Source organism: Eucalyptus grandis, chromosome 11 (genome assembly GCF_016545825.1).
Source record: "Eucalyptus grandis isolate ANBG69807.140 chromosome 11, ASM1654582v1, whole genome shotgun sequence".
Classification (NCBI taxonomy): Eukaryota; Viridiplantae; Streptophyta; class Magnoliopsida; order Myrtales; family Myrtaceae; genus Eucalyptus; species Eucalyptus grandis.
In genome coordinates, this window is record NC_052622.1 from 43,768,890 (window position 1) to 43,887,431 (window position 118,542).

At 40.3% G+C, this 118,542-nt stretch overlaps 17 protein-coding genes and 1 pseudogene across 19 annotated transcripts; 12 read left to right on the forward strand and 6 right to left on the reverse strand.

Moving 5' to 3' along the window:
* Nucleotides 1-6,235: 6,235 nt before the first annotated feature.
* On the forward strand, nt 6,236-14,835 carry LOC104425818 (eukaryotic peptide chain release factor GTP-binding subunit ERF3A). The gene is given in 19 exon segments (XM_010038626.3): nt 6,236-6,470; nt 7,106-7,147; nt 7,300-7,374; nt 8,436-8,489; nt 8,576-8,677; nt 9,116-9,227; nt 9,368-9,413; nt 9,560-9,631; nt 9,884-9,946; nt 10,034-10,188; nt 10,329-10,393; nt 10,508-10,658; nt 12,728-12,833; nt 12,920-13,055; nt 13,221-13,285; nt 13,392-13,556; nt 13,820-13,892; nt 14,007-14,078; nt 14,391-14,835. Coding segments are annotated over 18 exon segments (1,566 nt in total). The 5' UTR covers nt 6,236-6,442; the 3' UTR covers nt 14,063-14,078; nt 14,391-14,835.
* A 3,110-nt stretch (nt 14,836-17,945) lies between these two features.
* On the forward strand, nt 17,946-20,123 carry LOC104425822 (ADP-glucose phosphorylase). The gene is made up of 4 exons (XM_039304782.1): nt 17,946-18,458; nt 18,831-19,121; nt 19,703-19,957; nt 20,011-20,123. Exons 1-4 carry the CDS (start codon nt 17,979-17,981, stop codon nt 20,014-20,016), a joined length of 1,032 nt encoding a protein of 343 aa, XP_039160716.1. The 5' UTR covers nt 17,946-17,978; the 3' UTR covers nt 20,017-20,123.
* A 599-nt stretch (nt 20,124-20,722) lies between these two features.
* Nucleotides 20,723-27,134, forward strand: LOC104429547 (annotated as a pseudogene).
* Nucleotides 27,131-27,929, reverse strand: LOC104429542 (probable S-adenosylmethionine-dependent methyltransferase At5g38100). Its single transcript, XM_039304783.1, has 2 exons — nt 27,705-27,929; nt 27,131-27,506 (listed from the first exon to the last, which is right to left on the reverse strand). Exons 1-2 carry the CDS (start codon nt 27,810-27,812, stop codon nt 27,159-27,161), a joined length of 456 nt encoding a protein of 151 aa, XP_039160717.1. The 5' UTR covers nt 27,813-27,929; the 3' UTR covers nt 27,131-27,158.
* On the reverse strand, nt 27,834-28,674 carry LOC104425823 (loganic acid O-methyltransferase). Its single transcript, XM_010038636.3, has 2 exons — nt 28,561-28,674; nt 27,834-28,358 (listed from the first exon to the last, which is right to left on the reverse strand). Exons 1-2 carry the CDS (start codon nt 28,636-28,638, stop codon nt 27,834-27,836), a joined length of 603 nt encoding a protein of 200 aa, XP_010036938.2. The 5' UTR covers nt 28,639-28,674.
* A 3,237-nt stretch (nt 28,675-31,911) lies between these two features.
* LOC120286100 (probable S-adenosylmethionine-dependent methyltransferase At5g37990) lies at nt 31,912-32,518 on the forward strand. Its single transcript, XM_039304225.1, has 2 exons — nt 31,912-32,046; nt 32,249-32,518. The coding sequence occupies exons 1-2, from the start codon at nt 31,969-31,971 to the stop codon at nt 32,474-32,476; spliced, it is 306 nt and encodes a 101-aa protein (XP_039160159.1). The 5' UTR covers nt 31,912-31,968; the 3' UTR covers nt 32,477-32,518.
* A 144-nt stretch (nt 32,519-32,662) lies between these two features.
* Nucleotides 32,663-33,588, forward strand: LOC104429544 (loganic acid O-methyltransferase). Its single transcript, XM_018866757.2, has 2 exons — nt 32,663-32,906; nt 33,109-33,588. The coding sequence occupies exons 1-2, from the start codon at nt 32,748-32,750 to the stop codon at nt 33,430-33,432; spliced, it is 483 nt and encodes a 160-aa protein (XP_018722302.2). The 5' UTR covers nt 32,663-32,747; the 3' UTR covers nt 33,433-33,588.
* Nucleotides 33,589-38,462: 4,874 nt separating this feature from the next.
* Nucleotides 38,463-54,333, forward strand: LOC104429545 (loganic acid O-methyltransferase). The gene is made up of 4 exons (XM_010042394.3): nt 38,463-38,473; nt 52,600-52,733; nt 52,936-53,592; nt 53,791-54,333. The coding sequence occupies exons 2-4, from the start codon at nt 52,656-52,658 to the stop codon at nt 54,136-54,138; spliced, it is 1,083 nt and encodes a 360-aa protein (XP_010040696.2). The 5' UTR covers nt 38,463-38,473; nt 52,600-52,655; the 3' UTR covers nt 54,139-54,333.
* LOC104427645 (probable S-adenosylmethionine-dependent methyltransferase At5g38100) lies at nt 38,510-39,795 on the forward strand. Its single transcript, XM_039305363.1, has 4 exons — nt 38,510-38,587; nt 38,790-38,927; nt 39,172-39,444; nt 39,643-39,795. The coding sequence occupies exons 1-4, from the start codon at nt 38,510-38,512 to the stop codon at nt 39,793-39,795; spliced, it is 642 nt and encodes a 213-aa protein (XP_039161297.1).
* Nucleotides 54,334-58,138: 3,805 nt separating the features above from the next.
* Nucleotides 58,139-60,003, reverse strand: LOC104429546 (glutathione transferase GST 23). The gene is made up of 2 exons (XM_010042395.3): nt 59,639-60,003; nt 58,139-58,660 (listed from the first exon to the last, which is right to left on the reverse strand). Exons 1-2 carry the CDS (start codon nt 59,975-59,977, stop codon nt 58,292-58,294), a joined length of 708 nt encoding a protein of 235 aa, XP_010040697.1. The 5' UTR covers nt 59,978-60,003; the 3' UTR covers nt 58,139-58,291.
* A 2,190-nt stretch (nt 60,004-62,193) lies between these two features.
* LOC104427643 (loganic acid O-methyltransferase) lies at nt 62,194-63,200 on the forward strand. Its single transcript, XM_039305364.1, has 2 exons — nt 62,194-62,240; nt 62,528-63,200. The coding sequence occupies exons 1-2, from the start codon at nt 62,194-62,196 to the stop codon at nt 63,198-63,200; spliced, it is 720 nt and encodes a 239-aa protein (XP_039161298.1).
* Nucleotides 63,201-78,924: 15,724 nt separating this feature from the next.
* On the forward strand, nt 78,925-80,624 carry LOC104425817 (loganic acid O-methyltransferase). The gene is made up of 3 exons (XM_010038625.3): nt 78,925-79,092; nt 79,295-79,951; nt 80,150-80,624. Exons 1-3 carry the CDS (start codon nt 79,015-79,017, stop codon nt 80,495-80,497), a joined length of 1,083 nt encoding a protein of 360 aa, XP_010036927.2. The 5' UTR covers nt 78,925-79,014; the 3' UTR covers nt 80,498-80,624.
* Nucleotides 80,625-85,592: 4,968 nt separating this feature from the next.
* Nucleotides 85,593-87,586, reverse strand: LOC104425815 (glutathione transferase GST 23). Its single transcript, XM_010038623.3, is given in 3 exon segments — nt 85,593-85,992; nt 85,994-86,118; nt 87,110-87,586. Coding segments are annotated over 3 exon segments (687 nt in total). The 5' UTR covers nt 87,431-87,586; the 3' UTR covers nt 85,593-85,751.
* A 948-nt stretch (nt 87,587-88,534) lies between these two features.
* On the forward strand, nt 88,535-94,539 carry LOC104425813 (cyclin-dependent kinase D-3). The gene is made up of 7 exons (XM_010038620.3): nt 88,535-89,041; nt 90,215-90,513; nt 90,608-90,716; nt 91,369-91,494; nt 92,508-92,743; nt 92,958-93,281; nt 93,903-94,539. The coding sequence occupies exons 1-7, from the start codon at nt 88,937-88,939 to the stop codon at nt 93,958-93,960; spliced, it is 1,257 nt and encodes a 418-aa protein (XP_010036922.2). The 5' UTR covers nt 88,535-88,936; the 3' UTR covers nt 93,961-94,539.
* Nucleotides 94,540-94,879: 340 nt separating this feature from the next.
* LOC104425812 (protein DETOXIFICATION 16) lies at nt 94,880-98,619 on the reverse strand. Its single transcript, XM_010038619.3, has 8 exons — nt 97,980-98,619; nt 96,849-97,393; nt 96,670-96,756; nt 96,485-96,541; nt 95,793-96,031; nt 95,516-95,634; nt 95,331-95,417; nt 94,880-95,241 (listed from the first exon to the last, which is right to left on the reverse strand). The coding sequence occupies exons 1-8, from the start codon at nt 98,283-98,285 to the stop codon at nt 95,182-95,184; spliced, it is 1,500 nt and encodes a 499-aa protein (XP_010036921.1). The 5' UTR covers nt 98,286-98,619; the 3' UTR covers nt 94,880-95,181.
* A 9,021-nt stretch (nt 98,620-107,640) lies between these two features.
* Nucleotides 107,641-110,894, forward strand: LOC104425811 (beta-1,2-xylosyltransferase XYXT1). 3 transcript variants are annotated; one of them, XM_010038616.3, is made up of 8 exons: nt 107,641-108,224; nt 108,392-108,478; nt 108,587-108,643; nt 108,733-108,783; nt 108,866-108,919; nt 109,024-109,086; nt 109,169-109,249; nt 109,347-110,894. In XM_010038616.3, the coding sequence occupies exons 1-8, from the start codon at nt 108,083-108,085 to the stop codon at nt 110,525-110,527; spliced, it is 1,716 nt and encodes a 571-aa protein (XP_010036918.2). In that variant the 5' UTR covers nt 107,641-108,082; the 3' UTR covers nt 110,528-110,894. The 3 variants fall into 3 exon arrangements, with proteins under 3 accessions (XP_010036918.2, XP_010036920.2, XP_010036919.2); XM_010038618.3 differs by having other exon boundaries at nt 107,642-108,224; nt 109,184-109,249; XM_010038617.3 differs by having other exon boundaries at nt 107,650-108,224; nt 109,181-109,249; nt 109,347-110,818.
* Nucleotides 110,895-112,601: 1,707 nt separating this feature from the next.
* Nucleotides 112,602-114,634, forward strand: LOC104425810 (T-complex protein 1 subunit delta). The gene has a single exon (XM_010038615.3). The coding sequence runs from the start codon at nt 112,747-112,749 to the stop codon at nt 114,352-114,354; it is 1,608 nt and encodes a 535-aa protein (XP_010036917.1). The 5' UTR covers nt 112,602-112,746; the 3' UTR covers nt 114,355-114,634.
* A 453-nt stretch (nt 114,635-115,087) lies between these two features.
* Nucleotides 115,088-117,041, reverse strand: LOC104425809 (WAT1-related protein At3g18200). Its single transcript, XM_010038614.3, has 7 exons — nt 116,848-117,041; nt 116,698-116,760; nt 116,480-116,596; nt 116,143-116,383; nt 115,837-115,995; nt 115,581-115,732; nt 115,088-115,470 (listed from the first exon to the last, which is right to left on the reverse strand). The coding sequence occupies exons 1-7, from the start codon at nt 117,039-117,041 to the stop codon at nt 115,302-115,304; spliced, it is 1,095 nt and encodes a 364-aa protein (XP_010036916.2). The 3' UTR covers nt 115,088-115,301.
* Nucleotides 117,042-118,542: the final 1,501 nt, after the last annotated feature.

A 118,542-nucleotide genomic window follows, 5' to 3' on the forward strand; every position in this document is an offset into this window, starting at 1 on the left:
ATGTCCTCGTATTACATGTTCAAATTGCCAAAAAGAAAAGACCAACGAAAGCTTTCATACTGACAAACCAATCGCACAACCTTTAAAAAAACATTCTCTCAATAAATGCGTAACAATCCCGAGCTTCGGCATCTCGACCATCATATCCATTCCTGATTGAAGCATATAAAAGACCAGAAGGCGAACCCTGTACTAACAGAGAAGAAATAGTTAGAGCATGCCATATCCACAACCCATAACATGTTTTTCTCTTCGGTCAAGACTGAAAATGCATCACTGTTATGGAATTACTGAGGAGCACAGAGACCAGTTTAACCCGAAAAGAAGACGAACTTGGACATTGCTGATGAAAAGCATCCGCTGCTGGCACCAATTTCTAGAGTGACTTCAGATATTCCTATCCAACGGCAATGTACAGATAGCCATTCGACAGCCACAAATTAATCTTCGAACTTCGGCCAAGAAAAACCGAGAGTACAATAGGACACATTCGGTCCCAAAACACCAAAAAAAGAAAAGAAAGGAAAAGAACTATACACTATCCCGGCAAGAAACAAAAGCAAAATGTTAACAAATAATTAATTGCATCGTGGACGCAGGTTCACAAGAGAGAATGGCTACGACTAGAGCTGGAAAAGCCGACAGCAAATTGATAAGCATGATTCCATTTCTTCCAGAGAGTGCTTCGAAGACCAAAATTTTCCATCTTTCTCGACAAAATAGAGCAAGTCTTTTACGTTCGAAACTACAGTGTAAGGTTAACCTAACCCAGAGAGAGAGAGAGAGAGAGAGAGAGAGATTCAGCAGATCTGATGATCCTGAAAACGGATCTAGAGAAGCGTCTAAGACAAACCCCATTGGTCAGGACACAAGAACAGTTACGGTTAGATACACATCATGCGAGAGTATCTAGGAAGAAGCAGCCTGCACAATCATCATTCAGGACACACCTCACATGAAGCAATCTTGAAAGCACCCATAAATGCTTTTTGACTCAGCCAGATCCAAAAAAGGCAAGCAAAAATACAAATTCGAAACTACAAGTACGGAATAGGGCAACTAAAGAGATTTCAAAACTAGATCTCTTCTGTTCAAAGAAAACCAGATCTAATTAACGTCTCCAAATTCGGCCGCGAAAAGAAACACCCAGAAAGAAAAAAGGAACACACAAGCCAAGAAGAAGTCACCAAAATCGTCTCATGCAATAGATTACAAAAGAAAAGTGTAGAGCTCCCTTCAATCCAAAACAGGATTCAGACCAAAAGGGGCAAGTGAAGCTCCTGGCATATGCAAGCCACAAGCCTATCCCAAATTTTTCTTCCGTCTCCGCGTCTCCTTCATTTCTCTTTTTTCCTTTTTTTTGGAGATCCGTTCGCGAATGACTGGATATAATGGGATAGGAGTGTGGGATCCATAGACCAGCAGCTCAACCCACCCGGCCAAGAACCTCTATTGGACTTAAAAGGAGCTCCAGACTCCTCTCTATTAATCCCCTCTCTCTTCACATGCAAACCCTAGAAATCACTCAAAACCAGGGAAATCAAGAATCACTTCAAAATCACCATACGAAACCCTCACAGATCTTCAAACCCTAGCGAGACACGGAGAGGGAGAGAGAGAGGGAGAGAGAACAGGAAGCGGAAGAAATGAAGGGCAACTGGCAAGACCCGAGATGCAGACCAGCGTGTAGGGTTTGGAACACTTAAAAAGACGAAGAAAAGAGGACTCGACAAGGATTAGTAACAGCGGAACAAACAAAACAAGGGAAGAAAACAAAAAAGGGCTCAAGAGAAAACACCGACCACAAGTCCTGGGAAACCCCATCTAGCAGCTAGGAGTGGCTGGCATCTCTCTCTCTCTCTCGCTCTCGCTCTATGTGAAAGCTGAAAATGACCAAAATGGACCGTTCAAGAGGTGGTGAGGAAGCCAGCGAGGGAGGAGCCATGGTAGAAAAGTAGAGAGCGATGGGAGGCCATTTAAAGTGGGTTTTGGTGAAAGAAAATTACAGAAAATTGAGTGGTGGGCCGGCCAAAACAGTGGCTTAGCTGGGAAAAGTCTTTGGAGGAACCGGCTCCCCAGAGATTCTCTCTGTTATGCAATAATCACGCGTTCACGTGCCTCTGTCCGAAAATCTACAGTAAAGTTAATGGAAGTTTGTAGTGAATGCATCGGGTCGCGTAACTCGTGAGTGAATGACTCAGCCGTGGGAAATTTAGCAGGAGACGCTGGGGCTGTCGGGTTGGCGGACAAGTCGGTTCTCATGAACAAATGCGTTGGGATCGGGAAAATTTGTGCGAGAAATTTTAAATTTATTATATTTTTATCAATTTTATCTTAATTTTTTAATTATACTAATTAAATTTAAATTTTTTATATTTTATTAAATGAATTTATCTTATCAATTTTAGCCGGAAATAACTAATGTATATGCCAATCATTTTATAGATACAACATAAATAATTTTTAATAATATTTTCAATATTTTTAATTCTCCTTTTTTTTTCCTTTCTTTTTAATATTTTCTCTTTTGTCAGCCTTGCACGAGGGCCACTCTCGCTAGCTTCGAGCAACGGAAGTCTCGGCAAGGGTAGCAATATGCCAATCAAGCAAGGGTGGCCTTTGCCTAAGGCCGGTGATCTTTGTCGATCATTGACAAAGCCAAACGATGGTTGTCAGAGAGCGATTAGAGGAAAAAAAGAAACAAGAAAGGAAAGGAAAAAAAGAAAAAAGTAAAATAGAAGACAAGAAAAGAGTACAAAAAAATGAAAAAAATTGAATAATTACTAAAAATTGTCAATTTCAACGTCAATCATATCACATAGAATGGCTGGCATCCACATTAGTGATTTCCGATCAAAATTAACCAAATAAACTAAATTAGCAAGATTTGAACAATTTATAACTTAATTAACATAATTAAAAAAATTAAGACCGAGTTGGCAAAAACATAATAAGTTTAAGAATTTTTTTGACAATATTCAAGTTGGAAAAGACTAGATTTTTAGTTCCATTTACTATTATGGATCTTAGGCCTCAAGATGGATCTTATTTTGAACAAAAAAAAAGAAAAAAAAGAAAATCAAATGCAAGTGTATACTTTTTTATGTCTTCGTGGTTTGACAATGCTTTTAGAAAAACACGTTCTCAGGAAGAGAAATACATTATTATTATTATTATTATTATTCCAACGTTAATATTAAAGCTTTTTTTTTTTTTTTTTCTACAATCCCATGGCATGTGGATTAATTCGATTAGACAATTACATCGAAGTATATATGTCACTCATGCAATAATAAATATGAAAAATGTTATTTACACAAACATTGATACCTAAAAAAATCCAAAATGTTCACTTTATGTTTCGAAGAATAACTTACTCATTTTACAAATCATCAGTTATTGTTTCCTTATAAATCACATCGGCCTTCCAATACCCTCAATTGCCAATCTACCGCAGAGGTCTGCATCAAGATTTCTCATTTGCAAATGACAAACGGAAGATAAAAATTTGGAAATTATTTTTTTTCAGAGGAAAAAAGTAGCTAAAGAAAATGAACAAATTGGATAATACATCTTAGCTATTGATTTTGTAGATTCCTATATGGGTCAATGCCATTTAAGTAATCGAGTTTCAAATGTGTATTTAATCATGGGATCCTGAAGTATGCAAATAAACTTAAGAATATAGCTAAAAGAAATTATAATGTAATGATACGTCATTGTCCATGCATAGCTTGTAAAACTGTAAGAGTCAATTAAAACCATCACTTGCTACACATGCACGATAAACATGTTGATATGTATAACACATTCATATTATCAAATGTTACTACCTTTAGTATCACATGATCTCATAATGTAGTACCCGAGCTCAATCTCATTATTTTGCACAAAATATGACTTTGAATTTATGTAAGTTGGACATGGATGTCTTAATTTTCGCAATGAATTAACACGAACTTGACAAGAAAGCAACACATCGACTTCCTGAAAATGAAGATGTGAAAGATTTTCCACAAAATTGAGTGTTATGAAAACATGTTTTCATTTTACAATTTAAAAAAAAGAGAGTAGGATTCATCTATATTTCAACTCAATGATTAAGAAATCATTTTTGTTTGGGCGTATGTATGGCAAGTTATGATATTTCAATTCTTTCAACTCTCGTGCGTAAATTAAATTAATTTTTTTGCTTTGATCAAGACAAATTTGAATAATCGGAAATACAATCAGAGGATATGAATTGCTTTTACATATCACGATCCTCATGCGTTTTATATTTTAAAATTTCACCAGAGATCAAATCGAGTCAATCCCCAAACGAAGAGCAGGGAATAATAAAACAAGTCAGGGCTAGGGGGATTTTATTTTTAACGACAACTCGATTTTCTAACTCCCGTCACGTGATGTTGCGGCGGAAAAATAATAAATGAATAAATAATAAATCGAGGATGAGGAGGTGGGCATGAAGACCTACACGTGGCGGTTGGAAATGGCGGGAAAGTGAGAGAGAGAGAGAGAGAGGACCAAAAGCGACTTTTTAATGTAACGTGACGGCTCCACTCATCCGCCCTCTCCTCCCCCCGGTCACGCTCGTGATGCACGCCACGCCCGATGCGCACGATAGCGGACCGCAGCAGCCGCCACTTTTGTCCACTCCAGCTGGCGATTCGGCGCGCTTTCTCTCGCTCCCCCGCCCCCACCGTCCTTCGAGGCCGGTTCAGCGAAAGGCGCACCGGACCGACGTGGCCAACCGGGCCCTGGTAGGGTTCTTATGGGCTTGGCCCCAGCCCAATCGAACCCCATCCCTCGACATTCGGGCTCGATCGATAGGTGCGGCTAAGTCAGACGTAGACCCAAAAGTCCTCATTCAGGCCTGCCCAAGCGGCCACAATTTTTAAAGAATTGTTTGGCCCCGTTTGGTTCAAAGATTCGGGATGAACTTTGCCTAAAGGATTTGGCCAAATGTAAGTAATATTTGGTTCATTTTTTTAAAGGATTTTGGGGGAATGGAGGGGTAGAGATCCACTGGGAACTTGCATTTTTTGGAGGCCGGTGGGGGTCACTTGTGTTAGCAACACGCTAGTGACTGTTGCTTGAGGGTAGCCCGACCTCGGTGACCGTCGTTGGACATCAGGCAACGCCTAGGTCGCACGACCCAGGTGACTGATGACTTAAATCATGCGACCCCAGCGACGGTTGCCTAGGGTTGCCCGACCCCAATGACTATTTGGGGGCCAAATTCGGCCATTCGGCCGCCATATTTTGCGGTCGAACTTAAAAAAAAAATACAAATAGTTATTTTGTTTTTTAATTTAATAAAAGTCTTTTATAAATGCAAATTTTAGTAAACGATATTTTGGCTAAAGTTGCTTCTCAATTACAAATTTTACCAAACAATATTTGCATTCGAAAAACTCGTTTTACCCAAAGGTATTTGAATGCATTTTTCAAAAGTCGAATCAAACGGCCCCTTTGTTTTTCTTAGCAAAATGTCCCATATGAATCGTGCTCCAGGCCTCACTGGGTTCGAGCTAACCTAATGGGCCGCATAGGATTTGGATTAGTATTCCACGAACTCGATGTCACGGGAGCGAAATTACGCAGGAGCACGTACCTACCATAATGCTGAGGTGAGTTTGAGAACTCTGGCGTCGCGATTGTGCTCATCAACTACCGGACCAAGACGAAGATTCGCGAGAATGATGGACCCCTTCGGGTCGCGTTGCAGTACAGCGGGCACGTCGAGCCGTGCTCGAGTTGGAGTCGGCGACCGTGCCATCTTTCGTTGGGATGCTCCCAATGTATGGTGGACACGCATGAGGTTGGGTCTGCATCGGGCGCAAATGAAAGTGACATTAACCCAACGCTGCCCCGACTTTTTCAAAATGCAGCCACCCATCAGACACGTCCACGAGTCTTGCTCGGAACGTTTTCTCGATTCATCGGGAGCTTTGGTCTTCGAGCAATTGCCAATATAAAATAGTTTCCTTCGTCTCGGCCTTTGAAGCTAGCGTGGCAACATTTCGATGGCCAACAAAGAGAGAGCGGACAATCTCTTTACATGTTTTCAAGGGAATTACGTAAGAGTAGTTTGATAAATGCCTATTCGTGCGATTTTATTGGTCAAATCAAAGGCTTTCCTATGTCATCGCCCACAACATACGTAGATATAGCACTTGCCAGGCGTACTTGATCAAAGAGATTCCGCATTATAATGAGATTATCTAGTAACGATGGAACTTTTTTTTTTTTTCTTCTTTCAACTCCTACAACATACGGAAATTTTTTACTAATAAGATAGAGAAGCGACAGGAGCAAGAACGGCACAGCGTCGTCCGTCTGCGTTGCTTCTCCGTCCTTCGCTCCAGTCGCGTCTTCGTCTTCTTCATCATCTGCTCGCCCCTGCTTCACTAGATTCTCTCTAAAAAAATCCAAGAACATGATCACGCACTCGTGTCCAATGATGGGTAAGTCCCACTTCTTGAATTTCCCGCCAACGTTTGTACTTCCGCCAGCTTTTTTTTTTTTTTTTTTTTTTTGTCGAAGTTGCTGGATTGATGGTCGCGCGAGTTCTGATTCAGAAGCACGTCCCGAAGGAGTTCGAGAGTGGAAAAAATTCCATCTTTTGAATTCTTCTGATTGAATTTATCGACATTTTCGAGTTGGAATTTTCGGATGAAGGACCGAACTTTACTTCTTGTTTTCTTATGTAGTGATCGTAACTCAATTCTCTCGGTCGTTCCTGTTGGACTGGATATAGTCAAATTCTTGCCCTTTCTGGCGAGAAAACGAACCGATGACGCTGTCCGGATTTCATTGTTCTTTCGTATTGTTATTATTATTTAATTAACGATACTCTTGATATATTTCTCAAGTAATTAGACATCGCTTCGACTCAGTTGCTTCTTAATGAAATCCATGAAGAAAGGAGATACGATGAACGTATACGGTGAAACGTGCGATATTGAATTGTATAAATAAAGTTGTTGGTGGCGGACGTGTGGTGTTTGAAATGTGTTTAAATTCATCGTTCAGAAGTTGTTGGCAGTTTTCACGTCTGTGACTGGAAATGACTTGTTTGGCATGTTTTGGTAAATGCTAGATATCGAGGAAGACATTCGTGGGTTGCAACTTGACTCAGCAGGTAGCATTACAAAGGCTTGCAATCATCGATTCTTAGTAGTGGTTTTGCCCTTCTTTTTTCCTCCGGAATATAAATTTCAGAATGCTTTGTGCTCTAAATAAATTGGTTGAACTTTTTTGGTTTTCCTCTTTGGATGTGTTCAATCTTGGCAGAAGAGAATAATGGGGTTGTTCATCCTGAAGATCCAACGCATGAAGAGACGGAGAAGGTTGATGAAATGGAGGAAGGTTGGTGATAAAATTGAACTGGTCTTGATATGATGGCAATGACGATCGATGGTTATTGTATATGTAGATAAAAGTTTTGGCAAGAGAGTTGTGCAGGATTTAGCTTTACTCTTTTCCTTCGATATTTTCTCCTTTCCTCTGGTTGCTCCCATTGGAATCTGAGAGCTTGTGATCAATCATTTAATATTTCTTTATTAATAAGTGATAAATTGATTGAGAAGTTGAGTTAGGAAGTGAAGTGATGGGGAGCAATTTTGAAGATTGGCTAACTGACAGACACTTTGCCACGAGTTTTTCCAAGTTTAGTCCATTTACATAGCTCAGGTGTATTTGGAGAACTTCCACTTGGTTTCTTCCTTTTTCTTCTTGTATTGCTGTGACTACATTAAAAATTAGGTTCTCATGGAGGGTTCATGGTACATAATGAACCCTGGAACTGCATGAACTGTGGAGGATTTGATACTGTCAAGACCACCTACTAGTTGCTTTCATGAAATTCCTGTAACATCTCAATGTTTTGCGTTTAAGTTCCTACTTTTTTGACATTCACATTAGCTTAGGCAACTGTACTGCTTGGAAAAGTGCTCAGTTCTACCCAGCCAGCTTGAGACTTTCGTCGGGCTCATCTCCATAGGCTGCATTGCTTTTGCTTGGCTTTGGAGTCAGATACTTTGTTGGTCCATTACTATGGTTTTACATATTGCTTGATCGATTGCTAGCTCACCTGCCTTGATGAAACTGGAAGAGTTAAGCATATTGATTTATTTTGTAGCTCAGCATGAAAGGTTCTCTCTTAAGTGAATCTGTTGTACAGCCTGCCGTTAGTCACAATACCCTCCTCTAGTTGTTCTCAGATCCTTTAGTTTCTTTGCTTCTGGATATAAGAATCTGAAGAAAACAATGAGTTGCAAGGTTCTCATTTCTTAGAGAGCTTCCCTTATTTTGTTGGTTGAAGATCTCTGATACATTTGCTTATGAGCTGTTCATTAATAATTTTGACATATCTAAAATTTGGCAAATAGTAAGCTTTGCTAAAGGAATTTACCTGTGGGTTTTTGCAGGTGCCCAAGATGAGATCCTAAAACCCTCCCAACAGATCCAGGCTGACCCCCGAGGTGCTATTATGTTTCCTTTTTTAACTAAGTCATTTATAATTCCTACTTGCTTGACTTCTCTTAAAACATAAATTTTGGATTTGTAGGGAAGGATGATAAAGCATCTGCTGCTGAACATGCTGATACGCAAGATGAAATGGAAGAAGATAGGAAGCGGCATTTGAATGTTGTTTTTATTGGTCATGTTGGTAAGTTGCGCTGCAATTCCAGTTGGTTCATCAGTACGGATTTTTAAGTCAATTTTATGCCTCTGTCAGCTGTTGGATCCCAGTACTTGAAAGTGATATTACTTATTCCCTTATTTGCTTGTGATTTGTGAGTCTTTAGCTGAATCTTTGATGCTTCGGGAGTTAAGGTTGCTATCTTTTCGCAAGCAATCGATTGCCTATATCTTGGTTCTCGCAATGTATCATCTCTATTGTCCTTCGGAATAGAACCACAATGCATTAATTTCCCTTCTATAGTTGGATCAGAAAGACTGATATTACACAAACAGTTGAAAGGGTTTAATATTTTCACATGATTTCTGTTAGGTGCTATGTAATATTCAGTGTTTGCAATTTGCAAGTTGCAAACCGTTTGTTTATCCCTGCTTGATCTCATTAGATATTGATTCTGGGTTACAGATGCTGGAAAATCAACAACAGGTGGCCAGATTCTTTTTCTTAGTGGACAGGTTGATGATCGCACAATCCAAAAGTTCGAGAAAGAAGCGAGGGACAAGTGTAGAGAAAGCTGGTGAGGCTTTTCCTTTGGTTTTTAGCCCTGATGATTTGTTGGTTACACTGCCATCATATGCAGGTTTTAATATGTATTAACAAACAAGATATCACTGTAGATTGCATTATTTATTACTCTTTTGATCATCTTTATGATAGGTACATGGCTTACATTATGGACACTAATGAAGAAGAGAGGGTTAAGGTACTAGGCAGCTCTTGTGATTCTTTTTAAATCCTGTTTGATTCCTTTTCCCCAAAGCATGTACACGTGGTGCCACAGATGGTGGTGGAGGTTCCTTGACAGTAAATTGTAATCTAACAAATTACAATCATTTCAAATTGATGCAGGGTAAAACAGTTGAGGTTGGGAGAGCACATTTTGAGACTGAAACAACTCGTTTCACCATATTAGATGCACCGGTGAGCTATTGCCCTTTGGTTCCTTATGCTACTTGGGCTGCATCACCAGAGTACTACAGTAGGTCTATCCTGAACTGCTATGCATTCTAATTTATAGCATCAAATTGTGTTTCTTATGCATCCTTTTTGTGAATTCTGTGCTATTTGATTTTTCTGTTTTTTCTTGTTAAGTTGATAGTTTCTAATCGATTTTCTTGAGTATTAGTGACACACTCCTCTCTCTCTCTGTGTGTTGTTGGGGCAATTCTCCAGGGTCACAAAAGTTACGTCCCTAATATGATAAGCGGGGCATCCCAAGCAGATATAGGCGTACTGGTAAGGAATGGGTATAATGGGTTTCTTTTTCTTGCTTCTTTTAAGTTTTCACACTATAGCTCGTTGTTCCCAACCCAACTCTCCCAGGTAATATCTGCTAGAAGGGGGGAATTCGAGACCGGATACGAGAGAGGTGGACAAACCCGTGAACATGTCCAGCTAGCTAAAACCTTGGGTGTATCTAAGCAGCTTGTTGTTGTAAATAAAATGGACGATCCCTCTGTAAATTGGTCTAAAGAAAGGTCTCTCTCTGTCTCTCTCTCCCCCTCTCCCAAAAAAAAAAAAAAAAAAAACCAACAACACCTGCTGCCTTCTCCATGGGCATACATATATCTTTCTAATATCAGTGTGGTTTGCTCTTGCTGGTGTCTATGTTTTTTAGGTATGATGAAATTGAATCGAAGATGATCCCTTTTCTGAAGTCTTGAGGCTATAACGTGAAGAAAGGTACCGTTTCTTTCTACTGCTCTGAAAAGTTTGTAGGAGAATTTGGGGAGTAATATTCCTAGGTTTGTGCTGTATCAGTTGCCTACTCGTCTTACGTTATTTTTGTCATTGCAGATGTTCTATTTCTACCGATATCTGGTCTGGTTGGTTCAAACATAAAGACAAGAGTTGACAAAAGCTTATGTTCGTGGTGGAATGGACCGTGCCTCTTTGATGCTCTTGATGCTGTTGAGGTTCCTCCACGTGATCCTAAGGGTCCTTTCAGGTATCACCTAACATCAAATGATGTCCTTGATTACTTTCTTAGCTTCTTGATTATTGTATCTCAGTCAATCATAGGGGCACAATCAAGTTGAGTTGAGTCCACATATTTTACCACTCAATGTCGGGTCTCCAAGTGTCAAGACTTTTATGCTTGACATGTGTTTATTGACCTTGATTTTTGAGCTTTCATTGAGTGTGATTAAGTGAATTACATGCTCAACCTTGCCTTGAGGAGGCTTAATTATTCAAATGATAACCTCAAACATCAGGAGGGCCAGATGTTAAAATCAAGTTCTTTATTTGTTTTTGGCAAGCGAACAAAGCAAGTTCATCGCATTACTAAATCTTGTAAAGATCCAACTCTTGCAGATAAGGTGTCATATTCTAACAAATCCTTAACTTAAGTGATTAAAGAAAGCCCACTTAGACCGTGAATGTGCAACTTCATTCACACTCCTGGGTTTCCAGAGGAACTTCCATCCCTCATGCGAGTAAAATTTTGGCAGGTCTAGTATACAAGTCAATGACCTCTAGTCCACGTGGCCTTTTAGGTCCACAACTGACTTTACAGAACTTGGCAATTGCCTTCAAAAGATTATGTTGTTATATCCTCAATCTCATCATAGACAACCAGCCAAGGAAGCAGCCTCAGTCTCTGCTTCAAGTGGCAAGGAGTGGCCATTACTATTTACCCATGCTCCCGAAAGGTTACCTCTGGCATCCCTTGCAACCGCCGTCTCTGCTTCAAAAAGTAACCCCCAATTGAAAAAAAATTATGCTACTGATAGTTGTTTTTGATAATATGATATGTATTTCAGAAGCACATAAATTCAAAGGGTAATCCCACATATATTCCTTTAACTTGCGTTATTTGTGCAGTCCGGTCCTCAAAGTTTCAATTTGTGCGATCGAGTTCTCCAAATTGCTTGTTTTGTGCAATGAAGTCATTTCGTCATCAAAACAACTAATTATCCTGATGTAGCAGCTTCCATGACAATTTTTAGCATTAGAGAAAGAACTGTCTTTTGAGTTTACAAAATTCACTATATTTGGAAAAACACAATCAAGCCAACACATGTTGAACTAAGTGGCTGTCAAATGGTCAAGCTTGAGTAACTCACTAGAAATTCGACTAGTTAACATGTGGTTTATTATTTTTGTTACCATTCAGTTATACGAAGAGCACATGAACACTATCAGCTGTCAAATAGTCAAGCTTGAGTAACTCACTAGAAGCTCGACTAGTTAACACATGTGGTTTATTATTTTTGTTACTATTCAGTTATACGAAGAGCACATGAACACTATCAAGCCAACACACGTCGAACTGAGTGGCAACCGACTGGTCAAGTTTGAGTAACTCGCTTGTAAATCGACTAGTTAACATGCAATTTATTACTTTTTTTGACTATTCTTTCATACAAAGAGCACATTATAATGCTTTTCTTGGCATTGCCATAATTTTTCATTCTTTGCTGGCTGTCTTCAACATAGGCTGCTTGTTCTTGAGAATATCCTCTTAAATCAGACACTGATTTTGATTACAATTTTAAGTGCTTGGACCTCATTGATTATAAAGGTACCTTCTTATATCACGCTAGCATGTTAAACCACATGCCTTTTCTTGTCATCCTTTTTTTAAGAATGTTTAAATGAAAAAGCAAGCTGGTTGTAATTAGAGTATCTACATGTGAAGACGATGAATTCTGATGCTGAGACGTGTGATACAACTTCTAATATGCAGGTTGATTCTTAAAGCTTTTGATTAAAAATCTCTACCTATCTCTCTAGAACATGTGTGCACAGACTGCATACAAAACACAGAGGCACACGCCGTCATGCATATATGCATGAAAACATTTATATGCTTCCTTCTGCATGAGCTTTGCCTTTACATTAAAAATCTCTCCCTATCTCATTTGTAGCATCGTGAAATATGGTGCTTACCTATTATGGGTGTTATGGAGACTTGATTTGGTTGTGTGTTCTAAACTTTTCTTCTTCTTCTTATTCTTGTTGTTGTAGTTGTTAAGTAGTTTAGGCATTTGATGATGAACCGCCAACTTGTAGGATGCCTATCATTGACAAATTCAAGGAAATGGGAACTCTTGCTATGGGAAAAGTGGAATCAGGCAGCATACATGTAGGTGATTCTTTAGTTCTCATGCCAAATAAGGTAAATGATCTGCATAGATTTAGCCGTAGTTTCCCAGTTTTTTGTTTATTGCAGGTTCATTTGAGGATCCTATCATTGCTTTGCAGGCCTATGTGAGAGTGCTTGCTGTGCACCGAGATGATGATAAAGTTAGACGTGCTGGACCTGGTGAAAATGTCCGGGTTACACTAAATGGGATTGAAGAAAAGGACATATTGTCTGGATTCGTCTTGTCAAGTCCAGGTATGTGTTTTCCCCCTCGTTGTGCCTCTATATCTTTCAAAGGAGAATTTATACGGTTGTTTGTCCATTTTCTGCTTGTAGTTCTTCTAAGATACGGTGTTCTATAGGAGTTGTTTTCATGATCTGGTACCTCCAATGACATATGTTGTATTTTTCAATGTCCAGAGAAACCAATTGCTGCAGTCACTGAGTTTGTTGCCCATCTGCAAATTCTTGAGCTGCTGGACAATGTACGTGGAACAAATTTCCATATTCGTATTGGCTGTACTTTGAGCATCTTTAGTTTTATGATAAATTAACCATGTGAATGACATCTCAAGTAGACAAATACTACAGGCAATCTTTACAGCTGGTTATAAGGCCGTTCTACACATACATGCGGTTGTTGAGGAATGCGAGATTGTCGAGCTGCTACAGCAAATCGATCCAAAGACAAAAAAGCCATTAAAAAAGAAAGTTCAATTTGTGAAGAATGGGGCTGTGGTCGTTTGTCGTATTTGGGTTAGTTTCCTCAGACCTAAGTAGTTTGTGACGGTGGAACCCAGAGGTCTCGAGGTTCAGTGATTGTCCTTTTGAATTGTTTGATGTCAAATGATGCCTTTTGAATTGCTGGCAGTCCACCTCCTACTAGCACTTATGGTTGGTAATAACCCCCAGCATAGTAATGCTTTGTCGGTCACATTTTAGTTTTTGTCTATTGGATGTAGTCTTGCCAGCTCTTTTATGTTTATTGATGTGACCTTCATGTGGAAATGTTTCACCAGGTGGACAACTTGATATGTATTGAGAAGTTCTCTGATTTCGCACAGCTTGGGAGGTTCACTCTTCGTACTGAAGGTGATGAATGGATGTTTATTGATATTGTTTCTGGTTTTCCAGAAGCTGTAATGACACATTGTCTTATGAAAAAGAAAAGGGTGTAGACTCACTGCATAAACTTTTTTTCGGCAGGCAAGACAGTGGCAGTCGGGAAGGTCACTGATTTACCTGTAATAGCTAGAGCTTGAACAATTTTGGGAATAGGCAAGAACTTTCCCTGCCTTTGCCTTCTCTTTCATGATGGAACATTTTACTTTGTCATCTCGTGTTACTTTGCATCGATTAATTATGCTGTTAAATTAGAAAGGTTAAATAATGATATATGCCTTTATTCCTGTCCTTGAAGTTGCTTTTTGGTCGGAGGTTGCCAAGATTTCATTTCAATGCGTGAACCTTTCAATGCCAAGATCAGAACCTTCCCCTTTGCAGGGAAATATTGAAGACACATGAAAATTAGTTGACAATATGTTCCTTAGATCATCATATATTGAGGTTATGAATTCTCTCATGCTTCAGGCAACTGAGGGACCTGTGTAAACAATCTGAGTGGCTACGGTGATAGTGAGGATCAATGTTGATTACCTGCGAGTGCATCTTGTTGGCTGTTGAGAAATGGAGAGGCATCCGTTGCCAGAGGGATGCACATAGATTGCATCTTTCCCAGAGTAGTGATGCATCTGAGTGTTAAAGGGTATTAAAGCCATATAGCTGATTGATACCATATCATATCTCAAACAAAGTTAAATTGTTCTGTCCATGTTCACCAAATTTAGGTTTTCTTTTCATTTGGGTGGAATTTTGTGCTTCTGTCTCCTCTAGGAGTATATCTTCATACAATTTTGCAGAAGTTTATGGGGATCTTAGTCTTTATTTTTTTTCTTTTGGCTAAAGATTCGCAAAGGAATGCATGCAAATTAATGAAATGACAGGAAAGATGCTCATGCTGCTGGAGATTACATAAGGCAAGAGTTTATCTCAAAATTCAGTATAACTATTGATCTTTGACTTATGCTAACCATATTCCAAGGGGAAACAAACGCGACACAAGTTAGAATGATCACAAGAGGCCTGTTCAAACATCGTCGAGGACGTTGTGTGAGTATATTGAGTAAGCACGTTACATGCTTGGGTTCGACTCAAACATTGTACTCGATAAACTTGAGCTGGTATTGAAGCTTAGGTCTGAGTACTTAATACGATATAAGGTTGAATTCTTTTGCAGGCGAATGGGGAGCGACAGGTTTTGGGAAAGGCCTGCATAGATGCACTGTAAAGAAAAACGTATGAAGCATATGGTCTTGGACCTCCTTTTTTAGTTTTTATTTTCTAACATATAATCTAATGATGTTCAGAGAATCGAGTAATCTTCCGTTTCCCTTGTTGAGATGACCTCCGAAGCTATTAACAAAAATTTGCAAGCAATGTGCTAGTGTGTACAACGTCTTAGTTGGTCAATTAAAGTTAATAAAGTTAGGAATATAGATGGAGAAAATATTACATATATCCCCCATGACTAGGAGCTTCTTCTCAATCTCCTTCTAAATCCAAATTTAGATTTCAGAGTATCTTATGATTTCATTTCCAATTTGCTCTCCATATATTTGGGATTTCAATTTCCAATTATGGGATCAATCGCATATATACTCGATTGTTAAGCTTAGAAATAAACATGATGCGTGTGAATATATATAGACATCCCAATTGGTGAATTACAATTAAAGAAGAATAAAAAGAAAGATGGCGGACGAGGAGAAGTGGAAGGAAGTGCAGTTTTACGACTATTTTAACCCGAAGAAGCCCCCCACGACCATGACCATCAGAGATCTTCAGGCTGCTTCTTCTCTTTCTTCTTCTTCCAAATCCAAATCCAAAGGCAAAACACAGCCGTATGCCTACAATCCTCAGACCAATTCAATAGAGAGTATGAGTGAGGATGCGTACCGTCAACTTTACAATAAAGACGCTCAACCCAGTCAAGGACATGCCTCCTTCCTCTCATCGTCCTCTCTCGGTAAGGATCTCTCTTACCATCGTGAAAAAAAAAAATCTTTTCTAGAGTTGATTTGTGGTGGCATGGTACAAATCTTAGCCACCTAACCATGGTGGTTGACCTGAATTCTTCCTTGGCAGCATTAACTTTGACATGATAAATGATTTTTTGATTGAGACCTTATGGGTGTTTGGTGGTCGTGTTGTCATTTCAGGAAAAGGAAAAGGTAAAAACCCAAAGAAATAGCAATGGAGCAGGAGTAAGTGATGAAGATGGGACAGCTTTTCACTGGGATTCTCAACTTTTATTTCCTTTGTCAAGTGATGTTCCACATTATAAATAAAGACTGCCTTGTTGATTTATAAACATCATCCTTACACCAATGTTCCTTTTTAATTAGGCATTTTGATTCACAATTTGCATTTCGATTTTCAATTATAGTATATATCATGTATATACTTGATCATCATATCCAAGAATAAGTATCACATGTGTTTTGTTGTGTGTGTACGACAACTTAATTGGTCAATTAAAGTTAATGAAGTAAGGTATATAGACACAGAAAATATTACATATACCCTCATGGTTGGGAGCTTCTTCTCAATCTCCTTTTAAATCCAAATCTAAACCTAAACCTAAATCAAAATTGGGCCCATATTACATCCTCAACTCCATGGACCTTGAAGTAGAAGTAGAGGAGAGTGCTACATCAACACAACGATCCACCACTTGCTCAATCCCGTCACGGCGACAATAGCTCTAGCTCCATTGGTGAGAGACTCTTTCTCTCTTAGGATGATTGTTTTCTAAATTTAGTCCCCGGTGATATTGTGTATAACCTAGCATCCATTTTGGAACATAATGTGATTGGGCGTGTTGCCACCTTTGAAAATTCGATATAACCTAGACTTTGCCCATCTTATCTTTCTTCTCTTTAACTAGACCCATGATCCTCTCTCTCTCTCTCTTTGATTGAGTCCATATAAATCACTCATTTTATGATAGAGAATTTTTTGATTGAGACCTTTGGGTGTTTGGGGCTTGTCTTGTCATTACAAGAAAAGGAAAATGTGAAAACCCAAAGTAATAGCGAAGAAGCTTGAGTGAGTGATCAAATTGGGATAGACTTTTCATTGGGATTCTCGACTGTTATTTCCCTTGTCAAGTGATGTTCCATCTTATAAATAAAGATTACCTTGTTGGTTTATAAACATCATCTTCACACCAATGTTCCATTTTAATTTTTGAAGATATTCTTTGGCTACCATTATGGTTCTTAGTATGACCTTAAACTATTTCTTCAGAGTCCTATGTGGATCGATGATGTTAAATAACTACAAGGTATTCCTTTCTTTTCAGAATAAAAAAGATTTATAGCACCTTAAAATAACTTTAAATGAGGGACACACCTGCCGCCAACGATATATACATTGGACAAGCGGGGCAACCCTTGGTGGAACTCTAAAATTTGTCCTTTGTGGTGAGAAACCCTTAACGATCAAGGATCCATGAGTACCCTTGGTTTTAAAGCTCCATTGTTACTCATTTCTTAACATTATATAAGAACCCACTCATCCAAGTTCAAATCGAAAGGACCCAAAATTTCCTCCTCAATTCTGATCGGGCCAGTGAGCTCGTCTAGCCATTGGTGAGGCTCGGCCTCGCAGGGCCACTGCTGGGCGACACCAACCTGGCGGTGGCTCGATGAGACCAAGCCTCGCCGTGGCTCGGAGTCGTCGGGGCTAGCATCAATTTGGCAAGGTTGTCGGCCATGACCAAGGTTAGTGATCGGTCAAAAGGAAAAGAAAAAAAAGAAAAAGAAAAAAAAAAAAAAGAAAAAAAGAAAAAATTGTTTTTGAGAATCAGAAGTTATTTTATTATTTTTTTTTATTTCTCTTCCACATTTATTTTCGAAAAAAAATAGGTTTATTATTTTGAGACCATACATATTTCTATTCTCTAAAAAAAATAAAAATAATTATTCTGAGGAACAGAAATAATTTTTACCAAACAAGGTGTTATCTATCATATCATGATAAATAATAAAATTACAGAAAAAGTTTCTACTTAAGACAAGTTGTTTCAGGCCAAACGAGACCGGCGAAAAGCTGCAGATGATGACTTCGCAAAATCGACTCCCGCAACTGAGGAAGGACGCGATCACGGGGCGGTGGGTGGTTTTCTCGCCGGCGAGGGCCAAACGGCCCTCCGATTTCAAGTCCAAAGCCCCGGCCACCGCCTCCGACCATCGCGGGCGGTGCCCCTTCTGCTCCGGCAACGAGCACATGTGCGCCCCGCAGATCTTCCGGGTCCCGCCCGACCCAAGCTCCGACTGGAAGATCCGGGTCATCGAGAACCTCTACCCCGCGCTCGACAGGAACCTCAAAGATGCCGACTTCGACGGCGGCGGCGGCGGCGGCGGCGGCGACGCCGACGTGTTGCGCGGGTTCGGGTTTCACGACGTGGTGATCGAGACCCCCGACCATTCGGTGCACCTCAGCGATTTGTCGCCGAGGGAGGTCGGCGACGTGATTCTCGCGTACAAGAAGAGGGTCGAGCAGCTATTGACCTTCGATTCGATCAAATACGTACAGGTTCGTCGTCATTTCGTTTTTCCGATCAATCTCGTCAATGGGAATGGATGTTTTCTCGTTCATGCGCTGGTTGAGGCAGATCATGGGGTTGTTTCGAGCGCATTTATGCCTAAGTTCTTTACGGGCGTGTTGAATTTGTTGAATTGCCCTTGATGAGTTAGTTCTTTGCATTGCAACTTATGCCGATCTTAGTATGCTTTTGGGCATCAAATATAGTTGAATGGCCACTTACAGGAAGACGGCTTGAGGTTGAGAGGGTTGTGGATGGACTGAACTGCTGTAATCTTTCCGGCCTCTCTGTTGGTAGTGTTGTCCTTGCTTTATCTAAGCTTGTACTTAGTTTGATTTGGTTTTCATTTCGTGATTTCGAAGGTTTTCAAGAACCACGGGGCATCGGCCGGGGCATCTCTAAGTCATTCTCACAGCCAGATAATAGCTCTTCCCATTGTCCCTTCCAATGTTTCGGCTCGGATCGAGTGCCTGAGGGAGCATTTCCATCAGACAGGGAAGTGTTGTCTCTGTGAAGTCCCATCGAATGAACTTTTGATTGATGAGTCGGCTCATTTCGTTTCATTTGTTCCCTTTGTGGCCTCATCCCCTTTTGAGATATGGATTGTGCCGAGGGATCACTCTCCTCATTTCCACGAACTAGATGATAACAAGGTTGGTCAGATTGTTTCCTTCAAATGTTCCTGCACGCTTGTTTCCTTTAAAGTCCCTAATACCGCTCGTTGCATAGTAATAGCGAGCAGTGACAAAGTAACACTAATCTGACTTGGTTAAGGCCTTTGACATTGCCTGTTTCAGAGTATCAGGAAATACCAACACTAACTTGACTTGGTTAAGATCAGTTTTACATTTTCCTTCCAGTTGTTGTATAGATGAGCTAGTAAGTATTTTGAGTTGAATTTAAGTCCAGATCAAGGTTTGTGAGTTGGCATTTAACCGGAGGATGTTTCAGCTGGTTCAAGAGATGTAATTAAGATAATGAAAGGCTTATCGAGGTTTGCTGGCAGAATTTGTGATTTACTATAGTAAGCTCCAGTCATTTATTTGCAGAAGATCTCAACTTGACTAGGATTCTCTACTTTAGGTGATTGCATACAATTACTCATTCCTCATCCTTACTGTATTCTTCTCTTTATGCCGAGATTTACAGAACATGAGCTGAATAATTGAACTGGCCTCATGAATGGACTTTCTAAGACCTGCTCTGGCTATATATATATATTTTTCATTTTCAGGCTGCTGATCTTGGAGGCCTGCTGAAACTGATGCTTAGGAAGATATCTATTCAGTTGAACGATCCGCCGTTCAATTTCATGATCCAGACTTCTCCGGTCCACACTTCCGTGTCCGAACTGGGTTCTACTCATTGGTATTTGCAAATAGTACCACAGCTAACTATTGTGGCGGGTTTTGAAGTTGCCACGGGTTGCCACATAAATCCAGTTTTCCCGGAGGAAGCTGCAAAAGTTTTAAGGGAAGTCCATGTCCAGATGTAGTTTTTTTTTTTTGGTAAGGTAAAATATATTGACTTATAAATGTCCAGATGTAGTTGGTGAATGAAATGCATTACTAACTCAGATTGGCTGATGCGCTACATGGTGGACACGCATGGGGTTGGGTCTGCATCGGGCACGAATGAAAGTGACATTAACCCAACACTCCCCAATTTTTTCAAAATGCAGCCGCCGATCAGACACGTCTACGAGTCTTGCTCGGAACGTTTTCTCGATTCATCGGGAGCTTTGGTCTTCGAGCAATTGCCAATATAAAATAGTTTCCTTCGTCTCGGCCTTCGACGCTAGCGTGGATGGCCAACAGAGAGAGAGCAGCCAATCTCTTCACATGTTTTCAAGAGAATTACGTAAGAGTAGTTTGATAAATGCCTATTCGTGCGACTTAATTTGTCAAATCAAAGGCTTTCCTATGTCATCGCCCACTTAATTACGTAGATATAGCACTTGCCAGGCGTACTTGATCAAAGAGATCCCACATTATAATGAGATTATCTACTAACGATGGAGCTTTTTTTTTCTTTCAACTCCTACAACATACGTAAATCTTTTACTAATAAGATAGAGAAGCGACAGGAGCAACAGAAACCCGATGACTCAGAACGGCACAGCGTCGTCCATCTGCATTGCTTCTCCGTCCTTCGCTCCAGTCGCGTCTTCGTCTTCTTCTTCATCTGCTCGCCCCTGCTTCACTAGATTCTCCTAAAAAAATCCAAGAACCTGATCAAGCACTCGTGTCCAATGATGGGTAAGTCCCACTTCTTGAATTTCCCGCCAACGTTTGTACTTCCGCCACCTTTTTTTTTTTGTCGAAATTGCTGGATTGATGGTCGCGCGAGTTCTGATTAAGAAGCACGTCCCGAAGGAGTTCGAGAGTGGAAAAAATTCCATCTTTTGAATTCTTCTGATTGAATTTATCGAAATTTTCGAGTTGGAATTTTCGGATGAAGGACTTCTTGTTTTTTTATGTAGTGATCGTAGCTCAATTCTCTCGGTCGTTCCTGTTGGACTGGATATAGTCAAATCCTTGCCCTTTCTGGCGAGAAAACGAACCGATGACGCTTTCCGGATTTCATTGTTCTTTGCTATTATTATTTTTTTTTTCATTAACGATACTCTGGATATTTTTCTCAAGTAATCAGATGTCGCCTCGACTCAGTTGCTTCTTAATGAAGTCCATGAAGAAAGGAGACACGATGAACGTATAAGGTGAAACGTGCGATATTGAATTTTATAAATAAAGTTGTCGGTGGCGGACGTGTGGTGTTTGAAATGTGTTTGAATTCATCGTTCAGAAGTTGTTGGCAGTTTTCACGTCTGTGACTGGAAATGACTTATTTGACATGTTTTGCTAAATGCTAGATACCGAGGAAGACATTCGTGGGTTGCGACTTGACTCAGCAGGTAGCATTATGAAGGCTTGCAATCATTGATTCTCAGTAGTGGTTTTCCCCTTCTTTTTTCCTCCAGAATATAAATTTCAGAATGCTTTGTGCTCTAAATGAATTGGTTGAAATTTTTTGGTTTTTCTCTTTGGATGTGTTCAATCTTGGCAGAAGAGAATAATGGGGTTGTTCATCCTGAGGATCCAACGCATGAAGAGACGGAGAAGGTTGATGAAACGGAGGAAGGTTGGTGATAAAATTGAATTGGTCTTGATATAATGGCAATGACAATCAATGGTTATTGTATATGTAGATAAAAGTTTTGGCAAGAGAGTCGTGCAGGATTTAGCTTTACCCTTTTCCTTCGATATTTTTTCCTTTTCTCTGGTTGCTCCTTTTGGAATCTGAGAGCTTGTGATCAATCATTTAATATTTCTTTATTAATAAGTGATAAATTGATTGAGAAGTTGAGGTAGGAAGTGAAGTGATGGGGAGCAATTTTGAAGATTGGCTAACTGACAGACACTTTGCAACGAGTTTTTCCAAGTTTAGTCCATTTACATAGCTCAGGTGTATTTGGAGAACTTCCACTTGGTTTCTTCCTTTTTCTTCTTGTATTGCTGTGACTACATTAAAATTTAGGTTCTCATGGAGGGTTCGTGGTAAATAACAAACCCTGGAATTGCATGAACTGTGGAGGATTTGATACTGTCAAGACCACCTACTAGTTGCTTTCATGAAATTCCTGTAACATCTCAATGTTTTATGTTTAAGTTCCTACTTTTTTGACATTCACATTAGCTTAGGCAACTTTACTGCTTGGAAAAGTGCTCAGTTCTACCCAGCCAGCTTGAAACTTTCATTGGGCTCATCTCAATAGGCTGCATTGCTTTTGCTTGGCTTTGGAGTCAGATACTTTGTTGGGCCATTACTATGGTTTTACATATTGCTTGATCGATTGCTAGATCACCTGCCTTGATGAAACTGGAAGAGTTAAGCATATTGATTTATTTTGTAGCTCAGCATGAAAGGTTCTCTCTTAAGTGAATCTGTTGTACAGCCTGCCGTTAGTCACAATACCCTCCTCTAGTTGTTCTCAGATCCTTTAGTTTCTTTGCTTATGGATATAAGAATCTGAAGAAAACAATGAGTTGCAAGGTTCTCATTTCTTAGAGAGCTTCCCTTATTTTGTCGGTTGAAGATCTCTGATACATTTGCTTATGAGCTGTTCATTAATAATTTTGACATATCTAAAATTTGGCAAATAGTAAGCTTTGCTAAAGGAATTTACCTGTGGGTTTTGCAGGTGCCCAAGATGAGATCCTAAAAACCTCCCAACAGATCCAGGCTGACCCCCGAGGTGCTATTATGTTTCCTTTTTAACTAAGTCATTTATAATTCCTACTTGCTTGACTTCTCTTAAAACATAAATTTTGGATTTGTAGGGAATGATGATAAAGCATCTGCTGTTGAACATGTTGATACGCAAGATGAAATGGAAGAAGATAGGAAGCGGCATTTGAATGTTGTTTTTATTGGTCATGTTGGTAAGTTGCACTGCCATTCCAGTTGGTTCATGAGCACGGATTTTTAAGTCAATTTTATGCCTCTGTCAGCTGTTGGATCCCAGTACTTGAAAGTGATATTACTTATTCGCTTATTTGCTTGTGATTTGTGAGTCTTTAGCTGAATCTCTGATGCTTCAGGAGTTAAGGTTGCTATCTTTTTGCAAGCAATCGATTGCCTATATCTTGGTTCTCACGATGTATCATCTCTATTGTCCTTCGGAATAGAATCACAATGCATTAATTTTCCCTTCTATAGTTGGATCAGAAAGACTGATATTACACAAACAGTTGAAAGGGTTTAATATTTTCACATGATTTCTGTTAGGTGCTATGTAATATTCAGTGTTTGCAATTTGCAAGTTGCAAACCGTTTGTTTATCCCTGCTTGATCTCATTAGATATTGATTCTGGGTTACAGATGCTGGAAAATCGACAACAGGTGGCCAGATTCTTTTCTTAGTGGACAGGTTGATGATCGCACAATCCAAAAGTTCGAGAAAGAAGCGAGGACAAGTGTAGAGAAAGCTGGTGAGGCTTTTCCTTTGGTTTTTAGCCCTGATGATTTGTTGGTTACACTGCCATCATATGCAGGTTTTAATATGTATTAACAAACAAGATATCACTGTAGATTGCATTATTTATTACTCTTTTGATCATCTTTATGATAGGTACATGGCTTACATTATGGACACTAATGAAGAAGAGAGGGTTAAGGTGCTAGGCAGCTCTTGTAATTCTTTTTAAATTCTGTTTGATTCCTTTTCCCTGAAGCATGAACGTGTGGTGCCACAGATGCTGGTGGAGGTTCCTGGACAGTAAATTGTAATCTAACAAATTACAATCATTTCAAATTGATGCAGGGTAAAACAGTTGAGGTTGGGAGAGCACATTTTGAGACTGAAACAACTCGTTTCACCATATTAGATGCACCGGTGAGCTATTACCCTTTGGTTCCTTAAGCTACTTGGGCTGCATCACCAGAGTACCACAGTAGGTCTATCCTGAACTGCTATGCATTCTAATTTATAGCATCAAATTGTGTTTCTTATGCATCCTTTGTGTGAATTCTGTGCTATTTGATTTTTCTGTTTTTTCTTGTTAAGATGATAGTGTCTAATCAATTTTCTTGAGTATTAATGACACACTCCTCTCTCTCTCTCTCTGTGTTGTTGGGGGGATTCTCCAGGGTTATGTCCATTAGCGGGGCATCCCAAGCAGATATAGGCGTACTGGTAAGGAATGGGTATGATGGTTTCTTTTTCTTGCTTCTTTTAAGTTTTCACACCATAGCTCCTTGTTCCCAACCCAACTCTCCCAGGTAATATCTACTAGAAGGGGGGAATTTGAGACCGGATATGAGAGAGGTGGACAAACCCGGGAACATGTCCAGCTAGCTAAAACCTTGGTTGTATTTAAGCTGCTTGTTGTTGTAAATAAAATGGACGATCCCTCTACAAATTGGTCTAAAGAAAGGTCTCTCTCTCTCTCTCCCCCTCTCCCTCCCCTCCCCCAAAAAAAAAAAGAAAAAAAGAAAAAAAAAAACCAACATCACCTGCTGCCTTCTCCATGGGCATACATATATCTTTCTAATATCAGTGTGGTTTGCTCTTGGTGGTGTCTATGTTTTTTAGGTATGATGAAATTGATTTGAAGATGATTCCTTTTCTGAAGTCTTCAGGCTATAACGTGAAGAAAGGTACCGTTTCTTTCTACTGCTCTGAAAAGTTTGTAGGAGAATTTGGGGAGTAATATTCGTAGGTTTGTGCTGTATCAGTTGCCTACTCGTCTTACGTTATTTTTGTCATTGCAGATGTTCTATTTCTACCAATATCTGGTCTGGTTGGTTCAAACATAAAGACAAGTTGACAAAAGCTTATGTTCATGGTGGAATGGACCGTGCCTCTTTGAAGCTCTTGATGCTGTTGAGGTTCCTTCACGTGATCCTAAGGGTCCTTTCAGGTATCACCTAACATCAAATGATCTCCTTGATTACTTTCTTAGCTTCCTGATTATTGTATCTCAGTCAATCATAGGGGCACAATCAAGTTGAGTTGAGTCCACATATATTACCACTCAATGTCGGGTCTCCAAGTGTCAAGACTTTTGTGCTTGACATGTGTTTATTGACCTTGATTTTTGAGCTTTCATTGAGTGCGATTAAGTGAATTACATGCTCAACCTTGCCTTGAGGAGGCTTAATCATCCAAATGATGACCTCAAACATCAGGAGGGCCAGATGTCAAAATCAAGTTCTTTATTTGTTTTTGGCAAGCGAACAAAGCAAGTTCATCGCATTACTAAATCTTGTAAAGATCCAACTCTTGCAGATAAAGTGTCATATTCTAACAAATCCTTAACCTAAGTGATTAAAGAAAGCCCACTTAGACCGTGAATGTGCAACTTCATTCACACTCCTGGGGCTCCAGAGGAACTTCCATCCCTCATGCGAGTTAAATTTTGGCAGGTCTAGTATACAAGTCAATGACCTCCAGTCTGCGTGGCTTTTTAGGTCCGCAACTGACTTTACAAAACTTGGCAATTGCCTTCAAAAGATTATGTTGTTATATCCTCAATCTCATCCTAGACAATTAGCCCAGGAAGCTGCCTCAGTCTCTGCTTCAAGAGGCAAGGATTAGCCATTACTATTTACCCATACTCCCGAAAGGTTACCTCTGTCATCCCTTGCAACCGCTGTTTCTGCTTCAAAAAGTAACCCCCAATTGAAAAAGAAAATTATGCTGCTGATAGTTGTTTTTGATAATATGATATGTATTTCAGAAGCACATAAATTCAAAGGGTAATCCCACATATATTTCTTTAACTCGCGTTATTTGTGCATTTCGGTCCTCAAAGTTTCAATTTGTGCGATTGAGTTCTCCAAATCTCTACCTATCTCATCTGTAGCATCGTGAAATGTGGTGCTTACCAATTATGGGTGTTATGGAGACTTAATTTGGTTGTGTTCTAAACTTTTCTTCTTCTTCTTATTCTTGTTGTTGTAGTTGTTAAGTAGTTCAGGCATTTGATGATGAACCCCCGACTTGTAGGATGCCTATCATCAACAAATTCAAGGAAATGGGAACTCTTGTTATGGGAAAAGTGGAATCAGGCAGCATACATGAAGGTGATTCTTTAGTTCTCATGCCAAATAAGGTAAATGATCTGCATAAATTTAGCCATAGTTTCCCAGTTTTTTGTTTATTGCAGGTTCATTTAAGGATCCTATCATTGCTTTGCAGGCCTAAGTGAGAGTGCTTGCTGTGCACCGAGATGATGATAAAGTTAGACGTGCTGGACCTGGTGAAAATGTCCGGGTTACACTAAATGGGATTGAAGAAAAGGATATAGTGTCTGGATTCGTCTTGTCAAGTCCAGGTATGTTTTTCCCCCCTCATCGTGCCTGTATATCTTTCAAAGGAGAATTTATTCGGCTGTTTGTCCATTTTCTGCTTGTAGTTCTTCTAAGATATGGTGCTCTATAGGAGTTGTTTTCATGATCTGGTACCTCCAATGACATATGTTGTATTTTTCAATGTCCAGAGAAACCAATTGCTGCAGTCAGTGAGTTTGTTGCCTAGCTGCAAATTCTTGAGCTGCTGGACAAGCATGTGCACCTTGTTGGATTGTTCCTTAAACTTTTTCTAGACGTTGATAGTGAAAAGACTGGTTGCATTTGCAGATAGATTCTGTATAAGCCAAGTTCTTTCTTTCTTTCTTTCTTCTTTTTTTTTCCTTGGATAACGAGGATGAAAACTTTAGATGGGTAAAACTCTTAACCAATAAAACACCCGACGAACCCCATGGTTGAATGAACAGGTGAGCCAAAGCCCGGGTGGGTGGCCTGAACATGGAATCGTTTGCATCTGGCTCTATTAGTTTTGACCTCAAAGTCTTTTGTGGTTTTAATGCTTCTGACTAACTGCTGTGTGGATTCAATCAAGGAGTCATACTACGAGAAGAATCTCGTCCAAGTTTCTTTAGATATTAATTATTCATTCATAATCACAAGGTAATACTCAGTGCAGTTGCTGCAAAAAAATGCTTTAAGTTCCATTTCGAAGAAACTGTGACTGAGCGTTCCGAAATTGGATTATCATCACTGATATATATCTGCTGCTCTTATTGAATACTTATGGAATATCTGTTGGAAGAAGTCGTTATATATTAAAGCAACTTGTGCCAAAGAATGAAGTTCGATTTTATGGGACTCATCAGACCTGCTTTCCCTTAGTTGGTAGTGCTCCGTTCGAGAAGAACAAACGTGATGCTGCTTTCTCTCACGAGCTCAAAGATAGACGACTCATCGTGCTTCCAGCCAAACGAGTCAAAGAGCTCATCTAACATCTCTTTCCCAAATTGCATTTTCTCCTTCAAGAGTCCCACCAGAGCCGCTCTCATTTGAGAAGCTATCATTTTCCCCGTTAGTGGATAGGCTTCCACTAATCCTTCAACTAGCTCCACCATTTTCTTGATGCTGAAACGCCCATTCCTTTCTACTGCTTCTTTCATTTCTCGAGGGGACGCATAATACATCGGCAGGTTAAACTCGTCCATTCTCTCTTCACTTATAGTACCCTACACCAGAAAATTGAAGAAGGAAACCGTAGGCTCATTTGTTTTGCCAAAGTATGACCCCTCATTCCTAGTGTTCTAATGGAAAAGTATTTCTTATTTTACGGAAATATACACAGGAAATCTAAGAATATGAACAGAAATTTTCAACAGCAATTTAGAGAATTTCTAGCAGCACTCGACTAACATCATTTGTTTTACCTTCTTGACCATGTCCACGAGGCAAGATTCCAACAAATATAAAGACCTGTTGGCAGAAACTTGAGAATAAGGAGCTCCGTCAAGACGGGTGATAAAGGTAAGCACCATTAGTCCTCCTAGAACAACTTCTTACGCTCTAGCACGGAGAAAAACCTCCATGTCTTTAGCAAATTGAGCTGCATATGCTTTGATGATATCTTTGTTCGCATTGGGGTAAAATATCCTCCCTTTGTTCCAGGCTGGAGAGCTCGTCCTGAACTTCTTTTGGAGCTCCTGAAAGCCAATGAAGAGCGAAGGAAGAGTAAACAAAGTGGAGACAGTTTTTGGGGAATAAGCGGCGAAGAATGAACCCTGCACGCTGGCCGCATGATATCGCCGGTCTTGTGGGAGTGATCTGAAGAGGGTGTTGAAATTGTTCCCCACATGATCGTTGAAGAATACTTGGAATTCCAGGATTTGAGAGTCGAGTCCTAGGGATTGGCACTTCTGCTCTACTGCTTGAAGAACGTTGCTCACAGCATACAACGTGTTGGGCCCGGCCGAGCAACCGAGATCAGCGACGAGAAAAGCTCCGGAGGAAGAGAATGCTTCGATGTTGAGATGCTCGGCTACTGCCTCCTGGATGAGTTTGCGGGCCCTGTCTATAAATTTTCTCTGCAGCAAGATATAGCACTCAAGCCGAATTCAGAATGAAAGAAGATACTTGCAGTCACGCTGCACGACGTGATGCATTCCATAGACATTCGAAAACATCCTGGTACGAGGGTGTTCTCAAAACTCTTGGGTTGGTCTTTCGAAACAGGTCAGACACGGAAAGGAACTGAAATCACATATCAACACCGCATGCCTAACTTACCTGGCCTGAGGAGTTTCTGGAGTAGCTGTGAGGCCCTTCTCCGCCGTTCATCGGAAACGCATTAGACGGTCCCCCCATCGCCGTGGTAATCTCTCTGTGCCTCTCCCTCGCCCGTTCTAAAAGAAGACGAAGGAAAGGAGAAAGGGCAGAGAAGAACGTGTGGAATTTTTCTGTATATCGTATATCACTTGATCAATGTACAAGAACAATATTATAGTACAAATCAAGTACAGAAAAAGGCAACCAAATAATCTACAAATCAGATCCAATATTAATTTGATCTTGATTGATTTGAATAATATCTACAAGATTCTCGTGTATCTTCCAACACGTTCTCTCTCTCTCTCTCTCTCTCTCTCTCTGAGCGCGCGCTTGTGGGACATAGAATGGCGGGTGTAGAGAGTTCATAAGGTGGTATGAAATCAGTGGAGGGTCAACGGTGCAAATGCTATTCTGTCAGCATAGCGGCAGAAGTTCATGGATTCGACTTGCAATAATTTGGAACTTAAAGATGAGTTGTTGCGTGCACATCGATCATAATCCCGTGACAGGGATAAGGTTTATATAGAATTCTCTAATATCCTTAACTCGCCCATTTGGTCATGGATTTGACTTGCAATAATTTGGAATTTATGACGAGTTGTGGCGTGCACGTTGATCATAATCTTGTGACAGGGATAAGGTTTATATAGAATTCTCTAGTGTCCTTACATTGCCTATTTGGTCCATCGGATTTTAAACAGTGTCTAGCATGTTTCTTGCCATGTCAAAGTGTGACGTGTTATATATAATGTGATGCCACATTTTTATGGATATGGTTTTTTTAAATATAACTTTTCCTTAGGTATTGACTTTCTTTTCTCTTTTGAGTGACGATTATCCTCTGGATGGTTTTCATATTTGTATCGTTTTGTGACAACCACCCTTTGATAACCGTTTTGATGGGAAGCTTTTAGTGTTGAGCAAATTTCACAACAAGCGTGGACAATTTAAGGTGTAAAAAGATATCCATTTAATTTCCAGTTTTAAAGTATTATCCATTCTAGAATTTAACTACAAATGCTAGGATGATTTGAATCCATAGATATTTCCTTCCTTGATGGTAATGTTTCTTTGTTCTTTATTTCACTATCTCGAAAAAATTTATGACTAAATTGATCAAATTAAAAATTTTAGGACTGAATAGACCATCATATGATACGTTTAGAATTTTTTGAATAAATATGCGAAGTTTATCATCTTGCTCTACCATTGGTTGACAATGATTTATCATCATTTTGTTTTCTTGCATGACATTGATCTACCGAAACTTTTGCTTAAAATTTATTATTTCTGAGAGCGATGACTCTTATCATGACTGCAGAAGTTCATGGGGATCTTGGTCTTCATTTTTCGCTTTTAGTTAAAGATTCACACAGGAGTGCATGCAAATGGATGAAACGATGGAAAGATGCTTAGGATGCTTGAGATTACATAAGGCGAGAGTTTTCCTGAATCATTACTTTTGATCTTTTTACTGATGTGCACTGTATTTTGAGGAAAAACAAATGGGACGTGAGCCATAGTGATCTCGAAAGGCCTTGTCAAACATCGTTTAGGACATTGTGTGGGCCTATAAAGTAAGCACGTCAAATTGCACAATCGTGGTGCGATTCAATAACTCCGTGCCGAAGTTCGACTCAAACAAAGTAATTGATGGACTTGAGCTGGTGTTGAAGCGTAGGTCAAAGTACTTCAACACAAGTATGATACTAAAATATTTTGCAGGCAAAAATGAAGCAACAGGTTTTGGGGAAGGCCTTCCTAGTTGCACCATAAGAAGGAACGTATGAAGCACATGGTTTTGACGTCAGATTTTTTTGAGTTTCTTTCAAAAGTATATCCCTTAAATTGGTGGCTTCGTCCAACTTACAGGTGGCATAAATATTCACCGAACAACAATCTCGATCGCCAAAATTTTCAAATTAGACCCTTATTCCCAAGATCTCTAAACTAAACCTCCGAGTGTTCTGTCTTCTTTCTTTCTTCCAGGAACTTCTCCAGATGATAATGTTCGAGGGAAGAAGAAGAAGATGATCAAAAGAAGACCCAAATGCAGCTAAAACATGCTCTTGTCTTCGACTCCGAAATCTCCCCTCCACGTTCGAGCTCTTGGACTTTAGCTTCACCGATTTGGCAATCTTGGTGTTCATGGATCAATGATGCCCTTTAGCACTTGGGCGAGGGACTCCGTATGTCGGATGAGCTTGTGCTCGGGGAACTTGGTCTTGAGGTGCGGCTCCATGCACGTGTAGGTCCCTAATGCGTGATGGGGTGAGTGATTCTAGAATGGATTTTTTATAAGGGGAATTTTGTGATTAAGTGTATGGAGTAGTGTATACGGGGAAGAAATGGAAAGGAATAAGAATAGATAAAAACAATCTCCTTCCAAGGTATAAAGGCAGCGCCACCAACCAAGGATGCAGATCGAGATCTACGAAGTTCACCACCAAGGCTTAAAGCTTCCACCAGCCAAGGATAAAGGACTTCGGGATAGGAGAAGCTCACCACCAAGGCCTAATGCCCAATTTCTTTCTTGGCTTGAATAAGCATCGATGGTTCTGAGTTGGTCGATGGAGCTCGTTGGATGCTCCGCATTAGTCCCGGACAAGGCGAAGGAGCTTGGAGATGTTCAACAAGCAGGGCTGAACCTAGGTGGAAGAGTGCAGAAATTAGATGTCAAATATTTTGTTTGTTTCACGAAAAATGAATTATATTGAAGATATTTTCTTAAAAATAATTATTTGTATCGTAGATAATATTTTCATCATTCACGAAAGTATTTATACATAAATTATTATTGATAATGAAAATATTTTTTATCAACTAAATATTTACATATAAAAGATTTGTGCCGCCGGTAAATTGGAGGTCAATTTAGATAAATTTGCAAATTCTGGAGCCACGCTGCGAAAACTATCAACTTTGACTAGGGATTTTTAGAAAATTTCCCCAAAAAAATGTTATTGCCGTCTAGAAAATCGAGGACTCTTGCGTGTCTTGTCGAATTGACCTTCGAAACGGTAAAAGAAAATGGAAAGAAACAGACTGGACACTATTAAAAATCCGATGGACCACATGGGTGAGTTAAGGACATTAGAGAATTCTATATAAACCTTATTCCTGCCACGAGATTAGGATCGACTTGCACGTCGACTGGTCATAAGTTCCAAATTATTGCAAGTCAAATCAGTGAACTTCTGCCGCGATGCTGACAGATTGGCAGCTGCACCGTTGACCCTCCACTGATTTCATCTCACCTTATAAACTCTCCACGCCCGCCATTCTACGTCCCACAAGCGCGCCGTCAGAGAGAGAGAGAGAGAGAGAGAACGGGCGAGGGAGAGGTACAGAGAGATTACCACGGCGATGGAGGGACCGTCTAATGCGTTTCCGATGAACGGCGGAGAAGGGCCTCACAGCTACACCAGAAACTCCTCAGCCCAGGTAAGTTAGGCCTGCGGTGTTGATGTGTGATTTCAGTTCTTTTCCGTGTCTGACCTGTTTCGGAAGACCAACCCAAGAGTTTTGAGAACACCCTCGTACCAGGATGTTTTCGAATGTCTATGGAATGCATCACGTCGTGCAGCGTGACTGCAAGTATCTTCTTTCATTTCGAATTCGGCTTGAGTGCTATATCTTGCTGCAGAGAATATTTATAGACAGGGCCCGCAAACTCATCCAGGAGGCAGTAGCCGAGCATCTTGACATCGAAGCATTCTCTTCCTCTGGAGCTTTTCTCGTCGCTGATCTCGGTTGCTCGGTCGGGCCCAACACGTTCTATGCTGTGAGCAACGTTCTTCAAGCAGTAGAGCAGAAGTGCCAATCCCTAGGGACTCGACTCTCAAATCCTGGAATTCCAAGTATTCTTCAATGATCACGCAGGGAATGATTTCAACACCCTCTTCAGATTACTCCCACCAGTCAGGCGATATCATGCAGCCGGCCTGCCGGGTTCATTCTATGGCCGCTTATTCCTGAAAAGCTGCCTCCACTTTGTTTGCTCTTCCTTCACTCTTCATTGGCTTTCAGGAGTTCCAAAAGAAGTTCAGGACAAGAGCTCTCCAGCCTGGAACAAAGGGAGGATATTTTACCCCAATGCCAACAAAGAAGTCATCGAAGCATATGCAGCTCAGTTCGCTAAGGACATGGAGGTTTTTCTCTGTGCTAGAGCGCAAGAAGTTGTCCTGGGAGGACTAATGGCGCTTACCTTTGGCACCCGTCGGGACGGAGCTCCTCATTCTCAATTTATTACCAACAGGTCCCTAGATTTGTTGGAATCTTGCCTCGTGGACATGGTCAAGAAGGTATTACAAATGATGTTTGTCGAGTCCAACTTGCAATTCTCTTCGCTACCATCGAAAATATTTGTGAATTTTCCTAGATTTCCTGTGTATTGCTCCATCAAATGAGAAAATATCTCCCTTAGAATATTAGGAATGAGGGGTCATACAATGGCGAAACGAATGATTTTTTTCACAGGTATCCTTCTTTAATTTTCTGGTGTAGGGAACTATAAGTGAAGAAAGAATGGACGAGTTCAACCTGCCGATGTATTACGCGTCCCCCCAAGAAGTGAAAGAAGCTGTAGAAATGAATGGGTGTTTCAGCGTCAAGAAAATGGTGGAGATGGTTGATATCCATCCTTCAGCGAATCCTCCATGGAGAGCGGGTTTGGAGGGACTCTTGAAGGAGCAAATGCAGTTTGAGGACGAGATGTTAGATGAGTTCTTTGATTCGGTGACCCGAAAGCATGAAGAGTCGTCTATCCTCGAGTTTGCGCCAGAAGCTAGTGTCACATTTGTCCTGCTTAAGCGGAATGCTGCCAACTAAGGTAAAGCTGGCCTAGTAAGATGCATAAAAGCGAGCTTCACTCTTCAGCGCGAGCTACTTTTATATAAGTCAAGTTGTTTCAGTCAATAAGAGCAGCAGATATCTGTCTGCGATGATAATCCAATTTGCAAACAAATGGAACTTTAAGGCTTTACTTTGCAGCAACTTCACCGAGTAATACTCGTGGTTATGAATGTATAAGTAATATCTAAAGAAATTTAGATGATTGAATCCACGTTGCAGTTGGTCAGAAGCATTAAAATCGTTGGGAAAAGAGTAATAACCCAAACAATATCGAATTAGCGCAGCGGAACAAAATAATCCACCTCTTATGCAGACCTAGCGGGAAGCAAAATAACCACCAAGTACGAAAATACAAGGCGATTTTTATATGTGGAAAACCTTCTCGGTGTGAGGAGATAAAAAAGCATGGGACGTGAGTCCACCCAAAATCTTCACTATCAACAAAACTAGGTGAACAAAGTTCTTCTCTAGTTAATATTAGAGGTACATGACAACAAAGACATCAAGAACACCATTATTAGCAATATACATGAATTTCACGAAAGATGAAGGATAAATCTCACAAAAAACAAGGTTCGGTTCAACCATGAAAAACTTGATGTGGGGAGTTTTAAGTGAAAATCAAACCGATCAAATTTAAAAAGAATGTGTTACAGACACGCTGACAAAATTTCAGCTCAATCAGACCATGAATTGACCTTCGATATCAGATTGATGAAAATCAGATATTGCCTTCAACCCATATTTACGCTTTCTTTCTTTTTTCTCTTGTTTCTGTAGCTCGACTAAAGTTATTTATGGTTATCACTTAAAAAATAGTGAAAAACCTTATTTCTTCATATAGATTATATATGAGCTCAAGCCTTTGGGCTTGCAATTCATTGGATTTCCTTCACATGAAAATGAACTTAGCCAACAAAAATCACAAAAGAGATTTATGTCAAAACTAACAGCCAAGTGCAAAAAATTCCATGTTCGGCCCATCTATCCGGGTCGAACCCATGGGGTTTGAAGGGTATTGCACGTCTACAAGCACTCTTAGCACTCATATAAGAAGTAATTGTCTGAACTCGCATGCTCTGCAACCGGAATAAGCTAAACAGTTATCTTGGAATGAAGTAAATGAAGGAAGGAAAAGGAGCAACAAAGCGACAATCTTTGACACAAGCATCTTGAGGTTGAGTTTTCAACGAATTATTTCACGGAAGGCCCTTGGTATGTCTATAAGAAGTTCGTCCGACGAGGTTGCCTCGCTGCGATCATCGTGCTTATCTAGACGCCACGTGATATCACTTTGGGTAACACTAAAGAAAGGCGAGAACGCCATGCAGTTTCATCGTAGTTTGGCTCAGAAGCTCAGAAGAAGTCAACAACCATATAAAATGACAAAAATGATCACTGAATTTTAACTGGATATATAGTATTGTTTCTGCGCTTTTTAACTATTCCAATGTGATCTCTAGACTATCAGCAAATATTCATCATCGTTCTTCATATTGCTTAAATAACAAATTAGATGATATTTAATGTCGTGAATTATTATATACTTATTTGGATGTTTAAAAATGAAGTGTTAACGTGTCCATCTTCTTAGCCATCTACTTCAAATAAGGAAAAATAAAATAAGGCATTAATATGTCCGTTGTTTTTTTATTTACATGGATGATCATACCTTGATTTAAGATGAACAACTTACGTGGATAATCCATGTATAGTTTTTTATTGGGGAAAAGCCACTAAAACTCTAAACTTTGTCCAAAGTGATAGATTTATCCTTTTTTTTTGGTGACATGAAAAACTCTAAATTTTGCTAGCCATGACACATTAAACCCTACTAAGGATTTTTCATCTTTTTTTTAATGTTTTCCTTTTTCTTTTCTTTTTTTTTCCATTTTCTTCTTCTCTCTTCCCTTCTCGGCCATGGCGGAGGAATGGACTCAAGTGAGGGAAGTCGGAGTCGGGCGAGGGCACCCTCGCCCTCGAAAAAAAGAAAAAAATTAAAAAGTGGGCAAAATGCTTGCCTATAGTTTAGGAGGGAAGAGTTAAGAAGAAAAAAGAAAAGAAAATTAAAAAGTAAAATCACGAAAAATAATTTAGGGTAAATGTGTTACACGATACAAGTTCAAGGTTTTTGTGTCACAAAAAAGTTTAGGGTAAATTTGTCACGGTTAGTAAAAGTTTGGGGATTTTCATGTTAGCAAAAAAAAAGTTTGGGGTAAATTTGTCATTTTGGGTAAAGTTTGGGGTTTTTGGTGGTATTTTCCCTTTTTTTATTTGTTCATTGTTCAAACTTAATAGATCGAAGTCATAAATTTCGTTTAATTTGAATTAACAGAAGGATGACATTAAATAATTTAATATAATTTAGGGATTATATTAAATATTTAGTAATAGTTCAATAATAACATTGAACAAATTAAAAGTCTAGGGACGATATTATATATTGAACTAAAGTTTAGAGGCCATTTGTGTAATTTTCCTTTATCATAATAATTTGTTGCCTCGTGGAATTTAAGTTAGCACTAAAAACACAACCCTTCTCTGGAATATTTGGTGTGAGTCATTGTTACCAAACTGATGCCTAGTGTCATGAATGAATTTCAATAATGTGATTAATCAACTTCCAACTTTACGAAATGCATCTTTGATTTTGCTGTAAAAGAGGATAGGAGAAAAGTGAAATTGGCTATAAAAATTGTGGAGAAACTTCAAAGGAACCTATATATGCAACATAAGTACGTTCCAAGTGTTTTAAATGTTTCGCTTGAATTAAAATAAAATCATGAAGCCGCCAACTGACACCCCGAGAAAATATAAAAACTAAAATAACAACTCTAGCCAAACAAACTGAAAGGGATAGAGATGAATAAGCGCATAGTGTTGAGCAAATTTCACAACATGCTCGGGCAATTTAAGGTGTAAAAAAAATCCATTTAATTTCCGGTTTTTTAAAGTATTATCCACTCTAGAAGTTAATTACAAATGCTAGGATGATTTTAATTCATAGATATTTCCTTCCTTGATAGTAATTTTTCTTTGTTCTTTATTTTACTCTCTTGAAAAATTTATAACTAAATTTGCCAAATTAAAAATTTTAGTATTGAATTGAATATCGTATGATAGATGTAGGATCTTTCGGATAAATATGGAAGTTTACCATCTTGCTCTACCGTTGGCTGACAATGATTTATCATAATTTTGTTTTCTCGCATGACATTAATCTACAGAAACTTTTGCTTAAGATCTATTGATTTGTGAGAGTGATGATAAGAGTCACGGCTGTAGTAGTTACATGGGGATCTCGGTCTTCTTTTTTCGCTTTTAGTTAAAGATTCACACGAAAGTGCATGCGAATGGATGAAACGATGGAAAGCTGCTCGGGATGCTTGAGATTACGTAAGGCGAGAGTTTTCCTGAATCATTACTTTTGATCTTTTTACTTATGCGCACTGTATTTCAAGAAAAGACAAATGCAACACGAGCTGCAGTGATTGCGAAAAGCCCTGTCAAACATCGTCTAGGACGGACAAGTTGTCCGGGCTTATTAAGCAAGCACGTTAAATTGTAAGGATCTTTTTGCGATTCAATAGCTCCCGCCCGAGTTCGACTCAAACAAAGTAATTGATGGACTTGAGCTTGTGTTGAAGCGTAGGTCCCAGTACTTGAATACATATATGCTACTGAAATTTTCTGCAGGCAACAATGGAGCAACAGGTCTTGGGGAAGGCCTCCGTAGTTGCACCAAAAAAGGAACATACGAAGCACATGGTCTTCGACCTCACTTTTTGGCGTTTCTTTCGAAAGTATATTACTCAAATTGGCGACTTCGTCCAACTTACCAGTGGCATAAAGTTCCACCGAACAACGATCATGTGCGTGCCACGTACCATGCATCGTGGACGATGATAATGCTCAGAGTGAAGAAGATGATGAACAAGAAGACCCAAATGCAGCTAAAACGTGCTCTTGTCAAACTGAACTTTAATTCTTCGACTCCGAAATCTCCCCTCCATGTTCGAGCCCTTCGACTTAGCTTCGCCGATTTGGCAATCTTGGCGTTCGTGGATCAATGATGCCCTTGAGCACTTGGACGAGGGACTCCGTATCTCGGATGAGCTTGTGCTCGAGGAACTCGGTGTTGAGGCGCGGCTCCATGATCGTGTAGGTCCTGGACTAGGCGAAGGAGCTTGGAGAGGTTCAGCAGGCAGGGCTGGACTTGAGCAGAAGAGCGCAGAAATTGGATGTGATATGCATTGTTTGTTTCACGGAAAATGAATGATGTGGAAAACATTTTCCTAAAACTAATTGATTGCATCGTTTACATAAAAGAATGAACAGATAATATTTTCATCGTTCATGAAAATATTTACACATAAATTAATAATAATAATAATAATAATAATAATATTTTTTATTGATTAATTATTTCAAGCAATACAAAGATTATTTTTAAGACAGTGCTTTTCAAATCATTCATTTCTTGCAAGCATAACTACTTCTTTCTAATCCTGAGGGAATCGAATTATGCGAATCAACTATCCCTTACGCCTTGACTCGTTTTCTTCTTCATCGAGCTCCTTTTTGGAAATTTGGAGATTAGGGTTTAGTTTATACATTTCGAGGATTAGTTGATTGGAGAAATTTGGAAAGCGGGTTGAGATAATTTGGGACAAAAATGCCGGATTCATGACGAGAGCGGTGGCACATGATACTCAGTCGCCATCGTCGTTCCGTGAAGATTTGTGCCGCTGGTAAATTGGGGGTCAATTTAGAAAAAGTTGCAAATTCCGGGGCTACTCTGCGAAAATTGCGGAACTTTGACTGGTTTTTTTCAGAAAATTTCCCCAACGTGTTATTGCCGTCCAGAAAATCCAGGAATCTTGCGTGCTTGTCGAACTTCTGCTTCCATGGATGTCGACAGATTAGCAGCTGTACCGTTGTGCCCCCACTGACTTCATATCACCGTATGAACTCTCTACACCAGCCATTCTACGGTCCACGAGAGAGAGAGAGAGAGCAGGCGAGGAAGAGGCACAGAGAGATTACCACGGCGATGGAGGGATCGTCTAATGCGTTTCCGATGAATGGCGGAGAAGGGCCTCACAGCTACTCCAGAAACTCCTCTGGCCAGGTAGGTTGGGAACGCGGTGTTGATGTGTGCTTTCAATTCTTTTCCGCGTCTGATCCGTTTCGCGAGACCGACCCAAGAGTTTTGAGAGCACCCCCGTACCAGGATGTTCTCGAATGTCTATGGAATGCGTCACGTCGGGTAGCATGACTGCAAGTATCTTCTTTCGTTTCGAATTCAGCTTGAGTGCTATATCTTGCTGCAGAGAATATTTATAGAGAGGGCCCGCAAACTCATCCAGGAGGCAGTAGCCGAGCATCTCGACATTGAAGCATTCTCTTCCTCCGGAGCTTTTCTCGTTGCCGATCTCGGTTGCTCAGTCGGGCCCAACACGCTCTATGCTGTAAGCAACGTTCTTCAAGCTGTAGAGCAGAAGTGCCAATCCCTAGGACTCGATTCTCAAATCCTGGAATTCCAATTATTCTTCAACGATCACGTGGGAAACGATTTCAACACCCTCTTCAGATCACTCCCAGCAGACCGACGATATCATGCAGCCGGCGTGCCGGGTTCATTCTACGGCCGCTTATTTCCCAAAAGCTGTCTCCACTTTGTTCATTCTTCCTTCGCTCTTCATTGGCTTTCAGGAGTTCCAAAAGAAGTTCAGGACAAGAGCTCCAGCCTGGAACAAAGGCAGGATATTTTACCCCAGTGCGAGCGAAGAAGTCATCAAAGCATATGCAGCTCAATTTGCTAAAGACATGGAGGTCTTTCTCCGTGCTAGAGCGCAAGAAATTGTTCTCGGAGGACTAATGATGCTCACCTGTGTCACTCGTCGTGACGGAGCTCTTCATTCTGAAGCTTTTGCCAACAGGTCTTTAGATTTGTTGGAATCTTGCCTTGTCGACATGGTCAAGAAGGTAAAACAAATGATGTTAGTCGAGTCCTGCTTGGAATCCTCTAATTTGCTGTCAAAATTTTCTGTTCATATTCTTAGATTTCCCGTGTATATTTCCGTAAAATAAGAAAAACTTTTCCATTAGAACACTAGGAATGAGGGGTCATACTTTGGCAAAACAAATGAGCCTATAGTTTCCTTCTTTAATTTTCTGGTGTAGGGAAATATAAGTGAAGAGAGAATGGACGAGTTTAACCTGCCGATGTACTATGCGTCCCCCCAAGAAATGAAAGAAGCAGTGGAAAGGAATGGCCATTTCAGCATCAAGAAAATGGTGGAGCTATTTGAAGGATCAGCAGAAGCCTATCCCTAACAAGGAAAACGATAGCTTCTTCATGGAGAGCGGTTCTGGAGGGACTCTTGAAGGAGAAAATGCAACTTGGGGAAGAGATGTTAGATGAACTCTTTGACTTGTTCACCCGGAAGCACGATGAGTCGTCTATCTTTGAGTTCGTGAGAGAAAGCAGCTTCACGTTTGTTCTTCTCAAACGGAGCACTACCAACTAAGGGGAAGCTGGTCCGATAAGTTGAATAAAATCGAGCTTCATTCTTTGGCACAAGCTGCTTTAATATATATCGACTTGTTCAACAGATATTCCATAAGTATTCAATGAGAGCAGCAGATATATGTCTGTGATGATAATCCAATTTCAGAACACTCGTTCATAGTTTCTTCGAAATGGAACTTAAAGCTTTTTTTTTTTTTTTGCAGCAACTGTACCGAGTATTACATTGTGGTTATGAATGAATAATTAATATCTATTGGAAACAAATTCCTAAAAATTGAACTGATACTCGAACGATCGAATATCTAAAAAAAAACGCGGAAAAACGTGCTCGGGAAACATGTAACACTGATCAAAAGATATATCACGGAGACGGACATACCTCATTTGTCACAAATTAAGTACTGTCGTAGTTTCAGAGGAATCCTTTAAAGCCTTGGAGTTCCGTTCGTCAAGAGGAGTATACTGTATTAACGGGAAGGAAAAAATGAGAAGCATGTTTTCTTTAAAATGCTAGAGATAACGTTACCTCATTTTCTTTTTATTTTATATATTGCAATTATTTTCGCTTAGAAAATAACTGTCATTTCCTCTTATAAGCCTTTCACTTACGGGTTGGGTTTTGGTCTAACATGGGTGGACGGGCTTAACTTGACCCATCAAATAAAAAACCCATAAATATGTAAAGAAACTTAGACGATCTTCTTCTCGTAGTATGACTCCTTGATTGAATCCACACTGTAGTTAGTCAGAAGCATTAAAACCACAAAAGAGGTTTAGGTCAAAACTAACACAGCCAAGTGCAAACGATTCCACGTTCAAGCCAGTCACCCGGGCTTTGGCTCACCTGTTCGTTGAACCAAGGGGTTAGTCGGGTATTTTATTGGCCTGGAGTTTTACCCATCTAAAGTTTGTGTCCTCGTTATGCAAGAAAAAAAAAAAGAAGAAGAAAAAAGGAACTTGGCTTACACGGAGTCTATCTACAAATGCAACCAATCTTGTCACCATTAACCAGGGGTAAGCTTGTTGAGTTCAATGTTGAAGGTGTGCTAACTCTGCAATGGGCATTTCATCCATCCCCACTCACCCCAGGCACAGATGGCTACTATATCAGCCTACCCGGCGGTAGCTAAAGTGCACAAGTACACCCTGGCATAGAGTTTACCTTCCCCACCGTAGGGTTTCCTAATTCCCTGTCTATCTTTGTCTTCCCGACGGAAATGGAATACGGAGGATAGCACGGGGTCTCCCACCCTAGGGTGATTCTTTGCGCTGTTACCTCCTTGAGCCTTTTAAGAACCTGCTCAGGTTCGGTTGAACCAAGGGGTTAGTTGGGCATTTTTTTGGCCTAAAGTTTTACCCATCTAAAGTTTGTGTCCTCGTTATGCAAGAAAAAGAAGAAGAAAAAAGGAACTTGGCTTACATAGAATCTATCTGCAAATGCAACCAGTCTTGTCACCATCGAGAAAAAGTTAAGGAACAGTTCAACAAGGTGCACATGTTATGTTTGCAAGAAGTTGAAGCAACAATCTCTGACAAAAGTAGTACACTTATGATGGTTTGCGAAAGTTAAGGGCGAGTTTAGTAATCATTTTATTTTCGAAAGTAATTTTTTATCGAAATGATTCTTTTTATTATGTTCCAAAGAACAATTTTTAAATATTTTAAGTCGTTTGGTAATTGTCCAAAATTTTTAATTGTGGAATAGAATTGTGTTTGGTATCATTCTGAAATTTTTAATCCAAATTGTTTTCTTTTAATTTTTTTAATAATTTTATTACTTTTCTTCCTATTTTCTTTTCTTTCTTCTTCTTCTTCAAGGTGATGACTGGCCAGATGAGGGCTTGACCTCTCGGTGAGGCCGCACCTTGTCTACCGAGCCTTGGTTGGGCCAGCAGCCTTGCCTAGATCTGGCGATCTGAGCTCGCCCATCTGCCGGTCGGGCTCGGCCTTGTCGGACCATTGTGAGGTCAACCTTGTCTAGGTCGGGCGATACCGACCTTGCGGTGGCTCGACGAGGGCAAGGCCCACCTCGCCGAACCTCACCTTGGAATGGCGAGCTTGCCGAACCGGTCGTCGGCGACTGGCGGTGTATGGTGGGCAGCGGCGGTTGAAGAAAAAGAGAGAGGAAAGAAGAATAAGAAGAAAGAAAAGAAAAGAAAAGAGAAAAAAATGAGTTGACTTGATTCTAAAATTGTTTTCGAGAATAAAGAATCAACTTTTTTTTTTTAATTTCTCAATTCTGTTGCAAATCTACTTCTAGAAAAAAAAATAGAAATTTATTCCCAGAAATAAAATTTTATCAAACGAATTTTTGTTTCAAATCTATTCCCGAGAATAAAAGAACAGAAAATTTTCATATTTGGCAAGTTGCCAAACGTAGCCTAATAGTGATTGTTTCAGGTGAGTACGTGGGATTTTACTTGGCAAGGGGACGAGCAGAAATGTAAATAAAAGTGGAATTTCACAGCAAGGGGAGCATAAGGAAAAAGGAAAGGCTTTTATTATTTGATAATTACAAAGGTAAGAGAAGGAACTGAACTTTGGTCCACTCTCATGATTGGACGTCCACCTCTCTTTTTATAGGCATACATCCTAGACAGTACGATACTCTCCGAGAGCTTTCATGTCACTCTTGGACACTCTTTGGCACTTGATCAACATGTGTCGAAAAATTCGATACTTGGTCAATTTTCTCTACACTCGGGTTTCCGACACGTGGGATTAATTTTAAAAATTTTCAATAAATGAAGAGTTAAAATGTATATATATGAAAAAATAATAAAAATAATAAATAGGAAAGAAAAAAAACCAGTCTTCTCTTCTTCTTTTTTGACTCTCAATTCTCGTATTACACAATTCATCTCCCAATTTTTTTTTCTGTTTTCTTCCGATGACGTGAGTCTAGAATATGAATTGTTTGTTGTTTCTCCAAGTTTCATGAACTATTGGAATTGAGTTGAATTTGTCAAATTGAAATAATGAATAATATTAAAAAATAGTGAATTGATATTTTTAGTGTAAATTCATTCTAGACTTTTTATTATTATTTATTTATTTGTAAATTTGAATCAAATTTATTTGATTAAATGACAATTTATTATGTATATATAAAAATTACATTTAATATACAATGTGTCACAATATATCAGAATTATTTGATTTTTTAGAAATAACGTGTTGGCGTATCATGTCGTGCCGCGCATGTCGCGTGTCAATGTCAGTGTCAATGTTAGCACTACTTAGCATATATCACCACTTAGACATGTACATTTGTTCTTATCCTTAGCATTTAGCAGGCTCTATTGTAAAGCTTTGCGAATTGATTTCAAGGCAAATATTTTTGCCATTTGCAAATAGAATTTTATGGACTTTTCTACACAAATTTATTGGACTCCTATAAATTCTTTTCCCGCTGGGTACCGGATTTTATTGTAAGATCTTTTTTGACGATTCTAGTACATATATATATATATATTATTTTTAAAATAAAAATATATATTTTAGATTAATTAATTAATTAATTAATTAAAACGTGGAAGGGTTTGGGTCGGGCCGGATCCGGTCTTGGCCCGGCCCGCCTTCTTTTCCCTTCCCCGTACGGTCAGGCCCGTTTCCCCCTGCGCGGCCCAGCTCCTCTTCCCTTCAGCCCAGCCCGCGCCAGCTTGTCTTCCCTCCTCCTTCCATCCTTCGCGCGCGAAACCTGAAGCAATTGAAGAGACAGCAGAGCAGGGCGAGAAGACAGGGCACAACAGCAGCACGGCAACAGGGGAGCAGGGGCAGAACCCGAAAGCACACGGCACCGCTGGAGAAAAAGGCAGGAACAGCGACCAAGGGAGGAGAAAAACAGAGAGGAACAGCGACCGAGGGGGAGAAAACCGAGAGGGAACAACGGCCGAGAGAGGAGAAAACCGAGAGGAAAGCGAAGGAGGAGAGGGGGAGAACCGACCGACGCTACCGCCGCCGACACATCTCCGGGTCACCACTACAGCCGTCGACCGACACTACCGTCGCCAGCGAGTCGCCTGACCCTCGTCACGCCTCCAACTCCTCCGAAACCCAGGTAAACATTCTGTTGAGCGCCTGGTGTGCTTGTTGAAACCGAGCCGGCCGGAGCTCCTCCGACCAGTTCGAGCGAGCTTCGGCCCCCTCTGCCCGACCCTGTCGCATTTCCTGAGCGCTGGTAGGTCTCCTTAGTTCTCGATCCCGTTAGTGCACGTTACCCGTTTGTCGAAATGCCCCGTCAAAAGCCAGCTCCGTCGTCCCGAACTTCAGCTCGATCTTTCGACCGGAGCACCGCCACGGTCTTTAGCCGGAAGCCGAGCTTTGTCCCTACCTGGTCGAAGCAGAGTCGTCGGGCCCTAGCCGGACGCCACTCGCCCCGGTCGCCGTCGCTGCTTCCCTCGTCGCGACCGGGCAGTCGCTGAGCAAAGGGGTCGCGGGCCGGTGGAATGCCATCCTCGACGGACCCCTTGCCGCCTCTGACCAGCGGCCTGACCGACGCCGACCACCGCCTACTTCCCTCTCGGAAGCCACCCTGCAAGACGCCGTCACTGTCCTTCCCGTCGCAGTTTGGTCGGCCGCGGGGGAAGAGGCGCAAACCGAGTTGGGCCAGATCAGATCTGGCCCACTCGGCCTTTTTCTCTTGGGCCTGAGTATGTTTTGCGGTGGGATTGGGGTTGTTGGTTGGGCCCAATCTAGGCCGCATAAAGGCCCGACCAGGCCCTTTTTTGGGCAGGTTGACCAACCCGCCCCTAATCGGATCAAACCCGGTCGGTCGGAGACCGACCCGACCTGGTTCGCTCAAAAAAATAAAAAATAAAAAAATAAAAAAATAATATATATTTTTCTGAAAAAAAAATTAAAAAATTAGAAATTTTCGAAAAATCTAAAAATACAATGTTTGGTTGAGAATTACCATGTTTTATCTTCTTAGTGTAATTAGGCCTTTATTTGCTCGTATATTATTATATTACATGTTTAATTTGCATATTTTATTATACATGTTAAATTTTATTACAATTAGGATCTTGGTAGCTATGATTATTATTTTAATGATTGCGCATTTGCATGATCACTTCACATATTAGTGAATATGTATAAAATCAATCCAAACATTGTTTGACAAATTTTTTTTTTTTTCTTTTAAAATGAATAAGATTAAGTATCAAATACACTAATTGATTAATTAGTGTAATCAAGTTTCAAACTCTAGATTTTCTAGTTGCGTAGAAAATGAGGTATACTCTCATGCTTTATTTGGTTTATAACCGACCTTAATAGATTAGTGACAATTTCTTTTTATAATATTCTTAAAAGACCTCAATGTCACGCGAGGCGAGGTATGAATTTGGGAGAGTTTGTGCCTAATTATGGGCCTTAACCTATCATTTAGATAATACTCCTAAACCTATCTTCTCCCCTTGAGGGGTAGGTCGCGACATGGGTCAATCGAAAGTAATGGTTGCTTTTGCACATAGAAATTGGTGGAGGTCCTGTGTGGACAACACAAAAGGAAATCCTACAAGATTGTTGAGAAAAAATTCTAATATGTATTGAAGGTTGACAAAACCTTCCATAAATGTTTTATGATTTTGATGATTAAGTTTTCAGGTAGTATTCTTGGGGCGACTCGATTCAAACTTTGATCTATATATCATCAAACTTGAAGACTTAGCAAGACGTTTTGATTGTCTACATCAAAGACATTGATGTCATTTAACTCATATGAGGGTAACCTTAAAGCTTGCATTAGTGTTGCCAAGATGATGTACATTTTCAGACATTACGCAAAGTATTTTTAGATGATCAAGAACTTTAGAATCAATTTGGATTATGTGAAGCGCAATGACTAAGAAGCATCGACACTTTCTGAAAACCTTCGTGTCGTGTCCGACACGTTTCGACACGTTCCGACACATGGTTAATTCTTCCCGACACACGGTTAACTCTTCCCGATACACGAGTTCGAAATTTCGATACGCACGGGGTCAATTTTAAATATGAAAAAATAATGAAAATAATAAAAATAAAAGGGAAATAAGAAACTTACTCTCGAGTTTCTCATTTATAAGTTCTGATCTTCTCTTGAGTGACGATGGTTGGAACGCCTCTTCTCGTTGACGTCGTTCTGTTGCCCCCACATACTTAAAGTTATAATTTCTTTTTTTTTTGCTTCTTTCCACCTCTCGCAAGCATCACTTGCGAGTTATCTCTTTTAGTCTATGTTATTGGCTTGTCACTTATCTCTCACATTTTCAGTGGCCAATTTAGTGATTTCCTTTTTTTTTTTGGTCATACTTTGAGAGTTTTTTTTTTAAAAATTTTTTTTTGGTAAGGTACTTCGAGAGTTCTTGTCTTGAATTTTCATTTTTTTTTAACCTTGTTTTGCAGAGGAGCTCTAAGCTAGTCTATATCATTAACTCTGAATTTTGTCTAGGACTATAAAAAATTTCACTAATCTTTGATATGTATAAGAAAACATGACATGTTCCTTCAAGTTTACTTTTTCAAGTTTGCAATTTTTGAATTTCTTATTCAATATTTATCAAATTAAAACAATGAATGATATTAACAAATGTTGGATTGATATTTTTAGTGTAAATTAATTCTATACTCTTTTTATTATTATTATTATTTTTTATTTATATATACAAATATATATTTAATATATAACGTGTCGGAACGTGTTGAAATTATTTATTTTTAAGAAATGACGTGTTGGCATGTTGTGTTGTGTTATGTCGTGTCGCGTGTTCGTGTTAGTTCTATATAGATAACATCTAGTAATTTAGCTTGGATTTCTATCCTCATAGAAAATACAAGGCGATTTTGATATGTGGAAAACCTTCTCGGTGCGAGGAGATAAAAAAACATGGGACTTGAGTCCACTTAAAATCTTCACTATCAACAAAATGAGGTGAATAAAGTTCTTCTTTAGTTAATACTAAAGGTACATGACAATAAAGACATTAAGAACACCATTATTGGCAATATACATGAATTTCATGAAAGATCAATGATAAATTTCACAAAAAACGCAGGTTGGGTTCAACCATGAAAAACCTCATGTGGGGAGTTTTAAGTGAAAATCAAACCAATTAGATTTGAAAAGAATGTGTTATAGACACGCTAACAAAATTTCAGCTCATTCAGACCACAAATGACCTCTGATATTAGCTTGATGAAAATCATATATTGCCTTTAGCCTTTAACCCAGATATATGCTCTCTTTTTTTTTTCCTCTCTTTTTCTCTTGTTTTTTAAGCTCAACTAAGGTTCTTTACTGTTACCATTTAAAAGATAGTGAAAAACCATATTTCTTCATATGGATTATGATATGAGCTCAAGCCTTTCGACTTGCAATTCATTTGATTTCCTCCACATGAAAATGAATTTAGCCAACAAAAATCACAAAAGAGATTTTTGTCAAAACTAACAGCCAAGTGCAAATAATACCATGTTCGACCCATCTGTCGGGTTGAACCATGGGGTTTGAAGGGTGTTGCACGTCTACAAGCACACTTATCCCTCTTATAAGAAGTAATCGTCTGAACTCGCATGCTCTGCAACCGGAATAAGCTAAACAGTTATCTTGGAATGAAGTAAATGAAGGAAGGAAAAGGAGCAACAAAGCGACAATCTTTGACACAAGCATCTTGAGGTTGAGTTTTCAACGAATTATTTCACGGAAGGCCCTTGGTATGTCTATAAGAAGTTCGTCCGACGAGGTTGCCTCGCTGCGATCATCGTGCTTATCTAGACGCCACATGATATCACTTTGGGTAACACTAAAAAAAGGCGAGAACGCCATGTAGTTTCATCGTAGTTTGGCTCAGAAGCTCAGAAGAAGTCAACAACTATATAAAATGACAAAAATGATCACTGAATTTTAACTCGATATATAGTATTGTTTCTGCACTTTTAACTATTCCAATGTGATCTCTAGACTATCAGCAAATACTCATCATCGTTCTTCATGTTGTTTAAATAATAAATTAGATGATATATAATAACATGGATTATTATATGCTTTTTTGGATGTTTAAAAATGAAGTTTTTACGCGTCCATCCTTATTCATCTACTTCAAATAAGGAAAATAAAATTAAGGCGTTAATAATGTTCGTTGTTTTTTATTTATATGGATGATCATACCCTGATTTAAGATGAACAACTTACGTGGATAAGCCACGAATTTCATGAGAGATCAAGGTAAAATTTAAGTGTCAACATAAGTAAACAAAGTTCTTCTCTGGTTAATACTAGAGGGATATGACAACAAAGACATCAAGAACACCATTATTGGCAATATACATGAATTTCATGAGAGATCAAGGATAAATCTCACAAAAAACTCAGGTTCGTTTCAACCATGAAAAACCTGATGTGGGGAGTTTTAAATGAAAATCAAACCGATAAATTTGAAAAGAATGTGTCATGGACATGCTGACAAAATTTCAGCTCAATTCTTTGATATAAGCTTAATGAAAATAAGATATTGCCTTCAACCTAGATTTTATCCTTTCTTTTTTACTCTTGTTTTTGTAGCTCAACTAAAGTTATTTATGGTTATCACTTAAAAGATAGTGAAAAATCTTATTTCTTCATATGGATTATGATATGAGCTCAAGCCTTTGGGCTTGCAATTCATTGGATTTCCTCCACATGAAAATGAACTTAGCCAACAAAAATCACAAAAGAGATTTATGTCAAAACTAACAGCCAAGTGCAAATAATTCCATGTTCGCCCCATCTATCCGGGTTGAACCATGGGGTTTGAAGGGTATTGCACGTCTACAAGCACTCTTAGCACTCATATAAGAAGTAATTGTTTGAACTCGCATGCTCGCAACCGGAATAAGCTAAACAGTTATCTTAGAATGAAGTAGATGAAGGAAGGAAAAAGAGCAACAAAGCGACAGTCTTTGACACAAGCATCTTGAGGTTGAGTTTTCAACGAATTATTTCACGGAAGGCCCTTGGTATGTCTGTAAGAAGTTCGTCCGACGAGGTTGCCTCGCTGCGACCATCGTGCTTATCTAGTCGCCATGTGATATCACTTTGGGTAACACTAAAGAAAGGCGAGAACGCCATGCGGTTTCATTGTAGTTTAGCTCAGAAGCACAGAAGAAGTCAACAACCATATAAAATGACAAAAATGATCACTAAATTTTAACTCAATATATAGTATTATTTCTGCACTTTTAAATATTCCAACATGATCTCTAGACTATCAGCAAATATTCATCATCATTCTTCATATTGCTTAAATAAAAAATTAGACGATATTTAATGATGTGGATTATTATATGCTTATTTGGATGTTTAAAAATGAAGTGTTATATGTCCATCTTCTTATTAATCTACTTCAAATAAAGAAAAATAAAATGAGGCGTCAATATGTCCGCTGTCTTTTTATTTACATGGATTATCATATCCTGATTTAAGATGGACAACTTACGTGGATAATCCACATATGGTTTTTTATTTGTTCACCATTCAAACTTAATGGATTAGAAGTCATAAATTCTATTTAATTTGAATTAACGGAAGGATGACATTAAACAATTAAATATAATTTAGGGATTAGATTGAATATTTAGTAATAATTTAATAATAACATTGAACAAATTAAAATTCAGGGAGATATTACATATTGAGTTAAAGTTGAGAGGCCATCTGTGTAATTTTCCTTTATCATAGTAATTTTTTGCCTTATGGAATTTCGGTTAGCACCAAAAACGCCACGCTTCTTTGGAATATTTGGCGTGAGTCATTTTTACCGAGCTGATGCCTAGCTTCATGAATGAATTTCAATAATGAGATTAATTAACTTCCAACTGTACGAAATGCATCTTTAATTTCGTGTAAAAGAGGAAAGAGAAAAGTGAAATTTGCTCTAAAAATTGTGGAGAAACTTCATAGGAACCTATATACGCAACATAGGTACGTTCCAAGTGTTTTAAATGTTTCGCTTGAATTAAAATAAAATCATGAGGCCGCCAACTCAGACCCCGAGAAAAGATAAAAACTAAAATAACAACTCTAGTCAAACAAGCTGAAAGGGATGGAGATAAATAAGCTTTCAGTGTTGAGCAAATTTCACAACAAGCGTGGACAATTCAAGGTGTAAAAATATATCCATTTAATTTCCGGTTTTTTAAAGTATTATCCATTTAGAATTTAACTACAAATGCTAGGATGATTTGAATCCGTAGATATTTCCTTCCTTGATGGTAATTTTTCTTTGTCATTTATTTCACTCTCTCTTGATCAAATTAAAAAATTTAAGATTGAATAGACCATCTTACGATATGTTTAGAATTTTTTTGGATACATGTGGGAAGTCTATCATCTTGCTCTACCATCAGTCAACGGTGATTTATCATAATTTTGTTTTCTTGCGTGACATTGATCTACGGAAACTTTTGGTTAAAATCTATTATTTCTGAGAGCAATGACTCTTATCATGACTGCACAAGTTCATGGGGATCTTGGTCCTCATTTCTCGCTTTTAGTTAAAGATTCACACAGGAGTGCATGCAAATGGATGAAACGATGGAAAGATGCTCAGGATGCTTGAGATCACATAAGGCGAGAGTTTTCCCGAATCATTATTTTTGATATTTTTACTGATGCGCACCGTATTTCGACGAAAAACAAATGGGACGTGAGCCGTAGTGATCTCGAAAAGCCTTGTCAAACATCGTTTAGGACGTCGTGCGGGCCTATTAAGTAAGCACGTCAAATTGCGCGAATCATGGTGCGATTCAATAGCTCCGTGCCGAAGTTCGACTCAAACAAAGTAATTGATGGACTTGAGCTTGTGTTGAAGCGTAGGTCAAAGTAATTCAATACAAATATGATACTGAAATATTTTGCAGGCAAAAATGGAGCAACAGGTTTTGGGGAAGGCCTCCCTAGTTGCACCATAAAAAGGAACGTCGGAAGCATATCGTTTTTGACGTCAGATTTTTTTGAGTTTCTTTCAAAAGTATATCCCTAAAATTGGTAGCTTCGTCCAACTTACAGGTGGCATAAATATTCACCGAACAACAATCTCGATCGCCAAAATTTTCAAATTAGACCCTCATTCCCAAGATCTCTAAACTAAACCCCCGAGTGTTCTGTCTTCTTTCTTTTTTCCAGGAACTTCTCCAGATGATAATGTTCGAGGGAAGAAGAAGAAGACGATCAAAAGAAGACCCAAATGCAGCTAAAACGTGCTCTTGTCAAACTAAACTTTAATTCTTCGACTCCGAAATCTCCCCTCCATGTTCGAGTTCTAGGACTTAGCTTCACCGATTTGGCAATCTTGGTGTTCATGGATCAATGATGCCCTTGAGCACTTGGGCGAGGGACTCCGTATCTCGGATGAGCTTGTGCTCGAGGAACTCGGTCTTGAGGTGCGACTGTGTGCTCGTGTAGGTCCCGGACAAGGCGAAGGAGCTTGGAGATGTTCAGCAAGCAGGGCTGAACCTAGGTGGAAGAGTGCAGAAATTAGATATCAAAGGTGGAAGAGTGCAGAAATGGGAGGCACGTAGGAAACCACCACCCACGCACCCGAGTAGTCGCCAAATAATGTCAGCCTCCCAAATGTCAGACCTTGTTTACGGCGGGTGGTTCAAATGTCTTGTTTATTTCACAGAAAATGAATAATGTTTGAAATATTTTCTTAAAAATAATTATTTATATCCGCCCAGGATTGGTTACCCGGGGAAGGCTTCATGGGGATTAGGCCCGGGGGTTACCAAGTTGGTTTTAAGCCCCCAACAATTTATCATTATTTCATTTTACGTTTGGAGTTGGCTCCGATAAACGGAGCAGTTTAAAGACCTACTCGGAGTCCATATCATACGGAGAAATCCCAGCCGTTATATTTTTGAGACACGGGAGCTGCCTAAACACGGGAGCTGCCTCTACCCCCATGTGCACTGGGGTTCCCATGATAGTGCAGGGGTGAGGTCTCAACTCAGACCTAGGGGCCTTGTTATTGGGGTTGTCCCCCTTGGAGCGCTGCAGTTTAAGGTCATGCCGAAGACCAACTTATTTAAATGAATGAACAGATAATTTATTAATTATTTACGAAAATATTTACACATAAATTATTATTGATAATGAAAATATTTTTTATCAACTAAATATTTACACATAAAATATTTGTGCCGCTGGTAATTTGGAGGTCAATTTAGATAAAGTTGCAAATTCCGGAGCCACGCTGCGAAAACTATCAACTTTGACTGGGGATTTTTAGAAAGTTCCCTTAAAAAAATGTTAGTGCCTTCTAGAAAATCGAGGACTCTTGCGTGTCTTGTCGAATTAACATTCGAAGCGTTAAAGAGAAAATGGCAGGAAACATGCTGGACACTATAATGGACCAAATGGGCAAGTTAAGGACATTAGAGAATTCTATATAAACCTTATTCCCACCGCGAGATGAGGATCGGCTTGCACGCCAACTCGTCATAAGTTCCAAATTATTGCCAGTCAAATCAGCGAACTTCTGCCGCGATGCTGACAGATTAGCAACTGCAACGTTGACCCCCACTGATTTCATATCACCTTATGAACTCTCCACACCTGCCATTCTACGTCCCACAAGCGCGCCGTTAGAGAGAGAGGGAGAGAGAACGGGCGAGGGAGAGGCACAGAGAGATTACCACGGCGATGGAGGGACCGTCTAATGCGTTTCCGATGAACGGCGGAGAAGGGCCTCACAGCTACTCCAGAAACTCCTCAGCCCAGGTAAGTTAGGCATGCGGTGTTGATGTGTGATTTCAGTTCTTTTCCGTGTCTGATCCGTTTCGACAGGCCAACCCAAGAGTTTTGAGAACACCCTCGGAGCAGGATGTTTTCGAATGTCTATAGAATGCGTCATGTCGTGCAGCATGACTGCAAGTTGCTTCTTTCATTTCGAATTCGACTTGAGTGCTATATCTTGCTGCAGAGAATATTTATAGACAGGGCCCGCAAAATCATCAAGGAGGCAGTAGCTGAGCATCTCAACATCGAAGCATTCTCTTCCTCCGGAGCTTTTCTCATCGCCGATCTCGGTTGCTCGGTCAGGCCCAACACATTCTATGCTGTGAGCAACGTTCTTCAAGCAGTAGAGCAGAAGTGCGAATCCCTAGGACTCGACTCTCAAATCCTGGAATTCCAAGTATTCTTCAATGATCATGTGGGGAACGATTTCAACATCCTCTTCAGATCACTCCCACAAGACCGGCGATATCATGTGGCCGGCGTGCCGGGTTCATTCTACGGCCGCTTATTCCCCAAAAACTGTCTCCACTTTGTTTACTCTTCCTTCGCTCTTCATTGGCTTTCAGGAGCTCCAAAAGAAGTTCAGGACAAGAGCTCTCCAGCCTGGAACAAAGGGAGGATATTTTATACCAATGCGAACAAAGAAGTCATCAAAGCATATGCAGCTCAATTTGCTAAAGACATGGAGGTTTTTCTCTGTGCTAGAGCGCAAGAAGTTGTTCGAGGAGGACTAATGGTGCTTACCTTTCTCACCCGTCTTGACGGAGCTCCTCATTCTCAAGTTTTTGCCAACAGGTCTTTAGATTTGTTGGAATCTTGCCTCGCTGACATGGTCAATAAGGTAAAACAAATGATGTTAGTCGAGTGCTGCTAGAAATTCTCTAAATTGCTGTTGAAAATTTCTGTTCAAATTCTTAGATTTCCCATGTATATTTCCGTAAAATAAGAAATACTTTTCCATTAGAACACTAGGAATGAGGGGTCATACTTTGGCAAAACAAATGAGCCTACAGTTTCCTTCTTCAATTTTCTGGTGTAGGGTACTATAAGTGAAGAGAGAATGGACGAGTTTAACCTGCCGATGTATTATGCGTCCCCTCAAGAAATGAAAGAAGCAGTAGAAAGGAATGGGCGTTTCAGCATCAAGAAAATGGTGGAGCTAGTTGAAGGATTAGCGGAAGCCTATCCACTAACGGGGAAAATGATAGCTTCTCAATGGAGAGCGGCTCTGGAGGGACTCTTGAAGGAGAAAATGCAATTTGGGGAAGAGATGTTAGATGAGCTCTTTGACTCGTTTGCCCGGAAGCACGATGAGTCGTCTATCTTTGAGTTCGTGAGAGAAAGCAGCATCACGTTTGTTCTTCTCGAACGGAGCACTACCAACTAAGGGAAAGCAGGTCTGATGAGTCCCATAAAATCGAGCTTCTTTCTTTGGCACAAGCTGCTTTAATATATATCGACTTGTTCCAACAGATATTCCATAAGTATTCAATAAGAGCAGCAGATATATATCAGTGATGATAATCCAATTTCTGAACGCTCGTTCACAGTTTCTTTGAAATGGAACTTAAAGCATTTTTTTGCAGCGACTGCACCGAGTATTACCTTGTGATTATGAATGAATAATTAATATCTAAAGAAACTTGGACGATATTCTTCTCGTAGTATGACTCCTTGATTGAATCCACACTGCAGTTAGTCAGAAGCATTAAAACCACAAAAGAGTTTGAAGTCAAAACTAATATAGCCAAATGCAAACGATTCCATGTTCAGGCCACCCGGGCTTTGGCTCACCTGTTCATTCAACCATGGGGTTAGTCGGGTATTTTATTGGTTTGGAGTTTTACCCATCTAAAGTTTGCATCCTCGTTATCCAAGGAAAAGAAAAAAACAACTTGGCTAGCACAAATCTGTGTGCAAATGCAACCAGTCTTTTCACCATCAACGCCTAGAAAAAGTTTAAGGAACAATCCAACAGGGTGCACATGCTATGTCTGTAAGAAGTTGAAGCAACAATCTTTTATAAAAGCTCCTTGAGAAGAGAAAGGTTGAGTTTTCAAAGGATTATTTCATGGGAGGCACATGCTGTCTGTAAGAAGTTCATAACTCAAAGGTTGCCTCGTCATGACCACTCAAACACCACGGGTTTTTTATTTGGTAAATGTAAGAATTATATTGAGCTTTAACCAAACTATAGAAGAGGCAATCATGGCATCAAAACTTACATTCAAAATGACAATGAGTCATAGCGAGTGGAAGGGTGCCGAGACAGAACAAAAGACTGCCAAAACAGCGACACAAACAGCCAACCGGCATCACCCACCAACAACGGCAAGGAAAACAGCCAAAACACTGGCGAGTAACAACAAAACAACAGCAACAAGAAGGAGACAGGAGGGAAGGAGCAGCCAGCAGCCGGCGCCCCACAGTCAACCTTCAGAGACAGGCGAGAACGCAATGCAGTTTCATTATAGTTGGACTCAGGAGCTCAATAATAGCCAACACTCAGAAGTCCACAAACTGCACACTTCATTATAATAGACTTCTGCCTATTGGAATCCGTGCACCTCTAAGAGTACTACACTTCCGATGGTTTGCGGAAGCTAATAGTGATCGTTTTAGGTGAGTACGTGAGACTTTACTTGGCAAGGGGACGAGAGGATATGTAAATAAAAGTGGACTTTCACGGGAAGAGAAGTCTAGGGAAAAAGGAAAGGTTTTAATTATTAGAGAAATACAAACGGACAGAGAAGGAGCTGAACTTTTTGATCCACTCATAAGATTGGACGTCCACCTCTATTTATTGGCATGCATCACCGACTTAGACATGCACATTTGTTCTTCTCCTTAGCAAGCTCTATTATAGAGTTTCATGAATCGATTTCAGGGCAAATATCTCTGCCATTTTGTAAAAAGGATTTTGTGGACTTTTCTACACAAATTTAGTGGGCTCCTATCAATTCTTTTGCCGCCAAGTACCAAATTTTATCGTGAGATTTTTCTTGACGATTTTAGAAATTGGGTCAGTCGAAAGGAATAATTGCTTTTGCACAGAAAAAATGGTGGAGCTACCTGTAGATAGCACGAAAGGAAATCCTCCAATAGTTAGAGAGTTGACTTTGTTGACAAAACTTTCTACTATGTTTTGAATATCGACAAAACCTTCCATAAGTACTTCATGATTTTGATGAAAAAAATTTCAGGTGATACTCTTGGACAACTTGATTCAAACTTTGATCTATATATCATCAAACCCAAAGACTTATCAAGACATCCTGATTGTCTACATCAAAGACATTGATGTCATTAACTTATATTAGGACAACCATAAAGCTTGCATGAGTGTTGTCAAGACAACATACATTTTTAGACATTACGTAAAGTATTTCTAGATGATTGAGAACTTTCAAATCAATTTGGATTATGTGAAGCGCAATAACTAGTAATTCGAATCAATTTGAATTTCTATCCTCATAGATATTGATTGTCTATTTATCTAGGAGGAATGAATATTAATGTAATCCTCCTCTTCCAAGGATTGTTATTCAATGGACAATAATATGGAGACTAAACACTTTTTTAAACAAGGAACTCCACTTATGGAAATTTAATCTCTATTGTATGGGCAATATAATCAAAGGAAGATGCTAATATTATAGTCCAGACAGTATTGAGATATTCTCATCTAATGCATTGATGGCATGAATAATTCTCAAAAGTATTGTCCAACGGTTAGCTTGGAAATTGAGGAGTCTAAGAGGAGATCTTAGTGCCGAAGGAAGAACAAAATCTGAAGTCTGCAATTCCAAAGTTCAAAAAGAGTGTTGACATTTTTATACTTGTCTTGTGAGCTAAAATTGTAATATTTGAGAGGCAGTTATCTAAGAGTAACAGTGTGAGATCAGAAGATATGATCATTACTTGGGTAGAGAAGTACTCCGTAACTTCTGATTGATTTTTTAGTGAAATCCAATCAATAGACTGCTAGTGTGAGAGATTAGACATAGGCTTACTATAAATTGAACCACTATAATTGTTGTGTGCAATCTTCTCTATCCCTTTATCTCTCTTTTATTTTGTTTGATGGTTTATTGCACATAGAAAGATCTAATCATTGTGTATCTTTTCATCATATGTTGTTTGTTTGGGATATCAAACTTGGTTGTCTTAAATTACACCTTAATTGTTTATAATTACCTATTTATCCCCCTTTAGGTGATAGTACTGGCCTCCACAAACTTCGCATTGGAGAGCTGTTAGTAAGGGACTCCTTTAGGAGCAACTCAGGAACGAGACATTAGATGATTTTTTTTACTGCGGACTCGAAAGCATGAAGTCTCCTCCATTTTTCGAGTCTGTGAACCGCTGCATCATGTTCTTGTTGCTCAAACGGACTGCTAGTCATCAAATTTTACAAGCAGATAGATCCAAGCAAGGGAACTTTCTAACCCAACATTCAGCAGAGTTCATGGTAAATGCATGATTAGTCTATCCATTATTGGTGAGATAAAGGTTGGATAATCGTCAAGACAAGAACTCCAAGAATATATTACAACTTACGTCCGTATTAATCTCGAGGAATTAAAACGAAAGCAGGGCCAGTCGGCTTGATAAGCAGAATCAAAACAAAAGATGACAAGTGCCTGAAGTGACTTACAACTAGAGCCGCAAAATTGTTTGCTAAAATAATTATCTAATCCTAATGTTTCATTATTGCACTTTAAAATGATCAAAACCCTCCATTCAAATGCTTTACATGCTGCAAGTTTGACAAGCATCCGGGTTTGAGTTTTGAAGCTATATTCAATTTCAACACATTGAAAATCTGTAAACCATAGCTAATTCAATGACGCCACACAAGAACTGATTCAATCTTATTTCATTTGAGTACTACTTCAACCTTCACATCGCGCCTACACTCTTGTTGGGGATACATCTGCATAGAAAGAGCTTACCAGTCTCACAAAAGCAAATCAAAGCAATGACTCGAACGTTAGATTGGCAGAAGCAGGGGGAGGCAGTGAAGATGTTGGTTTTGTTTATTTAGAAGACCCAACACTAAGGATTGTCAGACATTGGCACGTAGGGACTGCACATACATCATATGGATTTTACTGCATAGGGCGTCCTCGCAATTATGTGAAAATGCATGTTTCTACTCGAGTACCTTGTTCCCAGAGCCACCAAACTAAATTCTTGCCCAAAGATTGCCCGAGCAAGCAAGGTAAAAAGCTCCTTCATAAATGAACTAATGATCCAGAGTTAGATGTCATTTACCTAGAGGTCTAATACACCTTTTAATCAACCCATTCAACCTCTAGGAACTTACACAAGAAAGTCTCAGGGATAATATTGAATTCACTTGTAATCTACCAGGAGAAAGCTGCTTAAGGTCACAAACAGAATAAGCATATTATTGCACTATATCAGAAGGTTACAAGTATTATAGAGGAAAAAAAAGGAAAAATACACGAGAAACACTTTTGAGGGAAAAACATCTCGCCTTGTCCAACTCCACCAATCTAAATGAAGGGTGTATTTTATGGCTTGTTCGCTGCTAAGGAACGCAGCTTGCTCAGGCTAACAGTTATAAAGTTAAGCAGCATATCTCTTGGTGGAAGGCATTCCTTAATCAACGGGATTTCGTTGAAGTTTTGAGCCCATTCATGAAGGGATGGGAACCTCTCAGCATCAATTATCTTCATGCCTCCAGCTTCTTCCAAGACGCCGAGGAAATGCGGGATCCAACCGGCCACAAGATCCAAATAGCCTATCTTCTCTCCCCCGAAGAACTTCTTCCCCTCAATCTGCTTCTCGAGATATGCAAAAGACTCTAATGCAGTCTCCACTGCTTTCTCCTTTTCTTGCCCATCTTCGGCACAACAGGCTCCCCAAGCGCCGAAGACACACTGTTCTCAATGACACGGGGGGAAAAAAAGCAAGCTTGTCAAGAAGAATTATTTGACTCGATGAGAAAGTAATTCTGCTGTGGCCACAAACATGCATGACATAAAGTCCCGTATCTCTCAAAGATGTGGATTATGTATTATTTTTGGTGCCGGAAGAAAATTTGACCTATAGAGCCAACAAATCTACAACTGTTAAAGAGGATTGCATAACATTAACTCTTTTAATACATGAATAGAAAATCCCTTGGCAAAGCCGCCTCTATGGTTAATTTTCTCCATCTATTGAATTTAAGGGTTCGTTCTTTTCAGTGGACTTTCTCAGTTGCTAAGATGATTTCATCAGAAAACTTTTTTCATGGAGTAAACTTTTTTCATTGTCTAAACCAGTAAGTCCTGATTACGAAGAGCTTCATCCATATTATAAAGTATTGATCCTGCCATTAGTTTGCTGTTCTGGAGCTGGCATTTATCAATGTAGTGCATCCAAATACGGAATCTGAAGATTCAAGGCAAGCAAACATACCACCCCCAACGTCACACCTTTACATTAATATGGTTTTCCTCCCTACAGGGAACTTTAACCTTTGCTCAGACAAAAGAAATGCAATTCTCAACCCGAGGAATTTTGTGGCACGGTTTTGTACTTTTGTAGTGAACAATCAATTGAAGTATCTAACAGACAGTCGAGCCAATTCAGCAACAAGCTTGAACTCGACTCGAATCATCGGCACAGCAATTCGAATTCAACTCTCACAATCAACTTTGTGGGCAAAAGAGTGAACGTCAATCAACAGAAAACCGTCTGTACAACTAGATTGCATCAGATTGCAAACTATACTCTGAATTTTCCCCAAAAACCATTTAGTAAAACAACTGCTCCATCATAACTCATGCTCATCATAACGTGAACAAACTGCAGACACATACCCAAAAAGAAGAAAAAGACAAAAACTGGGGGAAAAAAGTCAAAGGAGTCACCTTTTCATCAGCAAACTGAGCCCAGAAACGAGCTTGAGCTCTGTCATAAGGTTCTTGAGGCAACAACGGGTAAAAATCACCTCCCTTCCACTTCTCATCGATGTACTCCAGAATAACCTTCGACTCTGCAATCGCGACTCCATCGTCCAAAAGCACCGGGACCTTCTTGTGCACGGGGTTCGACTTCAGAAGCAGTTCGCTCTTCAGAAGCAGTTCGCTCTTCCCCTGCTTAAAGTCTTCAACGATGAGCTCGTACTCGAGGCCCTTCAGTTTCAGAGCCCACTCGATCCTCGTGCAGAACAGGCTCGCGGCGGAGACGATGAGCTTCAACTTAGCCATGATCGGGTTTTCTCTTCGTCTTGAGCAATGCAGTTGAGCCGGGATCCCTCGTATATAATAAACAAATGCGAGATGGGTTTCTCGAGAATGACCGCCATGGTTAGTTTAATGCTGCGAAGTTTGAATCTTGGAGCAGGGGAAAGCCGCCGCCCTTGACGAGGAACAGCGAAAGGCAAGGCCAAAAGGAGGAGGAGATTCGGAATAGACGTATAAAAAAGGAGATAATAATATGCATCTCTCGTTCGACGACGGTGAAAAAAAAAGACAGATGAATGATAGCCAATCGGGCAAGAAGGAGAACCGGATTTGATTACACTCCAATTAAAGAATTCATTGTGTAACATCTGCCAAGTTTGACTAAATGTCTCAGACAAGTTTCTTGAAAGTTACGGTTGTTGACAAGTGAAAGGGAAAGGGACGGCAGAAGATTTGTCTGTGCCTATGTGCAATTTATCTCCCTTCATGAAGAAAAGATATGATTTTTCTTTTGCCATTTGATGTTATCAATCTAAATATATCTTTGTCAATGCGCAATTTATCTCAATTCATATTTGCGATACACTAATTTCTAGCAAAAAAAATTTCATGATATATTTTGAACTTTGAAAGAAGTATGCTTCATCGATATATGGATTATATATATAATATCAAGTACATGAATCATCATCGCCCCATTTGTCCCCATGAATTTATATACATGTAATTTTTTTTTTGTAGAATATAGTTGATATTCGTTGCTAGTCCTGCAAATTGAATAATTTCAGTTGCAGTAGGTAATTCTTCTAAAAAGTCGTGCCACGTCCGAAGATCCTCTTAGGGCTTGTTTGGTTCAGCATTGCAAATGCTCATTTGGACTCTAAAGTCCTTTGGCCAAATGCAAACGCGTTTGGTTCGTATTTTTGCGCGACTTTGGCAAGATGCAATTGCATCTCCAAAGGAGTCTAAAGACCTTTAGCCCAATGGAACTCTTTGGGTGCATTGGCAAGTTGCATCCTGGGAATGCAAGTAGCTTGGTTACTGTTCATCTTCTCCAACCTCTCCAAGCCGCGATCGGGAGGCCGACGACCACCGGCGAAGGGATGGCGCGCGCCGGCGACCGCGCCCGAGGGTCGCCCGACCCGGCGACCGTCGCCGGATCTCGTGACCTAGGGGTCGGTCGCTGATCGCGCGACCCAGGCGACGGCCGCCCGAGGTGTAGCGACCCGGCGACAAAGTCGCTTGGGTCGCGCGGGGCCGTCGCTTGGTCGCCTGGTCGCACGACCCGAGCGACGATCGCCGAGGTCACGCGACCCGGGCGACGGTCGACCGGGTCGCATGGCCGTCGCACGGTCGCCTAGGTCGCGCGACCCCGGGCGACAGTCCCATTCGCCATCCGCCGCCTTGTGTGACCGGCGACGGTCGCCCGAGGTCGCGTGACCCAGCGGCGAGATCCGGCCATCCGCCGCCGGATCCAGCGGTCCGTGGCGGATTTCAAAAAGAAAAATAGATTTTTTTTTTTTTTTTTTTTAAAATTTAATAAAAGTAATTTACAAATGCAAATTTTACTAAACGGTATTTTGACCAAAGTTGTATTTCAATATAAATTTTACCAAACGATATTTGCATTTCGGAAAATCCCCTTCACCAAAGGTATTTGCATTTTGGCAAATGCATTCCCCAAAAGCCGAACCAAACGGGCCCTTATTCTTCTCTTTGGTTCGAGTTTCAACAAAATTCACCAGAGTTGGCAACCACTATATCTGGGCCTGAGAAACGCGAGAAATTTATCTGGGCCCGAGAATCGCGAGTCATCTCGCCGTATCCATGGGCCGTGGCAGCGGCCCAAACCGAGGAAGGGGCGCTCAGCGAAAAGACGGACGTGCCCACTTCGGACCCCGTCATTTGCGACATCGACACTGATTCATAGACGTTGCGTTGCATCAAAGTTGAAATAAATAACTAAAAAAAGAAGAAGAAGAAGAGGAGGAGGAAAAAGAAAAGGCATAAAAAGACCAAAGAGGACTTCTTCACCCTCGCAGCTCACGCGCACGCTCCCTCTCTCTTTCTATCGAGCAGGAGAGAGGGTCGCTATGAATCAGTGAACTTCTGCCTTGATGTTGAAAGGTTAGCAGCTAAACAGAGAGAGAGAGAGAGAGAGAGAGAGAGAGAGAGGGCGAGGGAGAGGCACTGAGAGATTACCACGGTGATGGGGGGACCGTCTAACGCGTTTCCGATGAATGGCGGAGAAGGGCCTCACGGCTACTCCAGAAACTCCTCCAGCCAGGTAGGTTAGGCACGCCGTGTTGATGTGCGATTTCAGTTCTTTTCCGTGTCTGATCCGTTTGGAGAAACCAACACGAGAGTTTTGAGAAAACCTTCGTACCAGGATGTTTTCGAATGCCTATGGCGAAAGTTCTTGGTCTTTCTATCATGCTTCCTAAATGCGTCACGTCGTGCGGCAGGACTGCAGTATCTTCTTTCGTTTCGAATTCGGCTCAAGCCAAACGCTCCAGAATGAAATTCACTAGCTCTTGAGTGCTATGTCTTGCTGCGGAGAACATCTATAGACAGGACCCGCAAACTCATCCAGGAGGCAATAGCTGAGCATCTCGACATCGAAGCATTTTCTTCCTCCAGAGCCTTTCTCATTGCCGATCTCGGTTGCTCGGTTGGGCCCAACACATTCTACGCTGTGAGCAACGTTCTTCAAGTAGTAGAGCAGAAGTGCCAATCCCTAGGACTCGACTCTCAAATCCTTGAATTCCAAGTATTCTTCAACGATCATGTGGGGAATGCTTTCAACACCCTCTTCAGATCACTCCCACCAGCCCGACGATATCATGCAGCCAGTGTGCTGGGTTCATTCTACGGCCGCTTATTTCCCAAAATCCGTCTCCACTTTCTTTACTCTTCCTTCGCTCTTCATTGGCCTTCAGGAGCTCCAAAAGAAGTTCAGGACAAGAGCTCTCCAGCCTGGAATAAAGGCAGGATATTTTACCCCAATGCCAACAAAGAAGTCATCAAAGCATACGCAGCACAATTCGCTAAGGACATGGAGGTTTTTCTTTGTGCTGGAGCGCAAGAAGTTGTTCTTGGAGGACTAATGGTGCTTACCTTTATCACCCGTCCTGACGGAGCTCCTCATTCTCAAGTTTTTATCAACATGTCTTTAGATTTGTTGGAATCTTGCCCCATGGACATGGTCAAGAAGATAAAACAAATGATGTTAGTCGAGTCCTGCTAGGAATATTTGAAATCACTGTTGAAATTTTCTGTTCATATTCTTAGATTTCTTGTGTATATTTCCGTCAAATAAGAAAAACTTCTCCATTAGAATACTAGGAATGAGGGTTCATATTTCAGCAAAACAAATGAGCCTACAATATGTGAAGTAGCTAGCAAGTACTTTTTAGAGGGGGTGAATAGGCAATTCTATAAGATCTTGATAAATTAATGCAAAATAAAATGAGTCAAGATCAATCTGCACAAGGATCAGATTTTGGAACTTGTTCTAGAATTTGTTATGTGGTAATACAGACTTTAGAAACATCCAGCGAGTGTGCAACAAACTTGAGCAATAAATGATAAGAGTTAAAGAGATAAGAGAAATTGCACACAAGATTTACAGTGGTTCGGCTTACATTAAATTTATGTCCATTCTCCCATACTAACAACTTAATGGTTGGATTCTATTATGTGATTAACAAGAGATTATAATTGTGAGTGTCAATACTTAGTGATAGTTCACCCTATCTTACTTAGTCACTCTTTCTGTACTTCTCTTACAATCATAAACTTTTAATATGACCAAAGTACGCTTAGACTTTGGAATTATGATTTTACGCTTCGTCTCTTACTTGCTTCTCGACACCTTGGTCTCCTTATATACTCTTCCACTTCCAAACTAGCCGTTGGACAGTTTCTAGAAGATTGTTTTCCAATTTGCCCATTGGACAAAACTGTATCAAGAAGATTGAGTGGTTGTTGAATGATAGAGGCAAAATCTCAACTTAATTTTGGTCGCCCATACAATTGGAGTCTTGGTTTCCGTAAGTACAACTTATCTGTTAAGAAATAACTTGTCTCAAGATTGATATACCAATCAAATAAGATTGAGTCAATCAAATATATTTAGGTGTGAAATCTAAACTAGATCACTAACCGCTATATATATTATGAATTGTGGTTACGTTCTGGTCATGTTTCATTATGAATTTATATCATGTTCAGAGCTTGTGTTATGTTATGTATATAAAGTCTGGACTTGTTCCTTTTGAAGTAGATTTTACAATTTAAACTTGAGTCTAAACATATTCATCCTTAAAGTTTGCATCTAAATATATTTAGAGTTAAAGTCTGGAATTTGTCATAACACAATATGAATAAGTTTAGCTTCAACATAGAATATATCTTTTGTTTCTTTCAAGTATAATCGTTGATGATATCCTTTACAGTTCTATTAGAATATCATCTACACAGAGGCTTGTGCGTATTTCACCTAGTTACTCAATCATTAAATACATTAGTGGTCTTTGATTATTTTATCATTTTCAAAATATTATGAGGGATTTCCCTAGCAGTATCCTTCCTCAATTTTCTGGTGTAGGGAACTATACGTGAAGAGAGAATGGATGAGTTTAGCCTGCCAATGTATTACGGGTCCCCCCAAGAATTGAAGAAGCAGTAGAAAGGAATGGGCGTTTCAGCATTAAGAAGATGCTAGAGCTATTTAAAGAATCAGCAGAAGCCTATCCTCCAACGGGGAAAATGATGGCTTCTATCTGGAGAGCGGCTCCAGAGGGACTCTTGAAGGAGAAAATGCAACTTGGGGAAGAGATGTTAGATGAGCTCTTTGACTCATTCGCCCGGAAGCACGATGAGTCGTCTGTCTCTAAGTTCGTGAGAGAAAGCAGCATCACGTTTGTTCTTCTCGAACGGAGCACTACCAACTAAGGGGAAGCAGGTCGATAAGCCGCATAAAATCGAGCTTCATTCTTTGGCACAAGCTGCTTTAATATTCAAAAAGAGCAGCAGATATATGTCAGTGATGATAATCCAATTTCAGAACACTCGTTCATAGTTTCTTCAAATTGGAACTTAAAGCTTCTTTTTTTGCGGCAACGGCACCGAATATTAACTTGTGATTATGGATGAATAAGTAATATCTAAAGAAACTTACGACTTGTTTGTTAATATTCCTACTATTTTGTTTTTTCTATTTTTTTTTGTTTCCGGGAACAAAAAAAGAATAGAAATCCATTTGGTAATATCAACTAATTTTTTATTCTTCAAAATAGAAAAGTGGCTGATGAATAGATTTAGAATAAAAACAAGAAGTAAAAAAAAAAAATAGTTTATTATTCCCGGGGAACAATTTATAATAATAAGTTATATTTTCTTTTCTTTTTACTTTTCTTCTTCCTTGCCGCCCCTGTTCTTTGTTGTCGCCCCTTGCTGTCCGACCATTATCGGTAGACCATTGTTGCCATTGGCCGATCGCAGCCCCCAACTGTTGTCTAGCTGCTGCTGTTGATTGCCACCTACCGATCGTCAAACCACCAACCGTCACCGCTGTCACCGCCGGTTGGCGTCGACGGCGGCAAGGAAGAATAAAAAAGGAAAAAAAGAAAAAAAAAATCTTTAAAAAATATTAAAAATTAAAAGAAATTATACGTTAAAAAAAAAATTCATGGATCATTAAACATCTCTTTTTTTTTCCATTTCGAAAATATAAATTTTTATAGTTACTAAATGCATTCTTTTATTAAAAAATTATTAAGAAATATAAATAGAAAAATAGTATTTCTGAAAAGCAATTGTTCCTTGAAGTAGAAATATTACCAAACAGGCCCTTGGACAATTCTCTTCTCGTATATGACTCCTTGATTGAATCCACACTACAATCGGTCAGAAGCATTAAAACCACAAAAGTGGTTGAGGTCAAAACTAATGCAGCCAAGTGTGAACAATTCCATGTTTGGGCCACCCACCTGGGCTTTGGCTCATGCATTCATTGAACCATGGGGTTAGTAGGGTATTTTATGGATCTTGAGTTTTGCCTATCTAAAGTTCGTATCCTCGTTATGCAAGAAAGAAGAAGAAGAAAAGAACTTGGCTTACACAGAATCTATCTGCAAATGCAACCAGTCTTTTCACCATTAACGTCTAGAAAGCGTTAAGGAACAATCCAACAGGGTGCACGTTCAGTTCTTAATAACCGTTGCTTTATTCACTGGAGGTATTAGATAAGGCATAGGGCCATGGAACTTCCTTTTCATATGTCGTGCATGGATGTACAACATAATATGTACAAGTATTACCCGTTGAATAAAATACCTTGGAAGAGAAAGGCCGAGTTCTTATAAAAAGTAATTGTTTAAACTCGCATGCTCTGCAACCTGATTAAGCTAAACTGTCATCTAAGATTCAAGGAAATTAAGGACGGAAAGTAAACCTTGGCAGTTTTTATTTGGTCGGAGCCTTGGAAGTTGGAAGCCTTAATGTTCACTTATCTAAATATCGCAAGCACTGTCATAAAGACAACATTCTAAAGTTGTTGAACAGATTCATTAAAACTTCGAGCCCTAACTTCGAAGCAACCCACATCAAGACACAAGAAAACAGAATTGCGCTGTCTTTTTCTTCTCTCTCTCTCTCTCTCTTTTCTCAACGAAAAGAACCATTCCACGTCGTGTTCTCTCTGGAAATGCTGTTCTAATAGGGAATGCTGTTATGGTTTTGCACAGCTCAGCCGGTTTTTATATGGCTACATAATGCTGAGACATGTAGAAGTTGAAGCAACAATCTTTGATAAAAGCTCTTTCATGTTGGGGTTTATCCCACATTGGTTGTGGAAAGGGCAAGTGATCAGTTTATAAGTGGGAGGTAAAATTTCATTCTTTGAGCTAGCTTTTGGGATGAAAGAGGCCCCAGAAAAACGAACACTAGTATTAGAGCTCAACTTACCAATAAGTTTGGACCCAACTCTCACTTAGAGAGGATTGTTGTGTCCTCCAACTTAAGCCCAATGTATGAGGGGGAGATAGTTAGGGTTTATTCCCCATTGGTTGTGGAAATGATAGATGGTCAGTTTGTAAGTGTGAAGAAAAGTCTCATCTCTTAAACTAGGTTTTGAGGTGAGAGAGACTTAAGACCATCCAAAATTTGAGAAGAGAGAGGTTGAGTTTTCAAAGTATTATTTCATGAGAGGCACATGCTATGTCTTTTAGGTAGGTTTGTGATATTTTACTTGGCAAGGAACAAGAGGAACTCGGTCTTGAGGCGCGGCTCTGTGCTCGTGTAGGTCCTGGACTAGGCGAAGGAGCTTGGACATGTTCAGCAGGCAGGGCTGTACCATGGCGGAAGTTCACACAAATTACATGTCAAATGCCTTGTTTGTTTCACGCAAAATGAATAATATAAAAAATATTTTTCAAAAAATAATCACTTGTATCGCTTAAATAAATGAAGGAACATATAATATTTTCATCATCAAAATATTTACATATAAATTATTGTTGATAATGAAAATATTTTTTATCGACTAATTATTTCAAGCAATACAAAGATCATTTTTAAGATAATACTTTTCAAAGATCATTTCTAAAAATTGTGGAGAAACTTCATAGGAACCTATATATGCAACATAAGTACGTTCCAAATGTTTTAAATGTTTCGCTTGAATTAAAATAAAATCATGAATCCGCCAACTGACACCCCGAGAAAAGATAAAAACTAAAATAACAACTCTAGCCAAACAAACTGAAAGGGATAGAGATGAATATGCGCATAGTGTTGAGCAAATTTCACAACATGCTCGGACAATTTAAGGTGTAAAAGAAATCCATTTAATTTCCGGTTTTTAAAGTATTATCCACTCTAGAAGTTAATTACAAATGCTAGGATGATTTTAATCCATAGATATTTCCTTCCTTGATAGTAATTTTTCTTTGTTCTTTATTTCACTCTCTTGAAAAATTTATAACTAAATTTGTTAAATTGAAAATTTTAGGACTGAATTGAATATCGTGCGATAGATGTAGGATCTTTGGATAAATATGGAAGTTTACCATCTTGCTCTACCATTGGTTGGCAATGATTTATCATAATTTTGTCTTCTGGCATGACATTAATCTACGGAAACTCTTGCTTAAGATCTATTGATTTGTGAGAATGATGACTCTTATCACGGCTGTAGAAGTTACATGGGGATCTTGGTCTTCTTTTTTCGCTTTTAGTTAAAGATTCACACGAAATTGCATGCGAATGGATGGAACGATGGAAAGATGCTCAGGATGCTTGAGATTACGTAAGGCGAGAGTTTTCCTGAATCATTACTTTTGATCTTTTTACTTATGCGCACTGTATTTCAAGAAAAGACAAATGCGACACGAGCCGCAGTGATTGCGAAAAGCCCTGTCAAACATCGTCTAGGCCGTTGTCCGGGCCTATTATGTAAGAAGATGAAGAAAAAGTAAAGGGATTGAAGAACTCGAGAATGGAGAGAAATTTTTTGTATATTCTATTGTCTTCAATGAATTGTATTGATGTACATCCTCAGCGATTATAATACAAGAGTATGAATAAACAAGGAAATTAAATATCCTACAAATCAATCTATTCTAGATCTAATCCTAATTGATTTGTACAAATCGAATCAGAATCAATTAAATATTCTATCAAGCTGCATATCTTCCAACACTCCCCCTCGAGCTGGTGGCTTGTATATGTCTAAGACACCTAGCTTGTTCAGAAGATATGTGTGCTGTCTTTGGCATAAAGGTTTGGTGAAAATGTCTGCAGGCTGTTCAGTTGTCCCAATTCCTCTTGCTTCAATGACTCCTTCTAAGATCTTGTCTCGTGTAAAGTGGCAATCTACCTCTATATGCTTGGTTCTCTCATGCACTATAGGGTTTGCTGCAAGTTTAAGAGCTGCATCATTGTTGCATAATAGCTTTGTTGCCCCTTGTACCTGTATTCCAAGATCCTTAAGAAGACCCCGAATCCATAATATCTTACAAGTAGTTTTGGCCATAGCTCGATACTCTGCTTCAGCTGAAGATAGAGAAATAGTGGGCTGTTTTTTGGTCTTCCAGGAGAGTAAAGAATCTCCTAACTTGATGCAATATCCAGTAACAGATCTTCGACTCATGGGACAAGTTGCATAGTCTGCATCACAATATGCTGTCAACTCCATGTTGCATCTTTTGGACAAGAGTATTCCAAGACCTGGACACTTCTTCAGATACTTCACGACTTTAAATGCCGCATTCAGGTGTGACTGCTTCGGATTGTGCATGAACTAACTAAGAGTCTGCACTGCATAAGAGATGTCAAGTTTAGTCATTGTCAAATATATGAGCTTTCTGACAAGCCTTTGGTAGCTTGAAGGATCTTCCAAAACAAAGTCATCTTCTTGAGAAGTTCCCTTATCATAATCTGCGGTGGTCAATTTCGTGTTCTGTTCAATGGGAATAACAGCTAACTTGCAACCTGATAAACCTATTTTTGAAATAATCTCCAATATGAATTTTCACTGACCGAGCGAAATCCCTTGTTCAGAATGGGCAATTTCAATGCCAAGAAAGTACTTAGGTGCTCCTAAGTATTTAATATGAAAAATTGCATGTAGATACTTCTTAAAATCTCCTATGGCAGCTTCATCATTTTCCGTAATGAGAATATCATCAACATATATCATCAGATAAATAGATGACATACCTTCAGTTCGCGTGAATAAGGCATAATCATGTCGGGACTGTTGGAACCCTACTATTATAAGATCGCTTGTAAACTTCGCGTACCATTGCCCGGAGGCTTGTTTCAACCCATAAATGGATTTTCGAAGACGACATACTTTCTTCTCCTCCTGTCTCCGTAATCCCCGAGGAACGTCCATATATATATATATATATATATATATATATATATATATATATATATATATCTTCATCTAAATCTTCGTGGAGAAAGGCGTTATGAATGTCCATTTGGTGTAAAGACCAGTCACAAATAGCTGCAACTGTAAAAAATGAACGTACTATGACGTCTTTGGCGACAGGTGAGAATGTTTCGTAATAATTGAACCCTTCCCACTGAGTGAAGCCTTTGGCAACCAATTGTGCCTTGAATCTTTCAACGGAGCCATCAGCTCAATATTTTATCTTGTACACCCATTTACAGCCAATGGGTTTACAATTTGGCGACAATGTGATAAGATCCTAGGTCTTATTGTCAATCAAGGCCTGTAATTCTGCTTCCATGGCCTTCTACCATCTTGGATCAGCAGATGCCTCATTATAACTAGCAGGTTCCTTATCCTCTGACAATCTACTAATACAGCACCTATGTTCTGATGATAAATTATTGAAGGAAACATAGGATGAAACTGGATATTTGATACCTGGGGAGTCGAGAGCAGCACATACATAATCTTTGGTCCAGGTAGGAGGTCGTGTAGCTCGACCAGAACGTCGTGGAGGATCTACTCTCGGAGGTGAAGATGTTGATTCCCTAGCTGATGTAGGAAAGGTTTCTTCAACTTCTTCATTAGGAGAAGAATCTGCAAGTGAATTCCTTAAGACATTCGTAGGAACTTGATTCTCATCAGAAATAGGTCCTGCCACTGAAGGATTCATCTGTACATAATGATCATGAGTAGATACTGCTAGTGGTATATTATTAGGATCATGATATGTTGTATCATTTGTCACAAGCCGACGGGGAATGCTTAGAGTATCGGATTCTTCATGGGAGAGTGTTTTTTCATTGAAAGGAAAGACATTTTCATGAAATAAAACATCTCTACTTACAAAGAATTCTTTTGTAGATAGCTCCAGGACTCTGTATCCCTTCTATAGATTAGGGTACCCCATGAAGACACAGCGACGTGCACGAGGATCCAGTTTGTCTCGAGGGCCCATTATAGCTGCATAACAGAGACACCCGAAGACTTTGAGGTGTGTCCGCTCCGGTGCCTTGCCAAATAATACTTCAAAAGGTGTTTTCTAATTTAATACCCGAGTAGGCATTCGGTTGATAAGATAAGCCGTTGTAAGAATGCATTCTCCCCAATACTCATCTGGAATTGCTGCTTGAAATTTAAGAGCTCTAGCAACTTCCAGAAGATGCCTGTGTTTACGCTCAACCACCCCATTCTGTTGTGGAGTGTATATACAAGAGCTTTCATGTTGAATCCCATGAGATGAAAATAATGAAATGCAATCATGGCTGAAGAACTCCTTTCCGTTATTAGTTTGGATCCTTTTAATGGACTTTCCGAATTGATTTTTCGAAAGAGCAATAAATGCCTTCAAATGAGAATAAGCTTGGCCCTTAGACTGCATTAAAAAAATCCATGTTGCACGAGAACAATCATCTAATATGGTGAGAAAATAACGAAACCCATCATGATTTGCTGTATGATAAGGGCCCCAGATATCCACATGAATCAATGATAATATTTCATTTGCACGAGTATTTCCTAAAGGAAATGGATTGCGTGAATGTTTGGCAAGAGGGCATATGGGGCATTGTGCATAGGGAAAGAAAGTATTATGACCCATCCTTAAGTGCATAATGAAATTCTTTTCATTAGTAGTCAAATTACACAATGATTTCTTATTGAAAGGTGTACTAGAAAAATTGAAATTACTTGGGAAATGTGTCCAGAAATAAAGGCCTTCAAAAGACTACCCAAGCCCATCACTGCCAAATCGAAGGGGCATGAAAGAAGCATGTGTCAGCATCGAAGAATACCCGGCATGAATTCTCCTTGCATACTCTTGAGACAGAAATAAGATTAAATTGAAATTCCGGGACATAAAGAAAATTTTCAAGTGTAATTTAAGGACTAATCTTTTCTGTTCTTGTCACATTCACGTGTGATATTTCCGTTGGGTAATTGCATGGTAACAGGAAGAATTAATCCCTCATTTAGACTTGTAAATAATCCCTTATCACAAACAATGTGATCGCTTGCACCTGAATTAATAATCCATGCCTTTCTTGAAATTGAATTAATGAGGCAATGTGAGATACCCGAGAAACTTCCTCCTTTGTTGGAGGTTTCCAATTTCTGTAGAGCATGCATCAATTGTTGATATTGACCATAAGAGATAGGTTGATAAGCCTTTTGGCCAGTAGGTCCAGTCACTTGATAGGCAGCTGATATTTTTTTCTCCTTTTCTCCAAGCCTTCCATGTAATTTCCAACAACCGTCAATCATATGGTTAGAACGTTTGCAATAATCGCAAAACATTTTACCATTTGCCTTAAAATTCGGTCAGAAATTCTTTGACGACATGGCAAGAATCTGGTCGTCCACTCCTTTAGTCACGAAATCATATCCATTGTTGGATTCATCTGTGCCTTCAAGCACAAGAAGACCGTCCAATCCGCGGGCGTGATCTGGCCCGTCCGATCCGCGTGCATGATCTGGCCCATCCGATCTGTGCATTGAATCTCGGCCGTTGATGCCGTCTCTTTTAAAGGAGCGTGCGACGTCTCCTCCTCCGAACCCTAATCTGCCTCTTCTCTCTCGATTTAGGGTTTTTGCGGATCCATCTCTCCATTCGTCGCGGGCTGCGAGAGCGATGCTGTCGTTGTTCCTTGCATGCTCCGGCGACGCGAGTCGTTGGCTCTCCTCCTGCCTGACCAACCGGTAGATTCGTCCGATCGGAGGAACAGAGTCCATGGCCAGGATCTCGTGAGCGAAAGGTAATGTAATTTTCGTTTCAAAATTAGTAAAAAACGCGTAGCCTTTTCCCTCTCTTTGATGGGAATCTTGTTTTTAATGTCGATTCTGGCCCCTCGAGCTTTTCCTCGACGGCTTCTAGTTCATTCCATAAAGACGATAGCTTGTTGAAACAAGCCGTGACTGTTATATTCCCCTATTTTAAATTGCTCAATTATTGCATGAGCGAAAAAAATTTGGCACGGTCGAGTTTGCCGTACATTTCTTTGATATTCTCCCACATCCTTTGAGCGTCTTTTGTGGGTGGAAATCCAGCCGCAACTTTTGGAGAAATGCAATTGCCGATCTAGGTTCGGACAAGCTGATTGCATTTCCTCCAGTGTCGTGCCAGGCGCTCGTCTGAAGGAACAGCAATGGTTCCATCGAGGAATCCATCTTTGTCCTTAGTCACCAGCGTGGATCGGAATTCCTGCGACCACCCAGAGTAGTTTTTCATGCTCGGTAAGTTGCTAGCTGATTAACTTCAGTTTAGGTCCGTCAGTGGTGGAAACGAACAGGGGGTCGCCGAATTCTAGCCATCCGGTGAAAATCGATCCTGGAAAGGGCAAAAATCCGGGCGAGAAACCCTGGTAGGGATTCGCTCCCATACCCGGATTCGAACCGGTTCCATAACCCGCATTGAAATTGGTCGGGTATGGATTTCCTCCATTACCTGAACCGTTGGATCCATCTGACTGCCCTCCATTTGTTCCACCCAACTCGTTGGTGGGCTGTTGTCGGGCTAGCCAGAGGCCCATGTCCCTTGAAAAACTGGCAATGTTGTATTCTGGTTAGGCCCAAATAGCCACGGGTTGGGCTGCATCTGAAACAGTGGCCACTGGTAAGGATGGTCCACTATTGGTTGGCTCGGAATGGGCTGAACCGAGTAGAGTTGTGTGACATCCCAAATTTTCAACCCTGTCTTCTACTGAATAAATCGGGCATTTCATTGACGCGTCTATAGGGTTATTTTCAGAGCCAATCACTCTCGAGATAACTAGACTATCTGGGAAAATTATTAAGGAATTTTAAAGCAATAGACTTGAGAACTCAATCAAGAATCGGCTTCTCGACCGTGTCCATCTTTAGAGGCCATTACGGCACAGTTAAAAATCGATTTGAAATCGAGATAGACCGAATCGACGTGAGATGTGTGGCTAATCATGGTGACACCACTAAATTAGAAAATTCTTGTCGGCCGACACTAGACTGATTTTCTTATTGTTTTGGTACCGTGTCCGTAATTGAATCCTCGAGATTTTCACGACAATCAAGAGTCGCCATTGAGTCGAGTGGGTTCATAGTGGCTCGAAGAAAATCGACCACGCGTCATTTGCCTTAAAAATTCTGAAAACTACCCGATAGTCAGGTCACGCTAAAACGTGCCGAATGAAAATTAAACCGCCAATTCGAGTCCGATTTCAGAAATTGAAGTTTTGGCCATGTCACAATAAATTTTAGGAGATTGACTCCGGTCTCGGAAGATTTTTCAAGATTCGGGAAATTTTACGGAAATTGGGTTCGGACGTCGCGGAAATTTGCGAAGTTCGATTGGCTAAATTAATGGAAAATTTGACTTTCGGGTTGAGCCTTTGTGTGTGTGTCGGAGATTTATAGAAAATTTCTTGGGATTTTTCTACATCAAAATGGACCTCAATTTGGAGAGATTGGAATTGAAATTTAGTTCGAACTTAGTTAAAATCGAATCTTAAGATGGGGTGTGCAACATTGGTATCAATTTGGATTTTTCATTCGAACTTGAATGAGGAAAAATGCAGACGATCAATGAATGATCAATTGAATTTGTGAGAATCAAATGAGATGGAATCAAGAGAGAATGGTTGTCACCTCCCCCAAATTCGTATTCCCACCTGTGACAACATTTGACCAATTTTGAGCTTACAGAAAGTGGAGTGAGAGGTCATTGTGAAGTGAAAGAAATTATACATGGTAAGAATGGTTTGTGGGAGATATTTTGTAAAATATCATGCCAAAGGGCCCCCACCTCTTCCTCATCCTCTCCATCTTGCTGCCGTGAGCTGCTTCTCTCCCCTTTTCATCTTTTTCTTGCGTGCGACACCTCCAACAGCAACTGAAGAAGACCAAGCTGCTTCCTTCGAAAATTTTCCTTCGTCCGCCAGCTGCACTGAAGACCAATCCACCGAGATTTTGGTCAGTCTCAGCAAGATTGTTGACCGCGTGCAGTTCCACTACTTCGTGTCTTCTCCAGCAGCGTTGAAGACTTACCGAAGCTGCCCCATGCAAAGCCGTCCACCGAGTCTTCTTCTTCTTTTGCCACGAGTCCAGCGTCCACAGTTTGCTTCCTCTCTTCGTGCAGCCACGCTCGGTCAAAACCTCAGCACTGAAGACCCTGTAGTAGTTTCACGTTGACACCGCTGCTTCGTGTCTTCTCTCTCTTGCGGCCAGCAAATTCCACCGAAGGAATCCCGAAACCCGCTCGAAGCCAGCATCTTTCGGCCACCTCTTCTCCCTGCATGGTCAATAAACCGGGCCAGTGTTGACCTAGCAACAGACTAGCGAACTCCACAACAGCTCCTCTTCATTCGTCCGCTTCTCTGCCGCTCCTCACGCCCGCAACAGTCCACGTTCCCAGCGAATCCTGCCGCGTCTTCCTCAGCTCGACACCAACTACTAGCGAAGCCCAAGGCCCAGCAGTCGGGCCATTTGAAACCGCAAGCTTCAATCTCGTGGACCCATCTTCACAGCAACAAATTCGGCCCAGCTTGTTCAATCACAGCAAGCCCAATCCGTGAGCAAGCATTTTCGCTCAGTCCAGCCTAGCGTTGGCCACAGATTTCAAGCCTTTCAGCCAAGTTCGGTCTTCTCTTCAACAGTTCAGCCCAAGATGGTTTAATTCAAGTTGCAGCCCAATCTTGAAGCCCAAACCCGCGAAGCAAGTTAGTCCAAGCTCAGGCCCAAGTTCGGTCCAAGCCCAAAAATTTCTGCAGGCTTGTGAGGTTTTTGAGCCCGGCCCGAGTGTTCGCCGATGCCGCCGAAAGTTTGGAATTCGGCCGCCGTCGCGTCGCCATCGCGGTGTCCCGGTCCCTTTTTAATCAAGTGAGTTTTACTCACTAAAGCTTTCTTAGTTTGCTAATTATACTTAAGGTTGGTTAGATTTAATTAAATGCAATTAGGTGGTTAGATTAGTTTAGATCAATTAAATTAGAGACTTAATGATGCATGTTAGGTGGTTAGAAATAGATATTAGCAAGTAGACATGCCATGTTATTTATGGAACGAGTCTCGGTAATTTTCCGGGCTTGTCTCGGTATCCATTCGGCATTATGAGCCTAAATTGGATTTTTATAATTATTTATTTAATTTTCGAAATTAATTATTTAATTATTTATCTTTCCGGAAATTCAACTGGGATGGCGGTGACCTAATTTCGTGCCGATTGTCGTGGTGCAGTCCGTTTATTTATTTGAGCTTTATTTGGTGCTAAAGTAATTTAGGAGTGAATTTAAGACTTATTCCTAAATCGAATCGGAGAGGGTCGGGTGGGACCATAAAGCTACTAGTTCTTGAGAGGGTGGGACCGTAAAGCCACTAGTTCTTGAGAGGTCGGTGGGACCGTAGTGCCATCTTGAGAGGGTCGGGTGGGCCGTAAAAGCCACTAGATCTAAGGAATTGCTTGAAGTAGGATGAACGACCTAGAAAGGGTCCGACTGACATGACATCGACTAGGTCGATTTGATCGATGCTTCGATCGGTGATGTGATTGTTTGAATGCCTATTGAACTGTACTAATATGTAGATGGAATAAACTCAAGGCAAGTCCTCCAACTCGTGCCGTGTTTGGCGCCTATAGTGTATTGGCTTTCTAATCGAGTCTTAGGGGTAGGACTGGCCGAGACGTGATTTCATTGGTTATTGAATAACCATTTCAGACCCGAGGAGAAGCTAAGGAAGAGGAACCTGGAAGGGGAGAAAGACTTTTGAAGAAGAAGACGATTTAGAGAAGGATCTTGAATATAACCAGGATGTGGACTGAGATCCCATCCCTTTTGTAAACCCTGTCTTAGCATAGATAGGTGTGAGACAAGTATGTTGTGATAGTATTGTAAATATACTATGAGTTGTGCTGTTAATGAAAGTGTGGTTGTGAATTTCAATATGAAAAATATGGCATACTTTCCTATCCCATTGTTTTATTGTCCGGGATTTATAATCGTTTCCGCATGTGCTTAATAAAAAGAAAGGGCCTGGCTATATATAGTCCTAGGATATCGCATTCTAAAATCGACCAAGTAGAAGGATGTGCGCGCGTCCGAGGATCGGGGCGTGACAGGTTGCCCCAGAATTGACTGAGCCAGAGGATTACGATTTTCTCCAGTTTGAACAGGTTGTTCGTGAGGTCTGGCAACATCGACAGAGGAGACAGTGTCCCGAGTTTCTGTGATTTGCGCGGGATCTTCATGCTGCGAATGTTCACCAAAGACTGTAGGCAAATTGTTTGCCATGATGAAAAAGATTTTGACAAAAAGCGATGAGGTGAAGAAGGCGGAAGCAACATAATCCTCTACCGCTCCGATACCATGTAAGAAGATGGAGAAAAAGTAAAGGGATTGAAGAACTCGAGAATAGAGAGAAGATTTTTGTATATTCTATTGTCTTCAATGAATTGTATTGATGTACATCCTCAGCAATTATAATACAAGAGTATGAATAAACAAGGAAATTAAATATCCTACAAATCAATCTATTCTAGATCTAATCTTAATTGATCTGTACAAATTGGATCAGAATCAATTAAATATTCTGTCAAGCTGCATATCTTCCAACATATTAAGCAAGCACGTTAAATTGTAAGGATCATTTTGCGATTCAATAGCTCCGCGCCCGAGTTCGACTCAAATGAAGTAATAGATGGACTTGAGCTTGTGTTGAAGCGTAGGTCAAAGTAATTCGATACAAATATGATACTGAAATATTTTGCAGGCAAAAATGGAGCAACAGGTTTTGGGAAGGCCTCCCTAGTTGCACCATAAAAGGAACGTCGGAAGCATATGGTTTTTGACGTCAGATTTTTTTGAGTTTCTTTCAAAAGTATATCCTTAAAATTGGTAGCTTCGTCCAACTTACAGGTGGCATAAATGTTCACCGAACAACAATCTCGATCGCCAAAATTTTCAAATTAGACCCTAATTCCCAGGATCTCTAAACTAAACCCCCGAGTGTTCTGTCTTCTTTCTTTCTTCCAGGAACTTCTCCAGATGATAATGTTCGAGGGAAGAAGAAGAAGACGATCAAAAGAAGACCCAAATGCAGCTAAAACGTGCTCTTGTCAAACTAAACTTTAATTCTTCCGACTCCGAAATCTCCCCTCCACGTTCGAGCTCTTGGACTTTGCTTCACCGATTTGGCAATCTTGGTGTTCGTGGATCAATGATGCCCTTGAGCACTTGGGCGAGGGACTCCGTATCTCGGATGAGCTTGTGCTCGAGGAACTCGGTCTTGAGGTGCGACTCTTTGCTCATGTAGGTCCCGGACAAGGCGAAGGAGCTTGGAGATGTTCAGCAAGCAGGGCTGAACCTAGGTGGAAGAGTGCAGAAATTAGATGTCAAATGTTTTGTTTATTTCACAGAAAATGAATAATGTTTAAAATATTTTCTTAAAAATAATTATTTATATCGCTTATTTAAATGAATGAACAGATAATATTTTAATTATTTACGAAAATATTTATACATAAATTATTATAGATAATGAAAATATTTTTTATCAACTAAATATTTACACAAAATATTTGTGCCGCTGGTAATTTGGAGGTCAATTTACATAAAGTTGCAAATTCCGGAGCCACGCTGCGAAAACTATCAACTTTGACCGGGTATTTTTAGAAAGTACCCTTAAAAAAATGTTAGTGCCTTCTAGAAAATCGAGGACTCTTGCGGCCGGCTGTCTTGTTGAATTAACCTTCGTAGCGTTAAAGAGAAAATGGCAGGAAACATGCTGGACACTATTAAAAATCCGATGGAGCAAATGGGCAAGTTAAGGACATTAGAGAATTCCATATAAACCTTATTCCCGCGGCGAGATTAGGATCGACTTGCAGGCCATCTCGTCATAAGTTCCAAATTATTGCAAGTCAAATCAGTGAACTTCTGCCGCGATGCTGACAGATTATCAGCTGCACCGTTGACCCTCCACTGATTTCATATCACCTTATATGAACTCTCCACACCTGCCATTCTACGTCCCACAAGCGCGCCGTTAGAAAGAGAGACAGAGACAGAGACAGAGACAGAGACAGAGAAAGAGAGAACGGGCGAGGGAGAGGCACAGAGAGATTACCACGGCGATGGAAGGACCGTCTAATGCGTTTCCGATGAACGGCGGAGAAGGGCCTCACAGCTACTCCAGAAACTCCTCAGCCCAGGTAAGTTAGGCATGCGGTGTTGATGTGTGATTTCAGTTCTTTTCCGTGTCTGATCCGTTTCGAAAGACCAATCCAAGAGTTTTGAGAACACCCTCGGAGCCGGATGTTTTCGAATGTCCATGGAATGCGTCATGTCGTGCAGCATGACTGCAAGTATCTTCTTTCATTTCGAATTCGGCTTGAGTGCTATATCTTGCTGCAGAAAATATTTATAGACAGGGCCCGCAAACTCATCCAAGAGGCAGTAGCTGAGCATCTCGACATTGAAGCATTCTCTTCCTCCCGAGCTTTTCTCATCGCTGATCTCGGTTGCTCGGTCGGGCCCAACACATTCTATGCTGTGAGCAACGTTCTTCAAGCAGTAGAGCAGAAGTGCCAATCCCTAGGACTCAACTCACAAATCCTGGAATTCCAAGTATTCTTCAACGATCATGTGGGGAACGATTTCAACACCCTCTTCAGATCACTCCCACAAGACCGGCGATATCATGCAGCCGGCGTGCCGGGTTCATTCTACGACCGCTTATTCCCCGAAAGCTGTCTCCACTTTGTTTACTCTTCCTTCGCTCTTCATTGGCTTTCAGGAGCTCCAAAAGAAGTTCAGGACAAGAGCTCTCCAGCCTGGAACAAAGGGAGGATATTTTACCCCAATGCCAACAAAGAAGTCATCAAAGCATATGCAGCTCAATTTGCTAAAGACATGGAGGTTTTTCTCTGTGCTAGAGCGCAAGAAGTTGTTCGAGGAGGACTAATGGTGCTTACCTTTCTCACCCGTCTTGACGGAGCTCCTCATTCTCAATTTCTTGCTAACAGGTCTTTATATTTGTTGGAATCTTGCCTAGTGGACATGGTCAAGAAGGTAAAACAAATGATGTTAGTCGAGTGCTGCTAGAAATTCTCTAAATTGCTGTTGAAAATTTCTGTTCATATTCTTAGATTTCCCGTGTATATTTCCATAAAATAAGAAATACTTTTCCATTAGAACACTAGGAATGAGGGGTCATACTTTGGCAAAACAAATGAGTCTACGGTTTCCTTCTTCAATTTTCCGGTGTAGGGTACTATAAGTGAAGAGAGAATGGACGAGTTTAACCTGCCGATGTATTATGCGTCCCCCCAAGAAATGAAAGACGCAGTAGAAAGGAATGGGCGTTTCAGCATCAAGAAAATGGTGGAGCTAGTTGAAGGATTAGCGGAAGCCTGTCCACAAACGGGGAAAATGATAGCTTCTCAATGGAGAGCGGCTCTGGAGGGACTCTTGAAGGAGAAAATGCAATTTGGGGAAGAGATGTCAGATGAGCTCTTTGACTCGTTTGCCCGGAAGCACGATGAGTCCTCTATCTTTGAGTTCGTGAGAGAAGGCGGCATCACGTTTTTTCTTCTCGAACGGAGCACTACCAACTAAGGGAAAGCAGGTATGATGAGTCCCATAAAATCGAGCTTCATTCTTTGATAGAAGCTGCTTTAATATATATCGACTTGTTCCAACAGATATTCCATAAGTATTCAATAAGAGCAGCTGATATATATCACTGATGATAATCCAATTTCGGAACGCTTATTCACAGTTTGTTCGAAATGGAACTTAAAGCATTTTTTTGCAGCGACTGCACCGAGTATTACCTTGTGATTATGAATGAATAATTAATATCTAAAGAAACTTGGACGATATTCTTCTCGTAGTATGACTCCTTGATTGAATCCATACAGCAATTAGTCAGAAGCATTAAAACCACAAAAGGGTTTAAAGTCAAAACTAATATAGCCAAATGCAAACGATTCCATGTTCAGGCCACCCACCCGGGCTTTGGCTCACCTGTTCATTCAACCATGGGGTCAGTCGGGTATTTTATTGGTTTGAAGTTTTACCCATCTAAAGTTTGCATCCTCGTTATCCAAGGGAAAAAAAAAAAAAGAAGAAAGAAAGAACTTGGCTTACACAGAATCTATCTGCAAATGCAACCAGTCTTTTCACCATCAACGTCTAGGAAAAGTTTAAGGAACAATCCAACAGGGTGCACATGCTATGACTGTAAGAAGTTGAAGCAACAATCTTTTATAAAAGCTCCTTGAGAAGAGAAAGGTTGAGTATTCAAAGGATTATTTCATGAGAGGCACATGCTATGTCTGTAAGACGTTCATAACTCAAAGGTTGCCTCGTCGTGACCACTCAGACGCCACGGGGTTTCACTTTGGGTAAAGTAAAGAAAGGTGAGAACGCAATGCAGTTTCATTATAGTTGGACTCAGGAGCTCAATGATAGCCAACACTCAGAAGTCCACAAACTGCGCTCACTTCATTATAATAGACTTCTGCCTATTGGAATCCGTGCACCTCTAAGAGTACTACACTTCCGATGGTTTGCGGAAGCTAATAGTGATCGTTTTAGGTGAGTACCTGAGATTTTACTTGGCAAGGGGACGAGAGGATATGTAAATAAAAGTTGACTTTCACGGGAAGAGAAGCATAGGAAAAAAGGAAAGGTTTTAATTATTAGAGAAATACAAACGGACGGAGAAGGAGCTGAACTTTTTGGTCCACTCACAAGATTGGACGTCCACCTCTCTATTTATTGGCATGCATCACCGACTTAGACATGCACATTTGTTCTTATCCTTAGCAAGCTCTATTATAGAGCTTCGTGAACCGATTTCAGGGCAAATATCTCTGCCATTTGCAGGAAGGATTTTGTGGACTTTTCTACACAAATTTAGTGGACTCCTATCAATTCTTTTGCCGCCAAGTACCAAATTTTATTGTAAGATTTTTCTTGACGATTCTAGAAATTGAGTCAGTCGAAAGGAATGATTGCTTTTGCATAGAGAAAATGGTGGAGCTGCTTGTAGACAGCATGAAAGGAAATCCTGCAATAATTAGAGAGTGGACTTGTTGACAAAACTTTCGACTGAAGATTGACAAAACCTTCCATAAGTATTATGATTTTGATAAAAAAAATAAAAAAATTCAGGTGATACTCTTGGAGCAACTTGATTCAAACTTTGATCTATATATCATCAAACCCAAAGACTTATCAAGACATCCTGATTGTCTATGTCGAAGACATTGATGTCATTTAACTTATATGAGGACAACCATAAAGCTTGCATGAGTGTTGTCAAGACAACATTCATTTTTAGACATTACGTAAATTATTTCTAGATGATTGAGAACTTTAGAATCAATTTGGATTATGTGAAGCGCAACAGCTAGTAATTTGACTTGAATTTCTATGCTCATAGATATTGATTGTCTATCTATCTAGGAGGGAAGAATATCAATGTAATCCTCCTCTTCCAAGGATTCGTTATTTGATGGACCATAATATGGAGACGAAACACTTTTTTAAACAAAGAACTTCACTTATGGAAATTCAATCTCTATTGTATGGGCAATAGAATCAAAGAAAGATGCTAATATTATAGTCCAGACAGTATTAGATCTTCTTGTCTAATGGGTTGATGGGATGAACAATTTTCAGAAGTATTGTCCAACGGTTAGCTTGGAAATCGAGGAGTCTAAGAGGAGATCTTGGTGCCAAAGGAAGAACAAAATCTAAAGTCTGCAATTCTAAAGTTCAAAAAGAGCGTTGACATTTTTATACTTGTCTTTGTGAGCTAAAATTTTAATATTTGAGAGGCAATTATCTAAGAGTGACCATGTGAGATCATAAGGTACAATCGCACATACTTGAGTAGAGAAGTACTCCATAACTTCTAATTGATTTTCTAGTGAAATCCAATCAATAGATTGTTAGTGTGGGAGTGTGGGAGTGTAGACGTAGGCTTACTATAAATTGAACTGCTATAATTGTTGTGTGCAATCTTCTCTATCCCTTTATCTCTCTTTTATTTTGTTTGATGGTTTATTGTAAAGTTGGCAAAATGGGTCATAAACCCATATTATGACCCATTTTTAGTTAAATGGGTCATATATGGATCAAGTGAAAGTTAAATATGGGTCCGAAAATAGGTCAAGTGGAAATTAAATATAAGTTGGAAATTGGTCAAATGAAAGTTAAATATGGTTAAAAATGGGTCTGAGGAAGTAAAACACAAAAAGAAATTAGTCTAAATGGGTTGTTAGGAAACCTACTTTAAAGTTTAAACCCATGGCATTTTTTAACTTTATAAAAATATTTTTTTATAAATTCGAAATTATAATTATTTTTCATATTTTAATTTTCTTTTCTTTTCTTTTTCTTTTTTCTTTCTTTTTCTTCCTTCCTTAGCCGACGGCCGACAAGGCAACGGCCAGCCGTCGGCCAGCGACTGAGCCAAGACGAGGCTCGAGTTTGTCGAGGTCGCCGACGGCTGGGTAGGCCAAGCCTCGCCGATTTGGCAAGACTCGAGCTCGCCGGTGTTAGGCGAAGCTTGATCTCGCCGGCGTCGGGCAAGGCCCCGCCTCGCTAGATCGGCGAGATTGAGCCTCGCCCGATGCCGGTAAGCTCGAGTCTCGCCAGATCCCGAGCCTTGCGACGACCGGCGAGGCTCAAGCCTCGCCGGGATCTAGCGAGATTCGGGCTCGCCCGGCGGGGCCTCGGCCCCGGCTGGATCAACGAGATCGATCTCACCTATGGCTAGTCGTCGGCCGTCGTTGTGGCCGGTGGCCAGTCGAAGAAGAAGAAAATAAAAAGAAAAAGAAAAATAAAAAATAATTATTAAAAATTAAAAATTATATTTTTAAAAAAATTAAAAATAATAAAAATTATATTTTAAAAAAAAAATTTGATTTAAAAAAATTAAAAGAATTATAAAAAATTTCCATTAAATTTGTATTGCATAAAAATTGTTAAAAAATTTGTATTGCATAAAAGGTTTTAACAATACTTATTTTTATAAAAAAAAATCATAAAAATGAGTTTTCTTAGGTTTAGGTAAAAAAATTTCATGTTACAATTTTTAGCTATTCAATGGTATGTTCACTTCAAATCAGAGAAACATGTGCATAGTCTAATTTTTATAAATATTTCAATCTATAGGTTTTTTTAACTTTTTTTATTTTATTTACTATTTTTAATTTAATTTGAAGTTTTAATCCAATTAGCATATAGTAGAAATGAGTTTTCCTAAAATATTAATAGGTTTTAGCAATACGGGTCGAATCGAATCAAGTATGGATCACTAGATTTACATTACAATAATATGGGTCAAAATGAGTTAAATGAGTCAAATATGGGTCGACTCATTTTCGACCCGACCCACCCATTTGCCATCCCTAGTTTATTGCACATAGAAAGATCTAATCATTGCGTATCTTTTCATCATATGTTGTTCATTTGTGGTATCGAACTTGGTTGTCTTAAAGTACGCCTTAATTGTTTATAATCACCTATTTATCCCCCTTTTAGGTGATAGTATTGGCCTCCACAAACTTCGCATTGGAGAGCTGTTAGTAAGGGACTCCTTAAGGAGCAACTCAGGAACGAGACTTTAAGATGATTATTTTGACTGCGGACTCGAAAGCATGAAGTCTCCTCCATTTTTCGAGTCTGTGAACGGCTGCATCATGTTCTTGTTGCTCAAACGGATTGCTAGTGATCAAATTTTACAAGCAGATAAATCCAAGCAAGGGAACTTTCTAACCCAACATTCAGCAGAGTTCATGGTAAATGCATGATTAGTCTATCCATTATTGGTGAGATAAAGGTTGGATAATCGTCAAGACAAGAACTCCGAGAATATAGTACAACTTACGTCCGAAAGGAGGGCCAGTCGGCTTGATAAGCAGAATCAAAACAAAAGATGACAAGTGCCTGAAGTGACTTACAACTAGAGCCGCAAAATTGTTTGCTAAAGTAATTATCTAATCCTAATGTTTCATGATTGCACTTTCAAATGATCAAAACCCTCCATTCAAGTGCTTTACATGCTGCAAGTTTGACAAGCATCTGGGTTTGAGTTTTGAAGCTATATTCAATTTCAACACATTGAAAATCTGTAAACCAGAGCTAATTCGATGACGCCACACAAGAACTGATTCGATCTTATTTCATTTGAGTACTACTTCAACCTTCACATCGCGCCTGCACTCTTATTGGGGATACAGCTGCATAGAAAGAGCTTACCAGTCTCACAGAAGCAAATCAAAGCAATGACTCAAACGTTAGATTGGCAGAAGCAGGGGGAGGCAGTGAAGATGTTGGTTTTGTTTATTTAGAAGACCCAACACTAAGGATTGTCAGACATTGGCACGTAGGGACTGCACATACATCATATGGATTCTACTGCATAGGGCGTCCTCGCAATTATGTGAAAATGCATGTTTCTACTCGAGTACCTTGTTCCCAGAGCCACCAAACAAAATTCTTGCCCAAAGATTGCCCGAGCAAAGCAAGGTAAAGCTCCTTCATAAATGAACTAATGATCCAGAGTTAGATGTCATTTACCTAGAGGTCTAATACACCTTTTAATCAGCCCATTCAACCTCTAGGAACTTACACAAGAAAGAGTTATCTCAGGGATAATATTGAATTCACTTGTAATCTACCAGGAGAAAGCTGCTTAAAGTCACAAACAGAATAAGCATATTATTGCACTATATTAGAAGGTTACAAGTATTATAGAGGATAAGAAAGCAAAAATACACGAGAAACACTTTTGAGGGAAAAACATCTCGCCTTGTCCAACTCCAACTCCACCAATCTAAATGAAGGGTGTATTTTATGGCTTGTTCGCTGCTAAGGAACGCAGCTTGCTTAGGCTAGCAGTTATATAGTTAAGCAGCATATCTCTTGGTGGAAGGCATTCCTTAATCAACGGGACTTCGTTGAAGTTTTGAGCCCATTCATGAAGGGATGGGAACCTCTCAGCATCAATTATCTTCATGCCTCCAGCTTCTTCCAAGACGCCGAGGAAATGCGGGATCCAACCGGCCATAAGATCCAAATAGCCTATTTCTCTCCCCGAAGAACTTCTTCCCCTCAATCTGCTTCTCGAGATATGCAAAAGACTCTAATGCAGTCTCCACTGCTTTCTCCTTTTCTTGCCCATCTTCGGCACAACAGGCTCCCCAAACGCCGAAGACACACTGTTCTCAATGACACGGGAGGAAAAAAAAAGCAAGCTTGTCAAGAAGAATTATTTGACTTGATGAGAAAGTAATTCTGCTGTGGCCACAAACATGCATGACATAAAGTCCCGTATCTCTCGAAGATGTGGATTATGTATTATTTTTTGGTGCCGGAAGAAAATTTGACCTATAGAGCCAACAAATCCACAGCTGTTAAAGAGGATTGCATAACATTAACTCTTTTAATACATGAATAGAAATCCCTTGGCAAAGCCGCCTCTATGGTTAATTTTCTCCATATATTGAATTTAAGGGTTCGTTCTTTTCAGTGGACTTTTTTAGTTGCTAAGATGATTTCATCAGAAAACCTTTTTCATGGAGTAAACTCAGAAGATTGCATTTTGATTGTCTAAACCAGAAAATTCCGATTACGAAGAGCTTCATCTGTATTATATGGTATTGATCCTGCCATTAGTTTGCTGTTCTGGAGCTGGCATTTATACATGTAGTGCATCCAAATACGGAATCTAAAGATTCAAGGCAAGCAAACATACCACCCCCAACATCACACCTTTACATTAATATGGTTCTCCTCCCTACAGGGAACTTTAACCTTTGCTCAGACAAAAGAAATGCAATTCTCAATCCGAAGAATTTTGTGGCACGGTTTTGTACTTTTGTAGTGAACAATCAATTGAAGTATCTAACAGACAGTCGAGCCAATTCAGCAACAAGCTTGAACTCGACTCGAATCATCGGCACAGCAATTCGAATTCAACTCTCACAATCAACTTTGTGAGCAAAAGAGTGAACGTCAATCAACAGAAAACCGTCTGTACAACTAGATTGCATCAGATTGCAAACTATACTCTGAATTTTCCCCAAAAACTATTTAGTAAAACAACTGCTCCATCATAACTCATGCTCATCATAACGTGAACAAATAGCAGACACAGACCCAAAAAAAAGAAAAAGACAAAAACTGGGGGAAAAAAGTCAAAGGAATCACCTTTTCATCAGCAAACTGAGCCCAGAAACGAGCTTGAGCTCTGTCATAAGGTTCTTGAGGCAACAACGGGCAAAAATCGCCTCCCTTCCACTTCTCATCGATGTACTCCAGAATCACCTTCGACTCTGCAATCGCGACTCCATCGTCCAACAGCACCGGGACCTTCTTGTGCACGGGGTTCGACTTCAGAAGCAGTTCGCTCTTCCCCTGCTTAAAGTCTTCAACGATGAGCTCGTACTCGAGGCCCTTCAGTTTCAGAGCCCACTCGATCCTCGTGCAGAACAGGCTCGCGGTGGAGACGATGAGCTTCAACTTAGCCATGATTTGGTTTTCTCTTCGTCTTGAACAATGCAGTCGAGCCGGGATCCCTCGTATTTAAACAAATGCGAGATGGGTTTCTCGAGAATGGCCGCCATGGTTAGTTTAATGCTGCGAAGTTTGAATCTTGGAGCAGGGGAAAGCAGCCGCCCTTGACGAGGGACAGTGAGAGGCAAGGCCAAAAGGAGGAGAAGATTCGGAATAGTTGTATAAAAAAGGAGGAGATAATATGCATCTCTCGTTCGACAACAATGAAAAAAAAGACAGATGAATGATAGCCAATCGGGCAAGAAGCAGAACCGAATTTGATTACGCTCCAATTAAAGAATTCCAAGTTTGACTAGACCTTGGGGTGGCAGACAAGTTTCTTGGAAGTTACGGTTGTTGACAAGTGAGAGTTGAAGGGACAGCAGGAGATTTATCTTTGCCTATGCGCAATTTATCTTCCCTCGTGAAGAAAAGATATGATTTTTCTTTTGCCTTTTGATACTATCAATCTAAATATATCTTTGTCAATGCACAATTTATCTCAATTCATATCTGCGATACACTAATTTCTAGCAAGCTTTTCTCGAAACACATTTTAGACTCCAAACAAATATGCTTTCTCGATATAATATCAAATACATAGATCATCATCAGCCTCCCTTGTCGCCATAAATTTTACATGAAATATAAATTTATATACACTTACTTATTTTTGTAGAATATAATTGATTTTCGTTGCTAGTCCTGCAAATTGAATAATTTCAGTTGCAGTAGGTAATTCTTCTAAAAAGTCGCGCCACGTTCGAAGATCCTCTTATTCTTCTCTTCGGTTCAGTTTCAACAATATTCACCAGAGTCGGCAACTACTATATCTGGGCCTGAGAAACGCGAGAAATTTATCTGGGCCCGAGAATCTCGAGTCATCTCGCCGTATCCATGGGCCGTGGCAGCGGCCCAAACCGGGGAAGGGTTGCTGAGCGAAAAGACGGACGTGCCCACTTCGTACCCCATCATTTGCGACATCGACACTGACTGATTCAGAGACGTTGCGTTGCATCAAAGTTAAAATAAATAACTAAAAAAGAAGAAGAAGAAGAAGAAGAAGAAGAAGAAGAAGAAGGGGAAAAAGAAAGGCATAAAATGACCAAAGAGGGCTTCGCCCTCGCGGCTGACGCGCACGCTCCCCCTCTCTCTCTCTCCGTCTCTCTCACTTTCTATCGAGCAGGAGAGAGGGTCGCTCTACTGAAACCTGAAATTCTTTCTGCAACGGCGTCCTAACGCCGCGGATAAGAGATTCCGTCCCCGACCATGTCCTAAAAAAGATCTTTTGTTTCTGGGTTTCTTTGATTTTCATCTGTCGCGTCCGAAATTTGGAACCTTGAGTAGATCGATCGCGTCAAGTCCATTCATTTTCAACGTACGCAATAACAAGAGAGGGAGAGAGGAATTGGGTTCGAGCCGTTTTCCCATTTTATTTTATTTTCAATTTTTCTTTTGGGGTGGTGAAGAAGGAGGAGGAAGATGACTGAAATGGATCTGTCGAAGAAGGTCGCCGATAGGTACCTGAAGCGGGAGGTGCTCGGTGAGGGTACGTATGGCGTCGTCTACAAAGCCATCGACACCAAGGTACGGGAAGCTCTTGGGGTTTAGGGTTTTTGTGCTTGCCGAGCTGTTGGGTGAGATGTAATCTGTTAGCTCTGTTTCTTGTTCGCTTGAGAAGTTCTTCGTCGTGGAATTGGGGATTAGGTGTTTGTCGCAGTTCAGGCTGTTTGGAGGCTGCGGAAGAGCAAGAACCTTCGAATGAATGAGGGGGTGACTGCTTTAGAGATGGGGTTCCTTTTTCGCCTTTTCCAGCACAAAGGGATTTTCCAGTGTAATGGTGTGAGCCGTGGGGTTCTGATGATGGCTGTTCGTTTGTTAGCTCTGTGAAGAGAGGGCAGCACACGTCGATCATTTTCAATATTTTGCCGAGTCCGAAATACTGGTGGCTGTGATCTTCTTGGTGTAGTGATAGTGAACTTCAGCAAATGAAATAGTAATTTGTCAAGCCGTCTGGGTTGGGAATATAGAGGCTGGCAACATTTTAAATTGTGGAAGATGATGGGTAATACGGTGGGTGTGACATGTTGTTGTCTTGACAATGTTGCAGCTAGTTGATCAGTTGCTTTAACAGCTCTTGTTTTGTGACATATTTGATTGGTCGTAAAGTGCTATTCCCTAAGGTTGACATGATTGTGAGTCATAGGTTTTTAGGTTTTCTTAATACATTGAAGTTCTGACACTACATTCCATTTGTGTTCTGCGGCCTCTTCTCTAGGATGCAGGAGTGAGGAGCATCTTTGGTTGTCTGAAATTACATTTCATGACCCCTCCAAATTCAAATAAGATTTGTCCATGGTGGCAGTTCTCTTTGCAAAATTACGGTGTCAGTCCTGATCCAGTTTGATATGATCCTTTGTTGGTGGTGACTATGAGCCAAGGAGTGTCATGTCATTGAGATACTGACGCCGACACTCCTCTGCCTCCATCTGTCTGGCATCCGTCATTGACTTTCATTAGGCAACAAATGAGGAGTTATTGCAGAATAAATAGAGCCTTATAAATTGTATGACTTTTTGTCACCTGTTTTTGGACATTTATTGTGGTTGATTGGTTTCTTGTTCATGCTATGGCAGTCATACTTGAATTTCAGTTCATACTACGTTTATATGTTATTAATTGTCATTTTGGATGACATTGTCGGGCAATAGCATAGGTTTATATGTCTTTGCTGAAATTGGATATATCTGGTTCATGCAGACTGGACAAGTTGTTGCAATCAAGAAAATTCGGATTGGGAAGCAAAAAGAAGGGGTGAACTTCACTGCCCTTAGAGAAATAAAGTTGCTTAAAGAGATTAAAGATCCAAACATCATCGAGTTGATTGATGCCTTTCCTCACAAAGGGAACCTGCATCTTGTGTTTGAGTTCATGGAGACTGATCTCGAAGCTGTCATCCGTGATCGTAATATATTTCTTTCACCAGCTGACATAAAATCATACCTTCAGATGACCCTTAAGGGCCTTGCTGTTTGCCATAAAAAATGGGTGTTGCACAGGTATTTGATTTGTTCTTTTTAGAATAAAAGCTAGTTTATTAGGTCCTATTTTTTCTGTGAATTTACTCAAGATGTATTTTACTGGCAATTGCAGGGATATGAAGCCTAATAATTTGCTGATAGGACCTAACGGGCAGCTTAAACTTGCAGATTTTGGTTTAGCCCGCATATTTGGCAGTCCAGACCGGAGATTTACACATCAGGTTTGATTCTTTAGTGATCCTCATGTTGGATTGAACAAAAGCATGATACCTGAGGAATCACTTTATAGAGGCAGTTGGCCAAATCATATTATACTTGCAGGTGTAGTTTAACAGAAATAACAGATGTATGCACATTGTAATGTCTTTTATAGTGAACCTTGTCTGAGTTATGTTTTTGAGTTAGGACTTTGGCAGTCCTATATGCTCATGTTTGCTGGAGAATGGGCATGTGCAATCCTCTCTTGAGTATATGAAGTGGTTTCCCATACGTTGTTTTCAGCCAAGACATTTTATTGTGTAAAGAGTTTTTTAGAGTTATAATAACCTACATCTGTCTGTAACATGAGCATTTTAGGATTTTCATATAGCCTATATTTACTATATGAGCATTGAGGTTGCGCTTTCATTGATTTTTCTTGATTTTAACGTGACCTTTTTTGCACTTTGCTCTAATGTTCATCTTTCCTGGTGTGGTTCATCATTGATCAACTTGTTGACCATTCTTGGCAATGGGTAGCTCATTGTCTTACTCATGCTTAGCAGATAGTGATGATCAGTGATTTTGACATTGAAGTATCTGTTTATGATGTTGCTCCAGTTCATTTTTTATTCACTGCTAGCTACACTGATTCTACTATATTCTATAAATTAGGTTTTTGCCCGTTGGTATAGAGCACCTGAACTGTTGTTTGGCACCAAGCAATATGGTCCGGCTGTGGATGTGTGGGCTGCAGCTTGCATATTTGCGGAGCTTCTTCTTCGTCGGCCCTTTTTACAGGTAGATATGCGAGGTCACTTCCATCTTCGTGTATGGATCACTCATGAGTGAGTGCATGACTCAAATTCTTTTCGGCTTAGCTGTGCATGTGCCACTTCCTCTGTTACAATGGGGAGCATTGAATAAAAATAGAAATCGAAGTAATCCGAACCAAACTATCTAATTAATTGATATGATTGTTTATTTGGGAGTTAGTTGGTATAATTTTTTATTTGACAAACATTGAACTAATGCGGTTTCATTCTGGCTTAAGTTTTCCTAGACCTGATCAAGAGAAACTTTTTCACTTATATTACGTCTTGTAGGTCTTTAATATTCCACAGAAATAGTTTGCAAAATGTTATCTTTCAGACTACAGATATATATTTTGCAGCAAAGATGAACATTTCTTACTTGGGCATAGAAAAACTACTTGTTATCTGTAAAAACGATAGAAATCCAACATATGTATAGACAACTCGAATGAATGCAATCTTGAGTTTTGGAGGTTCATTTTTACTAATTTGGTTTGGTCTCTGTTTGGAATTCCTTTAGGCGACTATATATGCATTGATTCATTCTTTTCATGCTGATTTAAACCAAATCGTGGGTATCCTTCATAATAATCCATGGTTATGGTGATTTAAGTGGACCTCGAGAAGGCCTATGATGGATTTTGAGTTGGATTTTATTCATGAGACACTGGTGGAAATTGGGTGTAGTCCATGATGGGGATTTAACTTTTAAGCTATTTGTCCGATGTTTGAAAGTTGGTCCAACTCTAATCTTGGTGCGCTCAAGTGCAGTTGGTCAGATGAGTATGGAAATTCTGCCTGATTGTGTGAAATTACTCTTTTCCTCTGTCTATGCTGGAAGAACTGAAAGCTGGGATTGATTCTTTTAACTTGCTATTTGTTTGTTTATATAGGATGCATAGTGAGTGACATTGTTCTATTGCATGCCTTCTTATCTCCATTGCCTTAGGCTTGTTATCTTTGATAACCTTTTGCATCCGGTCTCCCTTTCTTTTACAGGGTTCAAGTGACATCGATCAACTTGGAAAGATCTTTGCAGCTTTTGGGACTCCAACAGCTTCTCAGTGGCCTGACATGGTGTACCTTCCAGATTATGTGGAATACCAGTATGTCCCAGCACCTCCTCTTCGTTCACTCTTTCCTATGACAAGTGATGATGCTCTGGACTTGTTAGCCAAAATGTTTACCTATGATCCGAAGAATAGAATTTCTGTACAGCAGGCTCTGGAACACAGGTACATGAGCTAAACCTCTCCACCCCCTCTCTGTCCTTTGTTTTCTTTCTTTTTACCCCCTTTTTCATGTGGAGTGGTTGATGGGGAGTCCCAGGTCATAACTCTGACGACGCACTCCCTATCCACCTTGTGTCCCATTGGCACCTGCTGCTCCAGATTGTCTACCAACAGCGACCCTTCACTCTTTATTCTTCCATGTTTTCCTTTTGTATAGGTACTTCTCATCAGCTCCTCTGCCTACCGTTCCTGATAAGCTACCTCGACCAGCTCCGAAGCGGGAATCACTTAATTCTAAAACATCAGACTTTAATCCCCCCGAGGGTCCCACTGTGTTATCACCTCCAAGAAAGTCCAGGAGGGTGATGCCAGAACGAGAAGGGTTTGACGGGAATGCGTATCAGAATGATAAATTTGATGATCATGTCAGTGAAGTTAGAACTGGTCCTGGAGAGCATACAAGCAGAAATGAGCAGGTTCCTATGTCACTAGATTTTTCCATATTTGGTGCCAGACCTCCAAATAGACCAACAATCAACAGGTAAAACAGTGCATTTTTACTTGGTCACCTTGCAATAGTGATGAAACTTCCTAATTTACTTGGGCCAAAACGTTTCAAATGTGAACTAATACCTCTTCATGCCTTTTGCACATAGATTGTTGAGGCTATTTGATCATGGACGTTAACACGACACTGACCTGTGAAGGAAATTTACCTTGCATATCAACATATCCTAGTTTTCCTTTTGGGCCAAATGGGAATTTATTTGTTCACGAGGCTTTAGACATTATTTATGTCTCTAAATTTGTTGAAACAAATGGAATTGTCAAGACTAAGTTGGATACATACCTCATATACAACCTGTTAAATGAATATCATGCTACTGGAGAAGTTGACAGAGTACGTGTTTAAAAACAAGTTTCTTGCATGAAATTTCATTTTCTTGCAAGTTTTGTAAGAAGGCCTAATATTCAAGGCCTATATTTTTTCGCTGCATATAATTTAGTTGGGCATCAACTAATTGTCTTTATTCAGACATGGAAGGGCATACTTATGTCTATGGTATTTAAATGTGGAAAACTCCGATATCATTAAATTTAGTGATGCAGTATAAAAAATTTCTGTTTATTGATGGAGGATTCTGTCTCTCTTTTTTGGCAGCGCTGACCGGACCCATCTGAAAAGGAAGCTAGATCTTGAATTCCAGCATCCAGAATGAAACTTCATTACTTTGCATGACTCTCATAAGTTATGAGTTCTGCACATGCATTAATGAGGTTTGCGGTTACTCCCTCAAGGTAATTTGAGTACCAGAAAGTTCTCATTGTTCGGTGCGGAAATGTGCTTGCCTTTCGCATATATCATGAGGCTGAAGAAGGCGCTACTTTGGTTGAATTTGGAGGTCCATCATTTATCTTGGCTTGAAGTTGGGGAGGGAATAATTATATGAAAAGGAGGGGAAAGTGAAAGGTAACATCCTCCTTTCTACTTGACAGAGAACTTGTACACAAGGTCATAGAAGGCCAACATTTTTGGAGGCATATTTTTCTAATTTAATTCCTAGCGGATGCTTTTGAGTGGCTTACTTGCACCTCTAATTAATTGTGCCCAGTTCTAATTCTATGATCAGTGTTCTTTTGGTTGCTTTGGATGGAGGATTAAGACTGGAGAATGTTGTAGGCCCGTCAATCCTGTTTATTGTATGTATACTGTAGAGAAGCTATCACATGAATACTCTTTGGATTGTTTATTTAAATGGGCTTGATTATGCAATTTTGGATCATTGATGTTGAAGTTTCATAATCTATTATTTGGCAAACGCTTAAAATGATCTTGTTATATTCCAATTATATCTTTTGAGGCTCTGTTTCGGTTTCTGACTCTCTGCCCTGTGCATAGATAGAGACTTCGCAAATGCAGCTTTTATATACACCAAATTCTGATATTGAGTGTATATCAAAGGAAATTGACTTACTCGCAGCAGAAGATCAGTTAATATGAGGGAGTGGTAATTTCTTTTGGAAAGAAAATTTTGCTAAATAAGCATGGACATGCCATTCGTGTCTCCAACTTAGCTAGTAAAACGGTGCTTGCTTAGCCTTTTTTATGTTAAGGATTAAGATAGCTTTAGAAAGAGATTAAGGCTGCTCAAATTAGTCAATTCAAGAATTCAATGAGCAAGCACCAACATCCGAATCAGAATCAAAATTGATGATTATCAGATGGTAGAAAGTGACTATTACAGACAGTAGACAGCTCTTTCATAATGGCATCAGACTACTACTCTAACTTCTTGTCATTGAACTGCATTCTCCCACGATACTATGAGGACGGCTTTCACCATGACGTATTTCTCTTGGCTTTCTCAACGTTCGCATAGTCCAAGTTTTTCCGAGAAAAACTACCGAAATAGATTCTTCCTTTCAGGGTTTTTTCTGCTCTATGACACTGTATCTGTGGGGATGGTGGAGTCGTGCACTCTCTCAGTAGCCTTCTTTGCCTGCAAAAGCAGAAGATGTGTGGATCATGGAAAATGTCTAGTACGAATAAATTAGGTGATTTCTTCTCTATTTATGTGAAGGATCTAACCTCTTGGTCCCAGTTTGTACGGAGAAAGATGCAGAAAAGACAGAACACTTGCACGACTAGCGCGCAGATAATTCCTAGCCAGAGACCCTGCGAAAGAGAGTTTCCAAATGTTATTTTCTCCCCTAGCTTGCTCGTTTCAACGTGAAACTGGAGGGCAGGGAAAGGACAAAACCCAAAAGTTTTACCTTCCCACCAACATGGAGAACAAAACCTAGCAGTATTGCACATGGAATGCCAACCAAGTAATAAGACCCCAGATTGACAAAGGCACCAATCTTTTGCCAACCACATCCTCTAGCAGTTCCTGAAGAAGAGCAAAACACAAATAGCTATCACTATTCTGGAGCATGAGCTATGATTTTAAGGCATCTAGGAGGAACAGAACCAGATCATAAACACGCGAATCACGTAAAACAACAAAGCATGGTCACGAGGCTAGGCCAGTTTGCTGTGAGAGGCCACCTGAAAGGACGCACTGGAGCCCATCCAAGAAGTTTGAAGCCGCTAGAATCGGCATCATAACAGCCACATATTCGACCACTGCTGTCTCGTCGCTGTAAGCATAGCCCCATACATTGCGTATCGAGATCAAAACTATTCCCACCAGAATTCCTTCAGTTACGCCCATGAAGAGGACCACGTACACCGCTAAACGCGCAGCCCAAGGCTTCCCAGCCCCTAGTTCATTTGAGACGCGAGTGCTGGATAGATTGACCATGGAACTTGTGAAACTCCATTGCCTCACCAGTGTGGTCTTAAGAAGATGATTGATATGCATATGAACATGTTATGCAGAAATAAAATAAAGAGACATATCGACCATTTGAGATGCTACTCGATTTACCGAGCTGATTCTCCGCAAATTGGCAATGTGGCGGTCTTAGGATGCGTATGACAAAATTTCTGGAACAAAAATTGATTTATGACTAGAAATTGATTTCTTAATTTCTATTTCAGAAATTGAGAAGTTAAAAATTTTAACTTCTGATTTCTTCTTTAAATCTATTTCAGAAATAGAAAAATCAAATTACGTCACCAAACGGATTTTTTTTCCAAACCTGTTCCGGAGAACAGAGAAACAAAGAAATAAACAAGTAGAAATTTTATCATGCGTCCTTAAAATCATTACCATGTACTCAAGTTGGCATACTTACCTCACAGCCCCACTGAGTCCGAAAGGGATCATCCATACCGTTGCGGCGGTGTTGAGACTGAGAATGTAAACTTTGGAAGATCATATACATACACCGAGCTAAAGTGTGCATCGATTAAAAAAAAAAAAAAAGTGCCTTGTTCAAAAACTATTTCACCAAAGAATAACGCCAAACTCGATATTAACCTGATAGAAAGCACCGAAGTTTCCAATGTCGGGTCCGGGAGAAGTCCGGAGAGGAGCACCATCATCTCGAATGACCACATTTCCAAGCTACGGCAATGAAAAAGGTTGCCATGAGTAAAATCCATGTCATCCGCTTCTCACAATGGTGAAAGAGATAAAAGGGTTCGAGATGCTTTTACCAGACCATTACTGCGGAAGGGATGGAAAGTCTAAGGAACGCCCAGATATTGTGAAAGGCTTCCTTGGAAAACCCAGTCCAAGTCTTGGAGCACGAAGAAGAGAACTTCACATAAATCGCCAACAGCAACACATTCAACCAATAGGATATCGAATTTGCCAAGGCCGCTCCTCTGCTTCCAAGGCCGGTTTTCATGACCAGAACCCAACAGAAGAGGATATGCAGTAGGGTAGCGATTCCCGAGCTAAGCACCATAGGGAAGACGACGTTCTGAGTCTGCAAGAACTTGACAAGGCATTGAAGAAGGCCATAAGCAAAGAGGGAGGGGATCATGTAACGGGCATACGTTCCCGCTTCCTCTGCTATGTCTGCTTGTTGGCCGACCGCTTCTAGTATGACTCTCGTATTTGCCCAGATGCAAGCGAGAGGTATGCTCACCAGTAGAAGGATGAACATAGCTCTCTGCATGTGAATACCAAGCATATGAAATTGCCTCGCCCCGTATGATTGACCGCAGAACGTATCCAATGCGCTGGCCATCCCCATCTAGTTAAAGAGATTTGACAGAAGAAAAAAATCAGAACTTCGCATCAGAAGACTGTCCGATAGTCTTTAAGTTTAGTAACTATTGTTTAAAGTAGCTCAATTTGAGGTAGAACTATGTTTCAACTCCTCCTGTATCAATAGCATCTCCAGTGCAGCACTGACAAATATGGCTAGCCTAGCCAAAACACGGGCCATTTTTGGCACCAGTTCTATTCTCTTCCAGCTAAATAGTAATCGAGACAAGCATAATTTCATTTTCATCCTTTATTGCCCCTCTAAAGTGAGTAAATCTCAAACAAAGTGGGTTAATCTAGTACTTATGAAAAACTGTGGTGAATTGGGCCAACAAATACAGGGCTAAAAAGGAATACAGGGCTAAAAGGTGAACTTTTATCGACTCTGCAAAAGAAACTGATTGATGGTTACAAGAACATCCATTACAAACACGTAGCATTTGTCTTAGCTTTAGGATACGAAAATGGATATATGAGAACATCAACTATGCAAAACCCGAAATGCAATGTTTTTGTTAAAGAATTTAATTTGAAGTAAGAGCACGACTAATATGGCAATCTCTCAGGCTCACCAGTAAGCTGAAACCAGTGACGGTGGCGAAGGAGGTGGCCATGGAAGCGCCGGAGAGAGGCAGCTCGCCAAGATGACCCACGAACATGAGAGAGATCATCTGCAAGCTGAAGAGCAACAAGCTCACCGATATGAGCGGACCAGCAAGCCACAGCTGCTTCTTTATCTCCGCAAGAACCTCCCTCCTCGACCCGGCACCCTTATCTTTCTCTCCTTCATTCGATGCTAACGATCTCACGACACCATCTTCACAGCAGGACTCTATCAATGGTGAGCTCAGGCTCGTCTCCTGTCCTTCTCTCTCCATGGCCGCCTCACAGAGAGGGAGAGAGAACGCAGGAACTTGCGAGGCTGTGGGAGTGTATTTTAAGAGGGCGGTGGCTTCCTGAAAATGATTGCAACAAGAAGTCTTTTGTCTTGATGGAGGGAAATGGCGATGTTGTTTCTTGCATGGACCTGAGTGTGGCGGCCATGGATTCACTCATTCGGCAGCAGGTTATAGTGGAATTTAAGCCTTTGGATTAGGATGTCGAGTGGCGAAGTAGTTGGATTCAGGAAAAGCCAAGCAAAACAAGGAAAACAAGACAAAAACATGTGGGCATCAGTCTCTCCCGGTCGATTTCTTACCCATACTACATGGTCCATCCGTGTCTTCTCACTGGCGAGTGTAATTCAATGTGTCTATGACTTGATATATTTGAACACAATTCATTGTCGCGAATCACCCCTTCTATCTGGTCCGTGCGAATCAAATTTGGTTTATACTTCAGCTGGACTTCAACATAAGACCAAAGAACTTCTCCGGCATAACAAAGAATACATATATTTATGTCATCCCAGAATTATTAATTATACAATCGCGTCAGTAGAGGTGATTTTTCGATGAATAAATGACTTGTGTATTTATTATCTTTTCAAATCAACATTTTGTAAGATACATGAATGGACAAGTAGTGCATGCTAAAACTATATGTATGTTTAATCTTTATAATCAACTGATAACCTTTAAGAATGCATGCAAATCTGCTTGTATAAGTGTATCGGGTGAAGCTCTACTTACAAAGCGACAGACATTGCCTATATGTTATTGAGTGGAAGAAATCATGATTTGCACGTCATAGACTCATAGGTATGACTTAAACCCGACTTATTAATAAAATATACTACCTAATTTTTTTGGCCAATTCAGTTTCCACTACCAACACGTGTCTCTTAAAATTATCAAGAAGCAAGAAAATACGTTTGACTGATTGTTCCAGTTGCCAAAGGGGATCCACATTTTCACTTTCCATAAAGCAAGGGCAGAACTGTAAATGGATCGTGGCCACGTTAGTCGGCCTATACTTTCGGGCAATCTTGTTCGGAGGACGTATCATTACCATTAGTCCAATCTAATCACCCTATTGATTAATGTTGCATTGCATTGGCCTTAGTCACTAAAACATCATTGCTTGGATAGGATTGAGTTTCCATGATTAATTTTGCATTATATCAGCTTTTAGTCACCAACACATCATTGCTTGAATTGAACTATCGCGTTTGTATTCTTGTTCAATAGATGAAATCGATTATATCCTCTTTCAAAATTTGATTCTCAATTCTATTAATAGAACATTAACGTGTATACCTATGTTAATAGAGAATTTCTTAAAGCCCCAACTACAACACAAGTACTTAATCGTTCACGATTTCTTTTGTATTGGAAGAATTCACCAACACACCAGGAAAAATGAAATGCTTTTGCATCTTCTTTTTATAATCTAGAAGCACGAGTGCAAAAACCCTATTGGGAAGTTTGTCAAGCACCTTACGATTCCTGTGAACCGATGAACTCTTAACCTTATATGGAAGCCAATAGCCCTTACTTAAAGTAGTTTGCACGGTTCATGGAATTTCAACGGGAGAAATCTAACTCCCAATCATAATTTTTAACATACAATAAAAAGCATGCATGCAAATACAAGGAAATCGGAATGCTCGACCTATTTGTTTGTAAGAACTCAAATTGTTATCTAGGTTGATACCCAAAAATCTCTTGATCTAAATTTGTAAATCATATATAAGGTCGTCATTCTGTCAAATATACAGGGTTTCATAAAGGAAAATTTATCTAATAATACATATGTACCAAGGCTTCATATATTTCAAGTGAATTACTTGAGAACCACGCCAACTTCAATGGACTTCACACCTAATTTATTAAATCTTCAGCAAGGTCTTGGTCTTTACTTAGTCAGTCGAGATAAGAAATATTTTAAAAAAATGATTGCCGTGCCTTTTCCAATTGCACGTCTGGTTGACAGGGACATGGCGTCTTATCGGTCTTGATGCAGCGCTTTAGGACAAATATCCCCGACCACAACTTTTGGACCTACAATTCTTAATTCAATTTATCGGGGAATTCTCCAATTTGTGCTTGGACGACAAGGTTGGAATTGTCGCCAAATCGTTTGTTTTTTCCCGTTCATTTGTTTCCCGCAGCCATTGGTCAGTCAAAGATGGGTAGCACATGGTCATATTAGGGTTTATAAATGCCTCTCTTCCACGCCCTTACACGTAGGACAAAATCTTCTGCGTCGATATTCAAATCAATCACGTCTCAAGATCGCAATTATTAATGTCAGGAGCAATGACTAACTCTCTGATTATATGGAAAGATCTCACTTGCGATTGCGTTTATGTCGCCGACATGTCAGATGATACATTTCCTAGAAATTGAATGACCAATAAGATATGGAAAATGAAATCAACATGAATCTCTCTTTTTTTAAAATAAAAAAAATCTTTGTTCGAGAATTAAGGGTACGTTTGATTGGACTTTTGGGAAAAATAATTAAGAAAATGTAAATGACTTTAGGTTAAAGGGACTTTTCAGAATACAAATTGTGTTTGTTAAATTACAACTTAAAAGTTCATTGTAAAGTACTTTTGAGCAAAATTTTGGAAAAATTATATTTATAAAGAACTTTTGTGATAAAAAAATTATCAAAAGTAAAATAAAAGAAATTGGTCGGCAAGGGCAGGTGGCTGCCGCTGATTGAAATCTATCACTAGCGGCCGACATCTAACTCAAGCAGCCTCGAAGACAACTGAAGAGGATCACTCGAGGTTGAGCGACCCCTAAAGACCATCGGCGAGGGCCACTTGGGGTCGGGCGACCCCCGGCAAGGGTCGCTGAACATTGGGCGACCCCACCACGACCCCCGGATTTGAGTCGTGGTGGGGTCACGCAACCTTAAGGTCGCGCAAGGTCACACGACCTCCGGCCACCACCACAACCCAAATCCGAGCGTGACGAGGTCATGGGAGAGACCTTGCCGCCCCAAATTGGACCGCGGTGAGGTCAGCAATCCAAACTTTGCTACAACCCAAACAAGGCGGCGGTCACACCACTTCCCGGCGACCGTCGCCTGGGCCACCGCGACCATGCCGAGCCGTCGGTGGTTGCTCACAACTTTGAGCAACATGCCAACCAACCTCAACAGAGAAGAAGATGAACAATATAATGATGAGGGCAAAACTGGAAAATTCAAGAATAAGTGATGATAGTTTTGGAAGAAAAAAAAATGAACAAGGCCTCTTGTATGCTGAGAAAGCTGAAAGTCTAAAACACCCTCACACTTACCTTGGGCTTTTAGCCTTGAGAATGCCAACTTTGGCCTAATGGGAATTTCAATGTTGTTTCCAAACACCCAATATTTAGCCTAAGTGACCTTTTGCAAAGCAAATTCCAAACACACCCTAAAGCCCACGGGGAAACATAAGATATTTTTTTGGGGATAATTCTGCTTGAAAAAAATTATCTCTGTCTCCCGTCAAATCCCAATTCAAGTCTAAGCATCAGGTTTGCGATGGAAACTCCATTATAACTTAAAAGCAATTTACGTAGAATTTGGTTGAAAAATATAGAAGAAAATAAAGGAAAAAACTGATCGTGAAGAATGAACTTGATGTTTCACTATTAAGTTTACTTACTACGAGACACAATTTTTTATTTTTCTTTTTGGCTTTAGAAATCCAATTTTTGGTCTATGCTGTAGTTGTATGATTTTTTTTTTTTGGGGGGGGGGGGTGGGCGCGGGGGCCGCGCTAGGCCTATAGTCCAATTTTTTGGTCTTATTTTTCGGCTAAATCCAACTACTTCGGCCCATAACGTGGACTGAGCCAACCCAACATAAACAGATGTACCTCAACCTCAATCATTCTAATTTCGATATTAACATCTAATCTGGGTGGGTGGGCCGTTGACATATGATCTGGGTTAATATTAATTGGACTGACATCGCGAATCATGATTTGGGCGCTTGATATGGGATCTCAGTGCAATTTTCTTTTCAAGCGGCGAAGGTGATCACTGGGCGGGCTTGGCCTTGGACTTGGACTCAAGATCGAGACTCTAGAGTATTTGTCTTAAAAATAATTATATACAAATCATCGGGTAGGAGCAGACTTATACCTGCCCCCATTGCCTTTCAGGCACATTTGACTCAAGCCACCGCTTAGGATGTGTTTAGTAACCATTCTATTATCGACAATAATTTTTGCTTATAAATATTTTTTTTATTGAAAATGTTTGATAATTGTCCAAAATTTATATTAGGGATAGAAATATGTTTAGTAAAATCTTAAATGCTTTTGTGAATTAAATTTTTGAGACTTTTTAATACTTTTATTATATATTTTCTCTTTTTCCTCTTTTTTTTTTTTTTTTCTTTCTCTCTTTCCTTTTTCATCCCTCTTCTTCTTCTCTAGCTAGTCGTTGACCATGGCAATGGCTAGCCACTAGCTAGGCAAGGTCCAACAACCTCTTGCTAGAGCCTCCCTCGACCTCACCTTGGCCTAGCAAGGCTGAGTCTCGTGGCGGTTGGCGGCGAGGCCTGGCAAGGTCGAGCCCGACCAATGACCCGTCGAGCCCACCCTAGCCCTGGTGAGGCTCCAGCAAGCTTGTCAAGCCTCACCCAACTGATCACTGGCCATCAGCATAGCCAGTGACTAGCAATAAGGAAAAAAAATTGAAAAAAAACAAAGAAATTTTGGCTTAATACTGGAACTGTTTTCAAAAATAAAGAAACAACTTTTTTTTCACTTTTTAATTTTGTTCCATATCTATTCCTAGAAACAAAAAAGGTATCAAACGACTTTTTGTTCTTTTTTTGTTCTGAAAAACAAAAGAATAGAATCAGTTGCTAATCGGCCAATAAACAAGCGGTCCTTGATCAAGTCTAATATATCGCATTCATCAATGACAAGGACTTATATTCAAAATTATTCACATTGAGCTAATCTGAGGAATGTCAAAGTCTTTTTCATTTGACATGGTATATGAAGCACCGATCAAACAGCGACTTGATTGTCGGTATATTCTCATAAAAGAATGATACTAAAGATACCAATACTCATTACACGTTCGGCATTGCCTATTAGTATATACTATATTCCCTAAACCAAGTACTTTTTTCAGTCAACCATCGATTATTCGTCATTAACTCACTTTCTCATCGTCATTAGTCACCACACTTGATTTAAATTAAAACCCGCGGTCGGTGTTCACAAAGTCGAGCGGCGCATTGCACAACCACTGCGAAATTCATAGGAGAAAAGCGCTGCATTTCAGCAAATTTAGGTGGATTGATCTGGTCGATCTTTTGACTCGAAATGAAGCTGCCGATTCCTCATCGTGAACCACTCCTCTGACTATAAGTCACTTACTAACTACGACATTGACCCGGTAGATCGCCCTAAATTTCCCTTCCCTCATTTTTGTCAATTCTTAATTAAAGAGAAAATTACTCCAATCGGTGTTAAACCTAATGTACGAACTTCGAAGGTTAGTCCAACCATAAACTAACTAAATTTGCTAACTGAATCCTGAACTTTCGCATGGAATTCTAATATAATGATTTCAGTCAATTTTCATTGGAATTCTAATACTGAATCCTAGCTGGTCATCCCACGTGGCACAGAGCCACTTCAACATAAAAATTGATTGGATTGACTATATTGACATTTTATGCAAATGTTTATGACTCAATAGCAAAAGTAAAAAGAAAATTAAAATTAAATTAATATCCGTATAATAGATTTTAGAATTGATCATTTCCTCCATAGCTAAACTATCAAAATTTCTATGAATTTTTACGAGCCTTGAATGCCGCGCATTCTTAATTCCATGCGAAGGGGGAGGTCTTGTGCAATGGTAAGAGACAATGACGTAAAATTCTAGTGAGTAGGTGCTCTCGGAATGTTTCTTCTACATACATCATCTAAAAAGATCAAATAATAACGTTAAAATATTCGGATTGCTTACGACAATTTCCCCGAAACTGGTTCGACGATCGGGTGCTCCAGCTGTAATTGGATGCGAGTCGATCGCTGATTATTCGAGAGACTGTCGGCAGGAAGAATTTTGCCTCTACGTGAGCATGATCTTGATCTCTCTATTTAATATGACCAACGATTTCCCCAAATCATTTATTTCCACGCTCGATGTGACGAATGCAAATTTATTTCCACGCTCGAGTACGTACTTATTTAAATCTTAGTGCTTTTTTTTTTCTGCTGGATTTATTTTAATTTTCTTCGAGCAAGTGTTCCATTTCTATGTCTTGGATCTTACCATTTTTTACTGGGGCGGCCTCAGCATGATCAGTGCACCATGAAATCTCAATGTTGCTTATACAACGATTGGAAAACGTGCATAACATTTCCATGACGTAAACTTTCACATTTCTAACATGTGAGTTCGAAGAATAGTGAACTTATTTATTTTCTTTTCCAATGGAAGAGAGAGCGCTCTTCTCACTAGTATATGGGTGACTGTGCGCCTACAATAACAAGCTCTTGCCCCATCTCGAGGCCTAGACTCCAGCGGTCCCGGACTCCCGGATTCGGCATCATGAGACGGCCGGTAGTAACCGTCGGTTCCGGCTGAAAGTTATGCCGCGGGAGTGAAATTCCTAAGGCAACATTTACGGGATTCTAGCCTTCTTTTCCAATCCTTTTTGACCGTTCGTCGTACATACACGACGCCATTTTTGGAACTTACACTAAATACGACGCTGAAAATGCCAAAAAAAGAAAAAAAAAAAAAAGAGATAAGTCAATGTCACGTTGCCGGTGCTTCATTTGATTATATTTTTCTAAAGACATGACAACGCATACGTTCAAAGAGAATCAGCCGCACGTCGCTTAATTTAATCCCGAATTTTCACATATAAAAAACCCACTAACCAACCTCTCTTAATTTATTCTTAAAAACTACTCTCTCTTCCGTATAATTCGACACGTTTCTTCCTTGGAGCTTCTCAACCATTTTCAATTCATCCATTAGGAATCTCTCTAATCCAAGACTATACGTATAACTTTTTAAAAGTTAATATCACGAAAAACTTCAAACGGATACAATTATAATAAATATACTCAAAATTAATTTTTTGACTACCAAAAATTCCAAATCAGTACATTACCAAAAACCTTAAACATGTCCTCCATTGGTTTTCGTAAACCGATACACTTATGACAAACGGAGGGTAAAACTCCTAATTGATACACCATGTCATCCAATTCAATAACTTGATAGTAAAATTTAACATAAACTAATAGATTATAAATTTGTTAGAGGTGTATCGGTTTAGGTTTTTTTTTTTAATTTCTTTCTTTTACCAAAAAAAAAACTCTCTTTTAAAAAAAAAAATCCTAATTTTAACGACATTAACCTGAAATTCGGAATGGATAGAACTAACCCGAGGGATTGATCATACGTTTAAGTCTCTAAGTACGCCCATGTGATGAGCATTACTTACTTCTAACAACCAGTGCTTTGACTTCTCAGTTAGCACCTTCCCTACGTGCATGACACGATAGAAGCCGGAGATTAAGGACGATCGATTGATCATATATACATTGATTAACCCCACCGCCTCGTCGGTCATGCCCGATCCAAATTATGCCATATATAATTATGGATTATAGTTAAAAAGAAAATGAAACAGATGGGAATTGCAAAGAATGTTTTGATGTAGACATCTTAGCCCACGTAAATAAATAGAATTTCATGTTTGGCTATCATAATTCTTCATTTACGGGCGCAGGACACATATATCGTTAGATTGATGACAAGATTTTTAGACCTCCTTATGGCAATGTACCTCAGGAATGATGGGGAAAAGAAAAAAAATCCATGGCCACCTCGGGTTTTATATATTCCAACACTATTGCTAATATATATTGGTGGATTTTCATTTTTAGGGGCAAAACAAGTTTTTTTTTTTTTAGCAAAATGAGTTCTCAAAATATATATATAAAAGCTCTGCAATATAGAGTTCGTGACACCCTAGCAAGTAAAGTAATATAAAATCGAAAGGAACCATTCAAAGCTCATTTTTTGCACTTAAAGCTATACTTTTTTCCGGGAATGAATTCACAATATCAAAAGGGTTTAAGTAAACTTGGCACCTACCATTGACTTCTCCAACATGCATTATTGAGTGAAAATGGCCCTCCAACAAACCCTAATTTTTCTTTTCCTTGATTAGTTATCCCCCTTTCCTTGCAGACAAGGCAAACCTAAAAAGAGCATAATTAGTTTGAACAGCACCTCACGTACTGGTCCGGTTCTTGAGAAGAATCCAAGAAATTTTATTTTTTTTAAATCATGATTATTAGCATTTCCTACTCCGATGACTAAATGAAATCAATGATTCCCCCCCAGCTAAACCCCAAAAAAGATTTATGGTTCACACGTCGTACTCCCAACCTCTCTCTACCCCCTTGTCTGCATTTGCACAGCCCCAATTAGCAAACCACCATGTAGCCCCCTTAGCTAAGCTCTTTAGTCTTTAATTAATTAGCTATTATGTGTGTCGGAAAAAGTGAAAATCAAACTCGAAAAAGATCGGTAATTGAATTCACGATGCAAGATGATCGAAATTTCAAGTTTGATTCTCCGAATCAGGAGCATTGATGATGGATGAGCTTGATCACGATTCGACCCAATCTGTCCAGCTCATTGATGAGTCGAAATGCGATTGATCGATTGCTTTAGTCAAATTATCCAGTTCTCACCCCCTCTCTCCTCATTGTTTACTAGAAGTCCGGGAGGCAATAGCCACAAAAGCTTGTGATCGCCAAGGAAAGAGGTTCAACGTGAATGGATGCAAACTTTTGACGCGCGCTCGACTGAAAAGGGCACATAATTTCCAATCGAATAATGAATGATTCATCTAGATCTTAAGGTGCCATCACATGAGAAGACCGAAAGAAGAGCGTGACGCATGTTATGAATATCCCACCCAAAAGTTTCGAATCTCTTGCAGCCCTATAGAAGTAACCATGCTTCATAAGAGAATCCCTACTCCTACCTTATGTGGCAGTGGTTAACAGGGAGAGAGAGAGACTAAATTTATGCATGTCTAATGTCTATCGTCTGGATTTGGTGGTGAGCCATGTGAGTAGTCACATCCATTTGTGACTACAAGTCATCGCCCATGGGTCATGATCAAGTAGTTGTCAATATTTTACAACTCCTATACGATTTTTTAGAACATCCAACGTTTGACTCACTGTCAAATTCTCTCTGTAAACCTCATTTTAAGTATAATTAACAACGTAGCAGCCACCCCCACATGCTGGCCCTCCTTTCATCAACTTCCCAAACATTCATGCAAGGCGAAAGGTTAAAAATACTTGCACAAGCCAATCATTGAAAGAGTTTTTTCTGTCTCAGCAGTCAACCACCTATCCCCCCCAAAGAGACCCTTTCAGATACCTTTGTATCCTTTCTGTTTCATAGATGATTTGGAAAAAGATAACATCAATTACCCCCGACCTAAGGACAACGTGAGGAGCAATAATTCGTCGAGAGAAATTGTATTTTCAACTCCCCAACTTATGTCTCGTGTCATGCAAATTGGCATTTTAAGGCCTGCCTACAGAATTTGAAAATGCAGAGAGAAGAACTGGGGTCTTCTAAAAGAGGGTTCTTGAACTTCATATACATCGTCGCCATTGATCGGGCTTCCTTCGAGACCTCTCTGAGAGCGAGATTTTCGGTGAAATTCTCTGGAGTGCGCATTGGCAAAGGACTAGTTCAGCAAGAGTAGAAGGATGTCGTACGAAGCGATATTGGCAAGGAGTTTTAGTCGGTACGAGCAGAAGAAGCTCGGATATGGAGCATTGGTGGGGTGCTTGCTCATTTTCTTGAGCTTCTTCACTGTCTTCAAGCCTTACTTGGGTCCTTTGCCAATTTGTAAGTGCCTCACTTTGTCTTCCATGGTATGACTTTGAGTACAAGCTTTCTTCGTGTCTTTTACTCAAAGAATGCCCTTTATTTGTACTGCCGCCATCTTGTTTTGTCGCATTTTCTCGAAGTATTTACTTTGCAGAATGTATAAAGTCTTGTTTTTGATTTTGCAGTGAACGTGCGGTTGTCGATGGGTATCGCTCACAGGATGTTTGCGACCAAGGAGACACAGAGTTCTCAGAAGCAAGAGATGATCACAGGTAAGCACGCATATAAGCCGGACAAGTTGTCTGGATGAATGAAGTCTTTAAAGGCTGATGAATTCTGATATTTCCTAATCCTGAGTACTCTTCTGCTTGATCTTGCAGTAGAACAAAAGGCGACCGCAAAACCAGAGCCGCTGCTCATTTCCACGAGTCACCAAGGTATATGCACTATCGAATTAGTTGACATTCGTGATCAGTCCTCAGTTCAACAGAATGATCGCTCACCATCTAAGATCTTGTATTTGCAGAAAATGTGACAACAAAACTGGAACTTCGACTCAATTCCACAGACCCCAAAGGTATTTTACACTGACTGACCAATCCGACGACTCGTGCTCTCAATAACTCTGCTGTCTTTGACTTAACTCTTCTGAATTGCAGAAAATGCGACAATAACGAAACCAGAGATAATGGTCAATTCCACAGATCACCATGGTAACTTCATTCCACAATTCCACAGATAATGTCTGTATACATAATTCTGCTAAATATTTTCAATTCTCTGTTGGCTTAATCAAGACTTTTTTACAATATTGCAGTTGCAAAAAATGCCAGCATGGAACCTGGTCCAGAGGTACTGCTGAATAAAACAGAGCACCCAGGTACTTTGAACTATCAGCCGAATTACTTTACATTTCGATCTCGATGTCTTCATTCTGCCATGATTCTGATTCCCGTTGTCAGTAAATCTCTCAGCAGTGAAAATTGAGGAATCAGCGCCACTAAATTCCACTGATCACCAGGATACTTCATTGTCTATAGCAGGTCAATTCACGTACTCTATTTTCCTAGATAATTGAATTTGTTCTGAATTCTCCGTGCCGCATTGTGAGTCCTTTGGCTCAAGAATTCGCTGCTGCAGAGAATGCGACGAAGAAAAGAGAGCCGCTGTGCAACATTCTGAATCGAAGGACAGATGTATGCGACATCCCTGGTGAAGTTAGGGTCCATGCCAAATCCTCCACAGTCTACGCCTCTTCCCCTGAAATGGCCACCCTGGATGATGGACAGACCTCATGGAAGATAAGACCGTACGCAAGAAAAACCGACCGGACGGCAATGAGCTCGGTCAAGGAATGGTCCGTGGTCCCTGCATCCGTGGGCCGACGCGAAATTCCTAAATGCACCCAAAACCATGCCGTCCCGGCCATCCTTTTCTCAGCCGGTGGATTTTCTGGGAACCACTTCCACGACTTCAGCGACATCATACTCCCGCTCTACCTGACGGCTAGGCCGTTCAACGGGGACGTGCAGTTCCTCGTGACCAATTACCGCTCCTGGTGGGTCTCGAAGTTCAGAGGGATCTTGCAAAACCTTTCCAAGTACCCGGCCATCGACATCGACCAGGAAACGGAAGAGGTGCATTGCTTCCCGAGCGTGATCGTGGGGCTCAATCGCCACGACGATTTCAAAATCAACCCTTCCATGCCTCCCCACACGACAATGAGCGACTTCAGGGATTTCCTGAGGACCTCCTACTCGTTAAAAAGGAGCAAAGCAATCGAATTGCAGGTTGGTGACGCTCGAAAGCCCCGACTCCTGATCATATCACGGAAACGCACGCGATCCTTCACGGACCCCACGAGAATCATGAAGATGGCCAAGGCCGTGGGGTTTGAGGTGGTGGTGGCAGAGGCGGACATGAACGTGGCACGGTTCGCCGAGCTCATGAACTCTTGCGACGCGGTGATGGGGGTCCACGGGGCGGGGCTGACCAACATGGTGTTCCTACCGGACAACGCCGTCCTGATCCAAATCGTGCCATTAGCAGGCGACTGGCTCTCGAGAACGTACTTCGGCGACCCGTCAAGGGACATGAACCTGAAGTACCTGGAGTACAAGATCGGCGTGAGGGAGAGCACGTTGTCGGATCAATACCCGAGGGACCACGTCGTTCTGAAAGATCCGCGCGCGTTCCACAAGGGTAAATGGGACGATTTCAAGAAGACTTACCTGGACGGCCAGAACGTGAAGCTCGACGTCAGGAGGTTCAGGCCCACTCTGGTGAAAGCCCTCCAGCTTTTGCACGAGCAGAGGCGTTAAGTTTGACCCCTTTTACACGCAAATCCTCCCCTCTCCTCCTCCTTCTGATGAATGTAAATTCATACAAATTTCGAGTTCTCTCTATTCTTGCGTCGAGTAGTGATCGAGGGTCCGTTGTTCGGACGGTCCGTCGCTTAGCGTTAGGAATGTCTAAGAAGCCAGGGAAGATGTCTTGAGCTTCTTTTTACCAAAACGAGATTCTTTCTTGACAAATCCAGCTTCTTGTTTTCTTGAAATCTTTGCTGGTGGTGAAATCTCCGGTATCTGGTTCAATTTGATACACTTTCATGAGGTGGCGTCCTGTGCACTACTTCATTGATAACATTGATGTGTGAAAGTTTTCAATGATTGAGATAGAATGAGTTCACATGCTTCGAGTGCATATGAATTTTATTTTATTTTTTTAACGTTATCGCATGATGAAAACCTATATGCCTGTCAAATCTACTCCGTTCGTTCTTTTTCATTCTTGCCACTCTTAAGTCAAATGCCCAATATATAAATAAATGTAGAATCTACACACTTCTCTGGTGACGATAGAGCGCAAACGAAAATGGCGACGTTGTTCTACAGCCAGCCCTAATTTAATATCCATTCACAGAAGTCGTGGTGCGTGTAGTTTTGTGGAGGAAACATTTGGTGACACTCGATGAAGCGCTCGCAACGTGCTTTATCACTTTAAATTATGCAAATTTCATGTAAGACTCATTAAATTTGAAAGACACAAATGTGTTTTTTTTTTGGTCAATGAAAGACAAACGTGTTGAGTGCGTTTAAAAACTTCTTAATGTGTGTGTGAGGGAGAGAGGAATAAAGTAAAATAAGTCAACTGGCCAGAACGTGGGAATGTATCGCGGCATGCCAAGATATGCAATCCAGGATAATAATCTCTTCTTAGTTTTTAATTTTATAATATATGAGCTCGCATGGAATGAATTATTCTACAATCTAGAAGTTTATCCTCCATAATTTCGATGATTTTTATAAGGTTGTGGAAGGGTAATGAATCCCAAATAAAATCTTACATTTCTTTAAGGCCTTTATCTCGTGTGGGGCTGTAGTTGTATTGTTAACTAGAAATCCCAAATCACAAGTGTCAACTTGAAAGTCATATCTGTAATATCTTAGGTGAAGTCTTATTTTACGTAGGCAGTAGCGTTGAAACTTCGGATTTGGGCCCTTGAATTTGACGATTGGCTTAGTTATTGAATTGGTCTCAATCATACGCTTTGGTGCGAGTTTTAGTGGCAAATCTTTAGTTATGTGACCTCAATTTGAATGCTGATTCTAGAAAGATCATGATGTCTCAGTCTTCGGAAATGGATCAACTCACCATAATCGGGCCTGTACCTTGGGCCACTTAGATCTTGGGCTTACGCAATAGGAGAACATGGATCTTCAACAGCTGGTCAAAATTGGCCCATAATGTAAGATAGGGCTGGGCCACTTTGGCCTTGGGCTTATGACATAACTGCTCAATCCCCGTCTTTTCACGAGATCATAGTCAATCCTACTCTATTTCTACTCTACATTCACTCTCAAACTTTTGTCCTGCCTGTTATAGGGCGTGGGAGTCGAAACCCACTCCTGAAACTTAAGTTTAAGTTGCTCATAAAATGATTCTAACGCAAAAAAGCAATCCTCATGTCGAGATGCGGATGGAATCGTGGAGATGAGTTCGCCTTTCCCATTATCGTCGACTCTATGGACCTGCTCCATAGGATTAAAAATATGCATGTTGTAATTCAGCTCAAGCTAAACATTTTATGGTATTTACGAATCTCTCGTAATAAACTCAAGGGTTGCCCCGCTATGGTTGATCACCCCTCCCTTTTTCATCGGGGGACAGAGAAAGATGACAATAGTCTTCCTTGCTAAGACTTGGACGCCACGGTTACTCCTTTTCCTTTGCTGAAAGCGAAATTATGAGGACTTGATTGAAGAAAATTAAAAGTTACCGGGGTCGATTTAGATATTCCTCAAAAGCATAGGGATGGAAATGTAATTAAGTCACTCAAGAAAACAAAAATTCGAAAAATATCCGTGCAACCCAGGAAATTACCATTGCCACCCCTCTCGCCTCCTCTCGAACTCAACCTTCGCTTCCAGAACACTCTCTCTCTCCCTCCTAGGGTTTTTGATCCGCCATTTCTCTCTCTCTCCCTCTCTCTCTAGACCAGCGATCTCGCACCTCCGAATCTCTCTCTCTCTCTACAGCAATGGCGGCGCCGGCAGTCTCGCTCCCCGCGGCCTACTCCTCCAAGACGGAGTCGTACGTCGACAACAAGCGGAAGGAGGACATCCGGCAGGCCAACATCGTGGCCGCCCGCGCCGTCGCCGACGCCGTCCGCACCAGCCTCGGCCCCAAGGGCATGGACAAGATGATCTCCACCGCCAGCGGCGAGGTCATCATCACCAACGACGGCGCCACCATCCTCAACAAGATGGAGGTCCTCCAGCCCGCCGCCAAGATGTTCGTCGAGCTCTCCAAGTCCCAGGACGCCGCCGCTGGCGACGGCACCACTACCGTCGTCGTCATCGCCGGCGCCCTCCTCAAGCAGTGCCTATCCCTCCTCTCCGCCGGCATTCACCCCACGGTAATCTCCGATTCTCTCCACAAAGCCGCTGTTAAGGCCGTCGACGTCTTGACCGCGATGGCCGTTCCCGTCGAGTTGAGCGACCGCGAGTCGTTGGTTAAGTCCGCTAGCACTTCGCTTAATAGTAAGGTCGTCAGTCAGTATTCGACTCTCTTGGCGCCCCTCGCGGTCGATGCGGTTCTGTCTGTTGTAGATCCGTTGAAACCTGATTTAGTTGATCTGAGAGATATTAAGATTGTGAAGAAGTTGGGTGGGACTGTGGATGACACTGAGCTGATTAAAGGTTTGGTTTTTGACAAGAAAGTGAGTCATGCTGCTGGCGGGCCTACTCGCATTGAAAATGCTAAGATTGCAGTTATTCAGTTCCAGATTTCGCCTCCAAAGACGGATATTGAGCAGAGTATCGTGGTCTCTGATTATTCTCAGATGGATAGGATACTGAAAGAAGAGAGGAATTACATCTTGGGTATGATTAAGAAGATTAAGGCGACTGGATGCAATGTGTTGTTGATCCAGAAGAGTATTTTGAGGGATGCTGTGACGGATTTGTCGCTACATTACTTGGCCAAGGCCAAGATTTTGGTGGTTAAGGATGTGGAGCGTGACGAAATCGAGTTCATTACAAAGACTTTGAATTGCTTGCCAATTGCCAACATTGAGCACTTCCGAGTGGAAAAGTTGGGATATGCTGATCTTGTTGAGGAGTCTTCTTTGGGGGAGGGGAAGATTGTGAAGATTACGGGTATTAAGGATATGGGAAGGACGACGACTGTGCTTGTGCGTGGTTCCAACCAGCTAGTGATTGATGAGGCTGAGAGGAGCTTGCATGATGCTCTGTGTGTGGTCAGATGTTTGGTGAACAAGAGGTTCTTGATTGCTGGAGGTGGTGCTCCAGAGATTGAGCTATCGAGGCAGTTGGGAGCCTGGGCTAAGGTACTTCACGGTATGGAGGGGTATTGTGTACGGTCGGTTGCTGAGGCACTCGAAGTGATTCCTTACACACTTGCTGAGAATGCGGGGTTGAATCCAATAGCAATTGTGACTGAGCTGAGGAATAGGCATGCCCAAGGAGAGATTAATGCTGGGATCAATGTCAGGAAGGGGCAGATAACTAACATCTTGGAGGAAAATGTTGTGCAACCCCTGCTTGTTAGTACAAGTGCAATCAGTCTTGCTACAGAGTGTGTGAGGATGATTTTGAAGATTGATGATATTGTTACAGTGAGGTAGGCATCTCAGAACAAGTGAATGTTGCGGAATATGTGGCCAAACTCGTTGTCATCAATCTGTGCTTGTGTGTCCTTTGAACCGATAATTTTGTGATTTTGAGATGAATTGTTTTTAGGTATTTCTGAATGTGGTATGTCTTTCTTCTAGTGTTTTTAATGTTAATTCTGGGTTATATTTCCCTTTCGAGTATCTATCAAAAATTAAGATACAGTCTCTTCACACTGACATGTTGATGAATTGACTATTAACTCAGCAGCTTAGCATTTTGTGGATGTGCTCATATACTGATGTTTTTGCTTCAATATGAGTGGTTATCCACCATATCTAGCTATATTAACATGATTAATTATCCACTACGAACTATTCACTTACAGAGTGCTTCGTATTGTAATTGTTCCTTTTTAACTCCTCTCTTTGTGACCCAAGTTCTGAGTGTGACACTTTGAATGCTGTGGCCGCCATGTGACATCTTTGTCTCAAGATGTTTTCATCCTGATCATTAGTTGTGTAAAATTTCTGGGCCGAATTATAGACTGTCGAGTGAATGAAGCATGGTGGGTCACTGCTTTGGGTGATAAATAGTATATGCTGTATGAAGATTTAGTTCAGCTCGAATGTCCCAGTTCAGCCATTGTGATTTCTTACTGATTTTTCATCCTCCATTTCCATAGTTTGGTTTTAGTCTGTTGTGAGAGGAACGAGAGATGGAGCTGGAACAGAGGACATCCTGTGTAAAATTGCCCTTCAGCAAATGCATTAACATGACAACAGCCGATCTCGACCATCAATTTCAGAATCTTGAAAAAGGATAGTTTTGTCAGATTTACAGTAAACTAGACATTTCGCTCTACTAGAGGGACTGGAATTCTCCCTTAGAGATGCTATTAGTTACCGACTTCAAGTCAGTTTACCAAATTTATTGACTGTGTATACGATTAGAAGGCAGCTCAAGGTATATCTGAGGCCACTTGACTTCTTCCGTCCTCCGTGGCAGCAGCTTCGAGGAGATGCTTTGTTAGTGTCCCTTCCTTATGTTGGACTTCCATCTTTCTCTCCTCCGTTTTGCCCCATAGAACCGAGTAAAGCCCTAACGAAATCAGAACCGCTCCAAGAAGCCTGCAGCATGGACATTTCAGCTTCAATCTTAGGTCATGGTTGTCAGATGCCTTGGAACGCAAAACGTTGTTAGGTTTTAATTTTTATCATCGCACGAATCACTTGATTACCTTCCAGAGTAGAGTTGATCCCCGAAAGTGAAGATAGCCATGACAGCGACTAGAAGCGTCTGCACAGGCTGGAAAACGGCAACAAAGACGGGACCTCCTTTGTGGATGCACCAGGTCTGCAGAGAGAGGACTACTGCAGAAGCAACAATTCCCTATCGAGTACATGATCAAACACATAAACCTCGTCATCTCCTTTCAATTGCAGCAAAAGGGCCAAATCCAAATTTTAATGAATAAAAAGATCCTTGTGAATTACCGCGTAGAGAATCGTAAACAGCTCCTCTCCAGACTGGATTTTCCAGCGCTCGGTGTCGGTTTCCATGAACACTGCTATGACCAAGAACTGGATCAACCCGAAGAAACAAGTAAATGATGTGAGAGTGAGTTTTGCTGGGTACTTCTTCAAGACTGGAGCCTGCAAAATATAGGGACGAAGTTAGCTTAGCAAGGATTAGGAGTGCTCTGCTTCCATCCTTCTAGGTCGGCCGTTTTAAATTCACTTCACAAATGCCCTTAATAATGTCAATGACAGGACAGAACTCTAGAGATCGGTGGTCATAACCTGAAGAACCATCCAACCAGCCCATGATAAGCAGTGCCCGAGCAAGTATATGCAACCCCATGTCCAATTCTGGATTAGCGTCACAGTCGTGTCTTCTTCGGCTATGTTGCCTTGTGTCAGCTTCTGGTGCAAAAGAGGAAGGCCTTTGTAGAGAGTGATGGTTGTGGCACCCCCAACACTAGCAATTGTTCCTACAACTTTCGCCAAGCCATCCCTTCTAGCAATATGAACTTGTTCGAGTCTGAAAAAACAGATGAAAACACATGTTATAGAGCGATCCTTCCGTTTGAAAGAAAAAGCCAAGGATTTGGAATTAGTATGACAGAGATCCAGGAACCTTAAAGCAGAAGCCATGACAAACGTTATCGCAGGAACAGAATTTTGCATTGCCGAGGCAAAGGTAGGTGATGCATAATACAGGCCCAATAGATAAAATCCTTGGTTTGCAGTTATCCTGAAAGAGAAAGAGTATCCATAATTTAGCTGAAGCATAGGTCTTTTTCATGTTAGGTGTTGGATATGCTTTCAGCAAGGCTTGTCCTGATTATGGCTTACCCTAACAGCGCAAGAAGAAAGAACTGAACCAGCAAAGAGAAAGTAAGAGGTGGTCTGTCCTTCCTGAGTGGCCAAAGAAACAGGGAAAAAAATTGTCAATCATCACAATTGTGTCGAATGAAATTTGGGCGGTCATCAGACAATGCTCACTTTTCCAAGAAATAAGCGGAAGGGCCCAACAAAATCAAGGCGATGATGTTCCTGTAAACAGGATAAACGACTTTGCTGATGCCAATGTTGAGTGCAACCCTAGACACAATGTGAAATCCTGCAAAGCAGAACTGAAGAGCGAGCAATGCTAGAAGAAGCTTCATGTTCTCTGATACGACATTCTCTTTCCCCATTTCCTTTTACTACTTGGCTTTTCACTGGAGTAGCAGTGCAGTGAAGAGGAAATAAGGACCACATGGTTATATATATGTATGCGGTGAAGCATCATGTCAAAAGTGTATTATTTGGTGGTTAAACACTTCCTGCATATTTTGAAATGGGAATCGTGTATATTAGTCAATGATGAGCTTGGCTGGATTTTGCACGTTAACTGTCTTCTGTGCAATGATGGCTCATAGATCAGGAGAATCTCATTGTATTGCTGATTGTTTGATTGAATCCTGTTGGAGGGGGACACTGCTCAGATAAAACATGTTAGCCAGATCGCTCAGTTTACTCAAGAGTCCTTAGTTAGGCTTACCTGACCCCACACATTCTTCTTCTCTTGCTAATTATGGCAAGATGAACTGTTTCGACTTACATAAGAGGCACGCACTAGCATCTTTTCTATCGAAATTCATTCATTGCCTCGAAGTCACTTGAACGATTTTGAAGAAGACTGAAGGCCTCTAAAGAATGACAATCAAAAGATGGAATCCGACGGGCATGTGGTTCATATGATGAGGCTATTCTTAATACCATCCAAGGAGAAGAAGCGGGCAATGGCAGCAGGAGGGAGCACATGTCAAAGGGTTTCGAGGTTAATAGAAAATGGACTCATTGCATTTATGAAGAGTTATGTACTACATGTTAGACCAAAATAAACGCCGACATCTTCATCACAGCCCTTCAGGAATTGCTTAATTTTCATTTTGCATCTGAATCTTCTTGATTAAGAGGACACGTCCTCTGGTACTGAAATCAAGTTTTATCTCCACTGTCAATTCTCTGGTATCAGCTATAATTGGCTCCAACTTCCAACTAGAAACTTCATTGTCTTCCCCAAAGGGTGTCAAAGGCTTTAACAGCATCGGTGTCGAAGAATACTCGTTAAAGAAACTTCCTTGAAGTTAATGCCTTTTGACACTTTCTGGCTCATCAAGCTTGAACCCAGAGTTACTTGAGGTTACCACCCGAATTTACAACTTTTGGTTGGTCATCTGGAACCCCATCACAGTTTATCTTAAATGCCCATCGGTTTGGTTCAAAGCTCTTTGTTTGTTCATTAAAAGCTCCATTACTGCATTGTCTCTCGATTAGATCAATGACCCGCAATTATCAAACGAGAGATTAGACTTGCGAAAATCATCGATATCATATTCCGTTGTGTTATATATTCAAATAGTCGAACATTAGGACTCTTAAGTACATAAAAACATCTCACTAAAAGCTTTTTTTATTTGGGTATATTAGAATATTTGGACATTTTTCAAGCACATTAATTTGGATTAAAATCAGTTACAGAAAATGAAAGTAACACATGCAAACGACATTTTCCATGTCTGCATTCAATGTACATACGGTGCGATATTAGTCAACGATACCAGTTCACGAATCTTGCGCAGGCGTTTCATGCCACATGCTGCAGCCGCAAGAAATCACACCCAACTTCACGATAATATATCACAGTACAAG

Bases quoted from the DNA above. Each gene is read 5' to 3' on its own strand.
- LOC104425822 (XM_039304782.1), top strand. From the start codon at position 17,979: ATGATGACTTCGCAAAATCGACTCCCGCAACTGAGGAAGGACGCGATC. The intron at 18,459-18,830 runs GTTCGTCGTCAT...GTGATTTCGAAG, and splicing joins ATTCGATCAAATACGTACAG to GTTTTCAAGAACCACGGGGC. The intron at 19,122-19,702 runs GTTGGTCAGATT...TTTCATTTTCAG, and splicing joins ACGAACTAGATGATAACAAG to GCTGCTGATCTTGGAGGCCT.
- LOC104429542 (XM_039304783.1), bottom strand. From the start codon at position 27,812: ATGGTGCTTACCTTTATCACCCGTCTTGACGGAGCTCCTTATTCTCAA. The intron at 27,507-27,704 runs GTAAAACAAATG...TTTCTGGTGTAG, and splicing joins TCGTGGACATGGTCAAGAAG to GGTACTATAAGTGAAGAGAG.
- LOC104425823 (XM_010038636.3), bottom strand. From the start codon at position 28,638: ATGGGGGGACCGTCTAATGCGTTTCCGATGAACGGCGGAGAAGGGCCT. The intron at 28,359-28,560 runs GTAAGTTAGGCA...ATCTTGCTGCAG, and splicing joins CCAGAAACTCCTCAGGCCAG to AGAAAATTTATAGACAGGGC.
- LOC120286100 (XM_039304225.1), top strand. From the start codon at position 31,969: ATGGAGGGACCGTCTAATGCGTTTCCGATGAACGGCGGAGAAGGGCCT. The intron at 32,047-32,248 runs GTAAGTTAGGCC...ATCTTGCTGCAG, and splicing joins CCAGAAACTCCTCAGCCCAG to AGAATATTTATAGACAGGGC.
- LOC104429544 (XM_018866757.2), top strand. From the start codon at position 32,748: ATGGAGGTTTTTCTCTGTGCTAGAGCGCAAGAAGTTGTCCTGGGAGGA. The intron at 32,907-33,108 runs GTATTACAAATG...TTTCTGGTGTAG, and splicing joins TCGTGGACATGGTCAAGAAG to GGAACTATAAGTGAAGAAAG.
- LOC104427645 (XM_039305363.1), top strand. From the start codon at position 38,510: ATGGAGGGATCGTCTAATGCGTTTCCGATGAATGGCGGAGAAGGGCCT. The intron at 38,588-38,789 runs GTAGGTTGGGAA...ATCTTGCTGCAG, and splicing joins CCAGAAACTCCTCTGGCCAG to AGAATATTTATAGAGAGGGC. The intron at 38,928-39,171 runs GTAAGCAACGTT...ATTGGCTTTCAG, and splicing joins GGCCCAACACGCTCTATGCT to GAGTTCCAAAAGAAGTTCAG.
- LOC104429545 (XM_010042394.3), top strand. From the start codon at position 52,656: ATGGAGGGACCGTCTAATGCGTTTCCGATGAACGGCGGAGAAGGGCCT. The intron at 52,734-52,935 runs GTAAGTTAGGCA...ATCTTGCTGCAG, and splicing joins CCAGAAACTCCTCAGCCCAG to AGAATATTTATAGACAGGGC. The intron at 53,593-53,790 runs GTAAAACAAATG...TTTCTGGTGTAG, and splicing joins TCGCTGACATGGTCAATAAG to GGTACTATAAGTGAAGAGAG.
- LOC104429546 (XM_010042395.3), bottom strand. From the start codon at position 59,977: ATGGCTAAGTTGAAGCTCATCGTCTCCGCCGCGAGCCTGTTCTGCACG. The intron at 58,661-59,638 runs GTGACTCCTTTG...CATTGAGAACAG, and splicing joins CTCAGTTTGCTGATGAAAAG to TGTGTCTTCGGCGCTTGGGG.
- LOC104427643 (XM_039305364.1), top strand. From the start codon at position 62,194: ATGGCGGAGAAGGGCCTCACGGCTACTCCAGAAACTCCTCCAGCCAG. The intron at 62,241-62,527 runs GTAGGTTAGGCA...ATCTATAGACAG, and splicing joins CCAGAAACTCCTCCAGCCAG to GACCCGCAAACTCATCCAGG.
- LOC104425817 (XM_010038625.3), top strand. From the start codon at position 79,015: ATGGAAGGACCGTCTAATGCGTTTCCGATGAACGGCGGAGAAGGGCCT. The intron at 79,093-79,294 runs GTAAGTTAGGCA...ATCTTGCTGCAG, and splicing joins CCAGAAACTCCTCAGCCCAG to AAAATATTTATAGACAGGGC. The intron at 79,952-80,149 runs GTAAAACAAATG...TTTCCGGTGTAG, and splicing joins TAGTGGACATGGTCAAGAAG to GGTACTATAAGTGAAGAGAG.
- LOC104425813 (XM_010038620.3), top strand. From the start codon at position 88,937: ATGACTGAAATGGATCTGTCGAAGAAGGTCGCCGATAGGTACCTGAAG. The intron at 89,042-90,214 runs GTACGGGAAGCT...TGGTTCATGCAG, and splicing joins ACAAAGCCATCGACACCAAG to ACTGGACAAGTTGTTGCAAT. The intron at 90,514-90,607 runs GTATTTGATTTG...TGGCAATTGCAG, and splicing joins AAAAAATGGGTGTTGCACAG to GGATATGAAGCCTAATAATT.
- LOC104425812 (XM_010038619.3), bottom strand. From the start codon at position 98,285: ATGGAGAGAGAAGGACAGGAGACGAGCCTGAGCTCACCATTGATAGAG. The intron at 97,394-97,979 runs GTGAGCCTGAGA...CTCTTTAACTAG, and splicing joins TCACTGGTTTCAGCTTACTG to ATGGGGATGGCCAGCGCATT. The intron at 96,757-96,848 runs GTAAAAGCATCT...TCATTGCCGTAG, and splicing joins CCTTCCGCAGTAATGGTCTG to CTTGGAAATGTGGTCATTCG.
- LOC104425811 (XM_010038616.3), top strand. From the start codon at position 108,083: ATGTCGTACGAAGCGATATTGGCAAGGAGTTTTAGTCGGTACGAGCAG. The intron at 108,784-108,865 runs GTATTTTACACT...TCTGAATTGCAG, and splicing joins CAATTCCACAGACCCCAAAG to AAAATGCGACAATAACGAAA. The intron at 109,087-109,168 runs GTACTTTGAACT...TCCCGTTGTCAG, and splicing joins GAATAAAACAGAGCACCCAG to TAAATCTCTCAGCAGTGAAA.
- LOC104425810 (XM_010038615.3), top strand. From the start codon at position 112,747: ATGGCGGCGCCGGCAGTCTCGCTCCCCGCGGCCTACTCCTCCAAGACG.
- LOC104425809 (XM_010038614.3), bottom strand. From the start codon at position 117,041: ATGGGGAAAGAGAATGTCGTATCAGAGAACATGAAGCTTCTTCTAGCA. The intron at 115,733-115,836 runs GTAATTCACAAG...TGTACTCGATAG, and splicing joins TGTTTACGATTCTCTACGCG to GGAATTGTTGCTTCTGCAGT. The intron at 115,471-115,580 runs GTAATCAAGTGA...TCCATGCTGCAG, and splicing joins GATCAACTCTACTCTGGAAG to GCTTCTTGGAGCGGTTCTGA.